The sequence below is a fragment of the Narcine bancroftii genome, chromosome 5 (genome assembly GCF_036971445.1).
Source record: "Narcine bancroftii isolate sNarBan1 chromosome 5, sNarBan1.hap1, whole genome shotgun sequence".
In the NCBI taxonomy this organism is placed as follows: domain Eukaryota; kingdom Metazoa; phylum Chordata; class Chondrichthyes; order Torpediniformes; family Narcinidae; genus Narcine; species Narcine bancroftii.
The window spans coordinates 133,120,352-133,264,530 of record NC_091473.1 but is presented as its reverse complement, the minus strand read 5'-3'; the positions used below and the strand labels follow the sequence as shown (position 1 = coordinate 133,264,530).

Sequence of the window (144,179 nt, the reverse complement as noted above, 5' to 3'; positions counted from 1 at the left end):
TGGTTGCAGGCTATTCTCATACTGTGCACAGAATTTAACATTTCTAAAGTTCACCAGGCTTTGGTGCTTGAAAGGTGAATGGTTACCACTCAGGAAGGTTCTTGTCGGTTTTCAGAGAAAGATTTGTTATTCCAGGTCATCCACAACTGATGTACTTCCATCAACCACTCCAGTGTCCTGCTGACAAAACTTTCCCCTTCAGGGTTCTCCAGATGATAACCTCTTTCTTTCGTTTCTCTTATTCCAAGTGAAACATTAGACAGCCAGTTCTCTCCTCTTGCATGAACCACAAGGGTTTTGACCAGGCCATCTTCCAAATGGGGTTTTCCATATATTTGCCAGCTTGTCCTGTTCCAGTTCCAGCTACTTCTGCTGGCCGTAATACTGCACAAGAGATCTATCTGTGTATGTGTGTGCGTGTGTCTCTCTCTCTGAGAGAAAGCCTGTTTGACGCTCTTTGCTTGCAAAACCACATGACCCTCTCTCCCAGACAGCAGCAGCTCCGACAAGATCTTTCATCTGTTGCCTTTTGAAAACAACAATGCATTAAGGAAGTCTCTTGAACACTCTCCAAAGCTCTTGCAAATGTTCCGAGGCCCTGATATGTCTAGCATGGGGAGAAGAGCTCCAGTATTTCAAATAAGATCTGTTTTAAAGTGCTTGGATGTAATCTACTGTTACAGAGTTCTGTGTTGTGTATTGGCCTGTGTGTTGTGTGGTTTTATGTTAAAAAGTGACAGTTTGCCTTGGAGAGCCAAGGTGAAGGTGGACTGCTGAGAGATTGGGAGACGGACTGAGCATGGGCAGAAAATGATCTAAAATATTTCTGGACTTGGACTATAAGCCACCACTGGTGGGGGGGGGGGGGGTTGCTGTGGAGTGGAAGGAGGCTCAGAGCATAAGTCATGGACTGGAGGACAGTTTAGAATGTTGGGATTTCAAAAAGAATGAACATTCTAAAGGCAGCCAGAAGGATCCGGTCCAAGCCAGTGGTTCCTCTCTCACAAGAAGACAACTTTGAATTTTGTTCTCTCTCTCTCTCTCTCTCTCTCTCTCTCTCTCTCTCTCTCTCTCTCTCTCTCTCTCTCTCTCTCTCTCTCTCTCTCTCTCTCTCTCTCTCTCACAAAGATCTTTTGGCTTCAGTTTACCAAACAAACTGAATTTTGTTTATGATCTTTGCCTCGGTTGAGATCGAAGATTTTGTGACTCTTGTGTGTTTTGTGTTTGTTTTGTGTCTAAGTTTTTCTGTGGGCTGGTTGGAAGTGTAGCTTAGATTTTAATTACATATGTTATATTTAGGCTGTGGAATTTATTAGTTTTACACTGTTATAGAAATTTGCATAGTAACCAGTGGGCATTGTTATAAAAGGGGGGATTTTGAATTAAAGTTTGAAGGTGAACTTTTTTGTTAATAAAGTAATTGTTCATCTTTACCCCTGTGTGATATGTCTTCTTTGTGGTTGTTGGTTTGATCTTGTGACATAATTTGGGGAAATCGTCCATGATCAAACCAATTTGGAAGCTTTAGGGGCGATTGACTTGTGCTTAGTTATCAGTCGTCTGAGTTTGACTCAACCTCCAGCTTGAAATTAAAAATAAACGGTGAGTGTATAAATCACCAGCAGAAAAACCAGCAACTATGAATATTGACCAGTTCATCGCGAACCCTTCAGTGGTTAATTTAAAAATGGCTAAAAAGTCAGAACTGATGGTCATAGTTGGCAAGTTAAAACTTCTTAGAGTAAGAACTGGGATGAAAAAAAAAGAAATTGTCCAAAAGATTGTTAAGCACTATGTAGGAAAGGGGGTATTTGAAGAAGCTGCATTAGAACAGTTTCCAAAGGAGAAAACTTCATAGGAAGTAAAGTTGGCTTTGAGAAAACTAGAGTTAGAGGAAAAAAGAGAGGCAGAAAGGAAAGCTGTACGGGAAGCAGTAAGGCAGGCAGAAAGGAAAGAGAGAGAGAGAGAGAGAGAGGAAAAAAGAGAGGCAGAAAGGAAAGCCGAACGGGAAGTAGTAAGGCAGGCAGAAATGGAGGAAAGAGAGAAAGAATGGAAGCATGAGCTATAACTAGCTAAATTAAAGCTGACCCTAATGCAAGGAGAGGGAGAAGCCCAAACCCATGTGCTGGTCAGAATGAGAGGTTTCTGGTCAGTGGAGAAGTGAGGTTAGTTCCTCCGTTTGAGGAAGCTAAAATAGATCAGTATTTACAGCATTTTGAGAAAGTAGCTGTAAATTTAAAATGGCCACCAGACCAGTGGTCATTCCTGCTACAAAGTGTTCTTAAAGAGAAAGCCCAACAGGTGTACTCATGTCTCACGGTACAAGCAGCTGATTACAAATTTGTAAAGCAGGCTATACTCCGATCTTATGAACTAGTCCCAGAGGCTTATAGACAAAAGTTCAGGAGTTTAAAAGAAGCAGCAACCCAATCTTACCTGGATTTTGCTTATAGGAAGGTTGTGTGTTTTGATCGGTGGTGTGCCGCAATGAAAGTAGAAAATAACTTTGATTTATTGAGGGAAATCATTCTGATTGAGGAGATTAAAAATTTGTATTCGTAACGATATTCAAGTGTACTTGGTAGAGAAAAATATAAAGACTTGGCAAGTATTGGCTAAATTCGCAGAGGAATATGCTTTAACCCACAACCCTAAGTGGACATCAGGGAAAACCTTTCAAATGAATACTGCTGATAATCCTAAGAGTAGAAAGAAAATCTAGAAGTGAGGTTAAAGGAAGAGAGGAAGAGAAATGGGTGAAGGAAAAATTTTCAAGTGTTATTTGCCACTATTGTAAGAAGCCAGGGCACATAATAGCAAATTGTCCCATACCTCATACTGAAAAGGAAGAAAGAGAAAGGGGTGGTACCAACTGCCTGTGTTCAGAGTGAGAAAGTTAGGGATATTTTTAAACCATTCATGACTGAAGGTTTCATTTCGGTCAAAGAAGGATCCAATCAAGTGCCACTTAAAAACCCTGTGGGATACTGGAGCAGCCCAATTGCTTGTATTAAGCAAAGTTTTGAATTTTGGTGAGGAGACCGATACTGGAGATGTGAATTTAATTAAAGGCACTGGTGGTGAAGCAGAGCCTATACCCTTGCATAGAATAGTGATGAAATCAGACTTAGTTAATGGCCCAGTTACGATAGGAATAAGATCAAGTCTGCCGGTGGATGGAGTTTCTCTTTTTGTTAGGAAATTATTTAGCAGAGGGTAAAGTCATATCTGCGGTGAAACTCACAAGTAAGCCATTGGTTTATGACTCCAAAAAGGATTTGGAAATCTACCCTGCGTGTGCCATTACTAGAGCCATGTCTAGGAAAAAGGTAGAGGTAGATAAAGTCTGTGATTAGCCTATAGTGGAAGCAAGCATTGAGGACAAACCTAAGGATCCAGCTTTGCTGTTGTCAAGAGAAGAATTAATAGCTAGACGAAAGTATGATTCTGATCTTACTGGGATAAGAGATAAGATTCTGTCTAACCAGGAAATTGAAATTGTGCCAGTAGGTTATTTGTTCAAGATGGAATATTGATGAGAACATGCAGACCACAAGTGATACCTGCCAGTGAAAACTGGGTGGTAGTAAGGCAAGTGGTAATTCCCAAAACTTACAGGAATGAAATATTAAAATTGGCTCATAGTACACCTTTAGGAGGTCATCTTAGAGTGAAGAAGATGATAGAAAAAATAAGGAAACAGTTTTATTGGCCAAAATTAAGAAAGGATGTTGTGAACTTTTGTAAACCTGTCACACTTGTGAACTAGTGGGCAAACCTAATCAAGGACCACCAGTTGCACCTTTACAACCCATCCCTGTTTTCGGGAAGCCCTTCTCAAAAGTGATAGTGGATTGTATTGCCCATTGCCAAAAATCTAAGTAGGAAATGAATATTTGTTAACACTCATGTGCACAGCTTTAAGGTTTCCGGAGGCTATTACCCTGAGAAACATTAAAGCAAAGACAATTGTGAAGGCTATGCTAAAATTTTTCACACTGTTTGGCCTACCAATCGAAATTCATTCGGACTAAGGGAGTAATTTTATGTCTGGAATATTTCAACAGGTGGTGTATGAATTGGGAGCCCATCAAATTGTGTCATCTGCCTATCATCCTGAAAGTCAAGGGGCCTTGGAAAGGTTCCATTTAACTGTGAAAAATATGATGAGGGCTTATTGCGTGGAAAATAATAAGGATTGGGATGAAGGAATCCATTTGTTATTGTTTGCTGTTAGAGAGGTAACTCAGGAGTCTCTTGGCTTTAATCCATTTGAGTTGGTGTTTGGTCATGAAGTCAGGGGTCCATTACTATTGGATACATAATGATATACAATCAAATCTGTTGGATTATGTTTTCAAATTTAAAAACAGATTACATCAGGCTTGCAAGATGGCAAGGAAAAATTTAAAAACTGCTCAGGGAAAAATGAAAATTTGGTATGATGAAAAAACCAAAAATTAGGGACATTAAACCTGGCGATAAAGTATTGGTTTTGTTTCCAATACAGTCAAATCCTTTGAGAGCTCAGTTTTCAGGACCATATAAGGTGAAATCAAAAATTAACCAGGTCACCTATGTCACTGAGACACCTGATCATCAAAGAGAGACACAGGTCTGTCACGTGAACATGCTTAAACTTTACTTTGAGAAAATGACTGAGGAGGCGACTAGGATTCCAACCAAGGTGCTAGTTATAGAGCAAAGTAAGGAGGAGATAGATTTTGTGAAAGGTCAAGGAGCACAGAAAGTGATAAGCCCCAGGCTGGAAAATACTATAGCTTTGCAAAACTTAGACACCAAGTTAATGCATTTGACTAAATCAGAAAGGGAAGAAATGAAGACATTACTTATGAAATTTATTTTTTTTAACTTTATTTATTCATTCAAAAAAAAATAATTGACATTTGTAGCAATTAAACATAAATATGAACATTTTTTATATATAGAAAAAAAAGAAAAAAAAAAGAAAAGAAACTCACCCCCCCCTTCAGCCAACTCTCCTAAGGAGAGCCATAAAGAAAGAAAAAAGAAAGAATATTAAAGAAAAAGTTAAATATACATATTAAAATCTAATCAATATAAACTGAAATGTAAATATTCTGAGTATAACAACCTCTAATAAAAAAAGTATAATTATCACACGAAACATATGTAATTTTTTTCCATTATTAAACAATATTTCATCTCATTATGCCATCTATTAACATCAATCATATTGTATCTTTCCACGTACTAGCAATACATTTTTTCGCTATGGATAAAGCTAAATATACAAAAGCAAGCTGAAACTTATCTAATCCCAAACCTTTCAGAGGTTTCAAACTACCCAATAAAAATACTGTTGGATCTAAAACTATTTTAATCTTATACAGGTATTCTAAAAAGATTGAATTTTCTTCCAAAAAGATTGTATATGTATACATGACCAAACAGCATGAAAAAAAGTTCCAACCGTATCACCACATCTAAAACACAAATCTGATTCATTAAAACCATATTTTTAAAAATTTTTTAGGTGTCAGATATAATTGATGTAAAAAATTGTAATTAATCATTGCATAACGTGCATTTATCAATCTAGTTACACTATCATAACAAATATCTAACCAATCCTCTTCAGAAAAAGTAAAACCAATATCCGCTTCCCATTTAATTTTAGATCTATCCCAACCCTTTTTATCCATACCATCCTGTAATATTTGATACATAGATGAAATATAACCCTTCATAAGAAAAGTCTCAAATTTAGTCATTTTAGGTAAAATCATATCTCTACCAAACGTACATTTTACCAAAGATCGAATTTGATAATAAAGAAATAAAGAATTCTTATTAATACCAAAACCTTCCCTCATCTGATTAAAAGATAAAAACTTACCCTCTTTAAAACAATCTCCCAAACTTTTCACACCCTTAAATCTCCAATGCAATAAACTTTGATTATGTATTGAAATAAAAAGTTGATTATTATACAACAGAGTCAAAGCCAATAATTTACCCCTAGAGCCTGTCATTTTATGTTTCTTTATCCATAACTTCATTAAATGTTTTAGTATAGGCACATTATATTGTTGTAACAAATTTATGTTCCATCTAAACAAAAATTGATGTATTTCAAATTCAGAAATACTTGCCATCTCAATTTTAGCCCAACTAGGAGGCTGTACCAAATCCATCAATGAACTAATAAATTTAAGTTGGGCTGCTTCATAATAATTTTGAAAATGTGGTAAACGTAGTCCCCTTAACTCATATTTCCAAGTTAATTTATTCAAAGCAACTCTTGAAAATTTACCCCTCCATAAAAACTCCCTAACCATTTTATTCAAATCTCGAAAAATTTTTTATCAAGTAAATATGGAATAGATTGAAACAAATATTGTATACGCGGAAAGATATTCATCTTAATTGTATTTATCCTACCCATTAAATTAATAGGTAAATCTTTCCATTTAATCAAATCAGTTTTAATTTTTTTCATTAACAGAGCATAATTTAATTTATATAAAGATTGATAATTAACATTCAAAATTATACCCAGATATTTAATTCAATCAGTCCACTTCAAATTAATAATATTCTTACAAATTGAATAATCTCCTTCACTTACTGGTAATATTTCACTTTTTTCCCAATTAACTTTATATCCAGAAAGACGTCCATATTGTATTAAACACTCCTTCAAGTGCAAAAGTGACTGAGCTGGGCTTATTAAATACACCAATACATCATCACCAAATAAATTAATTTTATACTCCTCATCTAAAACTTTCATACCTTGTATCTGTGTATTTTTTCTTATCAGCTGTGCTAAAGGTTCAATCACTTCAATTTAAGAATACATCCTGCCTTTTCCTCCATTGATTGTAATTCAAAAGATAAATTTTTATGCATCAAAATTGCTACACCTTTAACTCGAGAATTAAATGAAGAAGAATATACATGCCCAACCTAGTCCCTCTTTAATTTCATACTTTCCTTCACATTCAAATGTGTTTCTTGTGAAAAAGCAATATCAATTTTCATTTTCTTAATATACGCCAAGACTTGCTTATGCTTAATCGGACTGTTTAATCCTCGAACATTAAAAGTAGCAAACCTCAACTTTGACATATCTACTATTATTACTAAATACCAATAATATCTTTATATAAATACTGAAATCAACATATATAGGCCCTCCAATAGGAAAAAATGACAAATTAAAAACTAACTAAAATGAAAATAAAAAAATAAAGAAATAAAAAAGAAAATCCCCCCCCCAAAAAAAACTACCAAAAGGTAGTAATCCCCTAAACAAAAATTGTTTAGTAAAGTAAAGTAAAGAACTTAGTGCAAATCTCTCTCTCCCCAGCCAAATAATCAATAACATCAAAATATCATAATAACAAAAAAAATAAGAAAATTCTTCTTTTCATCCAAAAGATTCCAATCTCAGAGATCCCATTTCAGAAGGAGGTAGACTCTTTCCATTCCCGTTTTTCCCATTTCTGCCATTTCTTCTGTTTCCAGAACAACCAGATTTTTCTTTAGGAGATAATGGTGGACTACATCTTTGTCCTCTTATATCTGGCAATGAATCAGCAAAAATCATTGCTTCATGATCATTTTCAAAAAACCGAAATTGATAGTCTCCATAAAACACCTTCAACACTGCAGGGTAGCAAAAAGTAGACTTATAACCTTTACGCCACAAAACTTCTTTAACTGGATTGAATCAACGTCGACGTTGAATGACCTCTTGACTCAAATCAGGATTAAAAAAAAACTCTGCTATTCTGAATCAATAATGGGGTTTGTCGTTGTCTCGCATTTTGCACTGCTAGTCGAAGTATTGCTTCTCTGTCCAAATAACTCAAATATCGAATTATTACCGGTCTCAGTGGTTGACCAGCTGAGGGTGTTCTTCTTAAAGCTCTATGGGCTCTTTCCAGTACCAATCCCCCAGAGAAAAAATCTTGCCCTAATATTTGCGGGATCCAGTCTTTAAAGAAACGAAAAGGATCTTGTCCTTCTATACCTTCTGGCAAACCAACAATTTTCACATTATTCCTTCTGGTTTGATTCTCCAAGTATTTTTCTTTCCAGCTCCTTCTCACGTTCTCCTAGTTCTATGACTGATTTTTCAACCTTCAACACTTTTTCTGTGTTTGAAGTCACTTGTTGTTTACAGTCCAAAAAAGCAATTTTTTAAATTCTTCATAAGATGCATCCACACGTTCTTTAACCATATTTAATTCTGAACTTATACCAGCATTTATTTGAACCTTTTCATTCATTTAAGATGCCAACAAAGGTTTTATAACAGCTTGAACAATAGCATTCAATTGCATACACTGTGATTCAGTAAAGCTCAGCTCTGCTCTCTCTGACATAGTGGCAGAACAAGGTAACTGCAGCTCCTGCTGCAACTCACAGAAGGCATTTTAAAAGTTTTACTGTGGGTCTGGACTCCCAGCGACGGCACCCCGACTTCCTCAGGGGGTCGCCGCTGGTCTCCCCCTGCATCTCGTTTTTTCATCAAATCACGAAGATAAGCAATTTCTTCAGATTGAAGTGCTACCTGTTGCATTTCCAACAATGGAGTCGTCTTCCTGCATGCTCCCTCCGTTGAAATCGAAAGGCTTTCCAAATTGGGGTCCACTTCTTGGGAACACGCACCTTCTTCCAGAGAATGGGTAATTCCAGCACCATCCTTCACTTGGTGAATAATAGACATTTTTTTTCAGCTCCCACAGGCAGTCTTTGAGGTTTAGACAATGAAGAGATTGATCCTTGGGCTGAATCAAGTTGTTTAGGCCCCAAATCTTCAACACTTCGAAAATGTAACTTCTTCTGCACTTGAGGTTTAATCTTTTTACCATTAGTGGCCATAATAATTCCTTAATACTTTAAACTAAAATTTAAAAAATTTAAACTTGAAGACAAAGAGTTAAAAAACAGGTACTTAAAAATTTGGCCAGAGAGGTCGGGATTACACATCTAGACTCTACGCCATCTTGCCACGCCCCTCACTTATGAAATTTAAGGATATATTCCCAGATGTTCCAAGAGGTCAGTGATGCTAAGACAATTAAGCAGCATCCTTACCAAGTTAATCAGGAAAAGAGCAGATTGGTGGATCAAGAGCTGGATTATATGCTCAAAAATTACATCATCCAAAAATCAAGTTCAAATTGGAGTTCACCCTGTGTTTTGGTGCATAAGCCAGATGGCCCAATTAGGTTTTGTACAGATTATCAAAAGGTAAACATGGTGACAAAGACTGATGCATTCCCTATCCCCAGAATAGATGATTGTATAGATAAGGTGGGGAAGGCTAAGTTTTTTTTACAAAGATTGATCTCTTAAAAGGGTACTGGTGTGTTCCTTTGACAGAGAAAGGCAGGGAGATTTCTGCATTTGTTACATCTTCGGGATTGTATGAGTATAATGTTATGCCTTTCGGGATGAAAAATGCACCTGGCACATTTCAGAGAATGATTAATGCAGTAATTCAGGGTTTAGAGCACACTGGAGCCTATATCGATGATTTAGTAATTAGTACGGATACATGGGAAGAACACATGCTTGAATTAGAGCAGTTATTTTAGAGACTGGTGGAAGCACGCCTCACAGTGAATTTGCACAAAAGTGAGTTGGACATGCCACTGTAATTTATCTCGGTTATGTGGTAGGACAGGGACAGGTGGTACCGGTTGGAGTGAAAGTATTGGCTATCACTGCGTTCCCTAACCCTGGTAATAAGAAAGCTCTTCAGAGATTTCTTGGAATGATTGGCTAGTATCGTAGATTTTGTAAAAACTTTGCAGAAATTGCACTCCCATTAACAAAACTACTTGGAAAGAAAGAAAAATGTATCTGGTCAGATGCATGCCAGAAAACATTTCTGAAGTTAAATGCCATTTTATGCCATCAGCCTGTACTTTTGTCCCCTAACTTTGAAAAGTCATTCTCTTTAGCCGTAGACACTAGTGATGAAGTGGTTGGTGCTGTACTGTTACAGAAGAAGAATGGTGATGGAGTAGAACATCCTATTTTGTACTTCTCAAAAACATTTAACGACCATCAACGAAATTACTCGACCATTGAGATGGAGTTATTAGCGCTTGTTTTAGCATTGCAACATTTTGATGTATATATTATATTTGTACTGCTCAAAAACCATTAATAATATATACTGATCACAATTCATTAGTTTTTCTGTCTAAAATGAAAAATAAGAACAGACGGTTAGTGAAATCGAGCTTAATGTTACAAGAGTATGATTTAATTATTTCACACATAAAGGGGATGGATAATGTAATAGCATATTGTTTGTCAAGATGTTAATCTGGGTAGATATGAATCTAATTACATACTTATTGTAAAAAAAATGGAGTGTTTATTTTATTTTATTCATGTAACACTTCCATTAATTGTTAAAAATCTGTTCTTGTGGACCAAATTTTTTTTTAAGCAGGGGAGGTGTTTCAGAGTTCTGTGTTGTGTATTGGCCTATGTGTTGTGTGGTTTTATGTTAAAAAGTGACAGTTTGCCTTAGAGAGCCAAGGTGAAGGTGGACTGCTGAAAGAGTGGGAGACGGACTGAGCATGTGCAGAAAATGAAAAAAGTTTCTGGACTTGGATGATAAACCACCACTGGGGTGCTGTGGAGTGGAAGGAGGCCCAGACCATGAGCCATGGTCTGGAGGACAGTTTAGAATGTTGGGATTTCAAAAAGGAGAAACATTCCGAAGGCAGCCAGAATGATCCGGACCAAGCCATGGTTCCCCACTCTGCAAGCAACACAAGACAACTTCCAATTTTGTGCTCTCTCTCTCTTTCTCTCTCTCTCTCTCTCTATCTCTCTCTCTCTCTCTCTCTCTCTCTCTCTCTATCTCTCTCTATCTCTCTCTCTCTCTCTCTATCTCTATCTCTATCTCTCTCTCTCTCTCTCTCTCTCTCTCTCTCAAAGATCTTTTGGGTTCAGTTTACTAAACAAACTGAATTTTTTTAATGATCTTTGCTTCAGTTGAGATCAAAGTTTTGTGAATCTTGTGTGTTTTGTGTCTAAGTGTTTCTGTGGGCTGATTGGAAATATAACTTAGACTTTAATTACATATGTTATATTTAGGCTGGGGAATTTATTAGTTTTACACTGTTTGAGATTTGCATAGTAACCAGTGGATATTGTTACAAAAGGAGGGATTTTGAATTAAAGTTTTTAAAAATTTTAAAAAATTTTCACACTATGAACCATACTGACCAAAATACACACAAACATTTCCCTCTTGAATATACACAGTGTAATTTTCTCCCCTTTTCCCCCTCCCTTCCCTCCCTCCTTCACCCCCCTCCCCACCCACTCAATGTTTAACATATATGATACATTAAATCCATTAAATAATGTCATCACACAATGAAAATAAACAAGAAATTTGTGTCATCCACTTTTACATACTGGGTCAGTTCATTTTGTCTTATCCTTCTGTCCTTTTAGATTTGATCTTGTAACACCTACTCTAACAAACCTTTCCCAATTTATCTCCCAAAAACATCTATATACTCTGTCACAGAACCAAAAAACCTTTCTGAAATTACACACACATTACATACACGTGGCTTAGAATTAGAAGGGGTTTAAGTTAGGTTAAGTAAATCAATAGTGATAAGTTAAAGTTTAATTCTATTTTTATGTTTAAATATAATTAAAAGCAAATTTTGTTTAAGTAACCATTTGTCTTGGTGAATATCTATTGCTGCTGGGGTTTGGGGTCCTCTGGGCTTGTAACACCAGGTTATGCCAGGTCTATGCTGAGTGCAAACTGCACTTTTACAGCCCTGACAAAGCGCACCTGATAAAAGCTTCCTGCCTCTTCAAATGACTCAGCGTCAATTTCAAGGGGCCACTTCTTCCACCAATAGAAATGTGTACTTTAATGTTATTAATGAGTACTCATGTTTTCCGTTCGCTATCCCCTGGCTAGATACCACCACTGTCATCAGAGCTCTGAATCCATTTTCACTATTTTCAGGTAACCCAGCTATATTCATAGTGACCAGGGCTCATCATTTATGAGCAAAAAAGCATCTCCTCAAGCAGGATGACCAGCTACAACCCCTGGGGTAATGGGCAAGTTGAAAAAGAGAATGGAACAGTTTGGAAACCTGTGAAATTAGACCTCTGGTTTAAAGGCCTTCCAGACTCACGTTAGCAGGAGGTTCTTCCCACCGCATTCCACTCCATAAGATTGCTTCTCTGCACTGCAACCAATGCGACTCCATGAGCTCTCACCTTGTTTAGAAGTCTTGTGTGTGAATGTCAAAGGCCTTTCGAAAGTCCAGATACACAATATCCACTGCATCTCCTTGTCAACCCAACTTGTCTCTTCAAACAATTGCAATAGTTTATCAGACACAATTATCCTTTAAGGGAACCATGCTCACTTGGGCCTATCTCTTCATGCCCCTCCAGCTATTCCATCACTTCATCCTTGACAATCGACTCCAACATCTTTCCAACCACTGACGTCAGACTAATAGATCAATCATTTCCTTTCTGCTGCCTTGCTCCCTTCTTAAACAGAGGAGAGACATTCATGATCCTCCAGGTCACCGGAACCATGCCAGACCCATAACCGTTTATTTGTCTTACATCCATGTGCCTGAATACGAGTCTTCCAAATATCCTTATTGTGCCAGACCCCCTGCAATGCATTCCAGGCCCCAACCACTCTCTGTGTAAAAAGAAATACCTCTGCCATCTCCCCTAAACTTTCCTCCACTCACCTTGTACAGATGTCCTTTGTTATTTGCTACTGTCGACCTGGGAAGAAGTTGCTGACAGCCCACCCTATCTAAGCCCCTCATAATCTTGCATACCTCTATTAAATCACCTCCCATCCTTCGTCATTCCAAAGAGAAAAGCCCTAGTTCTGTCAACTTTGCCTCATATGACATGTTCTCAATTCCACGCAACATCCTGGTGAGTCTCCTCTGCATCCCCTCTAAAGCATCCACATCCTTTCTGTAATGAGGTGACCAGAACTGAACACAGGTGTGGTCCAACTAGAGTTTTATAAAGGTTTAATGACTTTTGGGGAAGAGAGGAAGTGAAATAAGACCAAGAGCTGGTTCTCCCTCGAAGGCTGCATCTTAACCCCCTTCTCTATCCCCATCAGCAAGATTCACGAGTGAGAGATCAGACACCAGCATATTCAAGGACCCGCTGTTATCAGCCTCTTGAGTCTCTCAACCATGAAGTGATGCTGAACAAGACAGTCCACAGACGCTGTGATTGTAGTTTATACACAGACGTGCTGGATGAACTCAGCAGGTCTCTCAGCATCCATAGGAAACAAATATATCAAAATGATGTTTTGGGCTGGAGCCTTCATCAAGGTGTGAGCAACAAGCAGGCAGGAACCTGAATAAAAAGGCTGAGAAAGGGAGAAGGGGCGAGGGGAGGGGCACAGGCCAACAGGGGACCAAAAGATATAGCAGCAAAAGTAGGTAATTTGGCCCATTGAGTCCATTCTATCATTCCATTATGAACAGATCCATTCTCCCACTCAGCCCCATTCCGCTGCCTTCTCCCCATAACCTTTGACATCCTGACTAATTTTATTTTAAAAATTTAGACATACAGCATGGTATCAAGCTATTTCGGCCCATAAGTCCGTGCCGCCCAATTTACACCCCTTTATTCTTCATGCCACCGGTAAGTTTTGAAGGGTGGAAGGAAACCCACACAGACATGGGGAGAATGTACAAACACCTTACAGACAGCTCTAATGTGAATCCTGGTCTTGGTCACGGGCCTGTAAGAGTGTTGCACTAACCGCTACACTAACCAAGCCACCCCTATCCATATAAACCCAGTCTATATCCCTTCAACCCCCTTTCATCCAGGTATTTGTCCAAATTTTTCTTAAATGTTGAAATACAGCCGGCATTCACCACAGCAGCTGGCAGCTCGTTCTACTCTCCCACCACTCTCTGCATGAAGAAGTTCCCCTGTGTGGTGATATGGCTGTACGTACTGTCTGACCTGCGCTCCAGGGGTCTCCTACCTTAGCTCCTCCCTTGATCCTTCCCATGTGACCCCTGGCCATAAAGGTCGAGTCCCCTCTCCTTCCCGCTCATTTTCCTAGCCTAGACCCGAACCAGCAGTCTCTTGCTCAATAGAGCCTATCGTTCCTCTCAATTTTCTGTCTGCATCATTATTGGGCTACCGATGGCGCCCAACAGTTTATTGAGCAAGAATTTTGAACTCTCCGGTTATGGAGAAATTGCTGCGCCTCGAACTGCTGGAAGTAGACCCCCAAATCTCGGGTGCATCGGTACTCTTCGACCAATGGGTGAACTGTTTTAATAATTTCCTCGATGCCGCTGCGGAGGTGGTCAACTCGGACGAGAAGAAGCTCAAGATCCTTCAAGCATGAGATGGCCAGAAGGCCTACCTGACCATCGTAGGCTGCATGACTTACACCGAGGTGATGGCTGAGCTGTGGGCATTCTATAAACCCAAGGTGAACTTGGTTTACTCCCGTTACTTGCTGGCGTCCCGGAAACAACAGCATGGTGAGTCTGCCGAAGAGTTCGTCTGGTCCTTGGTCACCCTGGGAAAAGACTGAGGGATCTCATGGGCCCGAGCACGATATTGCTGAACCAGTGCGTGGAAGAACTGAGACGCCTGTGTGTCGGGGTTGAGGTTGGACTACATCTGGCAAAGACTCCTCGAGGAGGACCCGCTCCCTCTCAAAAAGGCCATCGAACTGGTCAGAACTCTGGACTCGGCCCAGTGCCAGGCGGTGTCAATAGCGGGCAGAAACGGGCCAACTGTGTACGTTCCACCATGAGGGCCATTGGCTTGGGATTCAGCATCAGGAATCAGCGACCCGACCGCGGCTGCAATCATACCGACCACATCGTTGAGGTGCAATTTCTGCGGGCAGACCAGGCAGGCAAGGCATCTCTGCCCCGCGAAAGGAGTGACATGCTCGGGCTGTGGTAAGAGGGGCCACTATCAAAGGGTCTGCAGGTCCCGATCGCAGCCAAAGAGCAGTGCAGCGTGCGTTCCCGAAGAGCTTACGGCGCTGACCGGGTGCGTGGTGAAGGGAGCACCATCTTACTGGCCACCGCTCCCAGCCTCGGTACCTCGGCTTACCACGCTAGCGCCGTCACTTCCGGCCGCCTCGACTCCACTTTTGGCATCTTCTTCATCCGATGCTGTGTGGTCAACATGGAGGACGTCATCTTGGGTGGGCCTCCCCACCAACGATGACGATGAAGAAGCGCCACTCCTCGCTTTAGTGACACTAAATCAAGCCGGTCCTCACCTGATCACAAACTCAATGATGCAGATTGAGGTGAATGGACATAAAATTAACTGTCTTTTTGATAGCGGCAGTACGGAAAGTTCTGTACACCCCAATGTGGTCCAGAGACTCTCCCACCCGGTCCGACCCATGACCAGGATGGTTTCAATGGCGGCCAGGGACCAACAAACGAGTATTAAGGGGTATTGTGTAACGTCGCTGATGGTGTGGGGGGAATGTTTTAATGACTTTGTCTTATTAATCATGCGCTGCCTCTGCCTGCCGATCCTCCTAGCCCATGACTTTCAGAGTCAGTTTAAGAGCGTGATGATGACGTTTGGAGACCCCCAACCATCGTTGACCGTTTGCGGCCCTCAGTATTCGGGTGACCATCCCTGACCAAATAGCCAGCCTCCGTTACCGTCCTGAGGCCCCAACACCCAATCCCTGGTGCCATCCAGCGGTATGGGCACTCGGTCCTTGGCACCGTCCAGTGGTCCCGGAACTCGGTCCCCGGTTATGACCTGTGGCCTCACCACCTTAAGGGTGTCCCCTCCGTCGCTGTTCACGAACCTCACCCCAGATTGCAAACCCTTCGCCACCAAAAGTCGGTGCTATAGTTCTGAGGATATGCAATTTATCTGGGCTGAGGTTCAGCGACTCCTGGCAGAGGGGATCATAACCCCTAGCACCAATTCCCGTAGAGCACAGGTCCTCGTGGTCAGAGGGGCAGGCAAGCCCTGGATGGTAATTGACTATAGTCAAACCATCAACCGCTTCACCCAGCTGGATGCGTACCCGCTCCCCCGTATAGCCGACTTGGTCAATAAGGTCACCAAATATAGAATTTATTTGACCATTGGCCTCAAGTCGGCTTACCACCAACTTCCCCTCCTTCCGAACGATCAAATTTATACTGGTTTCGAAGCCAACGGGAAACTTTTCCACTTCCTGCAGGTACCCTTCGGTGTTACCAACAGTGTTTCTGCTTTCCAGAGAGTAATGGACCGGATGGTGGAGGAACACGGGCTGATGGCAACGTTCCCCTAACTCAACTCTGCGGCCATGTCAGCAGGACCACGACGCAAACCTTGCCAAGTTCTTGCGTACGGCCAAGTTACTTAACTTGACACATATGGCACGTGGTGTCATTGCTTCTGACCCTGACCGCATGCGAACACTTCTAGAGCTCCCTGTCCTGAACACACTGAAGGCACTGAAATGATGCCTAGGACTGTTCTCATACTATGTGCAGTGGGTGCCCAACTACGCCAATAAGGCCCATCCCCTAATTCGGTCAACCACATTTTCACTATCAGCCCAAGCTGCTTTTAATAAGATCCGTGGTGACATCGCTAAGGCTACGATGCATGCCATGGATGAGTTCATCCCCTTCCAGGTGGAAAGCGATGCCTCCGACTTCGCGCTGCCCGCCACATTAAACTAGGCAGGCAGCCCGGTAGCATTTTTTTCCCGTACCCTTCATAGCCCTGAACTCCGGCACACCTCCGTCGAGAAGGAGGCGCAGGCGATCGTTGAGGCAGTGCGCCACTGGCGGCACTACCTAGCTGGTAAGAGATTTACCCTGTTGACAGATCAGAGGGCAGTGGCCTTCATGTTCAGTGCCAAACAATGGGGTGAAATCAAGAACGATAAGATTTTGAGGTGAAGAATTGAGTTATCCACCTACAATTATGACATCTTGTAACGTCCGGGTAAACTCAATGATCCCCTGGATACCCTATCCCAAGGGACGTGCGCCAGTGTGCATTTCGACTGTCTCCAGGTCCTGCACAACAGTCTGTGCTATCCCGGAGTAACAAGGCTCTATCACTTTATCGGGTCAAGGATCCTCCCCTGCTCTGTTGAGGATGTCTACTCCATGACCAGACGCTGCCAGATCTGCGTCGAGTGTAAGCCTCAGTTCTACTGGCCAGAAAAGGCATACTTCTTCAAGGCCACCCACCCTTTCAAACAACTCAGTGTCGATTTCAAGTGCCCCCTCCCTACCACAAATAGGACAGAAGTGGACGAATTTTCCAGGTTCCCCTTTGCAATTCCCTGCCCAGATATGACCTTGACCATGGTCAACAAGGCCCTGAGCAGTATCTTCACTCTGTTCAGGTACCCCGACTATATTCATAGTGACCGGGGCACCTCGTTCATGAGTGAGGAGCTGCGTCAGTACTTCCTGACCAGAAGCATAGCCATCAGCAGGACCACCAGCTATTACCCTAGAGGTAATGGCCAGGTGGAAAGGGAGAACAGCACCATCTGGAAGGCAGTGCTCCTGGCCCTAGGTCCAAATATTTACCAGTGTACCACCGGTAGGACATTTTGCCAAAAGCCCTCCATGCCATTACTCTGCACTGCAACTAACACCATCCCGCATGAACGCCTCTTTGCTTTCCCTAGGTGGTCGGCGAATAGTTCTTCCATCCCTCCCTGGCTGACATCCCCAGGGCTGGTTCTCCTTCACAAGCATGTCAGAGGCCATAAGACGGATCCATTAGTTGAAGCGGTACACCTCATTCATGCTAACTGGGGGTATCCTGGCATTTGTGAGGTATCTGGACTACCACGAGGACATGGTTCCCTTATGAGACCTGGCAAGGGCCGCAGACTCCGAGACTCCATTGCCGACCGCCGACCATGCTGCAGACCCGATGGTGCCACACCCAAGCACAGCCCTGGAATCTGAGATGCCCAACCTGCAGGCAGACGTCCAGGCTCCTACCCCTCCTGCAGCTGTGGAAGACCCCCCAGCACTTCAGGAGTCCACCGCCAGCACCCCAACCCCCACAGTTCTGGCAGCGGACTCTCCCCCGTCAGCCCCCTCTTTGGAGGAGTGCCATACAGAAATGCCAGTTCCCCGGCAGTCCAGCAGACAGAGGAGGCTGCCTGTGCGGCTCAACCTCTAGCTGGGGTGGGGGCGTCCGCTTCCTTGGCCAGTTTTGTTGATTGTTAAATGTTATTGTTTCTGCTGTTGTATTGCCTCCGGGTTTTGTTTATTACCAGTGGGTTCTTTTTAAAAAGTGGGATGGGGGTGGGTGTGGTGAAGTAGTGATATGGCTGTATGTACTGGCTGGCCCGCCCTCCGGGGGTCTCCCTACCTTAGCTCCTCCCTTGATCCTTCCCATATGACCTCTGGCCCTAAAGGTCGAGTCCCTCTCTTTCCCGCTCATTTTTCTAGCCTAGACCCGGGCCAGCAGTCTCTTGCTCAAAAAAGCTTATCGTTCCCCTCAGTCTTCTGTCTGCATCATTATTGGGCTCCCGATAGCGCCCAACACCCTGAATGTTCCCTTTCAACATTTCACCTTTCACCCTTGACCCATGCCCTCTGGTTCTTGTCTCTCCTAAACTCAGTAGATAAAAAACCTGCTTCCATTTATTCCATCTACACTGCTCATAATTCTATATACATGTAAGCAGAGTGGTGCAGCGGAAGTGTGCTGGGCCCACAACCCAGAGGTCGATAGATCGAAACCATTCTCTGCTAATTATTCTTTGGGTGGTGCCACGGTTGGCGGGTTAGCATAACTATGCCAGCGACTGGGCCCGAGGTTCGAATCATGCGCTGTCTGTCTGTAAGGAGTTTACACGTTCTCCCCATATCTGAGTGGGTTTTCCCCAGGGCTTCGGTTTCCTCCCACCGTTCGAAACGTTAATTAGGTATAAATTAGGTGGCACAGACTCATGGGCCGAAAGGCCATTACTGTGCTGTCTGTCTAAATCTATCAGCCTGAACCGTCAACTGCCTTTGACTTCCTACGTGACCTGCTGAATTTCACCAATGTGGTGAGGGGCACTGTAGTGTAAACCTATGGTGGAGTGCTGCCACCCCCTATCGGGCTCCTACGGTACTGCAGGGCCATGGCTCATTGAAAGGCTGAACTAAATTGGTTGTTTCCAAGTTAAAGATTATATTTAAATATTTATGTTTAGACATACAACACGGGAACAGGCCCTTTCGACCCATGAGCCTGTTTCTCCCAATTACACCCAGTTAACCTAACCCCCCTGGTACGTTTTGAATGGTGGGAGGAAACCGGAGCACCCGGAGGAAACCTACGCAGACATGGGAAGAAGGTGCACATTCCTTATAGTCAGTGCTGGATTTGAACCCTGGTCTCGATCGGTGTCGCTGTAACAGCATTGCACTAACCGTGCTGGCCAAGTTCAAATTCAAATTGATTTATTATCCGATCGCACAAGTCCAACCTGATGAAACATCGATCTCTGGTACTCGGTGAAAACGTGCAAACACACAGCCAGACATAACACACATACAGACCAATGATAGATATACAGGACCTATATACAGATACAATAAATAAATAAATGTTGTTTAATTAATAGTACAGTCTCGGAGGGGTAGTGTGAGTAGTTCCTTTGGTCGTTCTGCATTCTCACTGCTCGTGGGGAGAAGCTGATCCTCAGCCTGATGGTGCTGGCTCTGATCCTCCTGTTTCTCTTCCCTGATGAGAGAAGCTGAAAGATGCTGTGTTCAGGGAGAAAGGGGTCTCTCAATGATTTTAGGCACCTTTTAAATCCTATGGTCCTGTGAATTGACCTCCGATCCAATGCTCTACAGCAACTGTACCCCACTGTGATGCAGCCGGCCAGGATGCTCCCGGTAAAGCTGCTGTAGAAAGTTTACATGATGGTGGCTGGTGGCCTCGCCCATTTCAGTCTTCTCAGGAAGTGCAGTTTCTGTTGTGTCTTCCTGACAAGTGAGGAGATGTGTGCCCAGGATACGTCACTTGTTAAGTGACAAAGTTCCCCACAGGAGGTTAGGAAAAAAGGTGGAGGCATTAGGTATAAATAAGGAGGTAGTGAAATGGATTCAGCAATGGTTGGATGGGAGGTGTCAGAGAGTACTGGTAGAAAATTGTTTGTCACATTGGACGCCGGTGACTAGTGGAGTTCCTCAGGGATCAGTTCTGGGTCCACTATTGTTTGTTATATATATCAACAATCTGGAAGAAGGGGTGGTGAATTGGATAAGTAAGTTTGCAGATGATACAAAGATTGGTGGTGTTGTGGACAGTGAGGAAGATTACCATAGCTTAAAAAGAGATATAGGAAAGCTGGAGGAGTAGGCTGAGAAATGGCTGATGGAATTTAATACGGATAAGTGTGAAGTGTTGCATTTTGGAAAGGCAAATCTAAATAGGTCATATACATTGAATGGTAGACAATTGAGGAGTGCAGAGCAACAAACGGATTTAGGAGTTATGGTAAATAGTACCCTCAAAGTTGATACTCAGGTAGATGGTGTGGTGAAGAAAGGATTTGGAATGTTGGCCTTCATAAATCGGAGTATTGAATTCAAGAGTTGGGATGTTATGATGAAATTGTACAAAGCATTGGTGAGGCCAAGTGTGGAGTACCGTGTACAGTTTTGGTCACCAAATTATAGGAAGGATATAAACAAAATAGAGAGAGTGCAGAGAAGGTTCATGAGAATGTTAACAGGATGTCAGGGTTTGAGTTAAAGAGAAAGGTTGAGCAGCCTGGGGCTTTTTTCTCTGGAGCGAAGAAGATTGAGGGGGGATTTGATGGAGGTGTTCAAGATTTTAAAAGGGACAGAGAGAGTCAACGTGGATAGGCTTTTTCAATTAAGAGTGGGGGATATTCAAACCAGAGACCATGGTTTGAGATTGAAGGGGGAAAATTATAAGGCGAACATGAGGGGAAATTTCTTCACGCAAAAGATGGTTGGGATGTGGAATAAGCTTCCGGCAGAGGTGGTTGAAGCAGGGACGTTATTTACATTTAAGGAAAGACTGGATAATTACATGGAGGGGAGAGGATTGGAGGGGTATGGACCAGATGCTGGTCAGTGGGACTAGGAGGGTGGGGATTTGTTCCGGCATGGACTAGTAGGGCCAAACTGGCCTGTTCTGTGCTGTATATAGTTATATGGTCATATGGAACTTTGCACTCTGCACTCTCTCCACTACAGAGTTGTAAATGTGTTGTGGAGGGTGGTTGTTCCTCGTCCTCATGAAGTCCAGGATCACCTCCTTCATCTTGTCCACATTGAGACTCAGGTTGTTACACTCACACCATTTCAGGAATTTTCCACCCCTTCTCTGTAGTGCAACTCATCGTTCTTGCTGACAAGGACAACTACTGTCATGTCATTTGCAAACCTGATAACACTGTTGGTGCTGGATTTGTTGCTGCAGTCAAGGATCAGTAACATGAACAGGAGAGGGGTGGACGGACCCACAGCCCTGACGTCACGAGATTATAAGATCACATGATAAAGGAACAGAATTAGGCCCTTTGGCCCATTGAGTCTGTTCCATCATTCAAATCATGAGCTGATCCATCCACCCACTCAGACCTAGTCCCCAGCTTTCTCCCTTTGAAGCCCTAACTAATCAACTACCTATCAATTGGTGGCACGGTTGGTGTAGTGGTTAGCTCCACGCTGATACAGAGTCAGCAATTAAAGCAAGACTTCGAATCCCGCGCTGTCTGTAATGAGTTTGTACATTCTCTCCTTGTCTGTGTGGGTTTTCCCCAGGAACTCTGGTTTCTTCTCACTCTTAAAAGCGTATGGGGGTTGTAGGTCGATTGGGTGTAATTGGGCAGCAAGGGCTCATGGGCCAAATGGCCTGTAACCGTACTGTATGTCTAAATTTAAATTTAAAATCTCTGCCTTAAATCCACCCAATGACCTCACTTCCACGAACCACTGACTGAAGAAATGTTTCCTCATCTCTGTTTTAAATGAACGCCCTTTTCTCCAGAAGTTGTGCCTCTTGTCCTGGACTCCCCTCCCAAGGGAAACAACTTTGCCTCATCTACTCTGTCCAGGCCTTTCATCATTCAAAATATTTCTTTGTGGTTCCCTTCGCCCCCCCCCCCCCCCACCCCCTCCATCCATCTGTATCCAACAATTACAGTCCAAGAGCCAACAATCGTCCCTCATATGCTAACCTTTTTATTCCTGGCTTCATTCTGCTAAATCTTTTTGGAACCCTCCCCAATACCAGCTTGTCTTTTCTCGAATAAAGTGCCCAAAACTGTCTACAGTTCTGCAAGTGAGGCCTCTGCAGTGATATGACGACTAGCTGACTGCAGGAGATGATCTGTCCCTGGAGGAAGATCATCTCAGGACTGATTCCACCTGGCTGGCTGCCAATCAGCTGGCCCCTCCTGAGCCACTACAGCTGAAACTGGTGTGTACAGACTTTTAGCAGAATAAAGCCTGTAGTACAGTCTTGTGTCTGCTTGCTGCTACCACAGCACATCACAGCCTCATCAGTGCCTGATGGAGTCTCAACATCACATCCCTGCTCTGATGTACTATGATGCCAACATTGCATTCACCTTCTTCACCTGGAGGTTAACCTTTAGGCGATCCTACATGAGGATTCCCAAGTCCCTTTGCACCTCCAAATTTTGAATCTTCTCCCCATCTAAATAATAGTCTGGCTGTCTATTCCTTCGACCAAAGGGTCAACCAAAGGAAATTCGACAATTTCCGACGTTGGATTTAATCTGCCCATTCTCTTATCTGTCCAAGTCTCTCTGCAGCCTTTCAGTATCCTCAGCACCACCTCCGTGACCACCTATTTTGGTTTCCTCTGCAAATTTGGCCACAGCTATCTATTCCATGATCCAAATCACTTACAAACAACGTAACAAGAAGTGGCCCCAACACCCACCCCTGCGGAATACCACTGGTAACCGGTAGCAACCAGAATAGGATCCCTTTATTCCCACTCCCTGTTTCCACCCAAAGCTCTGTCCTTCCTGTAATTTCATGGGCTCTCACCTTGTCTAGCAGCCTCGTGTGTGGCACCTTGTCAAAGGCCTTTTGAAAGACCAAATACACAACATCGACTGCATCTCCCCCGTGCATAGATAAAGTTTTCATATATCAAAATAGTACACAAAGGAAATGATTAATAGATGTTAAATTTATACAGGTACACAATTCTTTATCTGGACATCTAAAATCCAGAAAGCTCCAAAAACTGGCATTTTTTTCCTGGTGCTGGTACAGCGGAGGGAGGGAGGGAGGGAGAAAGAGACAGAGAGAGAGAGAGAGAGAGACAGAGAGAGACAGAGAGAGAGAGAGAGAGCAGCGCAACTGGAAGGGGGTGGATACGGCAGCACAATTTGGGTGGGCTTAAATCTGGGGCAGCTGGGTTTTTTCTGAAATGCAGAAAAATCCAAAATTTGGAACACACTGTCACCCAAAGGTTCCAGATAAAGGATTGTGTACATGTATATCAAAAGAAAGAAGAAAAAAAGAGAAAGAAAATCTAACTAAACCCCCTCCCATCCCCACCCCCTCCTCAAAAACTCTGTACCTACCCCCCAAAAAACAAAAACTACAAAAGATATATATCACACTAGTATACTAAAAAAAAAAACATATTGATTTGGAAACACTTGTAGATCTCACATAAAAACATTTCCACAAAAAGATCATTCACTCGGGGAAGATGTCATGAAACTGGAGGAATTGAAGGAACTATATAAAAAGTTAAACCTACTATTTGAGCAAACGGGCTCCAAATCTGTACAAAAAAATAGAATATTTTCCTCTCAGATTATATGCATGTTTTTTCTAATGGGATACAACTTTGAATTTCTGTTCACCATCTTCCTAATGTTAAAGAAAGATCCGACTTCCAAGTAATAGCGATACGTTTTCACGCTATTACCAGAGCTAATGTACCAACTTTTCATTGAGAATCTGACAAATCTAATTTAGGACTTATATTTTCAAAATTTCCCAAATAGAATAATTCAGGTTTTAATGGAAAAACAACCCCAGTTATATCTTGCCAAAAGTTACTAATAGAAATCTAAAACAGTTTAACTTTTGAATGAGACCAAATTGTTTGTAAAAATGTTCCCATCTCATCACAACACCTGAAAAACCCACCTGAAATATCTGATTTCCACTTATTCAATTTTTGAGGCGTGAAATATAAGTGATGTAAAAGGTTATATTGAAGCAACCTGTATTAATCATAATGTTTTACACTAATTTTGCCATGTCTGCTGATCTATTGATATATCTAAATCTTGTTCCCATCTTTCCTTGACCTTTACAAACCTAATTCAGACATTTTCTTCTGTCATTCGTATATACTAATGAAAAAAATTTCTTGACAATTCCATCAGTAACCAATTTTTCTAAATCTCTACAACTCATTAACACAATTTCTGGTCCCAGTTTATTTCTCAAATAAGCTCTCAAATGAAAATAACAAAAAAGAGTATTATGAGAAATATCATATCTAATTCTCAATTGATGAAACATCATCAGTCGACCACTCTCAAAACAATCGTCTATTTTACAAATTCCTTTATGATACCATATATTCAAAATTGGATTATCTTTAGAGTAAGTTATGAGGATTAACCAATGGCATATTTGGTGACAAGGAATTTCCATCATTTTCTAAATTAATTTTATTCCAAATATTAATCAAATGTTTCAATAATGGAGCATCTCTGTCAGCAGTCATCAATCTCAATTCCCATTTATATAAACTCTTCAGCTTTTTCTTCTCCAATTTTATTTAACTCAATTTCCATCCAAGCTCATTTAATTTTCCCAAATAAAGAAGCAAGAAACCTCAATTGTGTTGCCTTATAACAATTCTTAATATTAGGAAGTGATCCACCTTGTTCATACTTCCATGTTAATTTTTCCATCGATACTCTTGCTGCTTTACCTTTCTGAAAAATGTCCTAACTTGTTTATTTTATTCATATAACCATATAACCACTTACAGCACAGAAATGGGCCATGTCAGCCCTTCGAGTCTGCGCTGGTTCACTTGAACAACTTCATTAGCTCCCCCCTCCTGCTCTTTGCCCATAATCCTCCAACCTCCTCACATCCATGTACACATCCAATCTTCTCTTAAATGACAGAAGGGACCCTGCCACAACTATCTCTTCTGGAAGATCATTCCATTTGCCACCACTCTCTGAGTGAAAAAGCATCCTCTAATATTTCTCCTAAAGTTTTTCCCCCTTATCCTTAACTTATGCCCTCTTGTTCCAACCTCCCCTGCCCTCCTTCAACAATGTCTCGCTAATGGCCACATAGAAAAAAAACATAGAAGATAGGAGCAGGAGTAGGTCATTCGACCCTTCGAGCCTGCTCCGCCATTCAACGAGATCATGGCTGATCTTAAAGTTCAGTACCCCGTCCCCGCCTTCTCTCCCTTATACTGAAGAAATATATCTAATTCCCTCTTAAATATATTTAATGAACCTGCCTCTACTGCCCTCTGTGGCAATGAATTCCACAGATTCACCACCCTCTGGGTAAAGAAATTCCTCCTCATCTCGGTCCTAAATGGTTTTCCTATTATCCTCGAACCATGGCCCTGGGTTCTGGACTCTCCCACCATTGGAAAAATCCCATCTGCATCCATTCAGTCCAGTCCTGCCAGAATTTTATATGTCTCTATGAGATCCCCTCTCAATCTTCTAAACTCCAGGGAGTACAATCCCAATTTACGCAATCTTTCCTCATAAGTCATTCCTGCCATTCCAGGTATCAGCCTGCTGAATCGCCTCTGCACTCCCTCCATTGCAAGAACATCCTTCCTTAGATAAGGTGACCAAAACTGCACACAATACTCCAGGTGTGGTCTCACCAAGGCCCTGTACAGATGCAGTAAGGTATCCTTGTTCCTATACTCAAACCCTCTTGATATGAAGGCCAACATACCATTTGCCTTTTTAACCGCCTGCTGTACCTGCATGTTCGCCTTCAGAGACTGGTGTACAAGTACCCCTAGGTCTCTCTGCACTTCCCCATCTCTTAATCTATTGCCATTCAAATAGTAATCTGCCCTCCGGTTTGTATTACCAAAGTGGATAACCTCACATTTATCCACATTGTAGTGCATTTGCCATGTATCTGCCCAGTCCCTCAATTTATCCAAATCACACTGGAGCTTCCTGACCCCCTCTTCCGTGCACACAACCCCTCCTAGCTTAGTGTCATCTGCAAATTTGGAGATATTACATCCAATCCCCACATCCAGATCATTAATGTAAATTGTGAACAGCTGGGGTCCCAGTACAGATCCCTGTGGCACCCCACTGGTCACCGCCTGCCACTCAGAAAATGAGCCATTTATCCCAACTCTCTGTCTTCTACCTGCCAGCCAGTTCTCAATCCACATCAATACTTTGCCCCCAATCCCATGAGCCTTGATTTTGGAAGCCAGTCGTTTATGCGGGACCTTATCAAAGGCCTTTTGGAAGTCCAGGTACACCACATCCACTGGCTCTCCCCCATCTATTTTACCTGTCACCATCTCAAAGAATTCCAATAGATTTGTCAAGCATGATTTACCTTTTGTAAATCCATGTTGACTCCATCCGATCCTTTCTCTGCTAGTCATATGCTCCGCTATTACATCCTTAATAATGGATTCCATCATTTTGCCCACTACTGATGTATGGCTCACTGGCCTATAATTCCCCGCTTTTTCTCTACATCATAATGCCATATGTCAATCCACACCTTTAGCTCATCCAATTTCCTTACTACACTCCTCCTTACATCTCAGAGATCTCCCACATCCTACCTTCTGCCTATCACCCTCTCCACAATTCTCACAATTGTCATTATAGCATCTGTCGTTCCACCCTCAAATTATTTAAATATGCCTCTTTCCTTTGCCTACAAACCCGCTCCCTGCTGTCCTGCCTAATTTGTCCCTGTCCCCAACCATACTAGTTTAAAGCTCCCCTGGCAGCATGAGCAAATTTCTCCCCCCGCCAGGAGACTGGTCCCTCTGGGATTTAGATGTAACCCATCATTATGGTATAGGTCCCATCTCCCCCAAAAAAGGTCCCAGTGGTCCAAGAACTTGAAACCCTGTGTAATGGAATATATATTTGGGAGATAATTTGGTAAAATTAGAGTAGGTTCTTCTTTGGCTTGGCTTCGCGGACAAAGATTTATGGAGGGGGTAAAAGTCCACGTCAGCTGCAGGCTCGTTTGTGGCTGACAAGTCCGATGCGGGACAGGCAGACACGGTTGCAGCGGCTGCAGGGGAAAATTGGTTGGTTGGGGTTGGGTGTTGGGTTTTTCCTCCTTTGCCTTTTGTCAGTGAGGTGGGCTCTGCGGTCTTCTTCAAAGGAAGTTGCTGCCCGCCAAACTGTGAGGCGCCAAGATGCACGGTTTGAGGCGATATCAGCCCACTGGCGGTGGTCAATGTGGCAGGCACCAAGAGATTTCTTTAGGCAGTCCTTGTACCTTTTCTTTGGTGCACCTCTGTCACGGTGGCCAGTGGAGAGCTCGCCATATAACACGATCTTGGGAAGGCGATGGTCCTCCATTCTGGAGACGTGACCCACCCAGCGCAGCTGGATCTTCAGCAGCGTGGACTCGATGCTGTCGACCTCTGCCATCTCGAGTACTTCGACGTTAGGGATGAAAGCGCTCCAATGGATGTTGAGGATGGAGCGGAGACAACGCTGGTGGAAGCGTTCTAGGAGCCGTAGGTGATGCCGGTAGAGGATCCATGATTCGGAGCCGAACAGGAGTGTGGGTATGACAACGGCTCTGTATACGCTTATCTTTGTGAGGTTTTTCAGTTGGTTGTTTTTCCAGACTCTTTTGTGTAGTCTTCCAAAGGCGCTATTTGCCTTGGCGAGTCTGTTGTCTATCTCATTGTCGATCCTTGCATCTGATGAAATGGTGCAGCCGAGATAGGTAAACTGGTTGACCGTTTTGAGTTTTGTGTGCCCGATGGAGATGTGGGGGGGCTGGTAGTCATGGTGGGGAGCTGGCTGATGGAGGACCTCAGTTTTCTTCAGGCTGACTTCCAGGCCAAACATTTTGGCAGTTTCCGCAAAGCAGGACGTCAAGCGCTGAAGATCTGTCTCTGAATGGGCAACTAAAGCGGCATCGTCTGCAAAGAGTAGTTCACGGACAAGTTTCTCTTGTGTCTTGGTGTGAGCTTGCAGGCGCCTCAGATTGAAGAGACTGCCATCCGTGCGGTACCGGATGTAAACAGCGTCTTCATTGTTGGGGTCTTTCATGGCTTGGTTCAGCATCATACTGAAGAAGATTGAAAAGAGGGTTGGTGCGAGAACACAGCCTTGCTTCACGCCATTGTTAATGGAGAAGGGTTCAGAGAGCTCATTGCTGTATCTGACCCGACCTTGTTGGTTTTCGTGCAGTTGGATAATCATGTAGGTTACATACATACAAAAAGATCTTATTTGAAATACTGAAGAATTCATATTTAGTGAACTTTACAGAAACTATGGAGAAAACTTCACAAGTATGTGCTAATTGAAATGATGTCATCATATGAATCAATTGGAGACAGGTCATCTGTGTGAACATTTTTACAAGACTTCTGACCTTTCTGTAAAGAGCACAGAAAGGCCACTCTTGATAAGTTTGTTTACCTAAGACAACAGATGGGAACAAAAAATTAACTCCTTTAAACTTTGCCACTTGCTGTGCAGTCAAGCTACAGGATGCAATTTCTCCTTACTGGAGAAGGTGTGGTTTTTGTGGCAAGTGAGAGAGTCACATGGGCTTTTCTAGCAGTCTCAATTGGAGAGAGAGAGAGGGGTGAAATAAGTTCTCTCAGCCAGTGTGTGTGTGTGTGTGTGTGTGTGTCACTGAAAAGAGATTGAACAATCACAGCTAAAGCAAGGAGGAAAAGCTTGTTGAAACTGAAACAGAAAGCCCCACAGTGGTGGATAGCTGGAAGTGCTAGCTGTCTAATATTTTTTTTTTTTTTTTTTTTTTTTTTTTTTTTTGTGTTGTCTAATATTTCTCTTGGAATAAGTGGAACAGAAAGGAACCCTGTGATAGCCTGAAAGAAAGAGGTTATCAACTGGAGATCCCTGATGGGGCAAGCTTCATCAGCGAGAAGGTGACTAATGGTGGTACCTCAGTTGTTCAAATCCTGGAACAACACATCTTTCTCTCTCTCTCTCTCTCTTTCTCTCTCTCTCTCTCTCTGCAAACCTACACAACCTTCCTGAGTGGTAAACATTTACCTTTCGAGCTCCAAAGCTTGGTGAACTTTATACATGTTAAATTCTGTGCACAGCATAAGAATTGCCTGCAACCAGTGAACTTGGAAGAATGAGAAGTGAGATTGAATTGTGAACCAAAGAACTTTGCTTAAATTTACACAAACATCATACATGTGCACTAAGAATTAGAATGGAGTTAATTTGGGTTAGCTAAGTATAGAGATAAGTTAAAGTTCGATTCTGTTTTCATGTTTAAAGATAATTAAATACAACTTTTGTTTAAGTAACTACTTGTTGTGGTGAATTTCTATTGCTGCTGGGTTTTGGGGCCCTTTGGGCTCGTAACATTTTATGGGGACTCGTCCAGTCGATTGAACATGAGTTTTGTGAGTTATTACTCAATTTTTTTTTAACAAGCTAATTTAAAGCTTAAGTGTGAAAAGCAGCAGCAATAGATGTTGATAAATTTTTGTCACAACATCACCTGCAGAACAAGAGAAAAGAGGAACTGATGGTTATTTCTAAGGCATTAATACTGACTGAAGTTAAACATTGGATGAGGAAAGTACAAATTGAGAGGATTTTCGTGAAATATTATATAGGTGAGGGTAAATTTGTTCAGAAAGACTTAGAATATTTTCCAGAGGATAGATCTGGTGAGTTGCAATTGGAATTGGAAAAATTGTGGGTGCAAGAGGAAAGAGAGAAACGTAATTTTAAGTTGCAGAGATGACAATATTGAGGCAGAAGAGGCTAAAAGACAAAGAGAAGAGGCTGAGAAACAGAGGAAATATCAGACAGAGGAAGCTGAAAAACAGGATATGAGTTGGAGTTTGCTGAAAGACAGTTTAAATTAGAGAGGTTGAAAATTGAGAGGGAGGAGAGTAAGAGACCTGAGATGGTAACTCCTGGGGAGAGGTTTTGGCGAGTAGAGAGGTAAATCTAGTGCCTCCTTTTGATGAGGGAGATGTAGATACCTATTTTCAGCTTTTTGAAAAGGTTGCTGAGAGCTCAAGATGGCCAAGAGAAAAATGGTCTCTAATGCTCCAAAGAGTATTGAAGGGAAAAGCACAAATTGCATCCTATAGCTTGACTGCACAGCAAGTGGCAAATTATGATACTGTTAAACACTCCTGTTCGGCTCCGAATCATGGGTCCTCTACCGGCATCACCTACGGCTCCTAGAACACTTCCACCAGCGTTGTCTCCGCTCCATCCTCAACATCCATTGGAGCGCTTTCATCCCTAACGTCGAAGTACTCGAGATGGCAGAGGTCGGCAGCATCGAGTCCACGCTGCTGAAGATCCAGCTGCGCTGGATGGTTCACGTCTCCAGAATGGAGGACCATCGCCTTCCCAAGATCGTGTTATATGGCGAGCTCTCCACTGGCCACCGTGACAGAGGTGCACCAAAGAAAAGGTACAAGGACTGCCTAAAGAAATCTCTTGGTGCCTGCCACATTGACCACTGCCAGTGGGCTGATAACGCCTCAAACCGTGCATCTTGGCGCCTCACAGTTTGGCGGGCAGCAACCTCCTTTGAAGAAGACCGCAGAGCCCACCTCACTGACAAAAGGCAAAGGAGGAAAAACCCAACACCCAACCCCAACCAACCAATTTTCCCCTGCAGCCGCTGCAACCGTGTCTGCCTGTCCCGCATCGGACTTGTCAGCCACAAACGAGCCTGCAGCTGAAGTGGACTTTTACCCCCTCCATAAATCTTCGTCCGCAAAGCCAAGCCAAAGAAAGAAACAAGCAGTTTGAAAGCTTATGAATTGGTTCCAGAAGCGTGTAGAGAGAAATTTAGGAGTTTGATGAAAACATGGAATCAAATCTTATATGGAGTTTGCTCTGAAGAAATCTGTATGTTTTGACCGTTAGTGCGCCTCAAAAGGAATAAATAATGATTTTGACAGATTAAGAGAATTGATGTTAATTGAGGAAATTAAAAGGTGTGCCCCAAAGGAGATTAAATTATACCCAGATAAGAGACGTGGGGACATGGCAACAAACAGGTAGATTAGCAGATGAATTTGCTCTGATTCACAAAAATACATCTCAGAATGATAGGCATTTTCAGAAAGTTAATGTGGAACAGATTAATAAACCTATTCGGAGGATTAATATGGGGCAAGATAGTCAGGCTGAAATTAAGTCTGGAGAGAGTGTAAAGAGAAGAGATTAAATTAAAAGGACAGAACTTCTGGATTTGTATGTCATTTTTGTAAGAAACCTGTAAATTGTTTAGTATTGAAAAACAAAATAGAAAAGAAGCATGTATTCAAACAGTTGAATTTGGGCAGAGCAGATGTTCCAAACCTGATAAAGGTGTCATGAATGTTTTCAAACCTTTTGTTTCAGAGGGTTTTGTTTCAGTGAAGGAGGGAGAATCACAGGTTCCAGTTAAAATTCTTTGGGACACTGGATTAGCACAAACATTGTTGGTACAAGGGATTTTTAGCTCTGGATCAAAGAACTGACACAGGGGAGACCACTTTGATTAAAGGTGAGGTGAGGTGGAGTCGATATCTCTTCACAATATAGTGCTAAATTCAGAGTTAGTTAAAGGACCTGTTGTGGTAGGTGTAATTTCAAAGTTACCCATACAGGGGGTCTCAATTTTATTAGGGAATGATTTGGCAGAGGATAAAGTTGGGTCAGTTTTGAGATTAACAAGTAGGCCTAGGAAAGATGAGGTGGAAGAGAATTGTGTGATACTGTGTGAGCAGTAAAAAGGTCGGTGTCTAAGAAATTATTGACAGATGAAGAAGATCCAGTTGACAGAGATTTGCCAGATGCAACTGAAATGGTTTTGAAAGAGCAGGGTAATTGTGATAGTAAGGATTTCTCTTGGTCAAGGAAAGAGTTAATTCGGCAGCAGAGAGCAGACTTAGCAGACAAAGCAGAAACTGAACAGAAGATTAAAGTAATGGCTTCAGGTTATTACTTGAAGCGTGAATTGTTGAAACCTTATTATGGGGATAATAGTAGTGGAGAACAATCTGTATCAGAGGTGTTGGCTGTTGACAGGGTTGAGGAAGTGGTGGATCATAAGATTGTGGAAACAGAATCTTGTGAGGGTAACATTAAATAAACCATGGTTCCTGTGCGCCTGTCTAACTCAGCAATTTTGGAAAATTTGGAGGAAACGTTAGGTCATCTTAAGTCACAAGAACAGATGCAGTTGAAGGAATTAATTTTAAAATATACAAATCTGTTTCCTGATGTTCCAAAAAGGACATCAGTGGTTTACCATGATGTGGATGTTGGGGAAGCAAATCCCATTAAACAACACCCATACAGAATAAACATTCAGAAAAGTAAATCATGGATCAGGAGGTGGAATATATGTTGAGAAATTATATTATTAGTCCGTCGAACTCAGATTGGAGTTCTTGTATTCTGGCACCAAAACCACATGGAACTGTTTGGTTCTGTACAGATTGCAGGAAGGTTAATTCAGTAACTAAAACAGATGCTGATCCTATTCTGAGAATAGATGACTGCATTGATAAAATTGGAAAAGCTAAATTTCTTACTAAGTTGGATTTGTTGAAATCACACTGGTGTGTGCCTTTAACTGTGAGAGAAAGGAATATTTCAGCTTTGGTTACTCCATCTGGCTTACATGAGTATAATGTGTTACCTTTTGGCATGAAAAATGCCCCTGTGTAGCAGCTACTATGGTAGATGCTACTAAATAAAGGCAAACACACACAAAGGTAGTCAACTCAAGACTGGTTTATTGCAGACATACACAGATATCTGCTAATTCCCTGCCTGTTAATGAGCCCCTTAGTGAACAGCTGCTAGTCCACAGGACCAGCAGGTTAAAGCTATGAGTCATTAGTGCCCCGTGCCTTTAGGCAGGGGCTTCATCTGATCCACTCGCTGTACTTTGGTGCCCAGCACTGCTCGCCCGCGATGTGTCAGGTAAGTCTGAACTGACTATGGCAGTTTGCAATACCTCGCTGTGCGCCCGCTGCATTACCCACCCCCCCCCCGAATCGTCACCATAACTTAAGATGCCAGATTCGCTTGACTTAGGCGGATGTCCACATCGCCTGGGTTGAGTGCAGTGAACTGGTGAAGTAGGGTCCGTATGGGCGGGTTTAAGTCTGTCCACGCTGAATAGCTGCAGAAGCCCTCCGATGTCTAAATATATATACCACTTCATCTCTCTTAATCACACAAAATGGTTCTTCATATGGTTTTAGTAATGGTGCCTCTGGAAAATGTCTTTGTACGAATACAAATTCAGTGTTTAATAGTGATTGGGGCACTTGTTGCCAAGGTTTGCCATGCCATTTGGTAGATGATGGTTTGCTGTTAGCATTACCCTTGTGGAGTTGTTGCAGGATGTCCATGTCTGAATTGCTTGTGAAGTGAATATCTCCTGGAACAATAAGGGCTGCACCATACATCAATTCTGCAGACGATACAGACAGATCTTCTTTTGGAGCTGTTCCTACTCCTAGTAGAACCCAAGGTTCATATATATATATATATGTTGTGAATTGTTATACCTTTAGTGATTTTAAATACAGTACTTACTTGTCCGTGAACTACTCTTTGCAGACGATCCCGCTTTAGTTGCCCATTCAGAGCCAGCTCTTCAGTGCTTGACGTCCTGTTTTGTGGAAACTGCCAAAATGTTTGGCCTGGAAGTCAGCCTGAAGAAAACTGAGGTCCTCCATCAGCCAGCTCCCCACCATGACTACCAGCCCCCCCACATCTCCATCGGGCACACAAAACTCAAAACGGTCAACCAGTTTACCTATCTCGGCTGCACCATTTCATCAGATGCAAGGATCGACAACGAGATAGACAACAGACTCGCCAAGGCAAATAGCACCTTTGTAAGACTACACAAAAGAGTCTGGAAAAACAACCAACTGAAAAACCTCACAAAGATTAGCGTATACAGAGCCATTGTCATACCCACACTCCTGCTCGGCTCCGAATCTTGGGTCTTCCGGCATCACCTACGGCTTCTAGAACGCTTCCACCAGCGTTGTCTCCGCTCCATCCTCAACATTCATTGGAGCGATTTCATCCCTAACATCGAAGTACTCGAGATGGCAGAGGCCGACAGCATCGAATCCACGCTGTTGAAGATCCAACTGCACTGGGTAGGTCACGTCTCCAGAATGGAGGACCATCGCCTTCCCAAGATCGTGTTATATGGCGAGCTCTCCACTGGCCACCGTGACAGAGGTACACAAGGAAGAGGTACAAGGACTGCCTAAAGAAATCTCTTGGTGCCTGCCATATTGACCACCGCCAGTGGGCTGATATCACCTCAAACCGTGCATCTTGGCGCCTCACAGTTTGGCGGGCAGCAACCACCTTTGAAGAAGACCGCAAAGCCCACCTCTCTGACAAAAGATAAAGGAGGAAAAACCCAACACCCAACCCCAACCAACCAATTTTCCCTTGCAACCACTGCACCTGTGTCTGCCTGTCCCGCATCGGACTTGTCAGCCACAAACGAGCCTGCAGCTGACGTGGACATTACCCCTCCATAAATCTTCATCCGCAAAGCCAAGCCAAAGAAGAGTTATTACTGAATTTTAACTCAAGTTAAAATTCCTTTAAAGGGGGAGAGGTGATAGAATATTTGGAAAGTTTTTGGGAGATAAATTGGTAAAATTAGAGTAGGTTACATACATACACACTTTAAAACAGATCTTATTTGAAATATTGAAGAATTTATATTTAGTGACTTTACAGAAACTATGGTGAATGCTATGCACATTTCACAAGTCAGTGCTAATTGAAATGATGTCATGAAGTGAATAGGCTATTGTCTTAGAAGAACAACCAGAGTCGGGTTGTCTGTGTTTGACATTTTTGCAAGGCTTTTGACCTCTGTGCAAAGTGCTCACTCAGAGGTCATTGAGAGGTTTTAAAACAACAGATGGGAGCAGAAAACCAACTCCTATTGTTCGCTGGAGAAGGAGGGAGGTTTGCAAATGAGAGAGAGAAGAACATGTGACTGGCAGTTTGAATACCAGATGTGGGGGTGGGGGGGGGGGTGGAGACTGGACAGTGTCAGCCGGAAGAAGCTTGTTGGAACTGAAACAGAAGCTCCAGAGTGGCAGATGGCTGGAAGTGCTATCTGTCTGATGTTTCTCTTGGAATTAAAGGGACCGAAAGGAACTCTGTGATAGCCTGAAAGAAAGAGGTTATCATCTGGAGAACCCTGATGGGACAAGTTTCATCAGCAAGACATTGAGGTGACTAATGGTGGTACCTCAGTTGTGGAAATCCTGGAACCACACATCTCTCTCTGCAAACCAACAAGAACCTTCCTGAGTGGTAAACATTTACCTTTCGAGCACCAAAGCCTGGTGAACTTTATACATGTTAAATTCTGTGCACAGTATAAGATTTGCCTGCAACCAGAGCACTTGGAAGAAGGAGAAGTGAGATTGAACAATGAACTAAAGAACTTTTCTTAAATTTACACACACATTACATAGATATGCACTTAGAATTAGAAGGGGGTTAAGTTGGGTAGTTAAGTTAATAGTGATAAGTTAAAGTTTGATTCTGTTTTTGTGTTCAAAAATAATTAAAAACAACTTTTGTTTAAGTAACTACTTATCATGGTGAATATCAATTGCTGCTGGGTTTTGGGATCCTTTGGGCTCATAACGGACTAAGCAGGCCAGGCAGCATCTCTGGAGAGATAAGGTCAGTCAACATTTCGTGTTGGGACCATTCATCGAGATGATCCTCGTTGTATTCTCTCATCATGCCCTTTTCGCCAGGAAAGGTTCATTTCATCTGACACTTCCTCCTTTCTACTAGCCAGCCTTCAATCCATTTCAACACATTTCCCCCCAATTCCCTGCGTTCTTGTGCATCAGGCTGATATGTGACATTATAGCTACAATGTGAACTGATCGGAGACCTCGAGAATAGTTTCCCAGTCTTTATTTCAGATGATATATCATGAAGAGTAGATGGCAGTCTCCACTGCTTACCGATTCTAAAATCTAAAACTTACAAACACCATTCTGGAGAAATTCAGATCAGACAGTAGACTTTATATAGCAAAGACTAAAATCCACTTCCACAAGCATGTATAGTTACAGAGACAAGCAAACTGTTATAGAAAGTAGGATTACATCATGGAATAAACCCATTGAAAAAAACACAATAGAGAAATCCTACCATGGACTTCCACCACCTAAAACGACAGAAGGAGAAGACAATGAAATGAACTGACTCAGTAAAATTTCTTGTTTATTTTTATTAAGTGACGACATTGTTTAACGGGTTTAATGTATCTTATAGATTGAACTTCAAATAAATGGGGAAGGGGGTGAGGGAGGGAGGGAAGGGAGGGGGGAAAATGGGGGAGAAAATGACACTGTATATATTTGAGAAGAAAAATGTCTGTATGTATCTTGGTCAATATGGTTTATAGTGTGAAAAATAAAAAAAATTAAAAAAAATGACATCAAGACCTTTTTACAATTTTTGGAGATTAAAATCTTAGTTGTGTCTAATTTGAAGAAGAATGCCCACTGTTAGCTTCCTGGATTATGGTTAAGGCTGGAACTTTGCTTCTAAATAATATGTTTCTCTGAACAGGTGATGTATTAAAATGGGCCATTTGCCAACTATGTTCTTGTGAGATGATGCACTTTGGAAGAACAAACTCCAAGGCAGAGTACAAAGTAAATGGCATGATTCTAGATAGTGTGGAAGAGCAGAGGCATCGGACGATGGGGGATGGGGGGTGGTGTCCATGTCCACAGTTCCCTGACATTTGCCTCAGAGGGAGACAGGGTAGTTACGGAAGCTTATGGGGTGTTAGATTTCATAAATCAAGCAACTGAGTTTAAGGTAATGATGCAGCTCCACAAAACTCTGGTTTGACCACACTTGGAGAACTGTGTCCAGTTCTGGTCGCATCATTTTAGGAAAGACATAGAAGTATTGGAAAGGGTGCAGAGGAGGTTTACCAGGATGATACCTGGTTTAGAGGGAATGCATTATGAGCAGACGTTAAGTGAGCTGGGGCTTTACTCTTTGGAGAGAAGGAGGATGAGAGGAATCATGATAGAGGTATACAAGATACTAAAAGGAATAGATAGAGTAGACAGGCAGCACCTCCTTCCCAGGGCACCACTGCTCAATACAAGATAGCATGGCTTTAAGGTAATGGGTGGGAGGTTCAAGGGAGATATTAGAGGTTTTTTTTTATCCAGAGAGTGGTTGGTGCATGGAATTGGTGAATTTAAAGAGATGAATAGACAAGCATTTGGAGGAATTTAAAGTGGAGGGTAATGTGGGAGACAGGGACTAAAGGTCAGCAAAACATTGTGGGCCAAAGGGCCTGTACTGTTCTATGTTCTATGTCAATATCAAAGCTCTGTGCAGGGAGTTTCTTCCACAGGATAGGTGCTGCATTAAACGGGCTGTCTGCTTATTATGTTCGTGACAATGTCAATCCTACCTTCCTAAAATTTCTTCCACACAAAGGAAACGATGCTCTCACTGCGGGAAATATTTTTATTTGCAAAAGAACGAGCACAACAAAATGAGTAAACTTTAGACAGTCAATTCCTGTTAAAAGACCTGAATTTGTTCAAATGCAGGAATGTCCTAGAGTGTAACCAGCTCAAGTCAGTTAAAAGCTCAGATGATAAGCAAATAGCCAGGGTGTAAATTAGCACAGGAATTTGCCCAGTTGCTGTAATCCAGGGAGAAGGGATGTGTAAATGCTGGAAAATGCTGGAAATATTGGAATTTTATCTTTATACCCCACTTTCCAACCCATTCGGTAAAACTGCAGCCCAATTAAATGCTTGAAATGTGTCCATTTTAATTATAAGTTGTCCATTAATTCCTGCTTTGAAGCTTTCATTTTGATTTTTCGACCCACAATCCAAATAATCAACAAAACAATGAAACACCCAACAATTGCAATCACTATTTGTAACCATACAAATGTGTACCAATGGTCCTTAGCCAAAGGCACAAAGTAGGACACCTTGATTATGTTTGACACTTCAGAAGACTGATTGATTTTGTCATATGCACGTATAGCAAAGTAGATCGATGCTCCATTTTGCAAGTTTGGATGCTCAAAATGAATGGTCTCTGTTTCCCTGGAGCCAAAAGGTTGCGGGATCATAGCCTCCATATTAATTAACAGAGCATTGGTGAAATTATCTCTTAATTGCAGGAGTTTGTCACTCATTCTTATTTCATAACGAGATGCTAAAAAAAGAATTAAGAAAAGATTGGCTAGTATTTTTAATATGTGGACTTTATGGCCCTTTTTCTCTTTTTTTGCACTAGTTTTTTAAAATCTTGTACTTACGGAATTCTTATTTATAGTCATTTTGCACCTTGTTCTGGACAACACTGTTGCTGCAAAACAACATATTTCATCACACATCCATGGCAATAAACCTGATTCAGGTTCAAAAAAAAGCATACACTTTACTTGGCCTCATGAAAAAAAGGGTAAAGAAGCGACATCAAACTTCATGAATCATAGGTTGAGTTTCACCGGCAGTATTCCCAGAGTCAGGCTTGGAGGAGAACATTAAGCCTTGGAACAGGATGCAGTCCATTCTTACCTTTGTAGCGTCTTCCAGCTTCTCTCCATTCCCTCCCATTTTGGGTTCAAGTTCATTAGAGTTTATTGCCACGTGTATTGACTTGCAGTGATAGATGTTGTTTTGCGAGCAGACCAGTAAACAACACATTCATAGCACAACAAATAAGGCACAACACAAAAGTGCAGAGTTGCAGAGAGAGATCAGTTGGTACGGAGTAGAGGGAATATCATTTTACAAGAACTAAGAAGATATGGGTTAAAAGTAAAAGCCAAAATGTTCAAACTGAACAGTATAGATAGCTTCACAGTCAATTTGTTGACATTTCTCTCTTTATTTACACTTCTCTCTTTGTATAAACATCTTTTCCTGAGTACAGTTCGTTGCACTACCCTTAGGTATAAATTCTGCTTGGCCCGCAGGAAAAAGAATCTCAGGGTTGTTTGTGATGTGATAATACATCTGAACTTTGCAGAGAGCGGTGAGAGTGTGGAACGTGTTACCAACTAACATGATGAATTTGGACTCAATTTTGACATTTAATAAAATTTTGGATAGGTACATGGATGGGAGAGATATGGTCTGGATGCAGGTCAATGGGATGAGGTGGAATAATAGTGTGGCACAGATTAGATGGGCTGAAGGGCCTGTTCCATGGTTCTATGGTTCTTTTTTAGAATTTGTTCAAGAATCTCATCGTGTCAGGAAAGAAACTATCCCTGGATCTGGTGAAGCGGATCCCCTACGCATGAATCTTCCTGATAGGAGGGAGTGCAGGGGTGGGATGTGTATTTTAATATGTTGAGTTGGCTGCTTTCCAAGGCAGCTGGAGTTGTAGATGAAGTTAATGATGGAAGGTTGGGGATGCCTTGTACGTTGGAGCTTGCCATGTTCATAATCTTCTGCATGAGCTTTATTGAATAATCAAAGCAACCAGACCCTTCATCATCCAGAGATCATTCATCCTTCTCCAGAAGCCTCTTCCCTCCTCGTCGCACTTTCCCAAGTAACTACAGGAGGTACAACACCTGCTCTTCCATTTCTCACCAGGCAGGGACCCAAACACTCCCTTCAGGTAAAGCAGTGATTCACTTCTTCCAAATCTAGTGCATTGTATCTGATGCTCACAATGTGGCCTCCTCCCCACTGTAGAATCCAAAAGCAAATTGAGTGACTGCTTTTCAAAAATCTGTATTCAATCCACAGAGGAAACCCAGTGCTTCCACTTGCCTGTGAGTTTAATTCTCCAACCCACTCCCATTCTGACTTAAATATCCATGGGGTTCTTCACTGCTCAATTAAATCCAACATGAACCTAAGGAATGGTATCTCATCTTCTGTCTGGACATGCTATGCCCTTTGGGCTCGATAATCAAATATCCCACCATTCAAAAAAAACATACTGGAGGGTGTAATTGGGTGCCATGGGCTCGTAGGCCAAAAGAGCCTGTTATCGTGCTGTATGTCTAAATTTACATTTTAACAGAATGTGCATGTTTGCATTTAAGTGATAATGTAATTTAGAGGATACAAAATACATTGATATAACCTCCTCATTCTAACAATCTTATACAGCTGTGGTGATATGTTTCCTCCATTGTATATAATTATTGTTGACTACTGTATATATGGAGCTGGCCCGCCCACTGTTCACTCATACCCTATGACTCCTCCCCTGAGGTCCTGGACCATAAAGATTGAGCCACCTCTCCCTTTCCTCCATTCCTGTACCTGGATCCGGGTCAGCAAGGTTCTTCTGTACATTAAAGCCTAACATTCCCTCAGCCTAGTCTTTGTAGTGCCTAACAATTTAATATATAGAAATCAACCCTCCGGTAATGGAGAAGCCGCTGCGCCCCGATCAGTTAGAAGTCGATCCCCAATCTCCAGGAGCGTCTGAACAGTACGAGCAGTGGATCAGCTGCTTCAGCAACTTCCTAGAGACCTGGTCGACTCTGATGAAAAGAATCTCAAAGTTCTGCAAGCTAGAGTTGGCCATGGAGCTTTCCAAGCCATCAGGAGCTGTGCTACTTACGCTGAGATGATGGCTGAGCTTCGAACCCTCTAAAAACCGAAGGCCAATGACGTGCACTCGCATTATCTCCTGGCTTCCCGAAAACAGCAGCCTGGTGAGTCAGCTGAAGAGTTCATTCATGTCCTGCTTCTGCTGGGGAGAGTCTGTAGGGGCAGTCCCACGACTTGTGTACCGGTGGCCCAGTGCGTCAAAGATCTGGTCTGGGATGCCTGTGTGTTGGTGTTGAGGTCCGACTACATAAGGCAGCATCTGCTCAAGGAAGACAAGTTGCCACTGAAGTGGGCCATACTGCTGGTAAGGACACTAGACTCGGCCCAGCGCCATGTGGAATCAATTGCGGGCAAAAGTGGGCCCTGTCAAGAGTTCCACCATCTTGGGAGATGGCCTTGGAGATGGCTGGCCCGATCATGGCAGCTGTAGTGACTGAACATCCGAAGTGCTATTTCTGCAGGCAGAAGAAGCACCCATGACAACTCTGCCCCACGAGGGGTGTCAGCTGCTCCGGCTGTGGAAATTATCTGCCAGAACCTCCCCATGGTGTATAACCATCAAGTGATCCCTGTCTACACTTCTGGTGTTGACTGCATGTGTGATGAGAGGAGCGCCATCTTACCTGCTGCCCTTGTCCTCTGCCTGGACTGCACAGTCACAGTCCGCTTTGCTGACATCACTTCTGCCTTCTTCCTCGACTTTGGCAGCCATGACTGTGTGGTCAACAAGGAAGCCATCATCTTGTGCATCAGGCTTCCCCGCCAACAAGGAAGATGACGATCCTGGCATCAATTCCATTGAACTAGGCCAGCCCTCATCCGATTGCCCACTCCATGATGCAGATCGAGGTGAATGGACAGTATGGAGAGCTTCATCCATCCTGACGTGGTCCGCGGACTCTCGCTTCCAGTCTGGCCGATGAACAGCCTCCATTTCATTATTGGCAGCAAAAGACCATCAGACTGATATTAGTGGGTACTCTGAGGTGTCTCTGACGGTGGGGGAGGAAGGTTACAATAACTTTTCCTTACTGGTCATGCTCCAGCTCTGCGCGCTGATCCTCCCTGGCCTCAACTTCCAGAGTCAGTTTAGGAGTGTGACGATAGTGTTCAGAGGCTCTCACCCGCCCCTCACAGTAAGCAACCCACAGCTCCCTGATCCCTCCCCCTGCCCCCAGCCCCCAGTCCCCAGCACTGGCCTGCAGCCTCATCACCCTTAGGGTGTCCCCTCTGTCATTATTTGCGAACCTGGCCCCGGAGTGCCGCCCCATAGCAACCAAGAACAGGCGTTGCAGCACCAAGAATATGGCGTTTATCCGGGCTGAGGTTCAGCGATTACTGTTGGAGGGGATCATCACACCTAGCTCCAGCCCCTGGAGAACCCAGATCATGGTGGTCAGGGGTGGGGGCAAGCCCTGGATGGTAATTGACTATAGTCAAACCATTAATCGCTTCACCCTTTCCCCAGATAGCCGACATGGTCAATACAATAAGGTCGCTCAATATCAGGTATTCTCAACCATTGACCAAAAGTTGGCCTATCACCTGCTTCCTCTCCACCCGAGTGACCGTATCTACACAGGCTTCAAGGCTAATGGCAAACTTTCTCATTTCCTTCGGGTACCTTTTGGCATTACCTACACCGTCTCCACGTTCCAGAGGGTGATGGACCGGATGGTGGAGGAGCATAACCTGGCAGTGACGTTTCCCTATTTAGATAATGTCACCATCTGCGGCCATGATCAACAGGACCATGACGCTTACCTTGCTAAATTTCTGGGGTCTGCAAAGTCCCTCAACCTCACATACAATAAAGACAAGTGTGTCTTTAATACTAATCACCTGCCTCTCCTTGGGTGTGTCGTGGCACATGGTGTCATTACCCTGGACCCCAACCGCATGGAGCTCACAGTGCCAAACACCCTGAAGGCACTGAAGAGGTGCCTGGGGCTGTTCTCCTACTATGCACAATGGGTGCCCAACTACGCCGATAAGGCCCATGCCTTCATTAGGATCACAACTTTCCAGTTATCGGAGGATCCTTTAAACTAGAATGGTTGGGGGAAGGGAGCAAAATAGTACAGAGCAGTAAGGAGAAGGTTAGAATTCAAACAAAGAAAGTTTGTAGTAAGTATTTGAATATGGATGGGAAGGTGATAGAGAAAGGAAATGCTCTGGAAGAAGATGAAGGGCAATTGGCAGGAAAAGGAAATAATGTTATTAAAGATGAGGGAAAACAGGGATTAAGAATTGGGAAATCTCTGAAATTCATATATTTTAATGCCAGGAGTATTGTAAAAAAGGTGTGGATTTAAACTTGGAAGTATGATGTGGTAGCGATTAGAGAGACATGGTTGCAGGAGGGATGTGATTGGCAGCTGAATATCCCTGGGTTTCATTGCTTTAGGTGTGATAGAGTCGGAGGGGCAAGAGGAGGTGGTGTTGCATTGCTTGTCAGGGAGAATATTACAGCGGTGCTTAGGCAGGATAGATTAGAGGGCTCGTCCACGGAGGCTATTTGGGTGGAACTGAAGAGTGGGAAAGGAGAGGTTACACTTATAGACCACCCGGAGGGGACCGAGACCTAGAGGAGCAAATCTGTAGGGAGATAGTGGTTATTTGTGACAAGCACAGGGTTGTAATTATGGGAGATTTTAATTTTCCACATATAGATTGGGAAACACATTCTGTGAAAGGGCTGGATGGGTTAGAGTTTGTGAAATGTGTGCAAGATAGTTTTTTACAACAATATGTAGAGGTGCCGACCAGAGAAGGAGCAGTGTTAGATCTACTGTTGGCAAATGGGATGGGTCAAGTGACGGAGGTTAGTGTTGGCGAGCACTTCGGGTCCAGTGATCACAATGCCATCAGCTTAAATGTCATTATGGAAAGAGATAAGTCAGGGCCAAGGGTTGAGGTTTTTGACTGGGGAAAAGCTAGATTTGAGGAGATGCGAAAGGACTTACAGGGTGTGCATTGGGACAATTTGTTTTTTAGGCAGGATGTAGTAGAGAGATGGAAGTCTTTTAAAGATCAGATTTTGAGAGTGCAAAAGCTTTATGTTCCTGTTAGGTTAAAAGGAGGGGCAAAAGGTTTGAGAGAGCCGTGGTTTTCAAGGAATTTTGGAAACTTGGTTCGAAGAAAAAGGGAGGCGTACGTTAGGTATAAGAAGCATGGAATTAAGGTGATGTTTGAAAAATACATTGAATGTAAGAGGAATCTTAAGAGAGGAATTAGGAAAGCTAAAAGAAGGTACGAGGAGACTATAGCAAGCAGGGTGAAAACTAATCCAAAAGGGTTCTACAAATATGTTAATGGTAAAAAGAAAGCGAGAGACAAAATTGGTCCCTTAGAGAATCAGAGCGGAAAACTGTGTGTGGAGCCTAGAGAAATGGGGGAGATATTGAACAGTTTCTTTTCTTCGGTATTCACCAAGGAGAAGGATATTGGGATACATGAGATAAAAAAAGCAAATTGGGTAAATATGGAGAATATAGTGATTTTGAAAGATGTGGTGTTAGGGCTTTTGAGGAATATAAAGGTGGATAAGTCTCCGGGACCAGACGGGATCTTCCCCAGGACATTGAGAGAAGTAAAGGAGGAAATAGCAGAGGCTCTGACGGTAATTTTCTAAATGTCATTAGAGATGGGGATAGTGCCGGAGGATTGGCGTATTGCGCATATGGTTCTGTTATTTAAAAAGGGTTCAAGGAAGAAGCCTGGCAATTATCGGCCTGTAAGTTTGACGTCTGTGGTAGATAAATTAATGGAGAAATTTTTTAGAGATAGTACTTATAAATATCTGGATAGACAGGGTCTGATCAGGAGCACTCAACACGGATTTGTGGGCGGAAGGTCCTGTTTGACCAATCTGATTGAATTTTTTGAAGAGGTGACTAGGAATGTGGATGAGGGTAGCACGGTGGATGTTGTCTATATGGACTTCAGTAAGGCCTTCGATAAGGTACCACATGGAAGGTTAGTTAGGAAGGTGCAGTCTTTAGGTATAAATTTTGAGATAGTCAAATGGATTGAACATTGGCTGAAAGGGAGAGGCCAGAGAGTGGTAGTGGAAAATTGTCTGTCAGGTTGGAGGCCGGTGACCAGTGGTGTGCCTCAGGGATCTGTATTGGGCCCATTGTTGTTTGTTATATACATTAATGATCTAGATGATGGGGTGGTGAATTGGATTAGTAAATATGCAGACGATACTAAGGATAGGTGGAATAGTGGATAATGAAGAAGGTTTTCAAGGATTGCAGAGGGATTTGGGCTGCTTAGAAAAGTGGGCTGAAAAATGGCAGATGGAATTTAATGCTGATAAGTGTGAGGTGCTTCATTTTGGTAAGAAGAATCAGAACAGGACATACGTAGTAAATGGGAGAGCATTGATGAATACAGAAGAGCAGAAGGATTTAGGAGTAATGGTACATCGTTCCCTGAAGGTAGAAATTCATGTGAATAGGGTGGTGAAGAAGGCTTTTAGTATGCTGGCCTTTATCAATCATTGCATGGAATATAGGAGTTGGGAAGTGATGTTGAGATTGTATAAGGCATTGGTGCGGCCTAATTTAGAGTTATGTGTGCAGTTCTGGTCGCCTAATTATAGGAAGGATATAAACAGAGTGGAGAGAGTGCAGAGAAGATTTACCAGAATGTTACCTGGGTTTAAGCATCTAGAGTACAGGGAGAGATTGGGCAGATTAGGTCTTTGTTCTTTGGAGCGTAGAAGGTTGAGAGGGGATTTGATAGAGGTATTTAAGATTATGAAAGGGATAGACAGAGTGGATGTGGATAGACTATTTCCGTTAAGAGTTGGAGAGATTGAAACAAGAGGACATGAGTTAAGAGTTAAGGGCAGAGGTTTAGAGGTAACATGAAGGGGAACTTCTTTACTCAGAGAGTGGTAGCGGAGTGGAACGAGCTTCCGGGAGAAATAGTGGCGGCAGTCAATTTTATTATTTAAGAAAAAGCTGGACAGGTATATGGATGAGAAGAAGGTGGAGGGTTATGGTCATTGTGCAGGTAGGTGGGACTAGAGAGGAGTGTTTGGTTTGGTGCGGACTAGAAGGGCCTAATGGCCTGTTTCCGTGCTGTAATTGTTATGTTATGTTATGTACATTCTATCAAATCCAAGGAGACATCACAAAGGCCATGTGGATGAATCCATCCCCTTCCAGGTGGAGAGCGATGCTGCCGACTTCACGCTGGCTCCAGGCCCTGAGACACGGTACAACTCTGTCGAGAAGGAGGCACAGGCGATTGTTGAGGCGGTGCGCCATTACTTGGCTGATAAAAGGTTTACCTTACTGACGGACCAGCGTGCCATCACCTTCATGTTCAATACGAAGCAGTGGGGTAAAATTAAAAATGACAAGATTCTCAGGTGGAGAATCAAGCTCTCCACCTACAACTATGATATCTTGTACTAGCTAGGTAAACTCAATGATCTGCCTGATGCCCTATCCCGGGAGGCATGTGCCAGCGTGCATCTCGACCATCTTCAAGCCTTAAATGATGCTCTTTGCCACCCTGGAGTTATGAGACTGTTCCACTTCATCAAGACTTGGGACCTCCCGTACTCTGTTGAGAATGTCAGGTCCATGATCAGATGCTGTCGGGTCTGCATTGAATGCAAGCTGCATTTCTATAGACCCGATAAGGCACACCTCATTAAGGCCACATGCCCATTTGAATGACTAAGAGTGGATTTCAAGGACCCCCTTCCCTCGTCCAACATGAACATTTATTTCCTGAACGTAATCGACAAGTACTCCTTTTGCCATTCCCTGTCCGGATATGACCTCGGCCACTGTGATAAAGGCACTACGCAGTATCTTCACTCTGTTCAGTACCCCGATTACATCCACAGTGATTGGGGGTCCTCATTCATGAGTGAAGATCTGCAGCAGTACTTTCTGGCCAGAGGCATAGCCACCGGTAGGACCACCAGCTATAACCCCAGAGGAAATGGCCAGGTGGAAAAGGAGAATGCCACCTTTTGGAAGGCTGTGCTCCTGGCCCTGAAGTCCAGGAAATAGCCAGTGTCTCGCTGGCAGGACGTCCTGCCAGAGGCATTACATGCCATCCGATCGCTCCTGTGCACTGCATGATCGCATGTTTGCCTTCCAAGGAACTCGGTGAGTGGGCCCCTCGATGCCCCCCGGTTGTTGAAGCCAGGTCCAGTCCTGCTCCGGAGACATGTGAGGGGCCATAAGACTGACCCGCTCGTCGAAGAAGTGGACCTCATCCATGCTAACTCTCAGTACGGTTTTGTGAGGTACCCCAACGGCCATGAAGACACAGTATCTGTCCAGGATCTGGCGCATGCCGGAGAGCCCTGGACCATCCCATACACCTCTGACCACCCTGCGATTCACACCACCCCACAATGGGACTCACTGTTAGGGGCAGACTCACCTGGGATACCAGCCCCCGCGGACCTCACTCCAACAGAGCTGGAGGGGCTGGCTCCTATCAGGACCCTGACCACCCCCTCAGTCCATTTCTGACATCACCCTCTCCACGTAGTCAGACAGTGACCCCGCCTTTAAACACCCGGCTGGTGGAAAAACAGACCACCCCCACCCCTTCTCCCCACAGGTCCCGTAGACAGAGGTCACTGGTGGGACTGTCTTGGCAATTATTTTTTGTTCAAAGGCCGAGGGGGGTTTTAAAAGGAGGGGTGAATGTGGTGATATGTTTCCTCCATTGTATATAGATATTGTTGACTACTGGATATATGAAGCTGGCCCACCCACTGATGACTCATTCCCTGTGACTCCTCCCTTGTGGTCCTGGGCATAAGGTCGAGCCACCTCTCCTTTCCCTCCATTCCTATACCTGGATCCGGGCCAGCAAGGTTCTTCTATATATTGAAGCCTATCATTCCCTCAGCCTAGTCTTTGTGTGGTACTAGTATTGCCTAACAACAACTTTGATTGCAACTCACCTAGTGATTACATGGTCAGTCAGCAACTACTGATACAGGTGCTCAATTTGTCTGCAGTTCTTTCTAAGCTGCCCCCAAATATTCCTGTCCAAAGAGAAAACTTATATCCTGGCACAACTGATTGATGCAAACATTTTCCTTCTGAAATTGTCATGAACTCCTCATAAATGTACGGATTTACTACTTTAATTGGTTCTACAGGTTCCAATGAAAGGTTGTTGTCAGGAGACATCTGGACTTACCAGAACCTTAAGAACTTCTTACAAATTTAGACATACAGGACGGTAACAGGCCATTTCAGCCCACAAGTCTGTGCTGACCAATTTATACGCAAATTACCCGACATCCCTGGTATGTTTCAAACAGTGGGAGGAAACTGGAGCCCCTGGAGAATAAAATGGAGCAGCAAAATGTGGGTCTGAATTGGGATATTGGCAAATGCCACTCTTGTTTCAGAGCTGGATGGTTATGAATGTAGGTCCCACACTTCATGAATACAAGGCCCTAAGGAAAGGGAAGGAGGGGGACATTCGATCCCTGTAGCCTGCACCATCATTCAACAGGATCTTCTACCTCAAACTCCATTTCCTTCTCAATTCCCACATCTAATTTTATACCATGAAATCATTTCATCGCCTCATGCAATATTTTACATTATTTGTGGTACAGCATGGTCTGGAGTTTTGTTCTTGGTTAGTCGGAGGATTGAGTTCAGGACCAGTGAGATGACATTGCAACTCTGTAAAACTCTGTTTGGACCACACTTGGAACATTGTATTCATTTCTGGTTGCCTCATTACAGAAAGAATGCAACTGCTTTGAGATCCTACCGAGCAAGGTTGACAGAGCTCGGGCCTTTCCCTTTGGAACTATTTACACAGAGAGTAGTGGGTACCAGGAACGCATTGCCGGGGGTCATGGTGGAAGATGGGACAATAGGGACCTTCAAAAGGCTCAGGGATGTCTGAAAAATAGAGGGTTGTGGGTGTGAGGTAGGGAAAGGTCAGATTGTTTTGGAGTAGATTTACATAGGTCAGCACACCATTGTGGGCCAAAGGGTCTGTACTGTGCTGTAATATTCTATGTTGTTGTGTTTTATATTGTAATAGTTGTAGTTTATATTTAGTTTTAATAGCTTTTTCAAAGTAATTCTGAATTATATTGCTCCTTGAGTCTTGACTCGTTTTAACCCATCCAGATGGATTAAAACCAAATTTGGATCTCAGTGATAATGACCTATGTGTGATTGTGATTTAGAATTGACCAGCATTTGAATTGATTCACAAATAGAGTAATATAGCCATAGAGCATGGAAACAGACCCTTTGGTGCAACCTGTCCACACCATTCAAATTGTCCACTAGATCGAGTTCGTTTTGCCTCCAACCTGCATCACTCCAAACATTTCTGACCAAATGTCTTTGAAGCCAGGCAATTGTACCCAAATCCACCTCCACCTCCCTGGCAGCTTATTCCATCTACCGACTACCCTGTGTGAAACAGTTGTCCCCAAATTCCTTTTAAACCTTTCCCCTTTCTCCTGAAAAGGACTGCCCCGATACCATGAGAGGAATGTCTGTGCTATTGTAACCCCACTGTTTTTGCACGATGGTAACTGCAAATATTTATTATCCATCTTTTGTAATTTGTATGTTGTTGAATATATAGGACAATAAATATTCTCGATCTTTTCATCATTACCGAATATATGCATGTAATAGTTGACTTTTGGGGGTTAATTTTTGGGGTCAAATTTGGGGGGTAAACTGTTAAACTAATACTACTTTTGACCACAGTATGTATTTGCATCATTCAAGTATTGGGAGGTCGGATGGCCGGGACTGAGTGGTAAGTCCACATCGGGGTGTCAGAAGCTCATTTCGATGGGCGGCCGGGAACAAAAATAGGGGGTTTAACTTTTACATGGGATATGTGGAAAACATGCGATTTTTGGGACATAAAAGGGGGTCGACTTTTATACGGGATTGACTATTACATGAGTATATATGGTATCTATGGCCTCTAGTTTCTGACTGAAAGACTGTCACCCTTCATTTTATCCATGACCCTCACAGCTCCACAGGATCACCCTTCAGCCTCCTATACTCCATCAATTATCTCCTTATAACCTCCAATCCTGGGAACATCTTTGTTTCTGCATCCTTTCCAGCTTAATGACACCATTCCTCTAGGTGGGAATCAGAACTGCACACAGTGCTCCATGTGTAGTCTCACCAATGACTTGTGCAGTTGTGACATGTCTCCCCTCCTCATTGCCCTGACTAATGAAGGCAAACGAGCCAAAAACATTGTCTACACTAATTGATACACTCAGTGAAATATGCACCTTGTACCCTTGAAAAAATATTCCTCAGATGCATTTTAAACCACAATTACCTGATCCTTGATCATAGTCGCCTCCTGGTGCCGTCCATTCCAGGTCAATTTTATTTTCGATTAATGCTGATTGCAGGTCTCTGATTTGACTTGGTGGAAAGTCGATAACAGGAGTCCCAACAGGAAGTGAAATTGCTCCTCCAGCTTGAACCCTGATGAAGTCCCATAATGCACCAGGGAAATCTTCCTCATTATCCTCATTTATGAATTCATTGAGCTTAATATGTCCTAAATGGGAAAAAATGCACCATTTGAATCCCTGTTTCCTGGGCCAAGTCATCTCAATCCTACAGCCAAGGCTCTTACAGTAGAGCATAGAATAGAAAAGCAAAGTCACAGGCCATTCGGCCCATGATGAACATGATGCCCAAATTAAATTAAAACTCTGCTACTTGGACATAATACTGGGAACACTAACCTTCATGTGTCTGTCTACGAACCTCTTAAATGTAACTGTTATATCTGCTTCCTCACTACCCTTGGCAGCCTGCTCAAGGCACCCACCACTGTCTGCGTAAAATGAACTTGCCCTGCTCATCTCCTTTAAACTTGCCCTCACGTGCCTCATTTTAGAGGCATGTCCTCCTGCATGTGTCTGTCTACACCAGTGGTTTTCAACCTTTCAAATAGTCTTGAGGCATGGGATTCATGGAACCTTGGCTGTGTGGATTCAAAATTGGCTTGCCTGTGGAAAGAATTCTGTCTGGAGGTCGGTGACTAATGGAGTTCTGCAGGGATCTGTTCTTGGTCTCCTCCTCTTTGTGATTTTTTTAAAATGACTTGGATGAAGAAGCGGAAGGATGGGTGAGTAATTTTGTGGATAATACAGAGGTTGGTGGAGTTGGGGATATTGTTAAGATTGTTGTCGGTCACAAAGTGAAACAGAGAACATGCAGAATTGGGTGAAAAAGTGGCAGAAGGATTTCAATCTGGAAAAGTGTGAGGTGATGCATTTTGGAAGGTCAAAGCAGAAGGCTGAGTGCAGGGTTAATGATTGGATACTAAACAGTGTGGAAGGACAGAGGGAACTTGGGGTCCAAATCCATACATCTCTCAGGGTCACTGTGCCCCTTTATAAGATTGTTAAGAAAGCCTAAGGGATTTATCAGTTGGGGGATTGAGTTCAAGAGTCGAGAGGTCATGTTGCAACTCTACAAATCTCTGGTGACAACACACTTTTTTTTCTCACTCACATACACCTTAAGTAATCTCTTACCAACTACAGAGCACCTATGGCACCTATGGAAATGAGAAGGAAATGGTGTTTGAGGTAGAAGATGCTGTTAAATGATGGAGCAGGCTACAGGGATCGAATGCCCTCCTCCTGTCCCCCCCTTCCCTATTTGCCAATATCCCAATTAAGCCCCACATTTTCTGCTCCATTTTATTCTCCTTGCAAGATCTGCAACAAAAAAATAACAAGCTTTGATCGCCATTGCCTTGGCCCTTGGCATTGACCCTTGTGTGAATGCCAGCACTACTGTTCAACTTGAGGATTGAAATGAGGTGCAAGGACTGATGTCACTGCCATAACAACTGAAAGAACTTTCCTGATATTAAATCATCTTCCATTACAAGAACAATTCCACACTGGTACTGCTAAAGACCTGTTACCATTTTCTGAGTATCCTGGAAGGCACATGCCCTGTCCCCTTTTTCTGACTGTAATCCTTGTAGTCCCTTCAATTCCTTGTACACGCACTTTAACACTGTATCTTCCACTTCCATGAAAATTGAGGAAATATTTCGAGTAAATCCCATCGTTCCTGACAATATCAGCACCTAAATGGAAGCAAGGGTAAAGGAAAATGAAACAAATGCAGATTTTGGAAATCTGAATAAAGGAAAGTTAAATTACTGTAGATCTTTGGTGCGAGGAATGTTAATATTGCACTAAGATTAGTGCACGCTCCAGACATATAAAGGAAGTTATTAATCTCAGATTTGTGATGCTTTACTACTGGTATACAGAGATGGGACTGAGGAACAGGATTGGTTTCAGCACCTCTTGGTTCACAAAGTATCTTTCAAACACTTGAACTTCCCCTTGCTGCACTAATTATGGACTAAGTCACTTTTTTTATGCACCAGGATTGCTCAAAATATTTATTATCTCTTTTATGTATTTATTGTCTCTTAATTTAATTCAATTAGTTGACTATTATAGTTTTAAAATGTAAATATACAGCATGGTCATGGGCCCTTTCGACCCTCTAGCCTGAGCTGCCAATTACACCCAATTGATCTACAACCTTTGTATGTTGTTGAACAGTGGGACAATTCCTGCATACATGGGGAGCAGGTACCAATTCCTTACAGACAGTGCCGGATTCAAACCTGAATGGCTGGCATTGAAATAGTGTCGCGTTAACCATCGGTTGGAGCAGGCAAGAATTTTGTTGCCTGTGTACATTGTACAGTTTGTACGACCATAAACTCGTCGTCATTATTTACGTAACTTCATTTGGATATTTAATAAATGATTGCAATTGGCGACATAATCAATAAATTTGTAGATAGGTAAAAGGTCATTGACAAATAAATCTCAGGATGGATGAGTCTGCAGCAGATTGTAAGCTTGAAGAAACCCGCTACTGTCAAGAAGGAGGTACAGGAGCATCAAAAGCAGGACAGCCGGGCTGGGAAATAGCTTCTTCCCACAGGTGATGAACAGTATCCTGTAACCAAGGAAATAAATACTACATATTTATATCTAATTATTTTCAAATCTAAGTGATTACTGTATGCTGTGCATTGTGTGTGTATGTCCCATGGTCTGGAGACACACTGTTTTGTCTGCTTGTCTTTGTCCAGTCAGTGATAATAAACGTGAACTTCAACCTCATCTAATGACACGTGAGAAACAGCATATGCAGGAACCTGGAGCAAAATAACAAATCGGAGGAACTCAGTGGGTCGAGCAGCATCAGTGAGAGATAAAGAAGGGTTGGAAACGCCTTGACGAAGGGTCCTGACTTGAAATATTGCCCAGCATTTTTCTCCCAGTGATGGTGCTCGACCCACTGGGTCCACGAGCAGAACGTTCTATGTTTAAAACCCATCTCATTAACACGGTCGGGCATCATTATCATAAGTTGCTTATTGTTCTTCTTTTCTCCTGTTTGGTTCCATTGACTTGAATGACCAGGAGGTGGGGTTTGTGGAGATTATGGGACAAAAATGGAACATCCTCTCCACTACCCATGAATACAGAAAGGAACCAGATCTCACTGATCCAGCTTCAGAAAACTCTCTGCAAAAATGTTATTTTTTTATTCATTTACTTCAGATCTGATACTCACTTCCACTCGTTTTCAGGGTGTTAAGCCTTATATTAGTGTTTCCTTACAGAATTGCAACCTAGGAATTCCCAAAGTATCTCAAGTCACCGTCTTTCAGTCTGACCAAAGAATTATAGAGTCAAGGGCATGTTCTGGCATCAGGGTTTGCAATCGGTTTAGAATCTTTCAATTCCAACTCCTCTCATGAATCCCTTCATTATTATCTTTCATGTACTTTTTATTGAAAGGAAGCTCAGTTTTTATAAATCTACTTCTTTGACATATACAAGAGAGCCTCGTTCTTATTCACAGGCACATTTAAGATATCCTACCTAAACCATCATCAGAAAGTTTCAGTTCAATTGGAAGACCACTAGGACGTTCAATAATAGCTGTCACATTGGCATTCAGGACTGGGAGAAATCCTTGACTAACTTCCACATTGGAAATCATCGGGCTAGTGGAATCCCTTCTGTTGAAGTACCCATTAACTTTGATCGGTGGAATTTGTGCATCTGCTGGACGGGATGTTACGATGACCGTTATAACCTGTTTTCTTCCAGGATTCCAGATGCTGTAGATCCAAGTTCCAATCTAGGAAACAAAGAGTCAATGTCATAGAGGAGCCTCCTTGATGATGCGTTCTTTATATTCCAGCAGAGCCTACATGTTATTTGATATCCATGTCAACTGAACTGATCTCATTCATGACTCTTAAATTAAACTTTGTCATTCTCTGGGCTTGGCAGGAATGGCAGTATACTTAGTTCCGATTGATATCCAACTGTCACTGGAAATGTTCATTGTGAGATCAGGTGTATTTTGGAATACCTTTCATGGGTGAATACCCATGGCTGTCATTGGGGTGGAATCAATGTAGGCGTTCCACAGCTAACCTTCAAGGCACTATCACTGATAACCTTTGTAGTGTGGAAATGGCAAGAGAAGAAACCATTACTTCCTTTATCAATTTTTCAGTGATTTTCAACCTTTCTTGGTCTAAGACCCAAGCCTAACACACCATGGCCCACTAGTGGTAATGACTGAGCAATATTGTTAAGTCAAAGGTAGCTCTGTAAGAAAGTCATCTTTATCTAATTTAAAGTATTTTATTGAACAATTTTAAAGTCCCACATGGAAACTCGCCATGGCTCACTGGTTGAGAACCACTGATTTAGTGCCTCTGGGCATTGCTGGCAAGAGCAGTATTAACTTTCTGTCCCTGAGTGCCCTTGTAAAGGTAGCGGTGAGCTGTTTTTGGACCTGTTTAAATGGTAGAGAATGTTGAGCGTAGTTTTAGGTAACACAGCTAGTGTAGCAGTCAGTGTACTGCTGTGGTAGAGACAGCGACCAGGTGATGTGTGTGGAGAAAACATGGCCTCCCTGCCTGTTAGGTATGTGATAGTGCAGGTGATCACGTGTCCTCCCATTTGAAACTTATTTGGAAATCACATCACCTGTCAATCAAGGTTGGACTCCAGCCATCCATTAGTGCACACCTTACCATAGGCTAATTTAATTCACCTTGAGTCATTATTGGTAGAAGCACATTAGCAGTGTATATAACGCCAATGCACAGCACATTTTCTCTCTCTCTCAGCCTTGTTGATATCGCTGGAAGTCTAGCAGGTAAGGTGTGCACTACACTGGAGCTGAGCCATAGTATTGCGATAGATCAATACTTGCAGGGAGCTGCACCGCTGTCGATCAGGGAACTGGGTGTATGTAAGAGTCGCTGTTTCTAGTGTGTGTACCTGTGTGAACAGGTTGAGTATAGATTCATTATTGTCGAGTCCAACCAAAGTCCAAGATGTATGTCTACTTTGGCATTTTAGTGAAATAGTGATTGAGTAACATTTAACATTCTCTCCTGTTTGTCTCCTATGTGTTAATTAAAATTACTTGTGCTTGTAACACTTGTGTCCAGACTGGTCTCTCTGTGAACCCGTCGAACCTGATATTCTTCCCAACATGACACCAGGGTTAGAATCTGGTGCTGTCTTTAAGGAGTTTGTACATTCTCTCTGTGTTCCACAAGGGTTTCCTACAGGTGCTCCGGTTTCCTTCCACCCTTCAAAACGTTTTGGTCAATTGGGTGTAATTGGGCGACATGGGCTCTTGGGCCGAGAATGTTGTGTGTCTAAATTTAAAGTAAAATTTAAAAATTTAAGATTGAAAAAGAATGCCAATATTTAGACCCAGTGACGAAGGAAGTATTTCCAAGTCAGCACAATGTGTGACATGAGTGGGAAGGGATAGGAAACTGAAGTGTTGTAATGAACTTTCTGCCCTTAATATCAATGAAAACAAAAAATGGTGGGAACATTCAACAGGAGAGACACCATCTGTTGAAAGACCAACACAGTTCGTCGTTCAGGTCAAAGGCCCTTCACTAGAGATCTTCTTCTTGGAGATACATGTTTCAGGAGTGAAGGACAGGGAACTGGGTGTATTGGCAAGTATCTGAAGTGTGTTTTGTTGATAGTCCGTTGTGAATCAGTGGTGGAGGAAACAAATTCACTGGAATCAAACTGAAGATCTCAAAGGCTTTGCCAAGGAAGTCCCTCATGGGTAACCTGATGATTCTCAAGCAATAGGTGCTGCACAGTATCCACTGACCCTTTTGTGACATGATGCCCATTTATTTCTTAGCTTTCTCCACCAGAAACCACTGAGGTTGGTTTAATGAGAATGACCAGGAGATCCAGGATCTAGATAATTTCAAATGCATGGCCATGCACTTTGGTGGAAGGAATAAAAGGGCAGAATATTCAAAGTTCAGAGGTGCAAAGGGACTTGGGAGCCCTCATGCAGGATACCCTCAATATTATCCTTCCCATTGAGTCGGTGATGAAGAAGGTAAATACAATGTTGGCATTCATATTTAGAGGCAGAGGATAGAAGAGAAAGGATGCGATGGAAGAGGCTCTATGAGGCACTGGTGAGGCCTCAGAGAGTCTGGGATACAGTTTTGGGCTCCTTATTTCTGAATCCACTGAAATGGATGGCAAGCGAGGATGGGAAGAATGTGAAGGAACGTTTAGGGCAGCGGATTGGATGCCAATACAGATGGCCATTTCATTCAGTTCTTGACTGTTATTGGTGCTACATTCATCCAAGCCAGCAAGGAAGTTTTCCCTCATCTCCTGACTTGTACCTTGCAGATGGTGAAAAGGCTTCAGGGCACTGTTCCCTCTGAGCTGTGCACGTGTGCATGCCACACACTTTGCAACCGGAGCACAAAAGAAATTCAGGTGCACACAATATAGTTCAAAGTTTAGAATATAATCTTAACTCAATACATTATTTTGTAGAATGCAATCATATCCAGCTCCCTCAAAAGCCCCTAAGGCTAGAGCTGGATGAGGTCCTCACCCAGTATGAAACATATAAGGCAATCGAACAACTGAAAAGTGACAAAGCAGCAGGTATGGATGGAATCCCCCCAGAGGTCTGGAAGGCTGGCGGCAAAACTCTGCATGTCAAACTGCTTGAGTTTTTCAAGCTTTGTTGGGACCAGGGAAAACTGCCTCAGGACCTTCGTGATGCCATCATCATCACCCTGTACAAAAACAAAGGCGAGAAATCAGACTGCTCAAACTACAGGGGAGTCACGCTGCTCTCCATTGCTGGCAAAATCTTCGCTAGGATTCTACTAAATAGAATAATACCTAGTGTCGCCGAGAATATTCTCCCAGAATCACAGTGCGGCTTTCGCGCAAACAGAGGAACTACTGACATGGTCTTTGCCCTCAGACAGCTCCAAGGAAAGTGCAGAGAACAAAACAAAGGACTCTACATCACCTTTGTTGACCTCACCAAAGCCTTCGACACCGTGAGCAGGAAAGGGCTTTGGCAAATACTAGAGCGCATCGGATGTCCCCCAAAGTTCCTCAACATGATTATCCAACTGCACGAAAACCAACAAGGTCGGGTCAGATACAGCAATGAGCTCTCTGAACCCTTCTCCATTAACAATGGCGTGAAGCAAGGCTGTGTTCTTGCACCAACCCTCTTTTCAATCTTCTTCAGCATGATGCTGAACCAAGCCATGAAAGACCTAAACAATGAAGACGCTGTTTACATCCGGTACCGCACGGATGGCAGCCTCTTCAATCTGAGGCGCCTGCAAGCTCACACCAAGACACAAGAGAAACTTGTCCGTGAACTACTCTTTGCAGACGATGCCGCTTTAGTTGCCCATTCAGAGCCAGCTCTTCAGCGCTTGACGTCCTGCTTTGCGGAAACTGCCAAAATGTTTGGCCTGGAAGTCAGCCTGAAAAAAACTGAGGTCCTCCATCAGCCAGCTCCCCACCATGACTACCAGCCCCCCCACATCTCCATCGGGCACACAAAACTCAAAACGGTCAACCAGTTTACCTATCTCGGCTGCACCATTTCATCAGATGCAAGGATCGACAATGAGATAGACAACAGACTCGCCAAGGCAAATAGCGCCTTTGGAAGACTACACAAAAGAGTCTGGAAAAACAACCAACTGAAAAACCTCACAAAGATAAGCGTATACAGAACCGTTGTCATACCCACACTCCTGTTCGGCTCCGAATCATGGGTCCTCTACCGGCATCACCTATGGCTCCTAGAACACTTCCACCAGCGTTGTCTCCGCTCCATCCTCAACATCCATTGGAGCGCTTTCATCCCTAACGTCGAAGTACTCGAGATGGCAGAGGTCGACAGCATCGAGTCCACGCTGCTGAAGATCCAGCTGCGCTGGGTGGGTCACATCTCCAGAATGGAGGACCATCGCCTTCCCAAGATCGTGTTATATGGCGAGCTCTCCACTGGCCACCGTGACAGAGGTGCACCAAAGAAAAGGTACAAGGACTGCCTAAAGAAATCTCTTGGTGCCTGCCACATTGACCACTGCCAGTGGGCTGATATCGCCTCAAACCGTGCATCTTGGCGCCTCACAGTTTGGCAGGCAGCAACCTTCTTTGAAGAAGACCACAGAGCCCACCTCACTGACAAAAGACAAAGGAGGAAAAACCCAACACCCAACCCCAACCAACCAATTTTCCCCTGCAGCCGCTGCAACCGTGTCTGCCTGTCCCGCATCGGACTTGTCAGCCACAAACGAGCCTGCAGCAGACGTGGACTTTTACCCCCTCCATAAATCTTCGTCCGCGAAGCCAAGCCAAAGAAACAAAAAGAATCATATTTATATTCAAACATGCCAATAGAGTTTTATTAGCTATGAGCAATAGGCTGTGCCAAAATGATCTTGAAACAATTTCAAGTTTACATTTGCACAAGCATTCAGAGAGCACATACTTATGTCACAGGAAAAGATTTTGCACAACGTAAGATTTTTCTGCACACTGACGACTAAAAATTAGAGGGAACATTGCTTCAGGCTGTCAGGACTTAACAGTTACCGTAGTGGTTAGTGCAATACCATTACACGTCCAGTGACCTGGATTCAAATTTGACTGTCTGTAAGGAGTTTGTACGTTCTCCCCATTTCTGTGTTGATTTCCTGTGGGTGCTCCAGTTTCATCCCACCCTTCAAAAATGATTGGGGTTGTAGCTTAATTGGTGTACCTGAGGGGCATGGTCTTTTGGGATGGAAGGATCTGTTACCGTGCTGTACATTTAAAAACAGTCTGCTATGCAGAATGGAGACAAATCTGTACAGAGAATGGATGAGAACGTGCTTTGGAAAAGCAGCCAGAGAAAAAGGCTTTGTGCAAGAGCTGGGCAACTGAAGCAAAACCATAGAAGGCCGATAATACACAACAGGTCAGGTAGTTCACGTGAAGAAAGAAATTACATTAACATTTGGGTTATCACAGCAAATATTTTGACCCATACCTCTGCAGTGCCATTAATCTTAAGGCGTCCTGACCGTACAGTCTGATCCATCTGAAAGTTGGCATTATTGTAAACCTTTCCGTGAGGGTCAAGCACAGATATTATTGGAGTCTGTGCCTCCCAATTCACCACAAAAAATGTGTCATTTCCAATGCTCTTATCGATAACAACTGTACCATTATACCAGCTGTTGTGCTCAATGCTCATTCCGGAACTTTCAACCTTGGAGAAAATAAATACAATTGTTATTTTTACTACAATACAGACAGGTAGTGAAAGTATAAAGGGAAGATAGTTCCCTGAAGGTATAGGCTCTAGCTAAGTCACTAGAAGAACTTCAAAACATTGTGGCTGAGTTACAGGTAAGAAAGGAGAAATAGCTAATAGTAAACAGATGATCCAGTTTGTGAAATATGATTGAAGATGATTAAACTCGCACTAAACTCGCACCATTTTGTGAAAGGGAAGGAATGCAAAGAATGTAGATGAGAGCTTGAAAACAGATAATACTAGCTAGTAGGCCTCGTTATCAGGAGCCCCAAGGATGCAAGGATCTGGTTCAGGCTGGTACAGTGTCCTAAGGTAGTCTATAGCTTGTATTGCGCTTGCTTAATAGAGACATGAATATTAACTTAGATGCTCCTAAGGAGGGAATGAACTAATTACCATAACATGAGATGTATGAAGAGGGAGGAACTGAGTGATACCTGTATTGATGGAAGGAAAAAGGAGAATGTTGTAATGTATTGGGATTCTGATTGGAAGAAGGTAAATGAAGGTGGGGTGATGTTGAGCACGGGACTGTACAAAAGAGTGATGATTCTGAACCTCCGGTGTGTCTCCAGACCAGGGACACCCGACTCTGCAGACTCGAAATAAAGCTGAACCTGTTCTCCAAGTCTTTGTCTCCAGAGTAGTGATTGTGAACACTTTATATTTCACACAGTTAAACAAGGAAATCTGCAGATACTGGAGTCAAGTGCAATATATGAATGTGTTGGAGAAACTCAGCAGTTGCGCTGAGGAAGTCAAGGGTGGCCACAGTTTCAGGCCTGGGCCCTTCGGCAGGTGATTGCAAAAGGATAAATGGATAATCCATTTGCTTCAAAGGATTTTATCCCATTCTTGGGTGCTGAGTGTGTGGAGTTTTCATGTTCTCCCAGTCACCATGTATGTTGAGTCTAACATCGAGGGCTTTAGGTGGGCAATTGGAAAGCCACAGGAACTCTAGGAGCAGCTGAGCTTGAGGTCCGAGACTCCAGGAGTGTTCTGAAATGGACTTCAGACTTCTCTGAAGCAAGAGGGACAATCAAGCCCTTTGCAGTAAATCTGGAAATGGCAAATTTCAGATGGTAAAATGAAAGGGGTCCATCAAGTCTGCTCTGCCACTCGAATCATGGCTTGTGTATTTTTTCGAGATTTTGATGGGGTCATATAGAAGGTTCATCTTCATGTTTGTCATCCAATTAAATAATTTTTAAAATGTAGACATACAGCACAGAAACAGGCCATTTCAGCCCACGAGCTCGTGCCACCCAATTACACCTAATCAGACAGAGAGCACAGGATTCAAAAACCGGCCTGGCGCTGTAACAGTGTTGCACTAACTTTTCTGATAACTGTGTCCTGGTTATACCAGTACAACCTGACAAAACAGCATTCTCTGGTCCATGGTGCAGAATGTATGTACAGAAGTACTTGCGATCAAACCTGGATAGCCTGCTGGCTGCTGTCACTATTTCCTGATACTAAACCCGTAAAGGAATCAATTAGTCCACTCGTATCCAGGTTATCAGTTGCTGCAAACTGCAGGCCTCCTGCAGAATTAAAATGACAAATTTTATGATCAACTCAGTGAACATTCAATGAATTAAGAAGAAATAAGTGCTACGAATTACAGCTAATGTGACCAGACACATCCGACTAGGACTCAATAGTTCAACTTTTTGGACCTGCTTTTAACTCTGCCCTTCTGATGCAGTAAGAGATGGGTTGTACAAAGTTAAGGGAGGGAAGTTTAGGGGAGATATCAGGGGTAAGTGTTACTCCTTACAAACTGTGCCAGATTCGGACCTGGGTCGCTGGTACCATAATAGTGTTGCGCTAACCACTAATCCATCAAAACGCCACCTCCAAATGTCAAGATATTTTGGAAAAGAGTGTCCCCAAAATTCAGAAGACAGGACTAATGCTCATGAAGCAGAAGATGGCAATTTAATACCATTAGTGCAGCCATTTTCAACGGGAAACTTGCCGCACCCCTTGGGTCCACAGTGCATTCGGGGGCGGGGGGGGGGCAAAGTTGGTAGGAGGGAAGTGTGATGTTTCATTTATTGTAATAAAGAAATCTGGGTTCTTTTAAAATAATTATATAGCTGGAGAAGAACTCACTCAGGACCGTGTGGCGGCCTCCATCTTGAATCTGCCCAAGATGCAACAGCTAGTCTCCCAACTCCCCCTAGTGGTCAGTGTTATATAGTCAGGATAATGTGAACTATTTTGTCACCAGGTAAGAATACACCCTTCTCACTGCAGTAACTGTAGTGCACCACTATGGGGCATATGTGTGTATATATAGAGTGTGTGTAAATAGTTTCATGAGATGGTGGAAGTCATCAGTAAGTAAAATCTCTTCTGTTATTTGAATCTTGCATCTCTAAGTTACTTAAGAATCCTCCCGAGTAACATAGAGATGGTCAAGATTTGCACTCGCAGTCTGTCAGTACATGAAGTAGGCAAGAAACCAACTAAACTTGACTGCTTCCCACCAAATGAGCCCATAAACTGAGCAGGATCCTAAAGGGGCCATAGCCTTAAAAAATAGATTGAGGATGGCTGGTTTAGTGTGCCCATGGAAAATTTGTACCCCAACACAATATCTTCAGCCATTTGCTTTGATCTGGGACTTCACTACCAGTTACCTGTCATGTTTGAGAGCTCTTCTAACTGTTCAGCTGCAGACGGTCCTAACGCAATGGTGTGGATCACTGCTCCACTTCTTTCCACCTCTGGAAAGCAAGCGCTTATTCTATTGTCCTGCCCATCCGTCAGTACAACAATTTCATCACCGTTTGTTGAACTGTCATTGCCACGAACGACCTGCAATCGTCAATTATCAGTGTGGGAAAAATGGAACACTTGCAATCAATCAGATTGGGCACCTTTTGTTTTTTTACAGTCCTACCTCAAAGCCAGCCTCCACCCCTGCACAGATGCTCGTTCCGCCTCTGGCTGATGTCGGTAACAGCTTTACAAGTTCTTCTCTCACTTTATCATCATCAATTTTCCTTAAATGTGTTTGAATTGTTGCCATGGAGTTAAAAGTGACAATTCCAACTTGTGAACCTGTTTCAGCAATCTGCAGTAAAAAGATCTCAGCCGCTTGTCGAAGCCTGACAATGCGATTTGCCTGTGTATCAAAAGAGCCGAGTTCAATCCCATGTATATGATTTTGTTGAACTCTATATTCTAAAAAAGATTTAAAAATAGTAAATTTAGGTTCATCAAGTGCCCTGCTTTGCACTGGATGGTGCTTTGAATTTAACTTGTAGCATGTTAGAAGGCCTTTGTGGCCCATGAAACCTGTGCCACACAATTAACCTACTAACCCTGTACATTTTGGAGGATACTGGAGCACTTGGAGAAAACCCATTCAGGTCAAGTTGTCACCTTTATTTGTCGTTCATACAATGTTGGCACAGTAAAGACGAGATAACATTTCTCTAGGAACACGGAGCGAATTTATATAAATGTAAGTTAGAATAGAAGTTAAACATATTGAAATTTTAAAATATTAAGACATATACAGTAAAGGTCCTCGGTACACTATCCACATATGTTCTGGGAATTCAGGAGCCTGATGGCTGCGGAAAAAAAATCAGTTGCCCAATCTGGATGTAAGGGGTCCGAGTGCTACGGTATCTCCTACCAGATGGCAGAAGGGAGAACAGTTTATGTGAGGGGTGTGTGGAGTCCGTCACAATGTTTATTGCCTTTCATCTACATCGTGTGTTCTAGATAGGAACATAGGAAGTAGGAACAGGAGTAGGCCAAAAATGGTCCATCGAGCCTGCTCCGCCATTCAATGCGATCATGGCTGATCTAATTTATGACCTAACTCCACCTACCTGCCTTCTCCCCATATCCCCAAATTCCTCTATCATGTAAAAATATATCTAACCGAAATTTAAATATGTTTAATGAGGCAGCTTCAACCACTTCCCTGGTTAGAGAATTCCAAACATTCACTACTCTCTGATAAAAACTATTTTTCCTCATCTCTGTCCTAATCTACTCCCCCGAATCTTGAGACTGTGTCCTCTCGTTTTAGTTTCCCCGGCCGGCTCAAAAAACCTTCCCACATCTATCCTATCCATACCCTTCATAATCCTATATGTTTCTATAAGATCTCCTCTCATTCTTCTGAACTCGAGCGAATACAATCCTAGACGATTTAATCTTTCATCATAAGTCAACCCCTTCATCCCAGGGATCAACCTAGTAAACCTCCTCTGGACCATCTCCAAAGCCAGTATATCCTTCCTCAAATATGGAGACCAGAACTGGACACAGTACTCCAGGTGCGGTCTCACCAGTACCTTATACAGTTGCAACATTACCTCCCTACTCCTGAATTCAATTCCTCTAGCGATGAAGGCCAACATTCCATTTGCCTTCTTAATAACCTGCTGCACCTGCAACCTAACTTTCTGCGATTCATGCACAAGCACTCCCAAGTCCCTCTGCTGTAGTTTTTCACCCTTTAAATAATATTCAGCTCTTTTATTTTTCTTGCCAAAGTGGATAACCTCACACTTACTAACATTGTACTCCATCTGCCGGACCTTTGCCCACTCATCCAGCTTAACTATATCCCTCTGCAGACTCTCCACATCCTCATTACAATTTGCTCTTCCACTCAATTTGGTGTCATCCGCATACTTGGCTACACCACATTTTGTCCCCTCCTCCAAGTCATCAATGTAAATGATGAACAGTTGTGGGCCTAACACTGACCCCTGCGGCACCCCACTTACCACTCTCTGCCAACCTGAAAAACTCCCATTTATCCCGACTCTCTGCCTCCTGTCAGACAACCAATTTTCAATCCAGGCCAATATAGTTCCCCGGACTCCACTTTCCTGTAACTTACTGAGAAGTCTCTTGTGCGGCACCTTATCAAACATTTTCTGGAAATCCAAATATACAACATCAACCTGTTCCCCTCTATCCACCGCACCCATTATATCCTCAAAGCATCCTAGCAAGTTTGTCAAACAAGATCTTCCCTTTCTAAAACCATGCTGCGTCTGCCTGATTGAACCCTTATGTTCCAAAAGTTTCACTATTTCATCTTTAATGACAGCTTCAAGCATTTTTCCAACTACAGACATCAAGCTAATTGGCCGATAATTTCCAGTCTTCTGCCTACATCCCTTCTTAAAAAGTGGCGTGACATTTGCTGTCTTCCAGTCTGCCGGGACCTGCCCAGAATCCAAGGAATTTTGGTATATGACCACCAATGCATCAACTATAACTTCTGCCATTTCCTTCAGAACCCTTGGATGCATATCATCAGGACCAAGTGATTTGTTTGGCTTTAGTCCCATTAGTTTTTCCATCACTACTTCCTTTGTAACAACTATTTTATGAAGGCCCTCCCCAACATTCGCATCCTTAACTCCGTACTTGGGCATGCTGGACGTGTCTTCCACCGTGAAGACTGACACAAAATATTTGTTTAATGCCTCGGCCATTTCCTCATTCTTTGCTACCAGTTTTCCTTTCTCATCCTTCAAGGGTCCTATGTTAACTCTGGCCACCCTCTTCCGTTTTATATATTTATAAAATTTTTTGCTTTCTGTTTTTATATTTTGTGCCAATTTACTTTCATAATCCTTTTTCCCATTTCTTATTACCCGCTTTGTAACCCCTTGTTGTCTCTTAAAATTATCCCAATCTTCCAGTTTCCCACTGCTCTTTGCAGCTTTGTACACCTGCGCCCTCAATTTTATACACTCCTTTATTTCCTTTGTTAACCACGGTTGATTTTTCCCTCTCTTGCTGCCCTTTTTCCTGACCGGAATATATTTTTGTAGAGCATTACAAAATATTTCTTTGAAAATCTTCCACTGTTCCTCAACTGTTTCATCAATGAGCCTGTGCTCCCAGTCCACTCTGCCCAATTCCTCCCTCATCCTATGGTAGTCACCCCTGTTTAAGCATAATATATTAGTTTTAGATCTAACTATTTCCCCTTCCATCTGAATGAGAAATTCAATCATACTATGATCGCTATTTCCCAGATGGTCTCTATAACATAATTTACTCTACCTATCTCATTGCACAACACTAGATCCAGGAGAGCATTTTCTCTTGCGGGTTCCTTAACATGCTGCTCAAGAAAGCTATCACTGATGCATTCTATGAAGTCCTCTTCCAAACTCCCACAACCAACAATATCTATTCCAATCTTTACCAATGCACCTAACAGAGAAATTCTTCAAGGAGCTAAAGAAAATAATAAGGAAATTCTTATGGAAAGGGGGGAAACCGAGGATAGCACTAGATAAATTAACAGAATGGTGCAAACAAGGGGGCTTACAGCTACCAAACTTTAAGAATTACTATAGAGCAGCACAATTAAGATACCTATCAAACAAGGGAAAAACCAGATTGGACCAGATTAGAGCTAGATAAAATAGGGGAGAAGGTACCTGAACATATACTATATAAGTGGGATGAAAAGCTGGTGCCACAGGGAAATTCACCAGTACTTCACCATCTGCTCAACATTTGGAAGAAGATTCACGTAGAAAGGAAAAAAACAAATTATCAACTACCAAAATTAATATTGACGCAAAATCAACTAATTCCCTTCACAATAGATAACCTTTCCTTTAGAGAATGGGAGAGAAAAAGGATCAAAAGAGTAGACAATTGTTTTTAGGGAAATAAATTATTATCTTTTGAACAAATAAAATGCAAATATGGTATAACTCACGGTACATTCTTTTATAAATTCTTTCATATCTTTGCCTTCTTCATCTTCCTTAAGGCCCACTATCTTTATATTGTTTCTCCTATTATATCCATCTTCATTATATCCATCTTCTGAGCTAACGACTCCTGTGTTTCTTTAACTTTTTTATCAGTTTCTTCCAATTTTCTTTTTAAGTCATCCACTTCCATTTCTATGGCTGTTTTTCATTCTTCCACCTTGTCTACTCTTTTCCCTATTTCTGTCATGACCAGCTCTAATCTACTCACTTTTTCTTCTGTCCCTTTCATTCTTCTTTTTATTTCACTAAATTCTCATGTCAACCATTCTTCTACTGCTTCCATATATTCTTGATTTTTTAAAAAATCTATGTACTGTCCATTCCCTTTATCTTCTATTTCTCTGTGCAGAGTTTGATGTTCTCCTTCTTCTTCTGTCTGCTCTAGGGTTTGTGTCTTCTACTTCTCTTCCTTGTATCTGTGTCTCTTCTGACTTTCTTGCTAGGCTGTTTGTCTCAGTTTGTTGGGTATTTTTTTTTTCCATGGTGTCTTGATGTTGGTCCTCTTCTTCTGGGCTGGTTATCTGTTGTGTCTCTGATTTCCTTTTTTCATTCTCATCTCTCTCGTTCCCATTATTTTCTGTATCTTCCCGCTGGGAACCCTGCTGTCGGGTCTATCTCAGTCATTTGTGCTGTGGATTTCCACTCCACAGCTGGTCCCCCCCTCCCGTCGGTGATGTCTTTGTCATGCGCATTTGCGCACCTCTGTTTGGCTCCGTGAGGCATCTTTGCGGTCCTGCGTTTGGTGGGTCGTGGCCCTGCGGGGTTTCCACTGACCTCAGGGAGTGGGATCCTCTTTCCACGGTGGGTCCCTGCTTCTTCGGACAGGTAAGGCCTTCACCTTTCACTTCCTGCATCTTTCCTTCTTCTTTTCTTCCCGTTGTTTTTGGCTGTTTTTCTTAGGTGCCATTTCCTCCACACCTTTATTTTTTATTTGTTGTGATTTGTGTGTCTGGGGCTTTGATTTTTCTTCACTTTTTTCCTTCTTTTCTGGAGAAGGCTGGTATTCTCCTATCGGCCACTACTCCATCACCTGACTCCTCCAAGGAACTTGATACTCTTGAAGACTTTGATGGTCGAGCCATCAATGGTCCCCCCAGGCCCTCCTGAAGTCGACAACTCTCTCTTCATTAATGTTCAGATACAGATTGTTGTCTCTGCACCAGTCCATTAGCAACTGCACCACATTTGTGTATGCCGAGGAGAATGTGCAAACTCCTTACGGACGGGGCTGCTATAATAGTGTCATGCAAACTGCTACGCTAACTGGTGTTTTTTCACCAGAGGCTAGAGTCACAGGCACTCAGGGAGGCAGAAAACTCCCCACACCACTCTGCATTCATGCCTTGTTTGTGCTGGAGAAACTTTGGGGCAACAGGTGGTGAGACACTGGCATCAGACCCTGATCTGCACTTGTTGAAGGCTAAACAGGAGGGACTGCAGCCCAAAATTAATCTGGAAAACCATAAGACTTACCTGGCTCATGCTTCCTGAGACATCAAGGACTAAACAAAGCACACGTTCCTTTGCCTGAAGAAGTGTGAATGTTGGCTTGACTGACCCAGTGTGGGCGGAGTAAACATTTCTGAAATCTTCCGACTTGCTGATCACATCCCAAGTGCTCCTGTAATTACACATTCTGTTCTGCATGTTGGGGGCTTCAACATTGTGGGTCGCATTATCACAGAATTCAACCACCTGGAAATTTGTACAAACAAAACTTGTGTTAAAGAGGCTGGAAGTGCTCAAAAACACTCAACAAAATCTTGCTGAATGAACAGCTTCAACGTATTAACATTCTTAATGAATTTCGAGTGTTAAATCTATATATATGTTTATGTACAGTGTTTATGTACAGGATGTTATTATGTGCTGTGTATTATGTGTGAATGTGTGCGCATTGTGGTCCAGAGAAACAGTGTTGTATATCTATAGTGTTATATCGCAGACCAGCAGCAATGGATTTATAAATAATTACTATAACATCTTACTTAAATCTACAACAATTATGTGCGAATATACCTGTGTATGTGTGTGTCTGTCTGTGTGTATGTGCTTGTTTGTTCATTACCCAATTCATTACAGTTTAGGCACAGCTCTGGACTGTCAATTCAACGTTCATTCTTAGAAATCTTGTGTTGAATCTCAGACTTTTAAACTGATGCTCAGAAGTCATTATGAAAGAGGTGAGAATGAGTGATCTGACTGCCAAAAACTCATGAATCCTTGTCAAATTGCTTCCAGAGAAATATCCTTTCATATGAATAATTGCTACAACTTTACTTTTCCTTGCATAGGGGAAACGGAAAGTGTGACTTCCTCGATACTTCCAAAACACAGGCATGGGTCAGACAAAATGACCATCAAAATGGTCTTGATCCAAAAGCAGGAATGATCCTGCTTCCTTGAGCCAGATATGAGTCAATCAAAATGACTATTACAATGGTCACGGTGGTTCAACAGTAATTCCCCTGACCAGGAAAATGATCAGAAATGTCCATTTCACAGAGCCTTTCCACCTCTGCATTTATCAGATGACTGGCTGATTAATACTGAAATCTGTTTCTTCAAGTGATCCATTCACATGACTCGTAATCACATGACTCCTTCTTACCATCTGTTTTTTCCTGGATTAACAACCATTGTTATTTTGTTCTTAGTTGAGAGCATTAACTTTGTTTCTGTTTATACTTAATGGTGCCACCCTCTCTGTGAACGGTGTAAAAACTGAATGTTTTCAGCCTGCATCAACCCCCAAAGTAAACTCACTAAATAAAACAGGAACTTGTAATACCTCCCCAACAAAGAAAATGTTTAGCTATAAGAGCAAAGTTTTCAATGCAGTCTACAATGTTTGAAATACTACTTTTATACATGATATAATACAGACAATTATAACATTTTTTCAGCAACAATTATAAACTTAATATTTTGAAAGGCAATCAACAATTACATTTGTTTATCATTTTACTCAAGAACACTAAGGGAATATGATCAGTATAAACAAGTGGTCCCTTAGCTGTGCCCATGTAAACATGCTACAAAGCCAGTTCAAGGGACAATAATTCTTTTTCTCTAGTAGAGATGTTCATTGAATTTCTTGGATAAGTAAGACACTGGATAATAAATATCAACACAATAGTTCTTTTGGAAAAGCACTGCTCCCGCAGCTTCATCACCTGCACCTACTGCTAAAGAAAATGGTTTTGTAAAGTCAGGAGACTTAAGCACAGGCTAGTGACATAAAATGGCTTTCAGTTTATCAAATGCCTGCTGACAAAGTTCTGTCCAGAACAAAAAATTGCACCCTTCTTCAGAAGATTAGTCGAAGGAAGAGTGACATCGGCTAAATTTTTTACAGAACTTTCTATAATACCCTATCATTCCCAAAAAAAACCCTAATAGCTTTCTTAACTGTGGGGATGGGAACATAAGAAATCAACTGAACTTTTGCCTGGACAGGTGCCATCTTATCTTGACCAACATCAAAACCAAGATAAGTCACAGAGGCCTGGCCAAATTCACCTTTTGCTAAATTAACAATATGGTTTGCTTTTGAAAGTTTGTCAAATGGATATGTGTGCTTCCCAGGTGTCATTCCCCATAACCAAATCATCAATATCAATCTAAACCTGGAAACACAGAATTAATTATTCTCTGGAATGTCCCTGGAGCATTTTTCATTCCAAATGGCAAAACATTGTATTCATAGAAAATTGATGAGATCACAAATGCAGATATTTCCCTACCTCTGTTAAGGCAAAACACCAGTAACTTTTTCATCTTCCTAAGAAACTTAGCCTTTCCAACCTTGTCCACACAATCATCCACCCAAGTGATAGGATAAGCATTTGTTTTGGTGACCACATTAAAGGTTCCATCATCACTGCAAAATCTAACTGTCCCACCAGGACACATGGTAAATTCCATTCGGAGGGAGAAGGTCCAATAATATCATTCTTTAACTTCTATTCAATCTCTTGATCGACCAGTTTACACTTTTCAACATTCATTCACGATGGATGTTGTTGGGTAGGTTTTGCATCTCCACCATCAACATCATGACTATTTATTGAGGCTCTCTGAGGCACGTCTGGAAACTGGTTCCTCAAGGTTAAACGTAGGTTTTTCATTGGCTTCTTTTCCTGGAGCTGATGAGCCATTTTAACATCCAAATGCTGCAAAAGACTCGGATGAGAGACAGGCAAACTGGGAGAAGGTCCTGTTTAAAGTGGCCCTTGCAAGAGTCAACTTATGCCAAGACAATTTACACTAACTCTCTCACCATTCAAATGTTTTGATGCAAAAAATCCATACAACATTGGTTCACTAATTTTCTCAACTTCCTGAATTTTTTTTCTATAAGCTTCTGGAACTAATTCATAAGCCATAAGCAAGACTTGCTTTACAGTCTAATAACCAGCAGCTTGTTAATTTGTAAGGGTAGAGTATCCCTGCTGAGCTTTCCCGTTAATCACATTTGTAACAGGGGGGAACTAATGGTCTTCAAACCACTTTAAACTCCCAGCAACTTTCTCAAAATGCTGGAAGCATTTATCAATCTCGGCCTCATCAAATGGAGGAACTTACCTAACCTCCCGACTGGTCATAAACCTCTCACTAGGACCAGAAGATGGATCTCCTCCACTCCTTTTCGCCTCTCTGCTTCCTTCCTTTGATTATGTTTGAATATTTTATTTGTTTTAAGAACAAATGGAATAAAGGTCCCAATTAATATTTTATTGGGGTATAAAATCATAGAAAAACATTCATCAGTCCAAAAAAATATAAAGGAGAGTCTCTGTTCTCCCAGCACCCCCTCCGCAGATTCAAAAGGGACAGAAGCAGTGAATAGAGGGAGATAAATAGAAAAGAAAAAGCAACAGGAGAAAAGTTCAACACCTCAGTGTCACATCATTTTAAAAGGATTACATTTCTAATAAGGAGTAAACTAATTGACCAATATCAAAATAAATTACACAATCTGGTCATTTAACGTTGCCAAACTTCTTTGCTTCCTCCAATCTATGTTTTTCTAAATCAAGCTCAACCTGCCTTTGTTCTCTCTCAAACTGCCTTTGTTTCTCTTCTTCCTTAAATCTATATTTTTCAAGCTCAAATTAACTTCTCCTCTCTGCTTCCTCAAACTGCCTTTGTTTCTCTGCTTCCTCAAATCAAAGGTTTTCTAATTCAGTTGGTTCCATTAGTGACTGCTGCTCCAGGGATTTCCTCTCGGGAAATTGTTATAACACTCCCTCTCCAAACTTCCCCACGGCGATACAGTGTTTGACTATCACTGCCCGGATCTCTGCCTTTCTCATCAATGGTTTTATTGCCACAAGTTCCAACTTTCGGGCAATATCTACGAACTCATCCATTTTCACTCTCTGCAAAACTGCAGAGGTTGGTGATCCCAAAAACATAAATATCCATTGCTGCTGTTTCTCCACACACACAAGCCTTTTAATTGGTTTTCAAAAAGGAATTTAACCAATCAAATTGAAAATTAACTGATCAATAAGTTCCAATTTTGGTTAGATCCCAGACAAGCCCCCAAATTTGTTATGTCATAGACCAACAGCAATTCACCAAGACAATGTTATTTTAAAAATGAAATACTTATAAATAATTACACATATATATATATACATATGAAAGAGAGAGAGAGAGAAAGAGAGAGAGAAGTACCCAAACCATTACAACTTAGACACAATTCTGCAAAGTCAATTCAAATTTCAGTCTTACAAAATATTGGGTGAACTGACTGCCGAAAGCTCACAAATTTTTGTTGAGTTGCTTCTAAGAAATATCCTTTTGTATAAATAGTTGTCACAACTCCCATTTTCCTTGCATAGGGGAAACAAAATGTGTGACTTCCTCGATGTTTCCAAAACCCAGGCACGGGTCAGATGAAATGACCATCAAAATGGTCTCAATCCAAATGCAGGAATGATCCTGCTTCCTTTACCCAGATATGGGTCAATCAAAATGGTCACAGTGGTTCAACAATAATTCCCCTGACAAGGAGAATTATCAGACTTGTCCAATTCACAGAGTCATTTCACCTCTGTGTTTATCAGATGATTAGCTGATCAATACGGAATTCAGTTTCTTCAAATGTTCCATTCACATGACTCAATCACATGACTCCCACTCACCATCTGATTTTCCTAGATTAACAACCATTGTTACTTTGTTCTTAGTTGAGAGCATTAACTTTGTTCACCTCCTCTGTGAATGTTGTGAAAGCTGAATGCTTGCAACCTGCTCCAACCCCCAAAGGGACATAAAACAGGAGCTTTTAAAAACAGTCAAGTGATAATAAACTTGAATTTTATAATATCTGCCTTGCAGACAGTAACCATTCTTTAAGATATCAGAAGTCATCAGACTCCATCAGGAATCCAATGGAGGGAAAACTGACAGTTCAGCCTCTCCTAGCCATCAGTCAGTCCCCAGACTTTGACAACCCGAGACCAGGGTTATCACTCAGTTCCAATGAGCGAGTGTGACCGCTGTATTTGGAGCTGGCACCCATATCCAGTGCAATCAGGCAAATAATTAAGGAAAGCAGCTCTACTTACACTCGGCAATCCCTGTAAGTACATGATCGAAGATGACGATGGCTGATTTTTCATCGGGAAAAATGTGCAATCTTTGTTTGGCAATCTAGTGCTTTCATCAAAGATGCATGGAGAACAGGAACTACCCCTGCACTCAGCAATCACTCCTTTTATGCTGAATGAACATCTGAAAGTCAACACATTAATTATAAAGGGGTTCATTTCATATCATTTGATAATTTCATCAGAAAAGATGAGAAATAGCTGATATAGGACTTCTCATTTCCAATCTATTCTTCTCCTATGACACATTGCTTGGACCTCCCAGTCTACATTCAAAACCTTCCAGAGACTTGAACACCTCAGATTTATCTGGGATGCATTTCAACAACGTTGTTGGCTGTTGAAACATACAAGCAAAAAGAGCTGTTGTAGGCATGGTTAGCAAAATGTGGTTACATTGTCAACAATCGGGACTGGGAGTTCAAATCCTGCGCTGTCTGTAAGGAGTTTGCATATTCTCCAGGTGAAAGGAGACACTATCTACTTTCTTCTAACTCACCTTTCCTTTTTCCTGTTTCCTGTTTGTGTGGTTTTCACTGGTTTCTCACCGTTCAAACCTTTCTGGGGATGTAGATCAATTGGGTGTAATTTGGCAGCACAGGTTCATGGGCCAAAAGGGCCTGTTACCATACTGCATAAAAAATATAGGCCTCTCTGACCCTCAGGCCTGTTCTACCATTCACTTTGATCACAGTTGACCCATCCCAAGCCTCATTTCATCTTCTGTACCCGTTCCCAATAGCATTTTATTTCTTAATCTTTTAAACATTTATCTACTTTTTTCTTAAATCCCAAAATGACCCACCATCCATTACCTCTGGGTGAGGAGGATTCCACAGATTCAACACCCTCTGTGAGAAACTCCACCAAAACCAATGACCAGTCCCCACTTCTCTCACAAAATCCCTGTGTTCAAGATTGAAACATTTCATCATCTGTGTTCTGCCCCTTCATGATTTTACTTCACAAAGATCACATCTCATTCTTCTAAATTCCAAAGAATATAGTAAGGAGTTTGCATATGCTCCCTGTGGCTGCATGGGTTTCCTCTGGGTACACCTATTTCCACCCACACTTCAAAACCTATCGGGGGTGTCAGTCAGTTGGGTGCAATTGGGCAGCTCGTGGGCTGAAAGGGCCTGTAACCCAGGTGTTTTTATAAATTTAAAATCCATTTTCTTTAGATGTCTGTGTTAGGACAACTTCATCCAGGAATTAGCTGAGAATATCTCCTTTAGACTGCCTCCAAGGTAAATGGATGCCCTCCAACCTGATGGCATTAACATCGACTTCTTTGGTTTCCAGTAAAAAAAAACAAACCACCCGCCCCACCAATCTTCTCCTGTCTCCTTTCCTTTCACTCTGTCTCTCTCCCTCCTTTCCCTTTTCCCTCAATCTCCTTTCACAGAGCCAAACTCAATTCTCATCTTTCATCTCATCATATCCAATTGACACCTTATGTCTGTTGGTCTGGACTCCTTCCCCTTCCATTCTTCCCTCTATCTTTTTCCAGCCTTTAATTCTTTTATCATTCATACCTCAAGGAAGGGCTTAGGCCCGAAACATCAATAATATATTTTTAACTCCTATGGACACTGTGAGAACAGTTGAGTTCTACCAGCATTTCTGTGTGTTGACTGCAATCACAGGGCCTGCAGACTTTCGCGTTTCACCTGTCATTTCTTAAGTTAGGGCAAGAAAACTGTGCTCAGTACCCAAGTGTTTCCTCACCAGTGCCTTGAACACCTCTAACAATATTTCTAAACCCCAACTCTTGCAATAAATGCCATATGCCTTCCTAACCATTTGTTGCGCCTGCCTGTTATCTTTGAATTATTCATGTATCTAAATCCCGTTAAATCTAATCTTTCTCTATTTCCATAACCATCTATCTTTAGATTCCTCTTCTCTAAGCGCATAACTTCCATTTGCTAAGTTATTGCTCCCACCTCAGCTTATCAATCTGTAATCACAGATACCGAATATGCTCAATGCTATAGGCACTCACACCTGTTTTCAGGTAATCTCCAATCTTAAAATACTTTAGTCCAGCCAATCTCTGCCTTTTTTCTGGCTCTAGTACCCCTAGTACCTTGCTCACAGTTTGTGAGTCCCCTACAGTATGAAGGAATCAAGATTTGGTTTCTTCCATACTTCTACCGACAACATAAAAAATTTATGTTCTGCGAGGTGAAAAGAAAACCAGACTTTTACTTAAATGTGTTGTGGCCCCAAAAGGGCTCTTGGGCTTCTGTTGAAATAGGCTGTTTTACACTCTACCTCATATGTAATTAATTAAAGATGGCTAGAGAATTACAATTTCTTCCCTTTTTCTTTCATAGGAACATAGGAAGTAGGAACAGGAGTAGGCCAAAAATGGCCCATTGAGCCTGCTCCGCCTTTCAATACGATCATGGCTGATCTAATTTATGACCTAACTCCACCTACCTGCCTTCTCCCCAATTCCCCTAATTCCTCTATCATGTAAAAATTTATCTAACCGAATTTTAAATATGTTTAATGAAGCAGCCTTAACCACTTCCCTGGTTAGAGAATTCCAAACATTCACTACTCTCTGGGAAAAAAACTATCTTTCCTCATCTCTGTCCTAAATCTACTCCCCCGAATCTTGAGACTGTGTCCTCTCATTTTAGTTTCCCCGGCCAGCTCAAAAAACCTTCCTATATCCATGCCCTTCATAACCCTATATGTTTCTATAAGATCTCCTCTCATTCTTCTGAACTCCAGCGAATACAATCCTAGATGATTTAATCTTTCATCACAAATCAACCCCTTCATCCCAGGGATCAACCTAGTAAACCTCCTCTGGACCGTCTCCAAAGCCAGTATATCCTTCCTCAAATATGGAGACCAGAACTGGACACAGTACTCCAGGTGCGGTCTCACCAGTACCTTATACAGTTGCAACATTACCTCCCTACTCCTGAATTCAATTCCTCTTGCGATGAAGGACAACATTCCATTTGCCTTCTTAATAACCTGCTGCACCTGCAACCTAACTTTTTGCAATTCATGCACAAGCACTCCCAAGTCCCTCTCCACAACAGCATGCTATAGTTTTTCACCCTTTTTGACTAGAATTCCCAAAGACTAATTGACATTCTATAATTAGATTTGTCGTACCTTGTTGCTTCAGCAATTGTGCTCTCAGACAGGTAAAATGGAACCAGATCATTATATTCACTGAACACCCCCCAGCGGAGATGGGCCCATTCATGAACAAACACTTTACCTGTTGAAACAATTTATAAAAAAGAGAATTCAATGCTTGAACATTCGGAGGAGAACACATGCTAACCAAGAGCACCTAAGCCGCTTGTCCAGGGGTCTGAACAAACTGCAACTACTTTGGTGGAACTTTCCCAGGAAGCAACACACTGAAGTAGAAATATACAAGAGGCTGAAGATGCTGGAATCTGGGGCAAAAAACAATCTTCTGGTGGAAGTTAGATAAGCCACCAGGACCAGATGAGATTTGCCCAAGGCTTGTGTGGGAATTGAGGGAGGAGATTGCTGAGTCACTGGCATCGATCTTTGCCTCATCGCTGGGCACAGAAAAAGTATTAGAGGGTTGGAGGGTTGCAAATGTTGTTCCCCTGTCCAAGAAAGGGAGTAGAGATAAATCAGGAAATTACAGATGAGTGAGTCTTACTTCAGTGGTGGGCAAAGTGTTGGAAAAGATCCTGAGGGGCAGGATTTACAAGCATTTAGAGAAACATAACCTGATTAGGGATTTTTTAAGGATGGAACATTGAAGGTAGAATGGTGACTGCGGTATATATGGATTTCAGTTAGGCATTTGATAAGGTTCCCCCTGCAAGGTTCATTTTGGAGGCATGGATTCCAAGGAAGTCTTGATTTGTGGATATAGAATTGGCTTGCCCAGAGAAAGCAGTGGGTGGGTGTAAGTCGGTGACCAGTGGTGTTCTGCAGGGATCTGTTCTTGAAACCCTCCTCTTTATGATTTTTAATAATGGATTGATAGATAGATTGGCGAGCATGGCTCGAGGATCGGTTGAGTGAACATAATCTTTCCTTCTTGGAGTGATATGATAGAGGTGTATAAGATGATGAGAGGCATTAATCGTGTGCATGGTCAGAGGCTTTTCCCAAGGGCTGAAGTGGCTGACACGAGAGGACATTGTTTTAAGGTGCTTGGGAGTAACTATAGGGGAGATGTAAGAGATAGGTTTTACACACAGAGAGTGGTGGATGCATGGAATATGCTGCCAGGCATAGTGGTTAAGGTCAGTGCAATTGGATCTTTTAAGAGACAATTAGATAGATACATGGAACTGAGAAAAACAAAGGGTTATGCAGTAGGGAAATTCCAGGCAGTTGTTAGAGCATGTTATTAGGTCAGAACAACACCATGGGCCAAAGGGCCTGAACAGTGCTGTAGATTTCTATGTTCTACATTTTGATGGTGGATGTTTCTTGTTGGAGATCTTTATCAAGACCTTCAACAAGCTCTGACCTGAAATGTCAGCTTTCCTTTCCTCCCACTGATGATTAGGTGCACAACAAAAAATTGGGAGGTTGTCGTGGGTGTGTGACAAAATTCTAGACTAACATTTCAAAGAAAATAACAGCACATAGGATATACAGGTAGTCCTCAAATTATAACCTACACGAGATACGATCACCCGCACATGCAACCAAAATTTTAATAAATCCTGTACATATGCTGAGATTCTTCATTAATGGTTCATTTGTTGAAATTCTTTTGAAAAATTGCTTTAATACCTTGTTAAGAGATGCAAATCTGACTTACAACCAATCTTTTGCGCGAATTCCGGTCGTAAGTTGAGGACTACCTGTATTCATAACTGCTACCTCCACATCTTGCCCAGTATTGTACCTCAAGTTGATGGAACAACATTTTTTTGCTTTACCATGAATAAAGTCACATGAAACAATCCACTAGATTTGATGAATGGTTGAAATTTGGTCCAGTGGGAAGAGAGGGGTTGTCCTGCTTTTGGAGGCACCTCCTTCCTGTGAGCTACAGCTGCTTCGGTCAACTGCCCGTCCATCTTGGGCACAGAAATCTGTGCGCAGCCTAGGGATCACGTTTACATCAGAGATGGAAGCAAGAAAAGGCCATTCAGCCCCTTTTAGCTCTCTACTATTCAATAAAATCATTACTTTCCAGTAACAAGCCCATCCCTAGTCTCATTAAAGGGTCCCACCCGAAGATGATGATTGACCATCTCTCTCCACAGATGCTGCCTGACCCAATGAGTCCATTCAGCTTTCTCTTTGTTTGTTGAACAACATCAAATCGCTTGACGCTTTTTATGCGGTAGAATCCCCATTATCCAGAATTCAATCAACTGGAAACTCAACCAACCAGAAAAAATACCCTGAGGAAAAAATAAAGAAATACAAATTCAATAGATAAGACAGGGTGGATGGTCCCTGTAGGGAGTGTTGAGACTTTGCTGGACCTATACACAACTAGCAATGTCCCACATTCTTTTCGCTGGCGCCACTTGCAAGGAGGTGAGTTGTGTTGTCAGCTTGATGAAGGTGGCCAAGGGCCTGACTGGGACACTCGCGTCAGAGGCGGCAGGATGGGGATAGGATATGCTGAGAGAGGGGGAATGTGGCAGATGTGTTGAGACTTCACTGTCAAGATTCAAATTTTAGAACCATAGAACACTATGGCACAGAAAACAGCCATTCATCCTTTCTAGTCCCTGCTGAAATATCATTCCACTAATCCCATCCATTTGCACCCAGTCCATAACTCTCCAGTCCAAAAACCTCCGATCTCTCCAATCCACGTATCTATCCAATTTATTCTTAAAAGTTAAGAGTGAGCTCGCATTTACCACGTCAGAAGGCAGTTCGTCCACACTCCCACTCTCTGATTGAAGACGTGCCCTCTCATGTTCCCCTTAATCCTTTCCCCTTTCACCCTGAAGCCACGTCTTCTCATATTTATCTCTCCGAATCTCAGTGGGAAGAGCCTACTCGCATTTTCTCTGTCTACACCCCTCATGATTTTGTAAACCTCTATCAAATCTCCCCTCACTCTTCTATGCTCCAAGGAATAAAGTCCTAACCTGTTTAACCTTTCCCTGTAACTCAGTTCCTAAAGATGCGGCAACATCCTAGTAAATCTACTCTGCCTTCTTTCAGTCCTTTCTGTAGTTTGGCAACCAGAACTGCACATAAAACTCCAAATTTGGCTGATCTAGCGTATAAGATTACCCTAATTTTGAGGCAAAATTTTAAAGTTTTGAGGATTGTTCTGTACTGTAGCATATACGGTAGGTAAAAAAATACACAAGTTTAAAATTGGCACTCACACAACTGTTACAGTACAAGCAATTTAAATTTTGTAAGTTCTGGGAATTACCTGAATAAAGTGAACTTTACATAATGAAATAGTGAGTTTTTTTCCAAATTACTTGACATTTTGCTCTGCCTTTTGTCTTTTAAACGGTGTATTCTTAATGCAGGTGTCTTAGCGAGACATTGGAAGCGTGAGTCTAGGTCAACTGGACAATTCTTATACATGACATCCATGATCCCCGTATGTGCTGGATAATGGGGATTCTACTGCATCTATAAATACTTCACTCTCCTCCTCGAATTTACCAAGTGACAAACCGTCCAAAGTCTACTTAGGTAGAAAATTCCAAAGATATACTTCACTTTCTGGAAAAAGACATTTCTTCTGTTAATCGCCTCCATTGGGAGGAGCACATTCTCAAGTCTTGTATGGATCATGGAAAATGGACCATGCTCAGATGGAAGGGTTTAACTATTTTGGCATAATGGTTGGCGTAGGCCTTGTGACCCAAGGGCCTGTTCCTACGCTGGACTGTTCACATTCATTGTTCTCAATGGCCAATTCCTTATTTTGAGTCAAGATGCCCCATCCAGGGGAAATATCATCCTCTCCATGTGACCAGTCAAGATTGTCAAATAAAATGTTTTAATTTTAAATGTTTCAAATATTAAAAAAATTTAATTTAATTTACCAGGTAGGCTCCGCTTAACCTCCACTATACATTCTGTGAAAATGGGCATTATGTGATGTGGTCGTTGTAAAAATACCATATTATATACATAGCAAAGCTATGTGGGATATTGTAGTGTACCTGTAAACTTTTTATTTGTAAATTGGATCAGTGTGGGGACTGACACAGGGGTGTGGGCAGAGAGTGGAGCAGTGGGATCAATGTGGGTACCAACACAGAACTGCAAGGAGAGAGCAGGGCAGTGGGATCAGTGTGAGGACCGATACAGGGCTATGGAGAAACAGTGGGGCAGGTGGATTAGTGTCGCAACAGACATGGGGCTGGAGGAAGAGAGTTGGGCAGTGGAATCAGCGTGGGGACCAATAGAGGGCTGCCTAGAGAGTGCGGGGCCGTGGGATCAGTGTGGGGACTGATACAGGGCTGTGGGCAGAGACTGGAGCAGTGGGATCAATGTGGGGACCAACAAAGAGCTGTAAGGATAAGTGTGAGGACCAATACTGGGCTGTCGGGAAACAGTGAGGCAGGTGGATCAGTGGGGGGACTGACACGGGGCTATAGGGAGAGAACGGGGCAGTGGGATCAGAGTGGGGACTGACATAGGGCTGTGGGGTGAGAGCGGGAAAGTGTGATCAGTGTGGGGACTGATACAGGGCTGTGGGCAGAGACTGGAGCAGTGGGATCAATGTGGGGACCAACAAAGAGCTGTAAGGATAAGTGTGAGGACCAATACTGGGCTGTGGAGAAACAGTGAGGCAGGTGGATCAGTGGGGGGACTGACACGGGGCTGTAGGGAGAGAACGGGGCAGTGGGATCAGAGTGGGGACTGACACAGGGCTGTGGGGTGAGAGCGGGAAAGTGTGATCAGTGTGGGGACTGATACAGGGCTGTGGGGTGAGACCGGGGCAGTAGGATCAGTGAGGGGACTGACACGCGGCTGTGGGGAGAGAGTGGGGCAGTGGGATCAGTATGGGGACTGACACTGGGCTGTGGGGTGAGAGCGGGGCAGTGGGATCAGTATGAGGACTGACATGGGGCTGTGGGGTGAGAATGGGGCAGTGGGATCAGGGTAAGGACTGACACGGGGCTGTGGGGTGAGAATGGGGCAGTGGGATCAGTATGGGGACTGACACGGGGCTTTGGGGTGAGAGCGGGGGAGTGGGATCAGTATGGGGACTGACAGGGAATTGTGGGGTGAGAACAGGGCAGTGGGATCAGTATGGGGACTGACACAGGGTTGTGGGGAGAGAGTGGGGCAGTGGGATCACTGTGGAGACTGACACGGGGCTGTGGGGAGAGAGTGGAGCAGTGGGATCAATGTGGGGACCAACACAGAGCTGTAAGGAGAGAGCAGGGCAGTGGGATCAGTGCGAGGACCGATACACGGATGTGGGGAAACAGTGGGGCAGGTGGATTAGTGTCGCAACTGACACAGGGCTGTAGGGAGAGAGCTGGGCTGTGGAATCAGCGTGGGGACCAATACAGGGCTGTATGGAGAGAATAGGGCAGTGGAATCAGCGTGGGGACCAATACAAGGCTGTATGGAGAGAACAGGGCAGTGGGATAAGGGTATAGGGACTGACACAGGGCTGTGGGCAGACTGGAGTAGTGGGATCAATATGGTGATGAACAAAGAGCTGTAAGGATCAGTGTAAGGACCAATACAGGGCTGTAGGGAAACAGGTGGATCAGTGGGGGCATGGACACGGAGTTGTGGGGAGAGAGCAGGGCAGTGGGATCAGTGTGTGGACTGATACAGGGCTGTGGGGTGAGAGCAGGTCAGTGATATTAATTGGGACTGTTACAGGGCTGTGGGGAGAGAGTGGGGCAGTGGGATCAGTGTGGGGACTGACACAGGGGTGTGGGATCAGTGTGGACACCGACACAGGGCTGTAGAGAGAGAGTTGGGCAGTGGGATCAGTATGGGGACTGACACGGGGCTGTGGGGTAAGAGTGAGGCAGTGGAATCAGTGTAGGGTCTTACACGGGGCTGTGGGGAGAGAGCGGGGCAGTGGGATCAGTGTGGGGACTGACACAGGGGTGTGGGATCAGTGTGGACACCGACATAGGGCTGTAGGGAGAGAGTTGGGCAGTGGGATCAGTGTAGGGTCTTACATGGGGCTGTGGGGAGAGAGCGGGGCAGTGGGATCAGTGTGGGGACTGACATGCTGCTGTGGGGAGAGAGTGGGGCAGTGGGATCAGTGTGGAGACCACCCAGGGGGTGTGAGGTGAGAGCGTAGCAGTGGGATCAGTGTAGGGACTGACCCTTGGCTGTGGAGTGAGGGCAGGGCAGGTGGATCAGTGAGTGGACTGACACGGGGCTTTGGGGTGAGAGCAGGGCAGTGATATTAATTGGGACTAATATAGGGCTAAGGGCAGGGAGCGGGGCAGTTGGATCAGTTTGGATAAACAGTATACAATTTCCTATAGCTAGCCATTGCTTTTTCTAAATTGTTGTGGACTTTCTCACGGTCTCTGAATATTGCAGGACCAGGGATGTGGTCGGACGTTGCCCAAATGGATATTAAGCAGTACATAGCTCTAGTTTTAAAATTTCGACATACAGCACAGTAACAGGCCCTGTTGGCCCACGAGCCCAGTTACACCTAATTGACCAGCAACCCGGAACATTTTGAACAGTGGGAGGAAACTGGAGCACGCAGTCATGGGGAGAATATACAAATTCTTACAGACTGTACCGGATTCGAACACGAGTCGCTGGTGCTGTAAGAACGTTCTGTTAACCACTCTGTTAACGGTGCCGCCCTGAGGATTCAAGAGGATTTTTGAGGTTTCAAAGGCATCTTCTCTGTTTTCTTACCTCCTGAGAGTACAGGCTAAATCTGTCCAAACTCTCAGCTTACAGCAAACTCACCTTCACAGGAATAAAGGTGACTAGTTCTTCGTTAAGCTCCCTTTACCACATGATGTTGGGAGAGCTGGACTGTACACAGCATGTCAGAAACAGTCAGGGAGAAATCACTGTATTGGAAGTGCTCTATTGGCCCCCAAATAACCTCTGGGAGACTGGGGAAGATGAGTCAACACATTTTGGAATGGGTTGTTGTTATGGGAGGCTTCGACTTCCCAAATATTGACTGGCACCTCCTCAGTGCAATAGGGATAAATGGGCTAAATTTTTCACCCGTGTCCAAGAAAGATTCCTGACGTGGTATGTGGACCAACCGGCTACAGGAGAGGGCGAACTGGATTTACTAGTGGGTAATTAACTGGGGTGAGTGACAGACCTCTTGGTGGGAAGCATTTTGGTGACATTTAGCATAGCAATGAGCAAAGATAAGAGCAGGCAAAATAGTAAAGTGTTCAATTGGGGAAGGGCTAATTATGAAAAGGCAGGAAAAGGGAACCTGGTTTGCAAAAGAGGCCTTCGACACTTATGTAAATTATAGAAGGTTGATGAGACTGAAGGTAGGAGTGCTTAAGGATAAAGGAGGCAATATTGCCTGGAGATGGAGGAGGTTGGGAAGGTCCTAAATGAATAATTTGCTTCACCAATGAAAAGGAAAGGGGAAAAAAAAAATCACAAAAATGTGTAGACACCGTGAATGAAGTAAAAGCACAAAGAGCTGGAGAAACTCAGCAGGTCAAACGGTGGCCTTTATGTGGCAAAGGTAACAAAAGGACACATCTTACCTTTGCTTCATCAAAGGACATTGTTTGACCTGCTGAGTTTCTCCAGCTTCTTCTTAGTTTGACCAAAGAAAAGGACTATGGTCAAGGTGAGGTGAGAATTGAACAGCGTGTGTGCTGAAGCTTATTAAGGTTGAGAAAGAGGAAGTGTTGGATCTTCTTCAAAGTATTAGAATTGATAATTTCCTGTGACTGGATGATATATACCCCAGGTTGCTGTGAGAAAGGAGGGAAAAGATATTTGGGGCATTGGCTTTGAGTCCTCCTTGGCCACAGGGGAGTTATCGGAGGATTAGAGAATGGCAAATGTGGTGACTTGTTTAAAGAAGGAAATAGGGAGAATCCTGGGAATTATGGACCAGAAGGTCTTCCATTAGTGATGGGCAAGCTATTGAAGAGGATTCTAAGGGACATGATTTACCAGCATTTAGAGAAGTATCGTCTTCTCAGGGTTCGGTATTGGGACCATTGCTGTTTGTCATATATAGTAATGATTTGGAGGATGGGGTGGTAAATTGGATTAATAAATATGCAGATTATACTAAAATAGGGGGAAATGTGGATGATGAAGAGGGTTTTCAAAGATTGTAGAGGGATTTAAACTGCTTAGAGGAGTGGGCAGAAAGATAGCAGATGGAGTTTAATGCTGATAAGTGTGAGGTGCTTCAATTTGGAAAGAATAATCAAAGCAAGTCATATGTGGTAAATGGGAGAGCATTGAAGGATGCAGTGGAGCAGAAAGATCTAGAAATAACAGTGCATTATTCCCTGAAGGTAGGAGCGCATGTGGATAGGGTGGTGAAGAAGGCCTTTAGTATGTTTGCCTATATAAAACAGTGCATAGAATATAGGAGTTGGGAAGTAATGATGAAACTGTACAAGGCATTGGTGAGGCCAAATTTAGAGTACTGTGTGCAGTTCTGTTCACCGATTTATAGGAAGGATATTAACAAGATAGAGAGAGTGCAGAGAAGATTTACAAAAATGTTGCCTGGGTTTCAGCATCTGGAATGCAAGGAAAGATTGAGCAAATTAGGTCTTTATTCCTTGGAACATAGAAGGCTGAGAGGGGATTTGATAGAGTTGTTTAAGATAATGAGAGGGATAGATAGAGTTGATGTGGAAAGGCTTTTCCCATTGAGAGTAGGAGAGATGGATACAAGAGGTCATGGGTTGAGTTGATGGGCAAAGGTTTAGGAGGAACATGAGGGGGAACTTCCTTACTCAGAGAGTGGTTACAGTGTGGAATGGGCTTCCAGGAAAGGTGGTGGAGTCAGGTCAATTTTATCATTTAAGAAAGTGTTGGATAAGTATATGGATGGGAGGGGGATGGAGAGATATGGGCAGAGTGCTGGTAAATGGGATTAGAGGAGGGTACTTGGATCAGTGCAGACTAGAAGGGCTAAATTGGCCTGTTTCCGTGCTGTAATTGTTATATGGTTATATGGCCTGGAAGTCAGCCTGAAGAAAACTGAGGTCCTCCATCAGCCAGCTCCCCACCATGACTACCAGCCCCCCCACATCTCCATCGGGCACACAAAACTCAAAACGGTCAACCAGTTTACCTATCTCGGCTGCACCATTTCATCAGATGCAAGGATCGACAATGAGATAGACAACAGACTCGCCAAGGCAAATAGCGCCTTTGGAAGACTACACAAAAGAGTCTGGAAAAACAACCAACTGAAATACCTCACAAAGATAAGCGTATACAGAGCCGTTGTCATACCCACACTCCTGTTCGGCTCCGAATCATGGGTCCTCTACCGGCACCATCTACGGCTCCTAGAACGCTTCCACCAGCGTTGTCTCCGCTCCATCCTCAACATCCATTGGAGCGCTCACACCCCTAACGTCGAGGTACTCGAGATGGCAGAGGTCGACAGCATCGAGTCCACGCTGCTGAAGATCCAGCTGCGCTGGATGGGTCACGTCTCCAGTTGGAGGACCATCGCCTTCCCAAGATCGTATTATATGGCGAGCTCTCCACTGGCCACCGTGACAGAGGTGCACCAAAGAAAAGGTACAAGGACTGCCTAAAGAAATCTCTTGGTGCCTGCCACATTGATCACCGCCAGTGGGCTGATAACGCCTCAAACCGTGCATCTTGGCGCCTCACAGTTTGGCAGGCAGCAGCCTCCTTTGAAGAAGACCGCAGAGCCCACCTCACTGACAAAAGGCAAAGGAGGAAAAACCCAACACCCAACCCCAACCAACCAATTTTCCCTTGCAACCGCTGCAATCGTGTCTGCCTGTCCCGCATCGGACTGGTCAGCCACAAACGAGCCTGCAGCTGACGTGGACTTTTTTTACCCCCTCCATAAATCTTCGTCCGCGAAGCCAAGCCAAAGAAAGAAAGAATATGGCTTTGTGATGGGCACAAGACGAAATGAGTTTTTTGAGGAGGCAACAAAATAAATTGATGAGGCTAGGGAGGTAGATGTGGTCTATATGGATTTTAGTAAGGCATTTGACAAGGTGTCCCATGGTAGATCATTTCAGAAAGTTTTGAGGAACGAGATGCATAGAGCCTTGGCTGAATGGATTTCAGAATTGGCTTGGCTACAAAAAGCAGAGGGTAGTTTTTTGTGGATGGAATGTATTCTGCCGGGAGTCAGTGGAATTCCACAGGAATCTGATGTGGGACCCCTGCTCTTTGTGATTTTTATAAATGACTTTGATGAAAAAGTGGAGGGATGGGTTAGTAAGTTTGCAAAAGACCCAAAGGTTGGAAGTGTTCTGGATAGTGTGTCATAGATTACCTTGAGATACGGACAGGAAGTGAAACATGAAAGTCTGCAGAGACTGTGATTGAAATAAAACCACAAGCTGGAGAAACTCAGCAGATCAAACAGTGTACTTTATATGGCAAAGATAGTTACATAACCCACGTGTTGGGCTTGAGCCCTTCATCAAGGCTTGAAAAAATGTAGGCAAGTACTCAAGCCTGAAATGTTGGTCATGTAACATTACCTTTGCTACATAAATACACTACTTGACCTGCTAAGTTTATCCAGGATTGTGTTTGTATTTGGATATAGACAGGATGCAGAGATGGGCAGAAATTAACAGTTGGAGTTCATTTCTGGTAAATGTGAAATGATACATTTTGGAAGGTCAAACTTGAAGGCAGAATACATGATTAATGGTGGGATACTTAGTACGGAAGAACAAAGGGACCTTGGGCTCCAAATCCATAGATCTCTCAAGGTTACCATACCAATTGTGTACTGATTGAGTGCTAGTGCTAATCCTGAACACTAGAGGGAGTTGGGAGATGAGCTGTTGCACCTTGGGTACATTCAAAATGGATTCCTCCACGAGGTCTTCTCCGTGTGCATCTTAGCTAATAAATAGAGTTGTTTTAAAAGAACTCAAGCTTCTTTTTTTGCAATAGAAGAAACATCACAGATTGATAGGGTAGTTAAGAAGGCTTATGGTGTGCTGGCCTTCATTAGTCAGGGGATTGAGTTCAAGAGTCAAGGGGTAATGTTGCCACTCTATAGGACTGGTTGGACCACACCTGGAATACTGTGTTCAGTTCCGATCACCTTATTGCAGGAGGTAATGGAAGCTTATGGAGAGGCTGCACAGAGAAATTTACCAGTATATTGCCTGGATTGGAAAATATGTCTTGTAAGGCAAGGTCAGCAGAGCTTGGGGTTTTTATTCTTTGGAAGGAAGAAGATAGAGAGGTGACAATAAAGGAGTACAAAATTTTAAGAGGCCTTTTCTACCGGGCTAGCACAGCAAACACCAGAGGACATCTGTACAAAGTGAGGGGAGGAACGTTTAGGGGAGATGTCAGGGGTAAGCTTTTTACACAGAAAAGCTGTGGGTGCCTGGAATATGTCGCCTGGGGTGGTGGTGGAGGCCGGTGTAACAGGGATATTTAAAAGACAGGCACACGGATTAAAGAAAAACAGAGGGAATGAGGTAGGGAAGATTTAGTTTGTTGAGTTGGTTTATATAGATCAGCACAACATGGTGGGCCGAGGGTCCTGTACTGTACTGTGCTGTAATGTTCTGTGTTCCAATATTTCAGATACAATCTCACTGGGCTCCTATATATTTTGAAAAATGGTCTTTCTTCTCTTGCAGTCAGATCTCCTTATGATAAAGGTCCACATGCTGTCACCTTCCCAAACGTTTGTTGTACATAGCTGCATGGTAACATTCAGTGAATTATATTCAAGGACACTGAGGTTTCTCTGAACACCACACACTCACTGTTCAATTTTTGCTAAAATAGAGAGCATCACATGTTTCCATATTCCTTTTCTCTAATCCAGCTACTCGCAACCTTTTTTTTTTTTGGCGAAGGCCCCCTACGACCATGCTCAAAGTTTAAGCCCTCCCCCCAACCCCATGTGAAGGAGTCAAGTTTTGGTTTCTTCTGTAATTCTCTCCTACCGATGACATAAAAAAAATAAACAATATTTTATGCTACTGAGGTGAAACAAAAATAAGTCTTTTCCTTCAATGTGCTGTGGCCCCTGTTGAGAATGGCCATCACCTTCTCCCCATCAACTCTCCACTTCTTTCTCTTCTACCATCCCACCTGTATCCACCTATTCTCTCTTCCCTGTTAACAATGCTCCTTACCTTCCCTTTCCTCCCTCCTCTTCTCTTCTTACCTTTAATTTGACCTTGTTTTTCCTGATTCCTGAATGCAAAGGGAAGGTTGAGAATCACTGCTCTAGACCCACTTGTTACTGAAATATTTTACCTGAGAAAAATTTCATTGGCCCTTTTCCTTTGGAGTTCGGAAATCGTGCAGATAACAAGTCAATATGGTCCGATTGAAACAGTGGTTTTCAAACTTTTTCTTTCTCCTCACATACCACCTTAAGCAATCCCTTCATAATCACAGAGCATAGGGAATACTTAAAGTGGTATGTGAGTGGAAAGAAAAAGTTTGGAAAACACCAGTCTCTTCTTCTGTTATTTAACTTTCTGTCATTTCCTGACATTATAAACATGATGTTGGTCCTCCATCAGCCAGCTCCCCACCATGATTACCAGCCCCCCCACATCTCCATCGGGCACACAAAACTCAAAACGGTCAACCAGTTTACCTATCTCGGCTGCACCATTTCATCAGATGCAAGGATCGACAATGAGATAGACAACAGACTCGCCAAGGCAAATAGCGCCTTTGGAAGACTACACAAAAGAGTCTGGAAAAACAACCAACTGAAAAACCTCACAAAGATAAGCGTATACAGAGCCGTTGTCATACCCACACTCCTGTTCGGCTCCGAATCATGGGTCCTCTACCGGCACCATCTACGGCTCCTAGAACGCTTCCACCAGCGTTGTCTCCGCTCCATCCTCAACATCCATTGGAGCGCTTACATCCCTAACGTCGAAGTACTCGAGATGGCAGAGGTCGACAGCATCGAGTCCACGCTGCTGAAGATCCAGCTGCGCTGGATGGGTCACGTCTCCAGAATGGAGGACCATCTCCTTCCCAAGATCGTGTTATATGGCGAGCTCTCCACTGGCCACCATGACAGAGGTGCACCAAAGAAAAGGTACAAGGACTGCCTAAAGAAATCTCTTGGTGCCTGCCACATTGACCACCGCCAGTGGGCTGATATCGCCTCAAACCGTGCATCTTGGCGCCTCACAGTTTGGCGGGCAGCAACCTCCTTTGAAGAAGACCGCAGAGCCCACCTCACTGACAAAAGGCAAAGGAGGAAAAACCCAACACCCAACCCCAACCAACCAATTTTCCCCTGCAACCGCTGCAATCGTGTCTGCCTGTCCCGCATCGGACTTGTCAGCCACAAACGAGCCTGCAGCTGACGTGGACTTTTTACCCCCTCCATAAATCTTCGTCCGCGAAGCCAAGCCAAAGAAACATGATGTTATCTGAATTTTACTTGATTTTCTAGTGAACGACTGACCCTCTACACAACACCTAATACAATTTGCTCCTTTCTAGAACATTGGTCTTGGACGACGTGTAGCCTCCATTTACTGGACTATACTACTGTACTGAATTAAGGGTCAGATTTGGGAGTTTCTTCTGAATGTACTTAACAATGGAGTTTTGGAAGCAGAAGCTTTACTGGAAGTTAGCCCAAATTTGATGAATGGAATGAGGATAAAGAACAGCAATCATGATTGAATGGAGTTCAACAAGAAAGTCTGCAGAAGCTGGGGCCGAGTGTTGTACGCAAACAGGCTGGAGAAACTCAGCAGGTCACATAGCATTCATAAGAAATAAAGGACAGCAGGGTTAGTGTAGCAGTCAGTGCAACACCTTTACAGATCAGCCATCGAGACCGGAGTTTGAATCCCGACTGTCTGTAAGCAATTGGTACATTCTCCCTGTGTCTGCGTGGGTTTCCTCTGGGTGCTCCAGTTTCCTCCCACTGTTCAAAATGTACCGGGGGTGTAAATCAAATGGGTTTAATTGGGCGGCACGGGCTCGGGGCCGAAAGGGCCTGTTACCTTGCTGTGTCTCTAAATTTAAAAAAATTTAAAAAGTGACCTGCTGAGTTTCTCCAGCGCATTTATATATTGCTGCAGTCAGCCATCTGGCCCGTCAGCCTGCTCTGCCATTCACTATGATCTCAGCTGATCTGGCCGAGTATTCAGCTCCCCCTACCCGCCTGATCTAATAACCCTTAACTTGTCTGCTTTGCCAAAATTTGTTTCTTAAGTAAATTTAACGAGGAATCCCTGATAGTCTGAAGAGCCTCCATTTGTTCCTGTCTCCCTTAAATATTTTGTTACCCATGCCACACCAGTACAAGGTTATTTCAAGCAACTTACCTTTTGGACAGTAAATTGAGGTCATTTCATCATTGAGGATGAAGTTGGGGGTGAAATGAATGTACCGGCCTTTCTCCCCACATCCACCAAACTGCAGCGTGTACGGGACATCTCCATGCTTAAGGTACGATTCAGCAATGATCACATTTGCCTATGAAAGTAAATCGCAAGTGAAAATCCATGCACATGGCACCACTGAAAGGGCCGTCACATACAGCACACTAAATGATTCAAGTCTGAGAACTGAGGACAAGGGTCAAGGGGCAACTCAGTGATGGGAGGACATTTGGGATTAAGGGAATTTTAGATGAGTGAATAGTGGAAGTATTTTATGTTTTACAAGTGTTGTCTTACAGTACATTCAAAAAAAGAAAGCAGAAATGGATAAGGGGGAAAGGTGGTGATGAGGAAGTGGAAATGAGAGATAAACAAAGTATGAAATGGCCATGTTGAACTATATGACTATAAATATTAACGAAATACATAACCAAATCAAAAGGAAGACGCTGTTAAATTTACTGAAGAAAGAAAAAATTGATATAGCATTCGTGCAAGAAACACATCTAACTGAAGTGGAACATAATAAATTAGGGAGAGACTGGGTAGGACACGTAAGGGCAGCATCATATAATTCAAAAGCTAGAGGTGTAGCTATATTAATCAATAAAAATGTACCATTCAAAATAGAGGAGGAAATAATAAATCCAGTAGGGAGGTATGTAATGATAAAGTGTCAGATATATTCAGAATTTTGGAATTTGCTCAATGTATATGCACCGAATGAAGAGGATCAAAAATTTATGCAAGATATCTTTTTGAAGATTGCAGATATGCAGGGGAATATACTGATAGGAGGGGACTTTAACCTTAATTTGGACTCAAAGATGGACAAAACTGGGCAAGACTAGCAGAACAAAGTAACCAAATTTATGGTTAAATCGATGCAGGAAATGCAACTTTTGGATATATGAAGGAGACAACATCCAAAGGAGAAGGAATACTACTATTATTCGGGCAGACATAAAACATACTCAAGGATAGACCTGTTCTTGTTGTCAGCCCACATCCAAGGGAGAGTTAGAAACACGGAATATAAAGCTAGATTGTTATCTGATCACTCACCCCTGTTATTAGCAATAGAGCTGGAGGACATCCCACTGAGAACATATAGATGGAGATTAAACTCCATGCTACTTAAAAGACAGGATTTTAGAGAATTCTTGAGCGACAAATTAAAATGTACTTTGAAATAAATACAGATTCAGTGAAAGATAAATTTATACTATGGGATGCAATGAAAGCGTTTATCAGAGGGCAGATAATAAGTTATGTAACGAAGATGACGAAGGACTACAATCGGGAAATAGAACAGCTGGAAAGGGAAATAGCAAGTACAGAAAAAGAATTAGCAACAAGGGAAGATTAAACAAAAAGAAGAGAATTGGCTGACAAAAAAATAAAATACGAAACATTACAAACGTACAAGGTGGAGAAGAACATAATGAAGACAAAACAGAAGTATTATGAGCTAGGAGAAAAAAAGCCCTAAATACTAGCTTGGCATCTTAAAACAGAAGAAACTAAAAGAATGGTATTGGCATCAAGGAAAAAGGACAAACAAATTACATATAACCCTACTGAAATCAATGAAAACTTTAAGGAATTCTACGAGCAATTATACCGAACTGAGAACGAAGGGAAACAAGACAAAATAAATGAGTTTCTAGCTAAAATTAGCTCTAGGAGCAGAACAAATTAATAAAATCATTTGAAATAGAGGAAATACAGGATATATTTAAAAAATTACCGAACAATAAAACACCGGGAGAGGATGGACTTCCAATAGAATTCTATAAAACATTTAAAGACTTATTAATTCCTCCTCTCCTGGAAGTAATGAACCAGATTGAAGAAACAGAAAACATCGCAGATTCATGCAAAACAGTAATAATTACAGTAATGCCAAAGATGGGGAAAGATCCACTAACACCAGCATCGTATAGACCAATATCTCTACTCAACACAGATTATAAGATAGCTAAACTATTAGCAAACAAATTGGACGACTGTGTACCAAAAGTAGTAAATCTAGATCAAACTGGATTTATTAAGAAAAGATGAACAACAGACAATATCTGTAAGTTCATTTACTTAATCCATGAAATACAAGGAAACAAGACGCCAACAATGGCGGTGGCCTTAGATGCAGAGAAAGCCTTTGACAGAGTATTTATTCAAAGTACTACAGAGGTTCAACCTACCAGAGAAATATATTAATTGGATTGAAGCATTATATAAGGGACTATTGGCAAAGGTGAGAGTAAATGGATATATATCAAACCAATTTAAATTAAGCAGGTCAACTAGGCAGGAATGTCCACTATCTCCCTCACTGTTCGCGTTAGCTATAGAACCCTTGGCAGAACTGATAAGAACAGAAAATAAAATAAAAGGGATAAAAATAAAAGAGAAGGAATATAAAATCAGACTATTTGCAGATGACATCATAGTATACTTAACAGAACCAGAATTATCAATAAAAGAATTACATAAGAAATTGAAGGAATCTGGAGAAGTATCGGGGTACAAGATCAATGGAAATAAAAGTGAAGCAATGCCAATGAATAATGCAGATTTCACAAAGTTTAAGAAAGAATCACCATTTAAATGGCAAAAACAAGCAATCCGATACCTAGGTATTCAACTAAATAATAATCTAGGCTATCTATACAAATTAAATTATCAGCCATTAATGAAGAAATTACAAGATGACTTAGAACATTGGAAAGATTTACCACTAACACTGATAGGAAGGGTAAATTCCATTAAATGATTATCTTCCCAAGGATACAATACCTATTCCAATCTTTACCAATGCACCTAACAGAGAAATTCTTCAAGGAGCTAAAGAAAATAATAAGGAAATTCTTATGGAAAGGGGGGAACCGAGGATAGCACTAGATAAATTAACAGAATGGTACACACAAGGGGGCTTACAGCTACCAAACTTTAAGAATTATTACAGAGCAGCACAATTAAGATACCTATCAGATTTTTATCAAACAAGGGAAAAATCAGATTGGACCAGATTAGAGCTAGATAAAATAGGGGAGAAGGTACCTGAAGATATACTATATAAGTGGGATGAAAAACTGGTGCAACATGGGAATTCACCAGTACTGCATCATCTTCTCAACATATGGAAAAAGATTCACATAGAAAGGAAAAAACAAATTATCAACTACCAAAATTAATATTGACGCAAAATCAACTAATCCCCTTCACAATAGATAACCTTTCCTTTAGAGAATGGGAGAGAAAAGGGATCAAAAGAATAGAAAATTGTTTTTCGGGAAATAAATTATTATCTTTTGAACAAATAAAGTGCAAATATGGTATAACTCACGGTACAATGTTTGCATTCCACGAACTGAAAACCTACTTGAAGGACAAATTGGGAAGCAGGCTGAGGTTACCAGAAGGAAGCAATTTTGAATATGTGATTACAGACACAATGATAATTTAAAAATTTATAACAAACATGTACATCAAACTGCAAGAGAAAGAGAATGAGGAAATAAACTGTAAACCCAAACAAAAGTGGGAACAAGATCTAAACATAAAGATAAAGAATGAAACATTGGAAAAGCTATGCTCCGGAACTATGAGAAATACAATAAACACGAGGTTACACATGATACAATATAATTGGTTACACAGGCTATATATCACGCCCCAAAAGTTAAATAAATGCGACCCAACAGTATCAGATAGATGTTTTCGCTATAAGAAGGAAACGGGAACAACAGTACATGCAATTTGGGCATGTGAGAAAGTGGAAAAATTTTGGGAAGATCTAAATCGGGTATTAAATAAAATCACAAAAAGCAACATACCAAAAAACCCAGAGATCTTTCTTCTAAGTAATATAAGAAGTAAAGAACTAGGCCTCGATTTGGATGAAGCACAAAAATGATTTATTATGATAGCCTTAGCTGTAGCAAAAAAATGTATTATGTCAACCTGGAAATCAGATGATAGCCTAAGAATACAGCAATGGTACATAGAAATGAATAAATGTATTCCATTCGAAAAAATAACATATAATTTAAGAAATAACATCACAGTATTCGAACAAATTTGGGAACTGTACATGGAACACAATAGAGAAGTCCTACCACGGACCTCCACCCCCTAAAATGACAGAAGGAGAAGAAGATGAAGTCAACTGACCCAGTGTGTAAAAGTAGATGACACAATTTTCTTGTTTATTTTCATTGTGTGACGACATTGTTTAATGGGTTTAATGTATCATATATGGTGAACGTTGAATGGGTGGGGAGGGGGGATGAAGGAGGGAGGGAAAGGAGGTGGGGGGAAAAAGGGAGAAAATGACACTGTGTATATTCAAGAGGGAAATGTTTGTGTGTATTTTGGTCAGAATGGTTCATAGTATGAAAAAAAAAAGTCATAGAACTGAGGACGAAACTACCTGAAGGTCCAGGGTCACATCTCAGAGGAACCTTCTTGGACCCAACATACAAATGGCATCATGAAGAGCCTCGACTGACTCATGAGTTTACGGAGATTTGCTATGACATCAGAAATCGAAGCAAATTTCCACCATTGTGGAAATGGTGCTGACCAGCTACATCACGGTCTGGTATGAGGACAGCAATACCACTGAGCATAAAGCCCTGTAAAAGGTGATGGACACAGGACAGGACATTACAGGCAAAACCCTCCCCACTATCAAGAACATATACAGGGAATGCCACTGTCAGACAGCAGCAGCAATCATCAAGGATCCCCCACTACCCAGCACCCTCTCTGTTCTCTCTGCTACCATCAGGGCAGAGGTACCATGAGGCTTGCACCATAAGGACCAGCTGCTCCTCACAGACTCCACAACAACAAACAGTTTAAGAACTCTTACTTTTGCACTTTATTGATGTTTATTTTTTTCAGAGTTGCACAGTCAGTTTGTTTACATTTCTTTGTTTGTTTATATGTGTACGTTGAGTCAGCTCTTTTTTGCCCCTACCAAAATGTAGCAATTCTGCCTCACCCGCAGGAAAAAAAGAATCTCAGGGCTGTACACGATGTCAGGGATGCACTCCAAAAATAAATCTCAAATCTGAACATCACCTTTCTTCTCCACTCTACTCCCTGACACTTGTTCCTCCACCTCCCCATATCCCCTGTGTGGCCAGGCTTCACTCTTTCAACAATCATGATTCCTTGAGCAAACTTTCAATCATATAAAGAATGTAACCAATCTCTCATTTACCCTGCTGGACCGGTTCTAACTCCTGCAAGTACCACAGTCATCGATGCCCTTTGTATCTCATTTCACCTCCCTTCTCTGTCCTGTCCAATGTCCAATGTTCTGCTCCCACTCAAAGTGCTCTAGGTCAGGGCTTTCCAAACATTTTAGCTCACAGCACCTTTTTGGGGAGCACTTGGAAATCGCAGAACCCCGTAGTTACGAACCAGAAGTCAACCAGAATGGTGTCAACTTCTGGTTCGAGCATGGTTGAGTCTAATTTAAATTATTTTTCTTAAAAAGTAAACAATCTGAGGCAGTGCTTGAAAAATCCCATTTTTCAGTATTTGATTATTTTGTTTCAACTGAATATTAACCAAATTGCAAATACAAATATCAATGACCTCGCAGACCCCAAATAATGACCTTCCAGAAGCAGGTTTCCAATCCATTCCCAGCCACCCACAGGCCGGATCTCCCAATGCCTCTGAGGTAAGTATCCGCCTTGGCCCTGGCTGCCCACAGGTGGAGCTTCTGAGGCCTCCGAACATGGATTTGCATTCTGACCCGTGATGCCCACAGGCCTGAGCTTTCGACACCTCCATTGTTAACCCCCATCCCCACTGGCCAAGTGCTGGAGCTCCCGTCACCTCCGCCAGTGACTCTGACTGCAAACTGTAGACCCCGACACCTTTATTGACGCAGGTCCCAGTTCCAACCATCACCATTCCGGTGCTCACACTAACTCCATCATCAGTCTCAGTGAGAGGGAGGGATGGAGGGAGGGAACGAGCAAGTGAGCGATGGGGAGAGGTAGGGAGGGAGGGAGCAAATGAGTGAGGAGGGAGGGAGCAAGCAAGTGAGTGAGAGGGAAGGAGTGGGGAACTGAAAAACCACAGAGAGTCAGTAAAAGCCTTTTCTGCTGTACTGCACACGTGCAATAACTTGCAGTTGAAATTTTGAAAATGTGGCCAGCTTCGCACTAAAAGATATCGGAGTCTCATTGATTGAAAATGGTCCATCTGTGCTGCTAACGTCAGGCCTCAGGATGCCATTTTGTTTTGTTGGGGTCAAGGTAAATGTTTTCTGCCATTGCAGAAACACAGAGATTTAAAGACTGTTAGGTAAAACATCATGAGATGGGAATGTGTAAGGAGTTACCCTGTACAGGGCTGTAACAAGATGTGAATGCATCCTTGTACTTACAAGATAAGAGAGACATTGATGGATTGAGAGGCAGGAAGCTAGCAGGGAAAGGATAGCAACAGTTTTAGTCATTGGACAAGTAATGATATGATAATGTTCTAAGCATGTATCCAAGGGTATAAAAAATCACCATTTTGCTGATAACGGCAGAATGCATTCTCCGACTAACATTGTTAGTCGCAAGTGTTACAATCCGGTAATAAAGAACAAAGAACCCTGATTTCGACTCAGTCTGGTGTTTGTCTCACTCATTCATGAACAAAGCAGACCTAACAAGACACAGGTCAAAAGTAATTTAAATAAAAACAATTATTATTAGTTATAATTATTACTAACCATTTCTTCCACTAAACCTACAGATCCTAGATTGGGAAACACTGCTGCAGGATAAAGGGCCAACTCCATTTAATGTTTGTTGTCACATTGTGAAATGTACATTCTTACATTTTGCAGTCAAACATGGATTTGTCAGAAACACTTTAATAATGAACTTAATTCAATTTGTATAGATACATAAAGTAGACAGATCATAAATATTCACAGTAATCTTGGTGCAAAGCAAAGTGCAGACACTCATTTTGTGCTGGTAGTAACAAGGGAAGGTTCAAGAGCCTGATGGCTGTTGGAAAGAAACTGTTCTTGAACTGAGAAGTACTGGAAGGGTTTGACCCTTCCTCATATCGACTGGCAGATTCTTCCAGCAGTTTTGTTTTTGCTTCAAAGCCATTGAGAAATTACTTCCTGGAAAAAGCAACTTCAATATCTGAGGCCCCAGGGAAAGTTCTGGAATTTGTCTTCTGAATGGCTCCAATAACATAGTTGTTCATTTCCAAGTGCAAGTTGCACTTTTTATTGTGAATGGGGCACTTCCATGGCTCCCTGTGAGAGATTGTTAACAGATAGAGATTCTCAGGCTGACTGCCTGCCCAAAGGCTTGAGTGTGTTCTGGATGGTGAGAACCATGTTGTAATTTGAATGTGAAAATAATATGTAATTGAAATACTGTCATGTATTAATGTAGCTTCTTGTAATCACTGAATAAACTACCTTTGTAAAAGGAAAAAAAACAGAAGGATATTCCCAGGCTGACTGCCTGCCAATTTTCTGGGGTTACGTTCGTGGCTGAGTGTTCCTGGAGAAGGAGCACGGGTGTCCACGGGTACGATGTCGATTTCGATGGGCACCACATTGGCCCGAGTGCATTCTGGATAGTTCTGACTATGTTATTTTTTGAACTTGCAAACACTGTGCCTCTGAAGTACCGTCACATTGTGTATTAATATGATTTTTTATCATTACTGAATAAATTACCTATGTTAAAGACAAAGAAAAACAGATAGAGATCATACAATAAACATAAGAGTCTTTAGAAATGTTAGCTCTGTCCTTAGAGTTTCTCCTGCTCCAGCACAAAGTAGACAACCAGGTCTTTGCAGAGACATTCCAGGGATGGAAAGCTACAGTCAATCGTTTTAGTTTCCCCAACCCACTCTTTCTTACCTTCTCAAATGATTGAGTAGTTGGTCTCTGAACTTGGGTCCAATTCCATGGCCAGGAAGCAGGCAGGAGAATTTTTACATCTGCAAAGTAAAGTTGATGTTTTGTCGCTTGGTAGAGGTAGGACGAAGCTTCAGTCACCATTTCCTGCAAAGCAAACTCAGCATTAATGCCTTTTAGTCACCTGGAAGGGGAGGAGGGGGAAGAAATTCTGGCTCTCAAATCCTCACCTCAAAACACCAAAACACAATGCAAGTAAAATCATTCAAGACATCACTTACCTTAATGTTTTCAATCAGCTTGGCGTTATGTTGGATTCTAGGATTTATCGCAATAACGATGTTTCGATACCCATTGTTAACCACTGTAACTCCAGAACAGTTTAGAACACAAACATTCAGGATGCACTGGAACAGGAGACCTGGGATTCTGTCAAACATCTTCACTGCACTGAGCATTTCTCGACTTAAGAATGCTTCTTATAATGCAAGAAGAAGTTTGCCTAGTGACACACAGACAACCTGGGAGTGAATTGTAAAGAGTGTGCACTTCTGCTGGCAATCGAGGTTGGAAATTCCAGCCTGTTCTTATATTAATTATTATAATTACAGTACATTTCCCCTTTCAGACATTTGCAAGGCCATTGATACACAAATCTGAAAAGAGACATTTAATGTGGAGTTGTAATGTGATTTAGTTCAATCAGAAACAACAAAAATTATACTTCTGGTGTTGCTTTAAAAAAAAAGGGTTGGGAATAAACTGTATCAAAATTCACAAAAATAGAGCTAAAAAAAGATTGGTAAGAAATAAGAGTAATCGAGGGAGAAAAAATGAAAACAGACTGTAGTTTGTCAAAAGCAAAATGATGGAGAAAAGAGAAAATGGCCTCGTTACAAATTGATATGGGTAATATTATATTAAAGAAATAAAGAGGGATAAGGAATGGGCAGGGAGACAAAGCAAACATTTTGTGTCTCCTTTATGGAAGAGAAAACCTCTCAGTAATATTGGAAAGTTAAATATTGTTGGGGATATTAATGGAATCTGGGAAGCTGCAACCGTGGATTTAATGATGCATGGATTATAGAATAGTTTCCATGGATCAGAAGGCAGCAAATCTAAGCAAACAATGAGGAGGAAAATCAAACAAGTGTAAATTGGCCATCCTGAAATCACCAGTAGGCACAACAATCTCGTATTTAGGAAAGGTTAAAAGGGCATTAAAGAAATTAATTATATAATTGAGCACAGTTAACAAGGTTTTCATTTTATTCCATTTGTAGCTTTTGTATACTGCACAAATCCACTCAAGCCTGAGCATTGTTACACCATGTAGAGCAGCCATTCTCAACCTTTTTTTGTCGAGGGTCCCCCTAAGACTCATAGTTTATGGGTCACCTTCCAACAGAAGGAGCTGAAAGATGCTGTGTGAAGGATGGAAGGGGGTCCTCAAAGATTTTACTTGCACTCTTCAGACAACGATCCCAATGGATCGCATCGATGGATGGGAGGGAGACTTCAGAGATCCTCTTATGGTCTTGTGGTTTGACCTCCGATCCATTTCTCTTCAGCAACCTTACCTCACTGTGATGCAGCCGGCCAGGAAGCTCTCGATAGAGCTCCAAAAGAAGGTTGACATAATGGTGTCTGGTAGCTTTGCCTGCTTGACTCTTCTCAGGAAGTGCAGTCATTTTTGTGCCCTTCTGACAAATGAGGAGATGTTGAGTGTCCATGATAGGTCACTAGTTAAGTCAACTCCAAGGAACTTGGTGCTCTCCACTCTCTCTGCTAGAGTTGTTCATGTGCAATGGAGGGTGGTCGTTCCTGGTACTCCTAAAGTCCACAACCATCTCCTATGTCTCGTCCACACTGAGACTCAGGTTGTTACTCTTGCACTGTTTCACGAGATTTTCCACCTCTACTCTTTTGTAAGATTCATCGTTATTGCTGATGAGGCCAATTACTCTTGTGTCATCTGTTGGAGCTGGATCTGGCAATACAGTCGGGGGTCAGTAGCATGAACAGGAATGGGTTGAGCAGACAGCCCAGAGGTTCAGCAGTGTTCAGCGTGATGGTGCTCGATGTTCTGTGACAGACCTGGACAGACTGTGCTCTTTCAGTTAGGAGGTCCTGGATCCAGTTACAGAGTGGGACGTGAGTCCACCAGCCTCTGGAGAATGATCGTGAAGTCAATGAACTGCAGCCTGGTGTATAAGGTGTCACTTTCAAGCTGGGTCAGGACAGAGTAAAGCAAGAAGGCTGTAGTATTGTCTGTGGAACGGTTTCTTCTAGATGTGAATGGAAATGGGTCCTGTATCTCTGGTAGGTGTGTTTTGATGTGTTCCATCACCAGACACTCAAAGCATTTCATAATGGTGAAGGTCAGTCACACAGGGTTGTAGTCATCGAGGTCTATTATGGTACTGGGATAATGATGGTTGTCTTGAACTCTATGGGAATGAGGGACAGCTGCAGTGAGGTGTCGAAGATGTCCATGAAGACCTCCATCAATTAGACTAAGGAGTACTTCAGGACCCAACCAGGTATGTTGGTCAAGCTGCCTTTTATGGGTTCACCCTGGATAGGTTTCTCTTCACCTCGGACATGGCTATGCAGGGAGCCCACTCATCAGGGGACACAGAGCTTTCTTTGCATCATCCTGTTCTCATCAAACCGTCCATAGAAGGTGTTCAGTCTGTCCAGAAAGGAGGCGTCATTGTCTTTAACTCGCAAGGTTGATTTAAGCTCTGTTACAGTGTTGATCCCTTGCCACATGTGTCTCGAGTCACCTGTGTCACACAGCGTACACCTGCTTTGCCTTCAGGATTGCACAGAAGAGTTCAGTCCTGGCTGATCTTAATGCCAATCCTACACCCTGTCCTGAAGGCAGCATCACAAGCTCTGAGAAGAGCCCAGACCTCTGCATCCAACCGTGGTTTCTGCTCAGCCCTGGTTGTGAAGGATTTGATCTTTGTGACATCCTCGATGCATTTGCTGATGTTGTAAGTCAATATTTACATGTAATCCATTTACTTCTCCAACATTCTTACATTTGAGAGTAAGATTGTCAAGAACTCAAGTCTGAAGAGGTTAATTCTCTGTCTGCCCCCGATGCTGGCCTGTTTTCCATGCTTCTGTCTTCTCCAGCAGTGCTGTTATGGACCATGGACTGACATTTTGGACTATGGACTGTCACTTTAAATTAGTGGTTCTCAATCTTTTTTGCCCAAGGCCCCACTTTATTTTTTCAAAAAAATGTATGACCCACTATTAGCAGGAAAACGTTAGATATTCAAAAGAAGTTTTAATTAAATAATTTAGTGCAAGTATATTTCAATGTAATTCAGGTCGGGAATACCCTGCAACATGTATGTCATATTCAACTATTACTTTCAAACATACATTCAACAATTGTCATCACTTCATTGGGAACCTTGCCCCTGATGCTGGCTGAAGATTTTTTGATTTGAAGGATTAATTTTGTTCGTTTCAACCTTAAATCTCCACGATGTGTAATTTCCAGTCAGTTTCTCTTAGCTTGTAGCAAATTACTAACAGCACTGAAGCCACATTCGACTCAATAAGTCATCTTTTCCATCTTTCTTTTCCATCTCGTTAGACAGCCACATCTTGGTTCCTTTCACTTTGAACAGTTTTCACAGATTCATCATGTTGCAACTCAAATCACTCCTCTTGGATTTTCACTGGAACTTCACATCAGTCCACCAGCAATCCATGAGTATTGCTAATCTACTATTAGTCTGCTCAGTTAAATGGCTACGAAACATATCCCAGACCAGCAAACTCCGTTCCTTGCATAAACCACCTGGTCGTCTGTTCCGCACATTGCCTACATCATTTTCATCCATTCATCCTTTTTATATTTTGTTTGAAAATGTTATTTTCCATTTGCATCAAATACAAACATATATTTCTTCGTTTTGAATAATACATTATAATAAAAGCAAGGCAAAATGGTACATAAATTTGTTTTTATCTCCCTATCCCACTCCCTCCCCAAAAAGAAAGAAAAAGCACATCTGAATATATTATGTATTTATATTTTCTAACATATTAATTCTATCTTACACTCTATTAAATGGGGAGGAACAGGTGTAACGGATGAAAAGATGGACTTTTATCAACGAAAACCATATATGGTTTCCAGATCATATAAATTTTTTCCGGTTCATTCCTTGAATTCTAAGTAAGTTTTTTCTAATGGTATACAATTTTGTATTTTCATATGCCATCTACTCCACATAAGTTTCTTTGCCACCACTATTGCTACACTCAAAAACTTTTGTTGATATTTATCTAAACTTCAATTCAATGTCTGTTTCATATAAATCACCAAGCAGAAATTCTGGGACCTTTGGTATTTGTATCTTCATAATTTGTCCCATTGCTACGGAGTCTCGAGGACCCCAGAAACCAGCAGCATTAGATATGCACCACAGCTCGGGGTTACTTAAACAAAATTAGTTTTTAATTAGCAAAGTTCTTTGCATCACAGTCCAATCTCACTGTTTGCAGGCAATTCTTGTACTGTGCACAGACGTTAGCAATAACAAAGTTCAATAAAAATAACAAAGTTTGGTGCTTAACAGCCAAATGGTTACCATTCAGGAGGGTACTTGTTGGTTTTCAGAGATAGATTCCTTTTCCAGTACATCTGCAACTGATTCCTTCTCAAGCAGACTTGCTGATGAAACTTTCCCACTTCAGGGTTCTCTAGATGATCCTCTTTCTTTCAGGTCACCTTTCACACTGCCAGTCTTCTCCCAAACTTTGCCAGCTCTGCCCTTCTGGAAATAATTTCTGTGACTCTTCTCTCTGTTTCACACCCTCCCTCTCTGAGAGCAAAACTTTTCTCTTCTGCCTGCAAAGATCACATGCTCTCCCAGGCAAGCTGCTGTCGACACTTTGCTGCCTCCAACAAAAAGCATTCTGCAAAAGTCCTGAAAATATTCTCTGTTTTAAAATGTGTGTGTGTAACCTGCTCTAACAATTCCTCCCAAACCACCTCTAAATATTCTGTCACTCCTTCCTCCTTTAAAGGGAATTTTAACACTTGAGTTAAAATTCAGTTACAACTAAACAGTCTTAAAATCACTAAAGAGATAACATACACAATATATAACATGTACAGTAATTCAATTTTGAGAGCATTTCTATGAATGAGCAATTTTAACACCTGATAAAAATCATATTAGTAACACCTCTGATATGGTTTATTTGCAGATCGTATTCTTGTAATATCACACTCCAATTTAACAATCTCCTGTTTTTATTCTTCATTTTATTCAAAAAACAATTGCTTCATGAGAGGTTCGAAGATACACGTCCAAATTCTGCAGAGCAAATATGAGAGCTCAGAGTTCTTTTTCAATAGTGGAATAGTTCTTTTGAGGAACATTGAATTTCTTGAAAAGTAGGCAACTGGATGGTCAGTTTCATTATGTTTCTGCAATAAAACTGCACCTGCTGCTCCCTCACTAGCATCCACTGCTACAGAAAATGGTCTGTCAAAATCAGGAAATTTTAACACAGGGCAATGGCATAGCATCTCCTTTAAATTTTCTAAAGCTGCCTGACAATCTTTAGTCCACACAAAATTTTCCCCTTTATTCAAAAGATTGATTAAAGGAAGAGCAACATGAGCAAAATTTCCTACAATATCCTGCCATTCCTAAATAACCTTCTCACTGCTTTTTCACCATTGGGAATAGGAAACTCAGAAATTGCATTCACCTTAGCTTGAATAGGTGCAACTTTGCCATGGCCAACAACATAACCCAAGTATGTTACCGTGGCATTTGCAAATTGACTCTTTGCTAAATTAACAGTTAAGCCTGCTTTGGATAATCTTGCAAACAATTTGTCCATTTCGCTTAGATGTTCTTCCCATGTGTCACTCTTTGTGACCAAGTCATCAATATAAGCATCTGTATGAGTTAACCCCTGGATAACTGAATTAATCATCCTTTGGAATGTTGCAGGGGCATTTTTCATGCCAAAAGGTAACACATTATACTCGTATTATCTGCATGGAGTTCCAAAAGCTGAAATATTCTTTCCTCTCTCAGTTACAGGCACACACCAATAACCCTTCAACAGATCCAACTTAGTAAGAAATTTAGCTTTGCCAATTTTATCAATACAGTCATCTATTCTTGGAATAAGATAAGCATCTATTTTAGTTCCTGAGTTAACCTTCCTATAATCCGCACAGAACCTAACAGTTCCATCTGGTTTTGGTACCAGATACAAGGAGAACTCCAATCTGAATTCAACTGTGTACTAATGTCATTCCTCAACATATATTCCACCTCCTGATCCATGATTTTACTCTTTTCAATGTTTATTCTATATGGGTGCTGTTTTATGGGATTTGCTTCTCCAACATCGACATCATGGTAAATCACTGATGTATTTTTTGGAACATCAGGAACAAATTTGTGTGTTTCAAAAGTAATTCTTTCAACTGGATCTGCTTTTGTAACTTAAGATGGCCTCACTTTTCTTCCAAATTTTCCAAAATTGTTGAGTTATACAGGCGCACAGGAACCATGGTTTCCTTAAGGTTACCCTAACAAGATTCCATAATCTTGTGATCCACCACTTCCTCCACTCTTTCAACAGCCAACACCTCTGATACAGATTGTTCTCCACTACCCTTATACTCGTAATAAGGTTTTAACATATTTATGTGACAAACTTGAGTTTTATACGTTCCATCTGGAGTGTTAACAATATAGTTAACATCATTCAGTTCTGATTTAATTGTGTATGGTCCAGAAAATCTAGCTTTCAAAGGATTGTCATGTGTTGGAAACAAAATTAAAACTTTACTTCCTGTCTTAAAATTTCTCACCTGAGCTTTCCTGTCAAATATAAATAAATGCTTCATTTTACCCTGAGCCAGTTCCAAATTCTCTTGAGCCAAAGTCCACACTTTATGTAACCTATCTTTAAATGTAGAAACATAATCTAGCAAATTCAACTGTAAATCCTCATTAACCCACTGTCCTCTAAAGGTCCTCTAATTTGATGTCCAAACACAATTTCAAAGGGGCTGAAATCTATTGACTCCTGCACAGCCTCCCTTGCTGCAAATAACAATAAGTGAATACCTTCATCCCAATCTTTTCCATTCTCTGTTCAGTAAATTCTCATCATACTTTTAAGAATAGAATGAAATATTTCCAAAGCTCCCTGAGTTTCAGGATGAAGTGTGATCTGTTTTATTCCCAACTCATAAATTAACTGTTGAAAGAACTCAGACATAAAGCTAGATCCTCGATACTCTGGATCTCTTTTGGTAGTCCAAACACTGTGGAAAATCTTTCCAGAGCCTTTACCACTGTTTTGGCTTTAATATTTCTCAGTGGTATAGCCTCTGGAAATGTCGACGCTGCACACATAATTGTTAATAAGTACTGGTTACCAGACTTAATTTTTGGCAGGGGACCTACACAATCTACAAAAACCCTAGTGAAAGGTTCACCTCCAACACCTTTCATCAAAGTTGTCTTCCCTATGTCAGTCCTTTGATCCACGGTTAAAACACTTCCCAATAATAATGACTGAGCAGCCCCAGTATCTCCAAGAATTTTAACTGGGACCTGTGGTTCTCCCTCCTTTATTGAAACAAAGCCCTCTGACACAAAAGGTTTGAAAACATCCATGACCTCTTTACCAGGTTTGGCACCTCTGCTCTCCCCTTAAATTCCACTGTTTGAATACATGCTTCTGGTAAAATCTGTTTTTCTCTTTTCTTTTTCAAGACTAGACAATTCGCAATCACATGACCAGATTTCTTACATAAATGACATACAAATGCTGAAGATCTGTCCTTTCCTACCTTTCCTTCATCTTTTCTTTTAACATTTTCTCCAGACTTTATTTCAGGCCTACTACCCTGCTCCATACTAACCTTATGAACAGGGTTATTAATCTGTTCCACATTCGCTCTCTGAAAATGCCTATTATTCTGGTATGTACTTTTGTGAATCAGAGCAAATTCATCTACTAATCTAGCCACCCGTTGCCACCTCCCCATGTCTCTCTCATCCAGGTATAATTTAATCTCCTCTGGGACAGACCTTTTAATTTACTCTATTAATATTAATTCTCTCAAGCTGTCAAAATCATTGTTTATTCCTTTTGAGGCACACCAATGGTCAAAACACACATACAAGATTGATTCCATGTTTTTACCAAGTTCCTAAGTTTTTGTCTATATGCCTCTGGTAATCATGGGTCCTCTACCGGCATCACCTACAGCTCCTAGAACCCTTCCATCAGCACTGTCTCCGCTCCATCCTCAACATTCATTGCAGTGACTTCATCACCAACATCGAAGTACTCGAGCTGGCAGAGTCCGCAAGCATCAAATCCATGCTGCTGAAGACCCAACTGTGTTGGGTGGGTCATGTCTCCAGAATGGAGGACCATTGCCTTCCCAAGATCATGTTATATGGCGAGCTCTCCACTGGCCACCGAGACAGAGGTGCACCAAAGAAGAGGTACAAGGACTGCTTAAAGAAATCTCTTGCTGCCTGCCACATTGACCACCACCAGTGGGCTGATATCACCTCACAGTTAGGCGGGCAGCAACCTCTTTTGAAGAAGAACGCAGAGCCCACCTCACTAACAAAGGAAAAAGGAGAAAAAACCCAACACCCAATCCCAACCAACCAATTTTCCCTTGCAACCGCTGCAACTGTGCCTGCCTGTCCCGCATCGGACTTGTCAGTCACCAACGAGCCTGCAACAGATGTGGACATACCCCTCTATAAATCTTCATCCGCGAAGCCAAGCCAAAGAAGAAAGAAGAATTTGCCACTTGCTGTACAGTCAAGCAACAGGATGCAATTTGTGCTTTTTTCTTCAATACACTTTAAAGCATTAGAGACCATTTTTCTCTTGGCCATCTTGAGCTCTCAGCAACTTTTTCAAAAGGCTGAAAATAAGTATCTATATCTCCCTCATCAACAGGAGGCACTAGATTTAGCCAAAAACCTCTCCCCAGGAGTTACAGCCTCAGCTCTCTTATCTTTCTCTATCTCCATTCTTAATTTCTTGAATTGAAATTGTCCTTTTCAGCTTCATCTGCCTCATATTGTTATCACTGCAACTCAAAATTATGTTTCTCTCTTTCTTCTTGCACCCTCAATGTCTCCAATTCCAATTCAAAAGATCTATTCTCTGGAAAATTTTTGAAGTCTTCCTCAACAAATTTTCCTTCATTTATGTAATATTTTACTATAATTCTCTGTATTTGTACTTTTCTTATCCATTATTTAATTTCATCAATTTTCAATGCCTTAGAAATAGCCATCAGTTCCTCTTTTTTCTTGCTCTGCAGCCCTGCAGGTGATGGTTGTAACAACAATGTATCAACTTCCATTGCTGCTGTTTTTCCAGGCACCAGCTTTCAGTTCGTTTGCAAAATTTCCAGATGCAATAGCTTGCAAACAAAAAACCCAATCAACGAATAAATCATCAAATTGCAATGTTCAAATCGAAAAAGGACGATCCCCCATAAAATGTTACGGAGTCCAGAGGACCCCAAAAACCAGCAGGAATAGATATGCACCACAACACAGGGTCACTTAAACAAAAGTAGTTTTTAATTATATTTGAACAAGAAAACAGAATTGAACTTTAACTTATTACTTAACCTACCTAATGACTTAATCCCCTCTAATACTAAGCACAGGTGTGTGTGATTTATATTTAAGATTAGAAAAGTTCTTTGGATCACAGTCCAATCTCACTGGTTGCCGGTGATTCTTGAACTGTGCACAGATGTTAGCATTAACAAAGTTCACCAGCATTTGGTGCTTAACAGACAAATGGTTACCACTCAGGAGGGTTCTTGCTGGTTTTTAGAGAGAGATTCCTTTTCCAGTACATCCGCAACTGATTCCTTCTCAATCAGTCTTGCTGACGAAACTTGCTCCCTTCAGGGTTCTCCAGATGATCCTCTTTCTTTCAGGTCACCTTTCAGACTGCCAGTCTTCTCCTTTGACCAGACAGCCTTCCAAAGTTTGCCAGCTTGTCCCTCTGGACCGGATTTCTGTCTCTCTCCACTCTGTTTCACACCCTCCCTCTCTGAGAACAAAACTCTTCTCCTCTTCCTGCAAATATCACATGTTCGCAGGCAAGCTGAATGTCAAGACTTTGTTGCCTCTTGCAAAGAAGCACTCTGCAAAAGTCCTGCAAATACTCTGTGTTTTAAAATGTGTGTGTGCAAGCTGCTCTAACAATTCCTCCCAAACCACCTCTAAATACTCTGTCACACCATTAATATACTCGAATCGTTCCAAATTTTTTCAACTTTTTCACATAACCAAAATGCATGCAGAAAAGTTCCTATTTCCTTATTACATCTGAAACATTTATCAGAATAATTTGAGTTAAGTCCATGTTATTTATATGGAGTAGAATATAGCTGGTGCAAAAAATGATATTGTACCATTTGATATCTGATATTGATTGTATTGGTAACACTCTCATGACACAAACTTGACCATACCTCTTCTTGAATTTGTATATTTAAATTTCTTTCCCACCTTTGTTTTGACTAATATAATTCCTTTTTTCTGCACTGTCTTTAATTTTATATAACGTATTAGTAATAAACTTATTTATTTTTGAAAATTTTATTTATTATTCATGATAAACCAGACAATGAAAAAATACAGCTTGAGAAAAAAAAATACATACATGATATATTTTATGTAAATAACACCCCCTAAAACCCCCCACCCTAACACTCCCATCCCTCCCCACCCCCCTCTAAACTACCCCCAAAAAAGAAAAAGGAAAGAAAGAGGAAATCACACAACATAAAACTCATCAATTAGTTGACAAGGTTTGGGACAACACCACTAACGTGTAGAAAGAGGATTTAATAATGCAACCCCATGCAATCCAAATATGGGCTCCAAGTTTCAGCAAAAAAAATTATGTAAATTATATGTTATCTTTTCCAATGGAATACAAGATCTTATTTCCAAATGCTCTCTTTGAATATTCAAGTTAGTCCAGTTTTTCCAAGTAATTGCCAAACATTTTCTCACCACAGCTAAAGCCAATCTCAAAAAAGCAATTTGAAATTTATTTAATTTTAACTCCAAACTCAATCTCTTAATATAACCCAACAAAAGTACTAAAAAATGGCTTCTAAAATTCCTTAAATCTATTCCAAAAAGATTTCACATTCTCACATAACCAAGTAGAATGGAAGAAGGAGCCGACTTCCTTATGACATCTAAAACATAAATCCAAAGAAATGAACTTATATTTGTGTAATATCTCCAGAGTTAAATATAATCCATGAAGAAAATTATAATGAACTAATCGATAACTTACATTTACAATTTTAGTCATTCTATCCTCACATAGATTCATCCAATCATCCTGAATACAGCCAAATCTTTCTCCCATTTTAATCTAGATTTATAAACATCCACCTGTAATGGAAAATTTAAACCATTCTTTTTACTTTTGCAGCTTTTGCTTCTGCAGGGCTGAGAACCTGCTTGTTTTTTTAGAATCAGCAGACATAAGCTAAATTCCACCGAAGGGCCAGAGATGCTGTTATTTGATGAAAGGACATCTGTGTATCAAGAACATTTAATCTTCCTGCTTGTTTTGGTCACAGACTGTCAGAGGCCTAACCTTGATGCAAAATAAACCATTGTATTCAAAGTGATAAGCTGAAAATTATGTTATTCATTAGAAGCCTAGCATGCTAGCTTGCTCGCTTATCTTTCTTGCTGTGCTGGGAATAGGTGCTTGGGTAAGCAGTTTGAGACTCTCCAAGAGGTGGCAACATCTCTCAGCAAGAAGAAGAACTTCTAGAGTCCAGTCAACATCCCAGTCGGGGGAGGTGGAGAAGCTGCTACCGGCGCTCCAACAACCTACTACAAGTGTGCGGTCGTTGCTTCACTTGGCAGTTGGGACCAGTTCAGGCGTTGATAAGTATAGTTGGGAAGGGCTAGCATATTGTAGTTTGAAATCAGCTTTTGAATTTGTATTAAACATTTGTATAAACTGAACTGCTCTCGGTGTGTGTGTGTGTCTATTTTCTTTTGGTAGTTCAAACACTGTAACCAATCTAAAATGAACAAAATGAGAGGTATAAGTTTATCCAAGACACCACCTTAAACATTTTATTCTGCAATAAAGCATACATCCCTGATAAGAATCCTTTCTTGCCATCTTCAGTAAGTAATATTTCAAATTTAGACTGTCTAGGCAACCGTAAAGTACGCTCAAAATTATCCAACAATAAGGCTTTAATTTGATAATAAGAATATTCAAAGATATCTCATATTTCTCTTTCATTCTTTGAAAATAAATAAAACATTCTGCTTCATAACAATCTTCTACAATTTAATGCCCTTTTGATCCCACAACTTCAAAAGTTGATTATTAAGTGTGAAAGAAAAAAGCTTATTTTGATACAAAGGGGGTTTACCCAAAAATTTACCTTGAATACCCTTCATTTTTTTAATACCATAAATCCATTAAGTGTTTTAACAAAGGAAATTTATAATTACTCAATAATTGAGGATTCCATTTATCAATAAATTGTTCCATCTTCTTCTCACCAAGCTATCATTCAATATTAGCACATGTCAAAGGTTGATCCATTTCAAACATCCTATTAATAAATTTCAACTGTGCTGATTCATCATAATTTAAAAAATTTAGGGAGTTTCAAACTTCCAAATTAATTTCTGTAATGATACACTTTCCATTTTATCTTTCCATAGAAACTTGCTCACCAAAGCATTTAAATCTTTTTGAAGAATCTTACAAGGAATAGACTGAAGGATATATTGCATTCGAGGAATGATATTCATTTTAATACAATTAATGCATCCTATTAATGTAATAGGTAAAGCTTTCCATCAATTCAAATCATATTTAATTTGAGACAATAAAGGCAGGTAATTCAATTTGTATAAATGATTATAATTGCCATCTATTTTAACACCTAAATACTTAATCCGATCTGACCATTTAAATGCCTACATTAAGAATAATCCATTTCAGATAGAGGAATAATCTCACTTTTTTCCCCAATTAATTTTATAATCTGAAATTTCATCATACTGCTTCAGTCTATCAGGCAAATTCCTCAAAGAACTCAAAGGTTGTGTTAAATATATCAAAACATCATCTGCAAACAAATTTATTTTAAATTAATCAGATTTCACCTTAATACCTTCAATTTTACTATCTTGTTTAATCATCTAAGCCAAAGGTTCAATAACCAATGCAAATAGAGGTGATGACAAAGGGCAGCCTTTCCTTGTCAATCTAGTTAATAGAAAAAGTGAAGATAACTGTCCATTTATCACATCTCCGGCAGAAGGACTTCTATATAAGACCTTAATCCTACCAATAAAAAAGGGCCAAAGGTAAATTTCTCCAAAACTTTAAATAAAATGCTCCATTCTACTCTATCAAAGGCCTTCTCTGCATCGAGAGAAATGACCATTGATTGGTTAGATTGCTCCTGAGAAACATTAAAGAAATCAACTTTACAATATTATCTGCAGAATACCAATTGTTAATAAAACCCACTTGATCTACATGAATTAAGCCTGGTAAATATTTAGCTAATCTGTTAGCTAGAACCTTTACTGCAATTTTATAATCAACATTCAATAAAGAAATAGGTCTATATGACCCTGCTTTTAATGGATCCCTATCTTTCTTAAGAATAACTGTAATAATTGCATTAGAAAAGGAATCCAGAAAAGAACAAACTTTGTCACCTGTTTCAATAAATCCATCAAAAAAGGAATTAATAAGTCCTGAAATTCTTTATAAAATTCAGAAGTAAAGCCATCATCTCCTGGAGATTCCCACCAGACATAGATTGAAGTGCTTTTGCTACTTTTTTAACAGTAAAGGTAGCATCCAAATCTTTAATATCCTTATCATTCAAAAAAGATAAATTGAAATCAGATTAAAAATTAACAGTTTTGGCTTCATCATCCAATGCTTCAGAAGTATACAATTTTTCATAAAATTGAGGAAACACATCATTGATTTCCTGAGGTTTCTATGTAATCATTGAATAATATCTAATAGCATTTATTGTTGTTGAAGCTTGTTCCATTTTTAACGGCCAAGCTAATACTTTATGAGCTCTTTTGCCCAATTCATAATTTCTCTGTCTAGTTCTCTCAATTAATCTCTCAAATTTATAAGTTTGTATCAAATTATATTGAAATTTCATATTAACTAAGAGGACTTTCTTATCTTATGTTCAATTTTGTTCTAAATTCTTTTCCAAAATTTCTATCTCCTCCAATCTGCTAACTTCAGCCATATGTTGATTCTTAAATAAGCTTTGTAAAGTTATTTTGTGGGTTGAATTCAGGATTACTCACAGACACACACAATCCTTTGAGATGGCAGAAGGCAAGCCATGTGTAGAGACGAAACATCTGCTAATTCTGCATCTGAAGCAGAAAGATGAAAACCTCTATGATAGTTCTTGAGATACTGAGAACAATGGAGTGCTTGCTTCATTAAAAACTGAAGAATTTGTGTAGTCAGTAAAGACTGCTGGTCAAACCAAGAGACCATCTGTTGATTATCTATGTTCTTAACATTGGAACTAAGTCAATAGAGTGCTGAGAGATGGCAGCTGTTCAAATAAGCAAGTTCTTGATTCAAGTACCTGCACAGATAGTCTGGAGTCCGTTGCCTCATGATTCATACCGTAGAAGAGGCATAATGGACTTCAAAGACAGAAAAGATGTCACATGTCATGTGATGAGACATTTTGGAGAAACATAACAAATGAGAGACATTTTGAAGGCAGAAGTTGTTGTCCATCCTGTGGGGAAGAGAGAATTGAAAATACAGTAGTCAGAAAAGGTACTGTTACATATCTTCTCCTTTGACCAGGAGTAACAAGCTAATTTTGAAGGAGGAAGACAACTTTTGACTGTCTCTTTAAGATAAAGGGGGCAACCTCGTTGTGTACATGGGAATGGTCTCTTTTGATTAATAATGCAAAAGGAAACTTGCATTTCAAACAAAACCATTTTTAAATGGTGACTTAGTTCAGCTCTTGCCTGGATTTATGAAATCATTGTGGAAGAAAATAGCCACTCCTCTATCTCATTGAAAATAGAACAGATACATTATGTGGAACAGATTCTGAATCCTCCATGCAAGAGAGGAAAAAAAAAACACTCAGTAAGTTTCAGACCAAAGTTTCTTCATACAAGAAATTCATACGAGTTTTAAAGAGGACTGACGATGCTGTTTCGAAATACTTCAGCTGCTTTTTAGCAACAATTTAAAGAAATCTGATGTTTCTCACTTACTCTATAATAGTTTTTGGACAGCAGTAAAGACCAAGTTTCAACACAAAAGCTTTCTGAGATTGAACTTTAAAATAATCTATTCAGAATTATGTCTGAACTGAAATGGTTTTGGTTTTCACACACACACACACACACACACACACACACACACACACACACACACACACACACACACACACACACACACACACACACACACACACACACACACACACACACACACACACATTATATATATATTCATATATCTATATATATATCTATATATATAGATATATGGATATATATACATATATATATCTATATATATACATATTTGGACATAGTGGGGTTAGAGTTAAGTAAAAAGTGTTATGTTATTAATGATTAGTAATAAAAGTTATTGTTTGTAAATAACATTGTCTTAGTGAATTACCAATGGTGCTGGTTTAGTACTTAAAAAGTGATCATTGGGACAGATCAGAAGTGAAGAGATGACAAATTTAAATTCCTAGGAGTCACCACCTCAGAGGAAAGCACATCAGTACATCTTCTTGCTCAGGAGTTTGTGATGGTGTGATAATGAGATCAGAAACTGTGGCAAACTTCTACAGAGGTATAGCACAAAATATACTGACCAGTCTAATCACAGACAGTTATGAGGAAACTGTTATGGGTCCAGAGGACCCCAAAACACAGCAGTAATAGAAATTCACGAAGACAAATGGTTACTTAAACAAAAGTTGCTTTTAATTATTTTTAAACATAAAAAAGGATCAATCATTAACTTATTACTATTAACTGAACCCCCCTAATTCTAAGGACATGTGTATGAAATGTGTGTGTAAGTTCTGAAAAGTTCTTTGATTCAAAGTCCAATCTCACCACTGACTCTTCCAAGTTCACTGGTATCAAGCAATTCTTAAACTGTGCACAGAATTTAACATTTATGAATATTCACCAGGCTTTGGTGCTTAAAAGGTAAATTGTTACCACTCCATATACTTGGCCACTGTGAGAGATGAGAAAAACTGATACTGCAATATGAACATGAAGAAAATAAAATAGATACATAAGTAAATGAATGAAGCCAATACAACCAACATGAGACATGTATATTAGAAGGCAGGAAGCTGACACTGTCTGAGTAAGATAAGAATCTCCTAGCCCTTTAGAAAGAAGCAGCAAGTTCACTGAATGAGGGAGATAAGGACAGAATTGAGAATAGAAGTAGAGTTAGTCTGAACGAGATAAGGGTCGCCAACCACCAGATAGAATTAGCAAGGCTTCCATAAATAATTAGAAAACCTTAGACAGTATTAGCAAGTTATATAATTAGTAAGCCATACATAGATTTTTCAAGTATGCATATTTAACTAGTAAACCCCTAGACAAGATTAACGAACCCTGCATATGAAGGGACTGTAGCCCTGAGAGTCGGAAAGGTGTGAATGGGGACAAGGGCAAGGTTGTGAATAAGGACAATGGGAATAATGGCATGAGAAGACATCGACAGGATACCGCCTGGTCCTCCAAGTATACTGAAACTGCATGTAGGCAGGAAGGATTGCCTATGCCAAACCCATCCAGGGGGCAGAAGAATGTAAGGGGGAGGGTATTCTGATACTGAAATTTACTGTATAAAAGTTGGGTGAGTCCCAGTGTATGTGTGTATTCCCAGGGTAAGGGGAAGCACCCAACTTTGCATTGTTGTTGTAATAAATGTTCTTTGTTCTCAATATTTGTCTCGAGCAATTTCTTTAAAGGTACTTCTGTTTCTAACAAATGGGGGCTCGTCCGGGATCACACTCCCTCCACTGACAGAGCGCCCGACGACGAGAGTAAGTGCACCCCAGCTGATTCAGCTGGACTCACAGACGATGGGTGGCTGGTCAGTGGAAGAAGCTAGTGATATCTGAGAAGAGGCATTGAGAACAAACGACGGAAGAACGTTAAGGAAGCGCGCTAGAGCATTGCTACTGGAACCCGGTAAGAGGAATTTTACTTGCCTATCAGTATGGGAAGTATGGGTAGCAAGGAAGAGAGTCCTGGTAAAGGATGTGAGAATCAGATAACTACATACAGCTCGCTTGGGTTGATGTTATCTGAGTGGGGCACGGGAAGGACCTGTGGAAAGGACAAACTGACCATGGTCAGGTATTGTTGTATAGAATGGGTTAAATGCCCGATTAAAGGGAGCTCCATGTACTGGCCAAAGCTCGGATCTGAGGATGACTGGATGTGTCAAGCTTTGAACATCTGGCTCTATCAAAACCAGAGAGATAACCTAGAGAGCAGGGAATATTCAGCCTGCTGGCTTAGGGGATCATGTGATCAATTGGTTTTGAAAGAAAAAGAGTACAAGGACAAGAGAGAGGAGGAACCTTTTGTCCCTGAACCACAAGGGTGGGATGTGCTACATTCCCTCCCTCCACCTTATGTTCCTCCTATGCCAGCTCCTATCTTTCCTCCCCCTCCTATAACCTACCCTTCTGCACCTCCCCCACCTCCCCCACCACTAGAGAAGAGAGAAGAGAGCAGGAATGGTATGATGACTCGCTCACAAAGCACTCGATTACCACCCCTGTTGACAGGAGAGAGAGGAAACTTAAATTTAGAACAGTGTGAGACTCTTCAGGAAGAAAGGGCAGAACCCCCCAATCCATCTCCCAGGGAGCAGGAACCCAGACCTAATAAGCCAGAAACCAACTGGATGCGACCCCTGCGGGAAGTTCCTGTGGGAGAGGGTCTCGGTTTCGTAAATGTGCCCCTGACCAGTACTGAAGTGCGTAACTTTAAGAAAGAACTGACCTCCCTGATAGAAGATCCCCAGGGATGTGCCGAACAGTTAGACCAATTTTTGGGACCAAATCTATATACTTGGGAGGAGTTAACATCTATCTTTAAGACTCTGTTTACTTTGGATGAGCGTCGAATGATCCGCCAGGCAGGGATTAGAGTCTGGGATAGGGATCACCAAGGGGGACCAGATGCAGTACCAAGAGAAACTAAATTGCCCTTGGCAAGACCTAATTGGGATAAAAATACCAATGACGGTCGGGTATTGATGGAAAAATACAGGGTTAATTTGATAAGAGGAATCAAGGAATCTGTCCCAAAGGGACAGAATTTCAAGAAAGCCTTTGAGGTTCCCCAAGGTCCCGACGAGACCCCCTCCACATTTCTGAATAGATTGCGCACGGCAATACAGCAATATGGGGGTCTCGACATAGAATCCCCAGCAGGGGAACAATTGGTACTAACGGGTTTTGTTACCAACTCAGCCCCAGACATTAGAAGAAAATTACAAAAAACGGAAAATTGGCATGAGCAAGGAATTACCCAGCTACTACAGATTGCACAGAAAGCATTTGTCCAGAGGTCTGAAGATAAGCAGAAAGGGAAGGCAAAAATTTTAATCCAAGCAGTCAGAGAGGTAGTAGATGAGCGACATGAAAAAGGTAGGGACTGTGTGCCAGCTCCTGTATGCGGTGAGGGGAGCCACGGGTGGGGAAGTGGGGACCCCAGTAGATGGAGGAGTAGAGGAGGATTCCGGGGACGACGACCCTTCCCGGGGCACCTTAGAAACCCAGGTAGAGATTGGGAAACAGGAGCATTTGTCTGTTTCCATTGTAAAAAGGAAGGACACTTTAAAAAGGATTGCCCACTGTGAGCCAGGGACACACGATCCTATGCCCTGATGGAAGCAGATTATGAATAGGGGGGTCACGGTTCTCAGTCAATACACACCGTGGGGCTGCATGGAGAACCATTAGTAAATTTATGCATAGGACCCCACAGTGACAAAATGATATTTTTAGTTGATTCTGGGGCAGCCCGATCTAGTATTTTACACCAACCAAAGGGGGTTAGAATAGAAGGGACAATGATAGTTTCAGGGGTGGGAGGAAGAGACTTCACAGTCCCTGTATTAAGAGAGGTCAGAATCCAAATGGGAAATAAGGTAATAGTAGAGGATCTTCTACTACTTCCCCAAGCTGGAGTATGCTTATTAGGACGAGACTTACAGGACCAATTGGCTATCGGTACCAGACCACTAGAATCAGGCATCGGGGTTCAATTTTATATTTTAAGCGAGGAAGATCGAGAACTTATAAATCCAAGAGTATGGGCAGAAAAAGGCAATAGAGGAGTTCTAGACATTCCTCCCCTACAAGTAACTTTAAAAGACTCGCAACAAACAATTAGAAGAAAACAGTACCCAATTCCTATGGCTGGCCGAAAAGGTCTGCAGCCCGTAATTGACCAGTTGCTTAAGGATGGTATACTCAAACCTTGTATGTCACCCTTTAATACCCCGATTTTACCTGTCCAGAAACCAGACAGTACCTATCGATTAGTGCAGGACTTAAGGGAGTTGAACAAAATTATTCTCACCCGTCACCCTATATGATCATGAGTAAAATCGATCCCCATAATGCATGGTTCAGTGTCATTGATCTCAAAGACGCATTCTGGACCTGTCCATTGGCAACAGAAAGCAGAGACATGTTTGCCTTTGAATGGGAAAACCCTTTTACTGGACGTAAAAATCAATACCGGTGGACTGTCCTTCCTCAGGGCTTTACAGAATCTCCAAATTTATTCGGTCAGGTCCTAGAACAGATACTAGATGAGGCTCCTCGGAGAGACAATTGTCAGCTAATACAATACATTGATGACTTGTTAATTACTGGAAGAACGTACGAATTGGCTAAAGAATTTACTGTTGCACTTTTAAATTTTTTAGAGAAAAAAGGTCTTAGAGTCAGCGAATCCAAACTTCAATTTGTACAATCGGAAGTTAAATACTTAGGACATCTAGTGAGTCAGGGAAGCAGGAAAATTAGTCCAGAGAGAATAGCTGGTATTCTGCAGATTCCCCCTCCCAAAAATGCCAAGGAACTTAGGAAATTCCTTGGCTTAGTGGGATTCTGTAGAATCTGGATGGAAAATTATTCTAGCCTTGTCAAATTTCTTTATGATAAACTCACGATAATAGGGACCTGAGCTCTTGTCTGGACAGACGATGAGATTAAAGATTTTAACTTCATTAAACATAGCCTTACGCGTGCCCCAGTCTTGGCACTACCCGACTTAAATAAGCCTTTTGACTTATATACTAATGCCAAAGGAGGTGTAGCCACCGGAGTACTAACCCAGGACAGGGCAGGCTATAGACAACCAGTGGCTTTTCTATCAAAGGTTTTAGACCCCGTTTGTCGTGGCTGGCCAGAATGTGTACAAGCCATCGCAGCCACTGCTGTTTTAGTTGAAGAAGGACGAAAAATTACTTTCGGCGCCCCTATGATAATTCATACCCCTCACACAGTCTGCAATGTTCTCTTACAGCGTGCTGGGAGATGGCTCACGGACTCTAGAATTTTAAAATATGAAACGATCCTAATGGATAGGGATGATTTGACCTTGCTCACGACTAAAACCCTCAACCCAGCAGCCTTCCTCGTTGCTCCAAATTTGGACAATTCCACAAATGAATTAGAACATGGATGCTTAGAAGTTATAGACCTACAAACCAAAATTAGAGAAGATCTAACTGATGTCCCTTTAAAAGAAGGTGAAAGATGGTTTATTGATGGCTCTTCACGATGCATTGCAGGAACTCGGTATAGTGTAGTGGATGGGAAGCAAGGACTAGTGATTGAAGCCGGTCGCCTCCCTGGTCATTGGTCAGCGCAATCCTGTGAATTATACGCCCTATGTAGAGCACTCCACGGCTTAGAGAACAAAATAGACACTATCTACACTGACTCTAAGTACACTTTTGGTGTAGTCCACACCTTTGGGAAGATCTGGAAAGAACGAGGAATGATAACTGGTAAAGGACAGAAGTTAGCCCATGAGCACTTAATTGTCCAATCCCTAGATGCTCTGACGCTCCCGACTGAAATAGCCGTAGTCCACGTCCGAGGACATCAAAGTGGTGACAGTCCTGAAGCTCAGGGCAACAGACAGGCTGATGCAGCTGCCAAACAGGCTGCACTTGCGGAAAAGATTCATATCCACCTATTACTGCCCACACCACTAGAGATTAAAAAAACCCCCATCTTTTCACGGGAAGAGGAGGTCTCAATGAAAGATCAGGGATTTCGCCAAACTGCCGACGGGTTGTGGTGGACGGCAGACGGACGTCAAGTCCTTAACAAAGCATTAGCCCGCCAAGTGGTAGATCAGCTACACCAACAGACACATTGGGGAACCCAGGCGCTTGTTGATGCCTTTCAACGATCTTTACACTGCTCCGGTATATATACAATTCCTAAACTCACTACTCGCGGTTGTCCGATCTGTCAGAGAATCAATAAGAAATCTAAGCGCCCTGTACTGCCTGGCGGTCGCGACATCGCAGTTTGCCCGTTTCAACGCATACAAGTTGATTTTACAGAACTTCCTAAAATTGGTATTTACAAATACCTTCTGGTGATGGTAGATCATTTTACACGATGGGTTGAAGCTTTCCCCACCCCAAAGGATCGAGCTAGTACTGTGATCAGAATACTTATTGAATCTGTGATTCCAAGATATGGTCTGATTCAAACCATTGATTCAGACCGAGGTACACATTTTACCTCTCAGGTTCTCCAGGGTGTCTGCAAGAAACTGGGAATAGACTGGCAACTACATACCCCATGGCACCCCCAAAGTTCAGGTCGAGTTGAAAGAATGAATCAAACTTTGAAAAATCAACTCACTCGACTTCATGAAGAGACTGGCCTCTCCTGGATTAAATCTTTACCATTAGCCCTGCTTAGAATTCGCATAGCCCCTCGAAAAGACCTTGCAGTCTCACCATACGAAATGATGTTTGGACTTCCATTTATGGGATTCCACACTGATACCCCTATCCCTGAGGCTAATGATCAATACATTTCAAAATTTCTACAGGGTCTTTCTACTTCTATACACGACCTGAAACAGAAGGGATTATTAGCCCAAACTCCACCCCTGGAGTTTCCTATCCATTCTATTAAGCCAGGGGATTGGGTTTATGTCAAAGCATGGCAAGATAACCAACTGAAACCTGCCTGGGATGGTCCCTACTGTGTACTTTTGATTTCAGACACTGCCGTGAGAACGAGAGAAAAAGGCTGGACCCACATCCAACGAATTAAACCAGCTACCGAACCACAGGATCACGACAGTCAAACTCAACCCTCCACCTGGCGTGCAGTGCCTCATCCTTCTGACCTGAAACTTACACTACGCCGTGAAAAAGTGCCGTAATGTTGTTTTTATTCATTATTGTATTGTTTAATTGTTGCTTCTCCATTTCTGGGACATCACTTAATTACTCGCAATGTATTAAGTCCTCCTGGAATAGGGGCAGCAGAGGTCACAATTTTTTTCCTTTAGAGTTTAGACAAGGTGTAGATTTAGTTTTTAGCCATAGTGAGATATGCTTTAATAAGGGATTCCAATACGGACCAGGGGACCAGAACAGCTGTAGCGAGCTTCACTTAACTTCCCACATAGATATTAAAGGTATGAGTTCTAAACCTGTAGCACAAAGAGAGCGATATGACAAAGACACACTGAATGTTAGTAACCAATGCACCTGTCACAGAGAGAGAGAGAAGACGTTTGCTAATGTACACAGACAGGCTTCGACTCACAACTTCAATTATACTCATACTGTAACACACATCTCTAATCGTAATGCACAATCCTCCCCAGACTCTTTTCTCAAACATCCTTTGGGTTCCTCCGGCATTCATAATCCTTACTACTGCATCGTTAAGGGGAGTTCCAGTTATAAACGGCAACAGCAGCTACAGATCGCTAACGCTCCTTGCCATCTGAAACATCTAATCAGACTCCATGCAGCCTTGGGCATCATCATCCAACAGAACACAATGGCCCTGAGGTTACGGGCTGAAGATAAACAACGTTTACCAAGCACACTTCAACAACACCGCCTGCCTCTCGATTACAGCTTTGCTGCTGAAGGCAGCACTTGTGAAAGACTCCTTAAAGACACTGCTCACAACGGGCAGGCAGTTAAGAACACTTCTTCAGGACTTTGAAAAACTTCCCATGCCCAGGTACAGACTTTGCAACCTTGGTCCTCTGTGGGATGGACTGGACTTTTCACCGGTTACTGGAGTCTGATACTCGCAACCCTTTTACCAGCTGGACTCATTATTCTCACCATCTTACTGCTTCCCTACATACAGACTTGTTTGTGCACATCGTTTAACTCATCAACCCCTTCGTCAGAACACTTTCACCCAAAGGATGTACGGTTCCCAACATCTTTCTGAGGACACGGAGACTGCTATCCGTTTATTGACCAGCTGGGAAAACCACCACGTTCCACTTTACCACATCAGTAATACTGATCTAAAAGAAAACGGAGGATTGTGAGAGACCAGTAACACTGAGATCAGTAACACTGATCATTGCGTGAGATCAGTATTACTGATCATTGCGTGAGATCAGTATTACTGATCTAAAAGAAAAGTGAGGATTGTGAGAGATGAGAAAAACTGATATTGCAATATGAACATGAAGAAAATAAAATAGATACATAAGTAAATGAATGAAGCCAATACAACCAACATGAGACATGGATATTAGAAGGCAGGAAGCTGACACCGTCTGAGTAAGATAAGAATCTCCTAGCCCTTCAGAAAGAAGCAGCAAGTTCACTGAATGAGGGAGATAAGGACAGAATTGAGAATAGAAGTAGAGTTAGTCTGAACGAGATAAGGGTCGCCAACCCCCAGATAGAATTAGCAAGGCTTCCATAAATAATTAGAAAACCTTAGACAGTATTAGCAAGTTATACTATATAATTAGTAAGCCATACATAGATTTTTCAAGTATGCATATTTAACTAGTAAACCCCTAGACAAGATTAACGAACCCTGCATATGAAGGGACTGTAGCCCTGAGAGTCGGAAAGGTGTGAATGGGGACAAGGGCAAGGTTGTGAATAAGGACAATGGGAATAATGGCATGAGAAGACATCGACAGGATACCCCCTGGTCCTCCAAGTATACTGAAACTGCACGTAGGCAGGAAGGATTGCCTATGCCAAACCCATCCAGGGGGCAGAAGAATGTAAGGGGGAGGGTATTCTGATACTGAAATTTACTGTATAAAAGTTGGGTGAGCCCCAGTGTATGTGTGTATTCCCAGGGTAAGGGGAAGCACCCAACTTTGCATTGTTGTTGTAATAAATGTTCTTTGTTCTCAATATTTGTCTCGAGCAATTTCTTTAAAGGTACTTCTGTTTCTAACAGCCACAAAGCCCCCAATTACATTATCCAAAACATTAACAGACACCATGAAGAGTAGCAGACTCAACACGGCAGAACACCACAAGACACTGGCAGCCAGCCTGAGAAGGCCCCCTTTATTCCCAGTTTTTGCCTTCTACTTGTCAATCTTCTATCCAAATTAGAACTCTAGAATCTTACTAATTACTGAAATCAGGCTGACTGGTTTCAAATTTCCTGTCTTTTGCCTCACTTCTTTCTTAAAGGGTTAAGTAACAATTGCATTTGTCCAGTCCAGACTTGGAAGACAAGGATAGATGGACATTAAACATGAACATGGTGAGCAATTAGCGAAGCTATACATTCAGATATACTGCTCACAACTGGATACTTCCGAAGCATCTAAATTAAAGGAGTTTCACATGAGAGACGAGGGATGCTGAAGGATCATTCAAATGACTGTGCCAATAGCCGCAAAGATCAAGACAAAGCAGCATCATACACCCCATTACTATCAATAAGATTAGTTACGTCACAGTAACAGGCCTTTTTGGCACACAGGCCTGTACCTTCCTATTGACCTTCAACCCCCAGTACTTTTTGGACAGTGGGAAAATCCGGAGCCCCCCAGGAAAAGCCATGGCACACACAGGGGGAGCATACAAACTCCTCACAGAGAGCGCAAGATTTGAACCCCAGTACCTATCAATAGTGCCACAACAGTGTTGCCATTGTGACATCCAGTGTTGAACCATGCTTGGACAGGAAAAAACTCAAATGCAGAAAGTCAATAAAAGGGGAGCATCAATATTTCGTGAATTGATTCAGATTAGTACGGATTTTGAGAAAAGATGGATGCACAAAAGAAGCCACAGCGAGCTTGCATGGGAGCCAGGAAGGGAAAGTAGACAACTTCATTGAAATGGAAGCAAGGGAATGGTCTCATGAGCAAGAACCCATGTGAGAGAAATTCTGGTTTACGGGCAAGTCAGGGGAACTCAATGCTGCCTTCCAAAGTTCATTTTGATTTGGGAATACAAGGCATTCATGTGAGCTTATTTCTCCAGTTTGGGCAATTTCCATCATTAATATTCCCCAGCATTCTTCAACATCTGAAGATTATGTGTTACATTCATTGTTATGTGGTGTAACAATGCAGCGAGCAGTATTTCCACAGCAGATATAATCAGGGATCCACCTTCCCCCTCTCCATCATAGTCTCTATTTAACACAAATAGTTTTTCTCTCAATTTGCCCATATCCTGCAAAGAAATGATGATGAGATCACGAGATGCAGCCATGGAACTTCACTCATCTTTTGATTTGATTGTCTAAACAAGTTGTTTTTTAAAAAAAAATACAGAATGGTCAGTGTCTGGAATGCATTGCTGGTGTGGTGGTGGGGGGTTGGTACAAGAAGGACATTCAAAAGATTCTTAGACACATGGATGTAAAAATAATAGAGGGTAATGAGTGTGAGGGAGGGAAGGGTAAGATTTGTAATGGCACTGATATACCCCACTTTACAACCAATTAAAGAATACACTCACTCGTTTCTTTCCGAAGACAATGGAGTCGACTTTCTTTATCCTCCTCAGACACACTGCATACTTCAAATCCCCAAACACCACCCAGCCAAACCCTTTTGACCTCCTCATAGGCTCAGTGCGACACGGTGACCCTGACACTCTCACTCTGCACCTCCTGCGTCCGAGATCCATCACCCGTATACTGATGCTTAACACACCCGCACATGTGTGCTATTACTCCAGCATGTTGCTTCAGTTGCACCGCTCCCAGAACAGGCAAATACATCATCGTGACAGCCCCTCCCCCCACATCCATCCTCCGAGCCATGCAAGGAGGCGACTGAATGGAACTGTCCCCAATATAGCGGTCTGGAGGGCAGACAGTTTAGCCCGATATCATATGATACTGCAAGACAGGCGATGCACAGTCTGACTGGCAGGGGAATGACTGGTCCCCTGTCTCTGACCCTGATGCAGAACATGGATATTCGAAATATGCCGGGTTCAACCTGTTGATGGAAACAGTGTTACCTTTTCCATTCCTGTCAATCACAAAAGACTACGAACAGTGTCATAAGACCTGGAAAGAACCACCATAAATGGGCTAAAGTGGTGTGTGAACAACATCATGTCAAAGGAACACACGAGCAGTGATGTAAATCATTTGGCACATAAACTGCAGATGATGGATGCAACATGGAGTAATCTCATTTTCTCAAAGACGATCAAGATAACAAAACAGTTCATTAAGCACCGAGCCTGGTCTCAGATTCACAAACTCACCTAGCAAGGAGAGCATCGTGCCATATACTAGCTCTACCACTAAACATCCACGATCCACCCTAACAGCAGTACACACACAAAGGAGAACCGTAGGCAAACGTTCACTCCATGTAGATGAATCGCCACCTGCTGTCAATAGTGCTCTTGATTGTCGATGGAATTAGTCGAAGAAGCTGTTGGCCTGGAATGCTTAGCCATTGTGTGAATTCAGGTAGTGCCCAGAGGGTGATTGGGAGCTCAGAACAATGCTGACTCAAATTGAGACCCTCGATCTGTCAGTCAGTCTAGGGGCGTGCAGCGCTTTGTCGGAGGATACGCCTGCTCCCAAGCATGCACGGTACATACGGGAGCTTTTTGGATGAAGTGTGGGCTGCAGGGGGACCTGGTCGACAAGGTCGGCCCGCTGTTGACGGGGATGCAGACCCGGAGCTGCACTGGATGTGTGGCAAGCGTAGCTGAATAAGAGGGAAGTCCTGCCTTGCTGGAATCAAGACAGGAGGAATTTACTTCGGAGGGTTGGAGTCAAGGAAGGTAGGCCTCAAGAGGGAGTAATCGAACCTGGACTGGATACTGTATTTACCATTCTGGAAGGGATTGCTCATCAGATGGAAAATAGGTCAGTACAGTTAAATCAAGGATTTATGGAAATGAAAAATAAAATGAATAATACTTGTGAAGAAATGTCTTCTGTGAAGAATGAAATGAATGTGGTTAAAAGCGATGTTAATAGATATTTAAAGGCGGTGGATATTGTACAGGATAATTTCAAAAAAATGAAGCAACTTTTTATGAATGTAAATATCAAGTGGAACAAAATAGATAAAAATGGAAAAAGTGGAGGATTCTTTCGTGGATTGGGATTTCAGAAGAAGGATCTGTTGAAGATTGATTCTTTAGAAAATCAAGGTCAGAGGGATAATGTAAAAATAGTGGGTCTTCCAGAAGATATTGAAGGCTCAGATCCAGTGAAAATTTTCAAGAAATGGATTCCTGATGTGCTGTGTAGTGAATTTTTTCCAGATGGTCTGGAATTGGACTGGACACATAGGTTGTTGAGGAAGAAGCCTTTTCTGGGCCAACCACCACGTGCAGTTTGAGATACCAGGATAGAGAAATGATATTCCGGATTGCAGTTCAAAAGGCTCAACAAAACCAGATTCCAATGATGGTTCAGGGCAACAGAGTGTTTTTTTATGCTGATTTGAGTCAAGAAATTATTAAGAGGTGGAGAGAATTTAATTCAGCGAAAGAACTACTGTGGAGAAAGGGTTATAAATTAGCTTTTCATGATCCTGCTGTATTGAAAGTTTTTTATGGAAATTTTCAGTCTCAATGTTTGAGAATGATCACGTTTCATTAATTTTGCTAATTCGTTGCCAGATTTACAAGGAAGTGGCTGACCACCATTATTGTCACCTCAAAGGAGGGTAAATGGGAACGAGAAGAATGGAAAGAAGGTTGAATTGACACAGAGTCTTCTTGACATTGAAGATCTGGAACAGTCATTGGGACTGGAATCATTGGGTTGAATGTGTTTGATTAAGTACTTTGGAATAGTTTGACTGGGGAGGTGGGGGATGAATGGCACTGAAGCTTTGGATAGTCATCTGCCACTAGTGGGTTTTACCACACCGAGATGTTTGGGGAGTTACTACACTATTGTAGTTTGTGACTGAGATTATTTTTAGTTGGGTTCTTTTTAATATTAAGTGGGGAGGATTATTTCATTTACAAGGAATTTCTTTTAGCAAGGGGAGCAATAATCTGTAATAGTGTGAAGATTGTATTGTTAGGGTAAAGAAATGTCTAATTTGAATTTTGCAACTTTTAATGTACAGGGATTGAATAATCCAATTAAGCTTAAATGTGTACTGGCTTATATAAAATTGATGAATGAATGAAAGTTGATATTGCCTTTTTACAAGAAACACATTTGACTGAAAAAGATCATTGAAAATTAAAGAGTGATTGGGTTGGAAATGTGATTGCTCCTTCTTTTAATTCTAAGGCACGGGGTGTAGTGATTCTGATTCATAAGAAATTATAATTTGAGTTGGAATCATTTATGGAGATTGCTGGTAGGGTTTTGATGGTGAATTGTAAAATTTTTGCAGAACCATGGTTATTGTTGAATATTTATGCACCTAATGTGGATGATGATCGATTTATATCTGAGGCTTTCTTAACATTAAATCAGGCCAATGAAAATATTTTGATTGGAGGAGATTTTAATTGTGCTTTGGATCGATTACTGGATAGATCTCCAAAAAATATAAGGAAATCAAAGATGGAGACACAAATGGGATCTTTGATGAAAGATTTAAATTTAGTTGAAATTTGGAGGAGAATAAATCTGACAGAAAAGGACTTTTCTTTTTATTCATCAAGACATGATTTATTCTCTAGAATAGATTTGTTTTTCATTTCGGCACATTTTCAGGCTAGAGTAGTACAGGCTGAATATAAGAGTTAGGGTTAGATCCAATCATGCTATGTTGTTTATTTCTTGTTTAGGTTCTAAAGTGTTGTAATCAACTTGCCGGTGGAGATTTAATGTAATGTTATTGAAAAAATCAGAGTTTATTCCTTTTGTTAAGGAAGAAATTGCTTTATTTCTGGCTAAAAATTCAAATTCAGTAAGTAGTAATTTTGTAATGTGGGATGCTTTAAAAGCATATTTGCGTGGTCAAATTATTAGTTATTCTATGAAAGTAAAAAAAAACAGTATCTGGCAAAATATTTGGCGTTGGAGAAACAATTACTGAGTTGGAAAAGGAATTTCAGAAGAAGGTTACAGAAGATAAGAAAGCAGCATTAACTAAGTTGAAATTATGTTATAATACTTTACAAACATATCAGTATGAGCAATTAATTCAAAGATCTAAGCAATGTTATTACTAGTTGGGTGAGAGGGCACATAAGGTATTAGCTTGGAAATTAAAAATGGAACAAGTATCGAGAACTATTAATGCTGTTAAAAAGAATTAAATAGTTACCTATAAACCTCAGAAAATTAATGATCTGAGGGAAAACAGGATGATGGTTCTATTGAATCCTTCTTATCTAAATTAAATTTACCAGTTTTAGGGGAGGAAGAGGAAAAGGAATTGGAAGCTCTGTTTACAGATTTTGAGAATAAAAAAGAAGCTATTCAAGAGATGCCAAATGGAAATTCACCAGGTGATGATGGATTTTCAGTGGAATTTTATAAAGTTTTTTATGAAGATTTATCTTCTATATTTAGTGACGTGTTGCAACAAATAACTGAATATCAGTCACTACCTGAATCTTGTTCAAGTGCGATAATTATAGTGATTCCAAAGAAAGATAGAGATCCATTGAATGTAGCTTCGTATTGACCAATTTCTTTATTAAATGTGGACTATAAAATAGTGGCTAAAGTATTGGCAAATAGACTTGCTAAATATTTACCTCAGTTGGTACATACAGATCAAACAGGTTTTATTAAGAATAAATGTGCATCTGATAATATTCTTAGATTGATAACATTGATCGGTGCATTGAGACAGCATCCCAACAAACCAATGGTGGTTACGCTTGATGCAGAAAAACCTTTGGATAGGGCTAAATGGAATTTTTTATTTAAGGTGTTGGAGAAGTTTAATTTTGGCCCTTTTTTACTGGTTGGGTTAAGGCATTGTATAAAAATCCAATTGCTAGGGTGGTGACAAATGGACAAACTTGTTTACCATTTACATTATTGTGATCAATTCATCAAAGTTGTCCATTGTCACCAACCTTGTTTGCATTGATCATTGAATCATTAGCTCAGGCAAATTGACCGAATGACAAGGTTAAAGGGATAAGAATTGCAGATGATGAATATAAGATTAATTTATTCACTGATGTATTGATTTATTTAACACATCCAGAACATTCTTTGAAATATTTACAAGAATGTTTAGTTCCATTTGGGGAGTTATCTGGGTAGAAGGTGAAATGGGATAAAAGTGAAGTGTTGGCGATTTTGGAAGGGGATTATAAAGAGTGTAAAAATATTATAAAATTAAGATGGTCTGATAAAATTAAATATTTAGGGGTAACTGTGAATGCAAATGATCAATCTTTATATGTTAAAATATGTACCTTTATTGAAAAAGATTAAAATGGATTTCCATTAACATTAATTAGTCAAGTAAATTGTATTAAAATGAATATTTTTCTTCATATTCAATAGTTATTTCAGTCAATTCCATGCTCACTTTCAAAGGGTTTTTTTCAGTATTTGAATAAGGTGGTGAGGAAAGTTTTATGGAAGGGAAAATTAGCTTGAGAAGCCTGAAAGAAATTGACATGTAAATATGCACTAGGTGGACTCCAGTTGCCTCATTTTCAAAATATTATGAAGCTGCACAGTTGAAGTTTGTTAGTCGAATGATGGATATTAATCAGCCTCCTAGTTGGGCCAAGGTGGAGTTAGCCTGCATTTCTGAATTTGATGTTCACCAATTTATATATGTGGAATTTGAATTTATTGCAGGGATATGATATGCCAGTATTAAAATGTTTGTTAAAGATATGGGTTAAAAGAAATGATGTTATAGGAACAAAGGGTAAATTATGAATTCAAACTCCATTATATCAAAATCAGCTTATTCCTTTTTCAATGTTTCATAGGTATTTAAAGATATGGTATTTTCAGGGTATAAAAGTGATTCAGGATATTTTCAGGGTATAAAAGTTTTGAAGAGGGACAGTTTCTTCCTTTTAAACAATTGAGGGAGAAATTTGGTATACCAGTAAATCATTTATTTTATTTGTGTATTACTGTCTTGGGTAAACTTATACCTCTCATTTTGTTCATTTTAGATTGGTCACAGTGTTTGAGCTACCGAAAGAAAATAGACATACACACCGAGAGCAGTTCAGTTTATACAAATGTTTATTACTAATTCAAAAGCTGATTTCACACTACAATATGCAAGCCCTTCCCAACTATACTTATCAACGCTTGGACTGGTCCCAACTGCCGAAGCGAGGCAACGACTGCACACTTGTAGTAGGTTGTCAGGGCGCTGGTAGCAGCTTCTCCACCTCCCCCGACCGGGACGTTGCTTGGACTCTGGCTGTTCTTCCTTCTTGACAAGGGGTGTTCCCACCCCTCGGAGAATCTAAACTTCAGCAGCAGGACCACAGGCTTATATACCCCAAAAACAATTAATCATGCGCCTACTCCTTCTAATATTTGTCAGCCAAAATCAAAACTGAACATTACATTCTACAATTTAGAAGATTAATTATTATGGAACCAGGATGTTATAATTTCCTGGTTTATCTCGTAGATACAAAGACTTATTAAAACTTCTCGAGCAAGACAGGTTGTGACCAATTCGTCAATTTCAGAGTGTTGCATTTGACAACTGCCTTCCCTGGGCCTCACAGTGGAATTCCATTTCAAAGTGTATCTTCAGATAAGTCCCCATGGCTGAGTTTAATTACATCTGCTAGTTCTGAAAGTAAGGTGACCTGCGTGTGGACCCAGTGTCGTCAGTTCCACATAAGCAAAAAGCATCTGGGTACATGGTTTTAATCCTCCATTACAATTACCAACTTAGAGCTTTGATAAGAGATAATTATGGTAAAGAGATGAGTTTATCTAAGTTAATGAAATTTGAATCTTTGATTTCCTTTATACCAAAGAGATGTTTCATTTCAGAAAATAATTAATTGTTATAGGAAACTATGGATAAACCGAATATGGAGAAACCTAGAAATAAATGGGAAAGTGATTTAACTTATGGTATACCTCAAGAGGATTGGGAGGTTGTGAGTCATGAAGGGATAACTAAACTGACTAATGTACGATATGGTTTGTTTAATTATAATTTTTTGCATCAGTTATACTAGACTCCTGGGAAATTGAAAAAATACGGATTTAGTCATTCAGATTTTTGAGAAGTGGGTTAAGTACTGAAACTTTTTTGCATGCAGTTTGGTCTTGTGATAGGGTAAAACTATTTTGGGAAAAAGTTAGGTTGGTTTTGGAGAAATTATTTAAAATTAAATTACCATTACATCTAGAGATTTTTTGTTGGGTTAAATGGTTTCTTTGACTGGCTTAGGGTTGGATAAGTTTCAAATAGCATTTGTACATTTGGCGTTATCTGTGGCACAAAAACGTGTAGAAATTACTTGGAAAGCCAATGTAGAGATTAATATAGTGGGTTGGCAGAAAGAATTGAGATCTTGTATTTATATGGAGAAAATAACAATTTACATAATAATTACTCTTTTTTTTGTTAAAATGTGGTCATCTTATTTCGAATATATGGGTTTGGAAATATCTTAAAATAGTGTATATGTTTTTTTTTGGTTCCCCTTGAGGGGGCTGGCTGAGGGGGGGAGGGAGGGGGTTTACTCTATGTATAAAAACATTTTTTTTTAAATGTTGTTGCTATTGATTTTATCTTGTTTTTAAAAGATTTTTAAAAAAGATGAGCTGGGATCTCCACTCCATCAACATGTTTGGACACCTTGGGCACAAAAGTGCAGAGATGCTTAGTTCATCGACCTGCCCATTTACCCACGAGGCATAAACATCACCTCGAGAAGCGTGTGAGGGTTACCATTCTCATCACATGCAATGAGATATCCAGCTTGCTCCTCTGCCTTTTTGTACAGAGGGGCATTGGCAAGCACGCGTGCATCATGCGTGCGGCCAGGGCAACGCACAAACACATCCAAGAAGCTGCAACTTAACAAATAAAGTACCCTGTACCTGTGGACATGGGCACGCGAGATGACAAAAACAAAATGTCAGGGCTCTAACTCACCAGAACTTGTGGTGAACAACCACTTGGGAGAACCATGGAGTGTCACCCTCTGGATTGTAGTAGGCCATTTGGTCCATGCTGGGGCTAATAATGGGAATATGTGACCCATCAATGGCACCAGCACACATTGGGTAGCCCCTTTCTGCAAAGCCATCAATTGTCTCCTGGAGGCATGTTCCACTTGGCAGGGAGATGAAATGCTTACCAAGGATGCCCTTCAAGGATCCTGTCACCTGACGTACCATCATGTGCACAAGTGCTGAGACATATCCCGAAGATGGCACTGATAGATCAATACTCACAAGAGGTTGCATACCACCACAGAGTCACAACCAGTCGAATTCCCGGCTCCAATTGATGCTGCGCATCTGGTCTATGCGGCTGCAGATAAGGCTCAATGAGTTCCAGCACGAAGTTGGTGCCACGCGTCGTACGGAAATGTCTCCTCCACTCGTCATCATCAAATTTGGTGAGAATGTTACTCGAGAACACAGCGCCCTGAGATCTGTGCAACCTCCATTGAGACCGATTTGTTATCACAGCCAATTGACTGACAAGCTGCATTCGCCTCCGTCTGCAGCACCTACACTCTGCAAGCCTTTCCACCTTGAACTACTGCTTTCTGGCCTACAATCTTTGTAGGGACCGTCCATTGATCTTACTTATGTGCTGTTCAGACTGCATGGAGCTGAGAAGAACCTCATCATATTTCATCATTTCAACGAGGATTTGGCTCATCTCAGGATGCTGACACAGGCTGCCAACATCCCCATAAGCATTTCTCTTCTCTCCTCCATGATCCTCATCCTATGTTCCTTACAATTTCAGCCTCGACGCGCTGCAAATGACGTCAAGGCAGCGAAAGCGGAACTAGGTCAGAGTCATAAGGAGCCAGCAATCGCTTGGACACAGCTCTCCTTCAGCCTGCATATTCAGATGACAGAAAGGCATCTTCTCTGTGGCCACCTGATGCTCCAGCTGTGTCTGCCAGCGCATTATCTGCGTCCGTGCACCTGAAAGATGCTATAGGAATTTTCTCCAGCCACCTGGTAGTCTAGTCCTCACACGTGAGCAGATAAGTAGATCCTCGAGATGGAGGAAGTAGGCTTTCCAAGCCACAAGGTGGACGTGCTGGAAACGGGAATACGAAACAGCAAAGTCCCCCAGCTTGAATTTCAGGTGTATGGAGACTTTAGAGCGTTGACCCAGCAAGCAGGTCCTTGCCCAGAAAACAACATTCTGTCTAACATGAAGCCAGGAAAAATGTTCCTTAACTAGTTTGATTGATGCTCTTCTACCAGGTAGAGAGAGATTGTGAAAAGAAAATTCTCCCACACAAATGGCCGAGGCCTTCCTGTGAAAAGCAAAATCACAGACCAACTTTTCACTCGATTCATCCAGGGTCACATCTTGAAGATGGAGACCAGAGTTGATCTGGTGACAATGGATGAGATCGGGAACAGTGCACCGTGCATGAGCCATGGCAGAAAAATCAATGGCAGTAGATGTATGTAATGTTGCGTCTGGATAGGACACCAGCCACAGCATTCGCTTCTCCTCAGAGGTGCAGTATATCCGATGAAAATTATAGGATGAAGTCCAAGTGCCGAATCTCTCTGGGCAAGTAGAGATGTGTGCTTGTACTTGCAGTATACGTAAGAAGCTGGTGGTCTGTATAAATGGTGAAAGGATGACCTTCCAATAAAAATCTGTAACACTGGATTGGAGATTGTGGTTCATGAGGGAATTACAAAGAAAGTTATTTCTAAATTTTATCTTTTACTTCAGGAGGAATCTCCAAAACCAGATTTGAATAAAACTGGATTTGGGAACTGATATTGGTGCTTTTTGCTGGTCTGACATTTCTTGGGATAGTATGATGGATATAATTAATGTTTTTTTATAGATTAGCTGAAAGAACATATGACATATCTGAATGTCTATGTTCCTCAGGAATTGGAGGGACCGGCACTGCTCCCAAAGTGACAGATTGTTTTGGAGTTTTACATAGAGATATGTAGCACATTTCAGGCCCTTTGGGCCACAAATAAATGACAAACTAATAACCTACTCGAACAACTGCCTAGAAATTTTCCATTTTACCTCCATTTGTCTTATTTGCCTTCACTAATCTATCTCAAATGAGAACAACTACCACATGCCATTCCTACATCTATTATTTCCTAGCCTAGACATGCTAATTGTGATCAAAGTTTTCTAATAAATGTTCTGGGTTTAATTGTTTTTAAATGTTGTTGTGGATCCTCTTCATCACCTCTTTGCAAGCTGAATTCACATATTCCAAACATTTTTTTTCAGAAATAATTCTGTGGCACAGAGGATTACTAATCTTTCCACTAAGTTAAAGATTGAATTTGGTTTTTCTTGCCTCAAATGAACACTGTACAAGGTGAAGGCTGATTAAAATGGATTCAATAATTTTGCCTTATTGCTCTGGCTTCACAGCTGTTTATACAGGGAATTAAATAATGGACATTTTCTTCTAAAGACAATAATTGGAGGTAGACCTCTGTGAAAAGTTTACTGCCCATCTGAACAATTCTTGAAAAGAGATGAATCATCTCACAACAGGGCAGCACAAGAGCAGGCCATTTGGCAAACAATGTCTGTGGTGACCATGAAGCTCATTTCAATTCATCCCTTCTGTCAGCACATGCTCCATACACATCACCCATTGCCTGCTTGTTCATGTGCCCAACCAAATGACTCTTAAATCGTGGTGATTACATCTCATTTCACCAGTGTCCTGGCAGCTTGGTCCAGACCCCCACCGCATTGTGCAAAACCCTGCCTCACTTCTCTCCTTTCCTCCTCTCATGTTCAATCTAGGCATGTAGTATTTTACATTTCCCACGGGGGAAGGGGAAAAAGTAATCTACCCTCTCTAGGACTACAATAATTTTATAAATTTCAACCAGGTCATCTCTCAGCCGCCAATGCTCCAGAGAAAACTTTCCAAATTTGTCCAACCTCTCCATTGGGCCTGTTCAAAGTAAGACATGGCTTCTACCAGCAGAAGTTTCTATTTGAAGAAAGTATTGATAGATGGCTGGCCACATAAGTTTCCTAAAAATTAATTCCCTCTCCCTCTCTACACCACATTCAGCCCCAAGACATCTTTCTGTGTTACATTACTGGGATCACCAAAGACCTGACCCATTTTCCATCTCCCTAATGTGCCAATATGGCAGCTGCCATTGAGAACTGACCAATCACATTTTAATTCTGCAGGCAAGATGAAAATCATCCTGACATCCTGCTTAAAAATAAGGGTAAACAAACCTTCCCAATTTTGTCACTTCATTTTTAATTTGATTCCCATGGCTCATTAACAAAACATGTCCCATCCATTTGCTCACCAAATTAAGAGCAAAATCATGATCCCTGATAATGAAAGCCCATAACCTTCAAAGTTACACAGATAATCAAGGAAGTCTTCTGTCATGAAAGTGAATGAAACATTGAAAGTATTTCCCCCTCACAAACGCTGAGATTGTAGCAGGTCAAGCCACCGCGCGAGCAATCAGGCCGAATCGCTGCAACACATGGTCAGTCCAAGATGGCACGGGCTCCCCTTCAGTGCAAAGGAGCCAGTGCCTCACGCCACGTGCAGGCTAGGAGCCCTTCACTTCCACGTTGCCATGACGTCACTTCTGGAAGTCGGGGGAAGTTATGTCACCAGAAGTGGGCGGGCCAGCGAGCACACGCGGGAAATTCAAATGAATAAAGCCAGTCTTTGTTTTACACTCAGCTTGTGTGGACATCTCTTTATTTGGTAGCACTGCCGCAGCGGACGCTGCAGTATGATGGATGAAATTCTTACTTGATGCGACCACACAGGGATGCAAGGTACATCAACCTCAATAGAAAAAATGACCAGAAATGCCAGAAATAATAAATTCAAAAGGATTGGTGAAATCTTTACTATTTATTGTTAACACCAAAGTCCCTGTAGTTTTCAAGGCATTCTGACAAGTAACTTAGAAACATTACATTTTAAACACATGATATGTCAGGATAAGAAAGAATTGGACATTATCGTTCAAGGAACACAACTTTAAAAAATGACATCCAACTTTATTAAGGATGTAATACGACAACAGGAAAAACTGATTGAATCAGACAAATTCTATGAGCTTTGTTGAGCAGAGAAAAATGGATTAGTTTTCCATCCCTTACTAAGCTACCCCATTACCACTGCAGGTACTCCCCGTCTTACGACTGTAATTGAGACTGAAGGATCAGTTATATCTCAAAATGGACGCAAGTTGGAATTTGTCCCCGTGCATGGAGCACTGAAGTCTTAGAGCATATTTTTAAAATCAAATGTTGTATTTAACAAAGCATAAAAGGGAGACAGGACACGTCAGAGCCAAAATGTGCGTATTTACTTTGTTAGTCAGTGTCTCGGGGTCCATAGGCTGGGTGCAGCCGTCTTGAATCCTGTGCACATGCATGAATCTTCAGTTGGTTCTTGCACACTGGGTTCGCTGATTGGAACCCGTTGCACATGTGCCAATTGATGGACAGCGGGATGTCAACTAACAAAGTAGGTACGCACCTTTTAGCTCTTACGTGCTCTCTATCCCTGTTATAGTTTGTCAAAAACAATATAAACACTGTCGATTTTGTATCTTTTCTTTGGTATATTGATAAAAATTCGATCGTTTGTGCAGATTCACGCAAGTCGCATAGGTCGCAAGTCGGGGAGTCCCTGTAATTGCTTTGGAGCATAGGAAATTGTAGTGCCAAAGCAATGGAGTATATGTTATAGGCCTAGCAAAAAGGAAGTGATAGTGTCTGCAAACTCAATCTACTGATTGAATCAGTGGGAGAAAAAGAATGGGAAGCAATTCAAGGTAAAACTCTTCATCAAGATAGAGGAAAATTGAGGGGCGTGGCAAGATGGCATAAGGATCAGACGTGCCTTCCAGTCCTCTCCTGACTCTATCTTATTGTTTTGTCTAGAAATGCCCGTTAAAATTCTTTAAAAGTTTAGATAACTTTAGTGCTGTTAATTTAACTTATGATGGTACAATTGGTGGAAAAGAGCAAAAAAAAACGACAACAGATCATCAAAAAACTACATTTTCCAAAAGTTCAAGTTTTGGAGTCTACTTACAGGAAAGACACCGGGACTCAGCCTGAAATGGATCCCAGGAGAGAGGTACAGCTTTTGGATGTAGAGATCGGTAGAGCCCTCTAAAGAGGGCGCCAAACAGCCTTTAGAACAAAGAGTTACTCAGGTTCGCACATGTGCAGTAGCATCTGACGGCAATGTTATGAATGAACCACTTGTAGTAACATCAGTTGAAGTACCAGCTGGGGAAAGGCATTTGTCAACTGTAGCGGTGGCACTGCAAACTGCACCTCTTGAGATAAAAGAACCTAAACAACTTGATGTACTGGGAGAAATTAATACATTATGGACTGGGGAAAATCCCGGCCAGCGTCCTCCAGTCACTGCTGGAAAGGCTGTGGCTGGGGTTTCCACATGCAGCTATACTACAAGGAAGGCAACCAGAATGAAGGAAGCAACAGAAGACCCTTTGGTTATGCAGAAGAAGCAGGAATCTGTTGAGCCAGAATCTCTTCCAATTGAAAAGATTCTTGTGAATCTTGAATCTAAATTATCTTATACAATGCAGGAATTATCTAAGATTATGACTGAACTTGGTACTAGTTTCAATACTCTGATGGAAATAAATTCTCAACAGATGGCTGAGTTTGGAGCTTTTAAGCTTGAAGTGAGAGATAAATTTAATTCGTGTGAAGAAGATATAGACGAAATACGAGATCAAGTTTCAGATGTGACTAAAATGGTCGAAGATTTACAAACTCAAAATAAAAATTTGGTGAAAAAGATTGATTATTTGGAAAACCAATCCAGACGGAACAATATAAAGATTATTGGTTTGCCGGAAGGTATGGAGGGACCAGACCCAAGAAAATTTTTTACTGAATGGATTCCGCAGGTCTGGGTCAAGAACATTTCCCGGAAGGTATAATACTGGAACGTGCTCACAGAGCCTTGCTTAGAAGACCTATTTCAGGTCAAAGTCCAAGACCTGCTTTGGTTCATTGCTTGAATTATTACGACAGAGAAATAATTTTATGAATGGCTATTAGAAATGCACAACAGAGAAAATCACCCTTGATGATTCAAAATAATCAAGTTTTCTTCTATGCGGATTTGAGTCAAGAAGTTATGTTCCAACGACGAGAATTCAATTCTGCTAAAGAGTTGTTGTGGAAGAAAGTTTATAAGGCAACCTTTAGATATCCAGCTGTTTTGAAGGTTTTTCAAGACCAAAGTTCTTTGATTCTCCAAAGGAAGCTACAGCATTTGCTCAAGAGCCGCCAATTACTCAGTTTCAACAGAGACGTAGTCCGCCGCGATCTCTAAGGAGACAAGAGATGGAAGAAAAGAGCCGTGCTCCAAGAAGGAATGGTTGTAATGGTGACTCGGCAGTTGTAGTTGATTAAAAGAAGAGTTGTTCTTTTTTTTTCTAATGTTTTTGTTAAAAAAAAGGAATATTAAATAATGATGATGTTAATTTAAGATGAAGTGAGAGTTGGGGGAGAGAACTGGATAGGCACTATTTCCTGAAAGTCATCTGCTACGTGTGAGTTATCTCACACCCATTTTTTTTGGGAGTTACCGCATTGCGTGGTTTAGACGGGAGGGGGTATTTTTAACCTCCTACCTGTTTTTTTCCCTTTTTTTTGTATTATTATATTAAAGAGTGAAGGGTTTTTTTGTGTTTATTAAAAAAAAAGTATAAGAAAGTATTTGATTGTTTAAAAAACTAAAAATTGATGTGGTTTTTTTTGTAAAGTTTATTCAATAGATAAGGAATATTTGAAATTTAAATGTGAATGGGATGGATAAGTTTTTTTTAATATTTTTTCTTTAACTTTAAGGTGAAAGGAGTGGTAATTCTGGTGTATATTACTTTGCTATTTTAGTTATAGAACGAAGGGAATAATGGTGAAAGTTATAAATTGAATTGTACAATTCTTAATGAGGCTTGAATTTTGTTTGTGGTTTATGCTCCATTTGTTGAAGATATAGATTTCATTGTAGATGTGTTTTTATTATTTGGATATCTGAATTTTAACGTAATGATTGGGGATATTTAAATGTGGTATTGGAGCTTTTATTGGATAATTATTCAAGAGTAAAAGGGAAAAATGGTAGAAGAGTACTAAAATTGAATTGTACAATGCTTAATGAGGTTTGAATTTTGTTTTAAAATGGTGGTTTATGTGACTAATATGATGATAGATGTGAAGTTAGTTGATATTTGAAGGTTTATCTCTATAGAGTAAGTTTTTTTTTCAACTTTTTTTTCTCATGCTACAATTTTTTTTAAAGAATTGATGATTGTTTAAAATTTTTAATAGACAATGTTACTAACTATACTAATTTTTATATTAAGTTTGAGTTAAATATATGTTTCATCTTAACTCTGTTTGTTAAATATATGCATTTAAGTTTGATTTAAATATGTTTTTTTAAGTCTGATATCTTAGTATTAATTACTTCTCTTTTTGTTAGTATTTTATTTGGTTATGTTTTTGTTTTTTTTGTAAGTGGGTTTTTTTTCTCACATATAATATTAACTTAATTAATTCTTCACTCTTTATTTTGAGGGGGAAAGGGGGGGTTGGACTAATTTGAGTTGGGTTATTAATGTGTAAAAATTATTGGGGAGGGTATAGTTTATTTAGATTACTGATACTGTATTGTAATTTTATTATTTTATTCTTAATTTTTTTTAATGTAATCCTATATGTTATTCATGTTATAAAATCTTAAATACAGTTTTAAAAAAAAAGATAGAGGAAAATTTGGACCAGCATTGTCAAGAGAACAGGGTGGGGGGCCTGAGGCAGGGACTGTCACAGAATTGGCAAAGCAGGCCAGGGTAAGACACCACAGGCAGAGTCAAGTCTGCAGGCCTAGTGATTGTAGTTAATATACAAAAGAACTGGAGAAACTCAGCAGTTCCAACAGCACCCATAGTCAGCCAAGATATACGAGCTATATTTTGGGCTAAGGTATGAGCAAAATGCTGGCAAGCACCGGAATTAAAAAGGTGGGGACAGGAGGGAAGGGGAACGGGAGGGATGGAAGAACAGGCCCAGAACGCAGAAGTCATAGCTGGACATGGATAAGAGGGCAGGAGTTAAAAGCTGTGAATTTCTCAGAGGACAGGTGGGGGTCTGTGAAAGCAGAGCTGGATGATATCAAGAGGGATAGGGTGTAATGGAGGATTTAGACCAGCTGATGCAAGAAGGGATGCAATTGTATCAGAAGACATAATCCAATTTCCACTATGGAGCCCTAGACCAGCTTATGCAAGAAGGGATGCAGTTGCATCGGAAGACATAATCTAAATTCCAACATGAGGTCCATGATGCATATTTAGTAGACACATCTAAATTCCACCATGGGGCCCAGGATGCAGTTGAATCGGAAGACATTATCTAAATTTACACTATGGGGCCCAGGGATGCATATGAATCAGTAGACATTATCCAACTTCCACCATGAGGACAAGAGATGCAGTTGTCTTTTGTTGGTCGCAGACTGTCAGGAGACCTTGAAGATAATTAAATCATTTGTTCAAAGAGATAAGATCTGAAGTAAACAACGTTTGGGTAATATAAGCCATGGTCCCACTGCTGAAGTTTGAGACTCTCCAAGAGGTGGCAACATCTCTCAGCAAGAAGAAGAACTTCAAGATTCCAAACCAACGTCCTGGTCCGGGGAGGTGGAGAAGCTGCTACCGGCGCCCAGACAACCTACGACAAGTGAGCAGTCGTCACCTCGCTTTGGCAATTGGGACCAGTCCAGGCATTGATAAGTATAATTGGGAAGGGCTTGCATGTTGTAGTGTGAATTCAGCTTTAGATTTAGTAAAAAAGACTTGTATAAACTGAACTGCTCTCTCTGTGTGTCTATTTTCTTTTGGTAGCTCGAACACTGTGACCAATCTAAAATGAACAAAGTGAGAGGTACAAGTTTACACAAGACATAGGGAAAGGGAGAGACACTGGGTGGGGACTGTTCGAAAGGAGACATGGGGTTAGACAAAGAGATTGCAACAGTCAGAAGATTGGCAGATGATAAAGGTAGGCAGATATAAAAGGTCAAGTGAGTAAGTGTGTGAAACAGGGTGGTGTGGGTGGATAGAAGAACAAAGGCAACCTGTATATCTGACAAGTGGAGGTGAGAATGGTAGTATAAAGAGAGAATAGGTCAAAAGTGAATCCCTGGGCCAAGGGCAGTGTCCATCCATTTCAAAAAACTCACCAGGCTCTGACTATGACCTGGCAAAGATCAGGCTTCAACTTTATGACAATTCACTAGAAAATCTTTCATGTCCTTTTTAGGGTATCCTAAAAAAGAACTTCTGATGTATTATCACTGTTGCAACAAAGAAAACATCACTGTCCCCTCCTCCACCCCCTCTCCCTTGCACGGCCCCCTCCTCCACCTCCTCTCCCTTGACAGGCCCCCTTCCCCTACACCCTCCCCTCCCCTACTATCTCCCCCTCCCCTACACCCTCCCCTACACCCTCCCCTACCCCCTCCCCTCCCCTACCCCCTCCCCCTTGCACCCCTCCCCTCCCCTGGTCCCTCCCCCTCCCCTTGAACCCCTCCCCTCCCCCTCCCCGTTCCCCAGCTGCCTCCGGCCTTGCCTCGACATCATCCCAAACCCCCCCCCCCCCCCCCCCGCTGGCCCGGCCACTCCTAGGTGCGGCCTGGCTGACTGCGGCTTGCCCGCTTTCCCCGAAATGCGCAGGTTAGGAAGGTGCCGGTTTCCGCCGCCAACTGCTTCCCGTTGAAGTCCACGGCAACACAACGGACCCCGAGCAGACGATGCCACCGCCAACACTCCTCCCACCTTCTCTGTCTTGCCTTTAAATAAGAAGGGCCAATCAGCACATGAATCCTCACATCAATCCGACCCTGCTTCAGCGTCCAATCCAATCGCCGCCTCACCGAGTAAACCCATTGGCTTGCGTAACTAAACCAACCAATCAGCAAGCGAGGGAACTCACAGGTGCACCCAATGAGAAGCTCAAGACAGAAAACAGAGACCCTTCGGCCCTTCCACCTGTGAGAGATGAGTAAAACTGATATAAAAATATGAAGATGAGGAAACTAATATAGATATATGTGTAATGAATAAAGCCAGAATGAACAGGATAAGAAATAGATAATAGAATGTAGGAAGTAAAGTTAGTCTGAATAAGATATGGGTCTTCTAGCCCTAGATAGAATTAGCAGGTTTTGCATATGTAATTAGTAAGCCCAGTATTAGCAAGTTCTACATATTGAAGAGGTTGTAGCCCTGAGAGTTGGGAAGGTGTAAATTAGAACAAAGACAGGTTTGTGACTAAGGACAATGAGGATAATGACATGATGAGACACGGACAGGATACCCCCTGGTCCTCCAAGTTCACCAGAAACAGCACGTAGGCAGGCAGGATTGCCTAATGCCAAACGTATCCAGGAGGCAGAAGAATGTAAGGGGGAGGGTATTCCTATATTGAAATAAACAGTATAAAAGTTGGGTGAGCCCCAGTGTATGTGTGTATTCCCAGGGTAAGGGGAAGCACCCAACTTTGCATTGTTGTATAATAAATGTTCTTTGTTCTCAATTTTTGTCTCGATCAATTTCTGTGAAGGTAATTCCGTTTCTAACACACCTGAACTACCCCAACAACTCAATCCCATTCTTGTGAAACACAGTTTCACTTTATTCGAGCTCCAGGATTCCTCTGATATCAAGAAATACATTGAACTCCAACTGCAAGTGTGACTATTTATTTTCTCCCTTTGTTCCTTTTTATCACCACTTTCCCATTTCATGTCCTCTACTTTTCTCAAAGTCTCTGCATCTAAGTTCCATGTATATGTCCCCTCCACGAATATGGACAGCAATAAACTCATCACAAGTCCATGAAGACCAATTTCAAACCTCCAGGATGGAGAATTACAAGGATACTACATTTTCATTCAAGACATTTCTTAAAGTCAAAGCAGCCGAGAGGTGATTTGGAAATTGTGACACTTAGTTCTCGGCTCCTTTGCATTATCATCTCTGGATTTGTGTTGTGCCTGCTCTAATCATGTTGTCAGGTCATCTCCCTTTTTCCCAACTCTACAGAGATCTAGATTCAAACTTTCCTCTGATCACACCCTGAAAACACTCCAGAAACAAGTCTGACGATCTTTGCTGCAGTTCTCATGTTTCAGTTAAGGAAACGAGACACATGACTCCAGATGTAATATTCGCAAGACCGTGAGATGTGAAATTGCAGCGTGCGCACTACCGTGAAGCGTGGAAAGAATGACGCACTCCCAAGAAATCCAAGTCGAAGACTGGTTGATTGCACTAGAAGCTCTGCTTATATTCTCTCCCTACTGCTGACGACAGGGGTGATGACAAGGCAGCACCATCCTCGGATTGGTGGGTGTTCCCGCCAATGCTCATTGCTTCCCGCAATGTGGGTTGTCACGTGGGATGGTTTGTTAGTCTCCGTGGGATCTGTGTAGTCACCGCATTCGTCGGCCATCTTGTGTACCGGGTTGTGTCCCAGTCATCGGGACGATACAACCATATATTTTGGAAGAATATAGAGCTCATATTTACAAAGGGTGGGTGTGAATAATTAAATGAATCTCAGGCATTCCCTTTCTCCTTAAAGCCTCAGTTTATTTAAAGAAACTTTAAAGTAATCAGCACTCTTGTTGAGGGTCTCTTCCTCTTTTCTCATCTTTTTCTTTCAACAAAGGGATAGAGGGGGGAGGGGGGAGGGGCTCGGATAAGGTGGTGGGAATTATTTATTCTTTCTTTTATCTATGCCACATGTAATTGTGTTTGATTTGTTTTATTATTAATTGTATAAATTCTTTGTGGTTTTAAATTTATCAATTGAACT

The 144,179-nt window shown here is 41.7% G+C and overlaps 1 protein-coding gene across 3 annotated transcripts; it reads right to left on the bottom strand.

Annotated features, from left to right (window-relative positions):
* Window positions 1-36,351: 36,351 nt before the first annotated feature.
* On the bottom strand, window positions 36,352-99,006 carry LOC138763981 (calcium-activated chloride channel regulator 1-like). 3 transcript variants are annotated; one of them, XM_069939099.1, is made up of 15 exons: window positions 98,775-99,006; window positions 98,497-98,640; window positions 90,525-90,675; window positions 76,219-76,327; window positions 73,033-73,198; window positions 67,925-68,146; window positions 62,575-62,799; window positions 62,312-62,489; window positions 61,101-61,207; window positions 59,391-59,612; window positions 53,888-54,149; window positions 51,889-52,056; window positions 50,275-50,502; window positions 38,661-38,710; window positions 38,444-38,557 (listed from the first exon to the last, which is right to left on the bottom strand). In XM_069939099.1, exons 1-15 carry the CDS (start codon window positions 98,949-98,951, stop codon window positions 38,540-38,542), a joined length of 2,427 nt encoding a protein of 808 aa, XP_069795200.1. In that variant the 5' UTR covers window positions 98,952-99,006; the 3' UTR covers window positions 38,444-38,539. The 3 variants fall into 3 exon arrangements, with proteins under 3 accessions (XP_069795198.1, XP_069795199.1, XP_069795200.1); XM_069939097.1 differs by lacking the exon at window positions 38,661-38,710 and having other exon boundaries at window positions 36,352-38,557; window positions 98,775-98,993; XM_069939098.1 differs by lacking the exons at window positions 38,661-38,710; window positions 59,391-59,612 and having other exon boundaries at window positions 36,352-38,557; window positions 98,775-98,992.
* Window positions 99,007-144,179: the final 45,173 nt, after the last annotated feature.

Coding starts and splice junctions, on each gene's coding strand:
- LOC138763981 (XM_069939097.1), bottom strand. CDS start 98,951: ATGCTCAGTGCAGTGAAGATGTTTGACAGAATCCCAGGTCTCCTGTTC. Junction 68,147..73,032: donor ACTTACAGGGATTGCCGAGT/GTAAGTAGAGCT, acceptor ACAAATTTCCAG/GTGGTTGAATTCTGTGATAA. Junction 52,057..53,887: donor ACTTTCTGATGATGGTTTAG/GTAGGATATCTT, acceptor GCTTCCATTTAG/GTGCTGATATTGTCAGGAAC.